Genomic DNA, 144,179 nt, shown 5'->3' on the forward strand with positions numbered 1-144,179 from the left:
TTGTTAGACTCATTCAGAAGGTGACCAAGGCCGTAGACATCGTAAACAATAGCGATATCACACCATTGACGGACTCCACAACAGTTCTTCGCTTGGTGCAAGTAATCGTGATCTTTGCAAAACCTTCTTGCCAACAGAATCTGTAATTCATGAAATGAAATCAGTTCCCAACCGGAGACACGTCAGATCAGAAGGTAGTTCTTCTGATCGCCTTTTGCGTGATATTAATCTAGCATCTTTGAGCTCACTGGTTCAGTGGTGGTCTAGGAATCGATGGCTACCTAGTTACGACCTGGGTTGCAACACTTGTCCTGCACTTACTGTAGTAGATGCACAGGGAAGAAGGTGCCTGCAAATATGTATTGTTAGTCATTGAACTTGATGTTGAACTGTTGTGTAAGTATTCTTCACTCAAGTAAACTTACAGTGTTGTGGCCTACACAAGGTGTTTCCATAACAGCTTGGAAAAGTTTAACAGGACACTGAGGACGCTCCACTGAACAGTTTGAGGTAGGGAACCCGGGGACGAAGAAGCCAGCTTAAAGAGATAATAGGAATAAAATCACATTACTGTGTACTTTTTTATCTATGTTAGTTACAATTAAGGGGATACGGAATCACCTATCCCCGCAATGTTAATATATGCCTACTATAGGGAACATTTTCTCACAAACTACTGGAGACAGAGAGGTAAAAATTTTACTGTATGTGCATTCATATGTTACAACAATACTGAAACAACAGTTTATTGTCAAAGTATTTTCTTACAGAGATATTGTACATTTATTTTTAAGTAAATTTTTTCCATCGCTTTTTACTAGACTATCACCCCTAAGTCTTTTGTAAATCAAGTAATTAAAAAATCGTTGTTTCAGTATGTAATAGGGACCTATGTCACTACGTCACAAAAATTTCAGACTTCTAGGTTGACCAGTACCTGAGATAATGTTCCTAGATGAAGTAAAAAGTAAACTTACGGGAAACGGAGAAAGAAGATTAAAACATACCTGATCCGTAGCTAATACCCCCTTCACAGTCTTCATAATCATCTTCAAGTCTTCTTTTGGCACCCCTCTGCACCTGTCTTGCTTTTTTCACTAATGTCTTGATTATATTATCAGCATGCCTTAGTCTGTGCTGATCTAAAAAGAACATAGCACGTACCGTACGGGAACCAACACACATACCCAACTTTTGAAGGACCTGGCATTTAGTTATATTTCCAAGATTGAAGGTTGCCACAGCATCATACACACCAAAATGTAGTGTATTAATTCCGACAAACACTGTTTTTGGGAGACGATGCCATATCACACTATTCAAGCACTCGTTGGGGTTCTGCGTTTTTCCGTGAAGACATTTCATCAGAAGACTTCTGTCAGCCAGATCTCTGAAAATGGGCTTTATTTCTGCCATGATGGCTGATGGTAGACTGTGGTGGTGAATGTATTTCTCTCCTGTTGTTAGTCCCCTATTGTATTTACACCAGCTGTTTTCACCTTTGGGGCACAAACCATGTTGTGGATGCTCATCCGTGGATGCGGTGTGGAAATATAAAGCCCATATAGCTCTCCTCATTTCTTCAAGATTGCCTGTATTTTGCCTGATTGCAAGGCCATAGCAGTTCTGAATGTGGTCTATTATGGAATCAGTCAATCTTCCTCTGCCATCCAAGGTTTTCCCATCATCTAGTTTTTTCCCTTTCATAACTGATTTTAACCTTCTCAGCCTGGCACCCATTCTCTTCTGCACATGTCCTATACATTCAAGTTTGCTTATATTTACACTGTTCCCATATGGTTTGCTTTCCAAAACTTCTTTGAATGCTTTAGAGTCACCATCTCCCAGATATTTGACATAGCGAACATTATACCACTGTGAAGAGCGATGAAAAATTTTCTTCACCCCAGCAACCTCCATGCCACCACTACTACCATAATAATTAGCAATACAGTCATCACTGTGTTCATTTTTCAGCCTGCCTGTGCACCTACAGTATTTAGACATTATTGCAACATCAATAACCTTGCCAGTATCAACACTAGTTGCTGTTACAACACCATTGTTGGAGGTGTGGCCCCTTTTCTGCCACGTGCCATCAAACGCCACTGTGAGGTCACGACTGCCGTCATTTTCTTCCACTGCTTCTTCCACAGCAACCTGCATTGACTTCTGTGCTACATCTTCAACTGCAGATCCTAGTACATAATTGTAAGCTTCAAACTTTGAAGGTGCACTTGGAAGATTTAGAACACCACATAGCATATCACCAGCTGCTTTGCCCTTACCAATTGCTCGCAATCCATAAACTAACCTAATATTTACACTATAAAGTTCAGTTTTCTTGTATGCATTATTTACAGTTACTGAAACCGAACTTGGAAACTTACAGCTGTATTTACAAACACTGCATATTAAATTAAACTGGGCAGCCAGGCCAACATGGGATTCTACTTTCAGAGAAACGTTTCCATGACATTTTTTGCAGCACAAACTGTTTTCAAGAGCTTCACACAATATATTCGTATCAATGAGTTCAAAAACTTATTCCCTCTATCAAGTAAATTATATTTCTCTTCCAAATCTCTTAGTTTTTTATGAGAAGCACTGTTTTCATTTGGTGTAAGTTCGTTCGGCAAATCAGTAATAAGTGGATTCACATTTTCCAACAGTGATGATGATGAACTGCTTTGCTTTGCTAATGAATCATTATTTCTTTTCTTTTGCCAGTTCACACGCTTTTTAAATACTTTTGCTTTAGCTCTAGGCATTTTCAATGCGAAAAATGAAGCACTAAATACGAAATAACTCAACAACAACTACTTTCTTATATCACACTGTTTACAAAACAGTCCCGCCACAAAGTCAAAGAGTAACTTGAGGAAACCAGAGAGAAACATTTTCGGGCAACTAGTGTATAAATAGTCGCTGGAAACCGGGATATTTGAATTCATGTCACTTTAAAGGTACTGCCAAAAAGTTCATGGTCAGCCACGAGAGACGTGTATAACTAAAGCGCAATACCCGATCTCACAAATATATAAAAATAAAATAGTTATAATTGTAGTAGAGCTATGTATGATACGTCATTTTAAAGAGGAAACATGGCAGAATATAATACGCCAATAAAAAAAAATTCGATTTTTTAACCCAAAATCCGATTCCGTATCCCCTTAAATGCAAATACCATCAATGACACAATGAACGTACCATTTGTACAGTATCTTACAAAATGTGCTGAAACTTACGGCCATCAACCTCAATGCAAGCATGACATCGGCGAACAAGATTCTGACGCATTATGACAAATATTCCTGGTGTGTTTCGAATAACATCAGGGACAGCTACAATTCTGGCAGCTAATACCATCTCGGTATCCACTGGGGTCTCGTACACAAGTGACTTTAGATGTACCCGTTGGAAATAATCCACGGGTTTCAGGTCAGGTGACCTCGAAGGCCATGGAATAGGACTTCCCCTTCCAATCCAGCGACCACGAAATAAAGCATTGAAATGGTTGCGGACATCCACACTGAGGTGAGGCGATGCACTATCATGTTGTATACACATCGTCTCACGAACATGCAAGGGTATGCCCTTCAACAGCTCAGGGAGAACTCTCCGCGCACAAGCCCCAAGTATAGGCGGCCATTCAGACAGCCAGGTAGAAGATATAGCCCAGTGAGATTGTTGTCTACAGTCCCGGCCCAGATGTTCACAGTAAAACATACTTGATCGTGTGACTCTACTACAGCATGAGACTTTTCCTCGTCCCACACATGACTACTCCTGCTGTTCAAAATACTGTAACGACCAAATGAGGCCTCGTCAGTAAACTGGTCGATCGATTAATTATTGGAGCAACCACTGACACAATGCAATCCTTGGTGCAAGGTCAGCCACAAGCATTGCATGGACTCGTTGTGAATGATACTGGCGTAATTGTTGTTCGTGGAGTAATAGCCACATGCTAGTGTGAGCAACGTCCATTTCACGTGCAATACGACAAGTACTTGTAGTGGTGACCGCTGCAACACGTTCCAGAACCTCCTCTTTAAAATGGTGTGTGCGAGTGGTCCTCATGTTGGCAGGTTCCTCATCACTTCTCACCAGTGGACCAGTCTCCGGCATTCCTCGATCAAGAGAAATAATCTCTCGTCGTGACGGATGATTCCCGTCAGGAAATCGTTCCCTGTACAGCCTTTGAGCAGCGAGAGCATTGCAAAGCACTTCCCCATACACAAGGTGCATGTCAGTGAATTCTGCGAAACTGTACCGATACTCCTCCATCTTATTGTACTGTACGTCTCTGAAAAACCCTGAGTAATTAATGGGGTGGTCGTTGATTAATAATATATTATGTCACGAGACAATGTAAATACAACAGACGGCTGGTTCAAATGGCTCTGAGCACTATACGACTTAACTTTTGAGGTCATCAGTAGCCTAGAACTTAGAACTAATTAAACTTAACTAACCTAAGGACATCACACACATCCATGCCCGAGGCAGGATTCGAACCTGCGACCGTAGCGGTCGCTCGGTTCCATACTGTAGCGCCTAGAACCGCACGGCCACTCCGGCCGGCGAAGCGATATAACAGAGCCACCTTATGGAGAAGTAAAGTAAACAAAATCTCCACATGAGTTCCTAGCAATCATGATCGTCCTCCTTGTTTTCTTGCGCGAAATAAAGAATCTACATGTAAGTAAACAGCACAGTGCGTGTAAACTTGTAGGCATGTGAATTGTAAATAAGCTGGGAAGCAGTAATGGTAGACAAAGCTGTAGACAATTTTACTTCCATACCTCCTTAAACAGGCTTCTCCAACCCCAGGTTTCCTACCTCAAATTCTTCAGCGGAGCATTTTCTATGTCTTGTTACATTTTTGCACGCTCTTACGGAAACACCCTATATACTGAGATTTGTTAAGCTACGACTCGCCCCATAAGAATGCAAGAAAGCTATCAAAAGGGTCTTTGGTACGGCTCAATATAGTGAGTATGTTAATGAGATCGCTTCATTAAAGACCAGTTCCTCTGTTTCACAAAATAATAAATTAAGGCAATTTGCACACGTTTGCAGACGTGGATTGTATTTTACGAAAGGGAGGTAGGTTAATCAATACTGAAGTACTGTATGATGAGCGATATCCTATTATTAAACCACGAAAGCACATTAGAATAAAATTCTCATCAAGTGTGAACAGGAAAATTTGTTGCAAGCTGAGACGCAGCTATTGCTGTGTTATGTAGGAAGTTTTGGATTCCGAACGAATGTAATACAGTTAAGGGAGATACCGGAAAACGTTTAAAAAGCTTTAGGCTGACGTTATAGACTACAATTCATGTGTCAACTTCGAGCATTTAGAGTAAACCAGTCTCGTCCTTTCCGATACTACGGAGAGGACTAAGCTGGCCGTGTTATTCTGAAGCATGGTGGAAGACGGAGTAAGATTACTGCCAAGGCTGAAATTGCTTTATTTGTTTGCATGACAGCCAAGGCCATCTACGTAGAGTTAGTGACTTACTGGCATTCTCCTTTCTGGCTACCTTAAGCGATTCACTGCGAGAAGAGGAAAACCTACTCGCATGTACGGTGACAATAGCACTGCATTTGATGGCTCTGCTGTCACTTCAGACGGAGTTCCAATGTTATGTTGATGGTTGACCTCACTATCCAACCAGATTTATTTTCCATTATTATGAAATGAAACAGTGAGGCCGCTCTCAGTATACAATTAGAACTTGAGTGTAAGAATGCAGGAGCCGGTTGCCTCCAGGTGAAACTGCCAGCAAAGGATGTTTATTGCTTTTGGCCTGCTTGAGGTTATGCTACTGGTGATATAAAGATGTAACTTTCATCGACGGAGGCTGTTATTTACTATCTGAATCATCGTCGCTATATATCTTAACATCTGAAACTAGTTTATCTTAGCAGTTAACACTCTCTGAAATGATGTAAACACCTGAACGTAAAAATGTCAAGCTGTGATCGATTTGTTACTGTGTTCTGTGTGCCAGGCAAATAATTTTCCAACAAAAATGTAAATCCACTAATGAAATGATCTAAATAAAATATATGTATCTTTCTGTACATGATTGTATTCCGATTCACGAAGTCACTGCCTCACACAGAAAGTGAACTTAATCACACGTCAGATTAATGTAATAACATGTGATTGTAACGCACCTGATCATGGCAGCAAGCTCTGGAACCGCGATCTGCTTATTTAACATTAGTAAAGAGTGACCGAGGCAGTGGAAATTATTTCATAAATTTACAACACAGTCGCAGTCCTCAAAACATTCCATATGACATGTATAAGCTGAAATATTGCTACTGTGCTAGCGGCTCTATTCGTAACACTCTTTGCAGACAGTGTCCACATATACCGTTGAATGTACCTGCAAAGTTATGTAATTGTAGGACACAGAGTGCAGAGATATGACTTCATAACATTTAAGTGTGTGAAAAACTATTTTCTGGTTCAAAAGGCCAGACATCACGTTTTAATTTACGCTTCTTTATTACTAACTATATTCGCAAAGCACTTTTTAGACAGTATCTACATATATCGCCGCGTGTACCTGCAAAATTATATCAGTGTACGTCGCAGAGTTGAGGAGGTATGACGTCATAAACATTGATATGCATGAAAAGCTTTTGTTGAAAGTGGAGCGCAGAGTACCCAGATTACATTAATCCAGTATTTTATAATGAGAGCACGTAGCGACTGCCAACAAACAGTTCTACCTGTTCCTAAGCTTTTTCGTGCTTACATGCTAAAAGGCAATATTTAACACGTTAACTTTTTCATAATCAGACGTTAGAAGCTGTATTATACAGATGACATCGGTTGTTGAAACAATGAAGGGTTTACTGGTTTTTTTGAGAACTTACTTACAAGTCGTTTGCGTGAAGACCAAATTACGATATCCTAATAGGTAATGGGTTCAGAAATTATTTTGTATGAAAAGCTTAATTGAGTAACCTTCATATATACATAATAATAGATACATCAATCTATGCTGTAACATATATATATCTATCTATCTATATAAGAGGCTGTTTAGTACATTGTTCAACATAAGCATTTACATTAGCAAAATTAGTAAATTAGTGTATACAATCCCATTGCAATATGGTATGGAGTTGGTGTGTAGTGGAAGGATGCTAGTCCACAAATTTATTGCCATATTTATTAAAAACACAAACCATTTTATTAAAATACAGAAAATGATGCAAGACAAGCCGAACAGCAACCTGCGGAATTAATTAATTTCCACAGCAACAACTGTTATTAGTTATTACATAACTTTCAGGAACAACTAAACGAAGTTAAAAAATTATTTTTTGAGAATAACATGTAGATTAAAAAATTTAAAAGATTTTTGGTTCAGAGTTATAATCAGATTAGAAGAATATTAAATTAACCTGCGTATTCCACATTATGAGTATTGACAATAGATAACAGGTCATTAATATTAGTTATCCACTATCACATGACCGTTTGCATACCACTGGTTCCAAGCCCGTGGAATAACCTGAGAACATTAAATTCAAAGTATGATACAAGTGGGAGTTGCAGAGCCAAATAATTTCTCTTTCTTCTTGTTAAGTATGCATAGCGATCGCCACTGGAGAGACAGACACTCTACGTAAATGCATTTATGTACCCAGGCCTCTTTAGCTCGACCCATAATATCAATAATAGATACATCAATCTATGCTGTAACATACGAATCACTAACTAACAATTTGCATTTACAACACAAATAGACACTGTAAATACACTTCAAAAAAGACGAACGTTACGCACGAAGCACCTGATTCCAAAGTAAAAAACAAATTTTAATTATAGGTGCAGCCAAACAAAGCCAGCTCGAACACCACTAGTTTAGTCACACACATTCACAGAAACGTAACTTGAGTGAGATCATTTAAAGTACTCGTGAATGAAGGTGTTTACATGTCACACCGGATAACCAGGATAGCGAGTTACAACAGCCACTGTATGACATAACATAATCATGCACACCGTAATCGGACGCTCACCTTAATTTCTTGCAAAGCGAAGCGTAAGTTGAGAATCGCTCGACCAAAGGCCGCCATCAAGTAGGTGGTACAACGAGTTTGCTAAGAATCAGGGACCAACGGATGCTATTTACCACATGCCCCTGCACCCGGTTTCTGAAACTGGCAGACAGGAACCCAACCTACATCACAATGGGCACAGGCTTCTTACAAACTCAAACGCCCAGAACAAGTCGGGTTCCTTTCATAGTGCAGAGATAGCTTTCTCAAGATCAATCTTCACGTCACCATCCGACACTGACTCCCAGCGAAACCGCGGTTGAAACGTAGCTCTTTTTGCAGAAGGCCAAGGATACTGTCGGCCATGACGTCACAGCGTTATTTCTTTTTCCAGCCGCTGTCAAACGCACCGCTCATCCGCCCGTCTCTTAGGGAGCGCCTGCTGGCCGCGACAAGGCTTAAATGACGGCGCACAGATCTGCCCTCTTCGGGCTACAGACCGCTCGAGAAGTTACCGAGGCCAGAGAGGCTAATAACGAGCGGGAACTAACGATATCAAAACGTGGCCGCACTGTACATTCATGTTATGCGAATATAAATACAGCAATTCTCATCTTTATTATTACAGTTGTTTTAAGAAATTACCCAAGAAATTTATTTCCGTGTGGCGCTGCTGCTCGTATTATTTTTCACGGCAGACTAAAACTTGGTGAAGAGTTAAAATACTGTCGGTGGCTTTTACAAAAGTGTCACTCTCCTTTTAAATCAACATCTTCACTTCAGCCTGTCCTTTTAAAACATGATATCGAGATCCATGCACTATATTTATATAATGTGGAAGAGGATGTATTACGAATAATTACATAACATACTTTCTCAGTAATCGAGCAAACCTTGTTAAGCTCACTGTACTCATTTCTACGTGAACATGAGTCCCTGACTTGACGCAGCATTCCAGTCTACTATACACACCATTATTCATTCTGGATGTAGAGATGACCTTGTACAATGATACATTATTCTGCAATGTTACTGCTTTTTTATTTAATGGGAAAAGTGCGCTCAGATTGTACGTTAATATTCATGTTTGTACAAATATTACAAGGTTTTCATCTTAGACATAGTCTGTTAATGTTTTCGTTCTCTTCGTACACGGTACATTATGGTATCTTTACATCTTAGTCCACCAAGCACACACGTTTCCATTCTTCAGTCAGTTGGCGAAATTTGCTGTTGGTACATACAGGGCTATTACAAATGATTGAAGCGATTTCATAAATTCACTGTAGCTCCATTCATTGACATATGGTCACGACACACTACAGATACGTAGAAAAACTCATGAAGTTTTGTTCAGCTGAAGCTGCACTTCAGGTTTCTGCCGCCAGGGCGCTCGAGAGCGCAGTGAGACAAAATGGCGACAGGAGCCGAGAAAGCGTATGTCGTGCTTGAAATGCACTCACATCAGTCAGTCATAACAGTGCAACGACACTTCAGGACGAAGTTCAACAAAGATCCACCAACTGCTAACTCCATTCGGCGATGGTATGCGCAGTTTAAAGCTTCTGGATGCCTCTGTAAGGGGAAATCAACGGGTCGGCCTGCAGTGAGCGAAGAAACGGTTGAACGCGTGCGGGCAAGTTTCACGCATAGTGATGTGAAAGATTCAGTGTTTAAACCTCCTCTACCAAGAAACGTGCCAGAACTGCGAGCTCGCATCAATAATGCTTTCGAACTCATTGATGGGGACATGCTGCGCCGAGTGTGGGAGGAACTTGATTATCGGCTTGATGTCTGCCGATTCACTAAAGGGGCACATATCGAACATTTGTGAATGCCTAAAAAAACTTTTTGAGTTTTTGTATGTGTGTGCAAAGCATTGTGAAAATATCTCAAATAATAAAGTTATTGTAGAGCTGTGAAATCGCTTCAATCATTTGTAATAACCCTGTATTTAAGGGCGTGTACTGTCAGGCTTTTTGTTCTCTCATTTCTACACTTTCTGGCCCAGCTGTCATCCAGCATGGCTGGTGTGTTTCAAAGTTTTAGTTTTACCTCCTTCTTCCTCTGGTCCTTTATGGTAATCCTTTCCTGATATGGCCCTGCAGAAGCTATCCAGTTATCTGATGTTCTCCATGAAGTATGTCTCGTTCATGAGTTCCTGCGTAAGTCAGGATGGCGCTGTTTTTCCTAGTATCCACTTCACAAATATCGCTTTAACTTTTTCTGTTCTTTTCATTTGCAGATCTTCAGTTCATTTGTAACTTTATCGAACATCGATAGAAAATACGCCATTTTCAACCTCCAATGCAGGTACTCTGCAGTGACACGCGTTCATACAGTGAGAAATTCTAGGGGTAAGTGGCTCGCAGGTTGCTTAGTGTTGGCGCACAAAAACACGCAGCTGTCTCTCCGACTTGTATAGTGGCACAACCAGACAGCAGCACAACCGGAAAATCTTATCTGCATGCTGATAACTAATTTTATAACCAGAAATTTGCGAAGGTTGTCAGCAATTAGAGCATACGACATTTAAGGAAGTATCTAGTGCATTCTGTTCTCTGTAACAGCCAAGCTGACGAGAATATATTAAAGGAATATGGGTCATCCAAGCTACATGAGTAACAACACGAGATGGCGGAAGTGTCGTAGCGTTACACAAACAATTAAATCAAATTTGGTACTTATAAGGTATGTCCAACTTAAATCCAGACCTCTTCCTTGGTGGGTTTGTAAGCCTATGTAATCCCAGTGGACGAATGTGTTTGTTGGAAGATACCGTGGCGGTTTTCTCATCTGCACAAGCAAAGTTAACTCGTTCGCAATAATTTCCGCACTTATCGAGAGTTGTTTGCGCAGTTCGTTGTAGTAGGAAATTGAGAAAAAATTGTTCACACGAGGGTATGTATACACTGGAAGGAACTTTTGGTACATTTTTTGTCACAACTACCGTTGGTACATGCCGGTAACATGATTACAGAGGAAACACGCTTCCTTTGCTAGTTTTTCTGTAATAATTATTTTTGCGACGTAGGTTTCGAATTACATTCGAAGCAGCATGCCCAATAACATCTTTCGCAGTGATGCCATATAGTGGACAAACCAGTGTAAGTAGGCTGTTTAGGTATTTATGTTGGTAACGCCACGTAGCGCTCTGTATGAAAATCACTGGCTGTGCTGTGTGCAGTCTGTGGCTGGTTTGCATTGTTGCAATATTCGCTATTGTAGTGTTGGGCAGTTGGATGTGAACAGCGCATACCTTTGCGGAGTTGGAGGTGAGCCGCCAGCAGTGGTGGATATGGGGAGTGAGATGGCGGAGTTTTGAGAGCGGATGATCTGGATGTGTGTCCGCCAGAAAGAGTAAATTTGTAAGACTGAGTGTCATGAACTGATATATATATATATATATATATATATATATATATATATATATATATATATATTATAACTTTTGAACACTATTAAGGTAAATACATTGTTTGTTCTCTATTAAATCTTTCATTTGCTAACTATGCCTATCAGTAGTTAGTGCCTTCAGTAGTTAGAATCTGCTGGTGGCTCACCTCCAACTGCGCAACGCTATGCGCTGTTCACATCCAACTGCCCAACACTACAATAGAGAATATTGCAACAATGCCAACCAGCCACAGACTGCACACAGCACAGTCAGTGATTTTCGTACAGAGCGCTACGTGGCGTTACCAACATAAAAACCTAAACAAAAATGGTTCCAATGGCTCTGAGCACTATGGGACTTAACATCTGAGGTCATCAGTCCCCTAGAACTTAGAACTACTTAAACCTAACTAACCTAAGGACATCACACACATCCATGTCCGAGGCAGAATGCGAACCTGCGACCGTAGCGGCCGCGCGGTTCCAGACTGAAGCGCCTAGAACCGCTCGGCCACATTGGCCGGCAGAAACCTAAACAGCCTACTTACACCAGTCGTTGTAAGCTATCCCAAGATCAAGGGAGCTGCATCCCAGTTCTGTGCTGCTTAGTGCCCCCAGTCTTGGGCTACCATGTGGGCGCACTTCTCGCCGATCATGATTGTCGGCACGTTGGTGTTGCAACGCACAATGAGCGGCATGACAGACGCGTCGGCGACACGCAGATTGCGCACGCCGTGGACTCTCAGCCTCGCGTCGACGACTGCGTCAACATCGCCCGAGGGGCCCATCTTGGCGGTGCCCACGGGATGGAAGGCCGGGCTGACCACGTAGGGCGCAGCGCAGCGCCAGTAATCCGGCGTCAGCCGCCTCCGGTGGCTGCACGCCTCCAGTGGGTGGTCCTCGACGGCGAAGCCTGCGCGCCGCATCGCCTTCGTGGAGCCCATACGGTAGGCGAACGACACGCCGGACAGCAGGTTTTCGAGGTCGCGCGGGTCTTCCAGGTAGCCAGAGTCGATCAGCGGCGGCTGCATCGGGTCTGCGCTCCTCAGCCTTATGCGCCCCCGACTTCTCGGTGCCACGAGCGCCGTCATCGGTATAATTGCATCATTTCGCGCTATCAGTTTGACCAGAGGGTCCATCGCTTCTTCCTCGTAGTTGAATATTTTGGCCACTCTATCGCCAGTGCCGCTCGGCACCATTTCAAAGAATAACTGTATGTCTGGGTGGTTACTCCTATCGGCTTCAGCAATCCCAGGAGCTTCACGTGACGCTGCATCCGTCCGTATAAATCCTACGTATGAAGTGATTCCGGTAGTTGATAGAGGACCTGTCCTGTTCATTAGGTATTGAAATATGCCCTCTTCAGGCACCATTTTCAGCAGTGGCTTCCTTGTGAAATACATACCGACATATGTTACGTGATCCTGAAGATTGTAACCCACTTTGAGGTCTGCTACCACAGGTATACCAATTCCCTCCAAATGAGCTTTTGGTCCAATGCCAGAATGCATTAACAAGTGAGGTGTATTGACAGCCCCTGCTGAAAGAATTATTTCCTTTGTCGCTCTAACTTCGTGCATCTTCCCCTGCTTCAGGAACTGTACACCGTAAGCTATCTTTTTCGTGGATTCGATCAGCACTTTGGTTACGAGCGCAAACTTAACGACATGTAGGTCCGCTCTCTCCTTAGCTGGCATTAAGTATCCACGGGCTGTACTCCACCTCGACCCATTCTTGATGGATGCGTACGCCTGACCAAACCCGATGTTTGGCTCGGTGCTGAAATCTTCGACGAGCTTGTAGCCTAATTCCTCGGCTGCAGAGTCCAGTGCATCGACAGCAGGGTCCAGACGCTGAGTCTTTGACACCTGGATGGGGCCGTCACACCCGTGCAGAGCTGCCGTCTGCGGTCTCCTCTGCAGTTCCTTCCCGTCGAAGGTCTCCAGCTTCTTGAAGAAGGGCAGCACCTCCCGGTAGGACCAGCCGCGGTTCCCTAGCGCCGCCCACGAGTCGTAATCCTGCGGGCTGCCCCTGAAGTAGGCCATGCCGTTGATGGAGCTGCTGCCCCCCAGGACCTTGCCGCGGGGGCAGGCACACCTCCCGCCAGGTTGCAGTTGGCAGACACGATTGTTTACTTCAGTCAGATACGACCAGTCCACCTGAAACAACATCTTTTATCTCAATTTTTAGTTTGATAACATCATAAATCGAAACTGGCAAATCTTTAACGTTAAGATTTCGTTTTACAAAATTATTACGTCTAGGATATTGTATTTTACATACATTACCGCCAGAATAAACTCTACAGCATTGAAAGAAAAAATATGAAATATATGGAGGCCAATAAATTATTATATATTAGACTCACCGTGATTTCCATAAGAAAAAAAATTGAGGATCAGGAACATAAGGCCTTAGAGCTAATAGATCGACAACTGCTGCCCACCAGAACCTTGCCGCGGGGGCAGGCGCACCTCCCGCCAGGTGGCAGTTGGCAGACACGACTGTTTACTTCAGTCAGATACGACCAGTCCACCTGAGACAACATCTTTTATCTCAATTTTTAGATTGAAGAAAAAAAATTGAGGCTCAGGAACATAAGGCCTTAGAGCTAATAGATCGACAACTGCTGCCCACCAGAACCTTGCCGCGGGGGCAGGCGCACCTCCCGCCAGGTTGCAGTTGGCAGACACGACTGTTTACTTCAGTCAGACACGACCAGTCCACCTGAAACAAGATCTTTTATCTCAATTTTTAATTTGAAGAAAAAAAATCGAGTTTCAGGAACATAAGGCCTTAGAGCTAACAGATCGACAACTCATCACGTTTTTTGGCTACAGCAAATAAGTCAACAGAAAATGCTTCAAGCACAGCCTCCTTGTCTGGTGCTTGTACTTCTAGAAAAAGCCTACCATAATGTACTTTCATCAAATTTTTAGACTTTAGAAAATCTAAAGATGAATCAAAATAAACACAGCTCAAACGTAACATCAAAAATCGAAACTGGCAAATCTTTAACGTTAAGATTTCGTTTTACAAAATTATTACGTATAGGATGTTTTATTTTACATACATTACCGCCAGAATAAACTCTACAGCATTGAAAGAAAAAAATATGAAATATATGGAGGCCAATAAATGATTATATATTAGACTCACCGTGATTTGCATAAGCGTACTAACTTTGGACCAGTCCGGTTGAGATGTAGAGTACGTAACCAGAATATTTAACAATCTGGTTAAAATTCAATCGAGATACTTGGTGATCGGTGAAAAAACTGAAGATTTAATGGTAGAAGACGGGATAACAATACTGGCAGCTACTGACACACAGGAAAATGTAGTGGGAGACTATAAACGATGGGAAAGAAGACAAGGAAATCAGTAAAAAAATTTGGAAGATGACTATTCCTTCATTAAATTGAATGTTATGGTAAAGACATGTTAATGACAGATGAAGATTTTGAAATTTGGTGCTACAGAAGGATGCTGAAAAGTAGATGGGTAGATCATGTTACTAATGAGAGGGTATCGAACAGAATTGGGGAGACAAGAAATTTGTGGTACAACTTGATTGAAATAAGGAGTCAGTTAACAGGAGACATTATGTGACATCAAGGGATCATCAATTTAGTACTGGACGAAAGTGTGTGTGGTGGGGAGGGGGGGGGGGGGGGGGGAAGGTAGCGATGGGTGCAAAAGTTGCAGAGAGAGACCAAGACATGAATACAGTAAGTAGATTTGGAAGGATGTAGGTTGCAGTAGTTGTCCAGTGACGAATGCACAGGATACCGTAGCATGGAGAGCTGCATCAAACCTGTCTTTCGACTCAAGCTCACAACACTGCAACACAAGACACCACATTCTAAGAAAACTTGTAATATTCAGTAAGAAATACGAATAGTGAAAAAATAGTTAAGAGTGTTATTACTTGTGGTTCAGAAGTTTGGGTAACTAAGTTGTGCATAATTTCAAATTTACTAGAAGCAAATAGAAATTTCTGAAGGCATCAGAAAATATATATTAAAAAAAAAACGAAGTAATAAGAGTCAGAATGTATGTACAAAATCCAATCATTGATTTTATTCAATAGAAACAATGCAGTATTATGAGAACATTATGAGTATCGGTATATCAAATCTATGCAAGGAGAAGTTCCTAACGTATGTTTTAGACTGAGTACCATCTGGAAGAAGAAAACGGGCGGCAAGTAAATACTTAGATTTAAGGGATCCAGTCGTTAATAACGAAGAAGAACATTTATGAAGAGCTGTGGAAGGTTAGAGGAGAGTGAAAATATAGGATTTGAGGTGCCCTGTAAGCAAAAATTATGGTAAAATATGTAAATTACGTTGAACCAAAAATATGTATTTTATACTTTGAAATGATGTCTCAAACATATTTACACAGATCTCATTCACTCTTAAATAGAACTTAGGAACAGGATAATAAAATAAGATTTTCCACTTGAATTATCTGCTGTGACGGGATGAAGAACTATCTATTTCTACTTCTACACGCATACCCTTCAAACCATTGCAAATCGCATGGCGGACAGTACTGTCACTTTACCAGTTATTAGCCTTACTCTCGTTCAAGTATGGCGAAAAGCGACTGTTAAAACGTCTCTTGTCGTCCCCATCCCTAAGGGAGAGGTACTTAGCCGTAGATATAGTATCGTCCTAGATTCATTATATAAATCTGGTTCTTCAAACTTTCAAGTATGCTTTCTCGGAGTAGTTTGGATCTATCTTAAACGCCTGCGAGTTCAGTTTCTTCATCATCACTGTGAAACTCTCCCATGGATCAAACAAATTTGTGACCTTCTGTAGTGCACGTTCTGTATCTCTTGTAATGCGTATTTGGTGTGGGTCCCACATGCGTGAACAATATTCCAGGATGGATCTCACTGGTATTTTGTAAACAGTCTACTATGTTGGCTAATTGTATTTCCATACTCTTCTATCACTGACCTGCAGTTCTTCTATCGGCTTTACTTTAACTGCGCGATCGCATCATTTCGTACCCCTGTAATTTGTTACTGTTGCTGTTGTGATGTTGAATCTGAAGACTTAATTGACACAGCTCTCTGTGCTAGTCTATCCTGTGTAAGCCGCTTCATCTTTGCGTAATTACCACAATTTACATCCTGTTGAATTTTCAAGCCTTTTTCTCGCATTACCATTTTTACCACCCACACTTACTTATATTAGCAAGTTCATAGCTCCCTGATGCTTCAGCCACTGATGTTTTCTTTTAGTCAAGTTGTGCCATGAATTTCTTTTCTCTCCAGTTCTATTCAGCACCTGCTCTTCTGTTATACGATCCAGCCATCTATCAGCACTCTTCTTTAGTGTCAGATTTCAAAGCTTCTATTCTCTCCTTGTCAGAAACATTTACCATCCACACTTCACTTCCGTGCAAGGTTACACTCCAGGCAAATACCTTTAGAAAAGTTTTGCTAACAGTTCGATTTATATTAGAGGTTAATAAATTCCTCTAATTCAGAAATGCTTTTCCCGCTATCTCTTGTGTGCATGTATCCTCTCTACTTCGTAAGTTGTTTCCACTGCCCAAATAAAAAATTCATCTACTACTTTTGGTTTCTCGTTCCCTGATTAATACCCTCAGCATTGCTCTGATTAGATTCGATTACGGTCCATTACCATCCGTTTATATTCATCTTAGAATCTCTTTTCCATTCCGTTCAACTGTTCAACCGAATCCTTTGCCCTCTCTTTCAGAATTACAATGCTATCGGCAACCCTTAAATTTTTTTCTTAATGAACTTTAATTTCCGTTCCATATTTCTTGTTTACTGGTTGTTCAATACGCAGAGTGAGTAATACTGGAGAAAGGCCACAGTCTCGTCCCAGTCCCTTCTTAACTACGACTTCCCTTTCGCGTCCTTCGACTCTTATGACTGCAGTCTAGTTTCTGAACAAGTTGCAGGTATCATTTCGTTTCCTGTGTTTTGTTCTTGCTACCTTCAGAATTTGCAATAATGCGCTCCAGTGAATATTCTCAAAAGGATTCTCTAAATCTGCAACTATTATATAAGTAGGTTTGCCTTTCTTAAACCCGTGTTCTAGGATCCGTTGTTAAAGTCAGTATTCCTCTCGTGTTTCTATATTTCTCTGGAATCCAAACTGATCTTCCCACAGGCTGGCTTGTACTAGTTATTCCATTCTTCTGTATATAATTCATGTCAATATATTACAACCATGACTTATTAAACCGATAGTGTGTTAGTATTCACACCCATCAGCAACTGCCTTCTTTAGAGTCGGAACTATTATTTTCTAAGATTATTTCGCCTGTCGCATACATAGTGCTACTCATATAGTGCACCCTCAGCAATTCTCTCACCATCCTGTATCAATGCCTTATTTCACACGGTTTGTCCTTACCAGTTGAATAATCGTATAAGTGCAGGTCTCGATGTAGAGAAATGTGGAAAGTGTGGTAATTATGACTTTGAAGAATACATAAAACACTTCCTTGGCTGATAACAAATACACTATATTTGATGCGGACCGGCGTGCGAATATATTTCAGCAGCAGAAAAACATCTCTCCCTGTGACTTCACTGCTAGCACTCTATATTGGCACATGCATTCTTGGGCGAAACTTCCAGCCTTAACGATGGTGGGAGGAGTTGGGCAGCCCCTAGTTGACTGAATTTGTCTTTTTGAGATTAGGGAGAGAAAAACAGCATTGTTTCACTAAGATTTCAAAATTGTTGTCCAACTACCACTTTCGGTCTGTGGTGTCCTCCTTCGCCTACATCTACATCTACACAGATACTCCCCAAGCCACCGTACGGTGCGTGGTGGAGGGTACCCTGTCTCACTACTAGTCATTTCCTTTCCTGTTCCATTCGCAAATAGAGAGAGAGAAAAACGACTGTGTATATGGTTCTGTATGAGCCCAAATTTCTCGTATCTTATCTTCGTGGTCCTTACGCGCGATGTGTGTTGGTGGCAGTTAGAATCGTTTGGTAGTCGGCTTCAACATATCCTAATAGAAGAAAACCAGAGTGGCGTCGTCAAGAAATACAAACAAAATTAAGTAGGCATCGTCGAACAGAATTAATAATATTGTGCCAACTAGACAACAGACTTTTCAGAATCCGAATGTGAACTTTGCTGGCAGTGTGCCTTCGCACCATATTGCAAGACTGCCATTCGTCATCACCGTATGGCCCCAACGCCTGGAGTAATGGTACTGTGTAGCACACGGCACACAGCAATAATCCCCTCTGGTTCTCTCTCGCCAGGTTTCGAGAGGGTGTGTTTCTGGATGAGGTATCGAATGTATTGCTTCCCCCTATTTATACCTCCCGAGGAGATCACGAATGTAAAATTATAGAGATTAGAGCGCGCACGGAGGCTTTCAGACAGTCGTTCTTCCCGCGAACCATACGCGACTGGAACAGGAAAGGGAGGTAATGACAGTGGCACGTAAAGTGCCCTCCGCCACACACCGTTGGGTGGCTTGCGGAGTATAAATGTAGATTTAGATGTAGAAGCTGGATGGGTTCCACACATTTCTGGCGTGTGAAGACTGGTGGCTGTGTCTTATCTTTAAGGTCTCCGTCATGTTTCCATTCAACTAGATAACGCCAGACCACATCTTGCCTGTGCTGTACTGGCCTACCTCTATGCGGAGAATGTTGGACTGTTTCGTGACCAGGAAGCTCTCAAATCTCTCACTCAGTGAAAACACCTGTTCATGGGTTGCCAAGGGACTGGCATGCTACCAGTCACCAGCCACTAAAATTATTAAAATTGGCATAAAATCGAGGCAGTATGCAGTCACATACCTGTATCATTAACCCAAGTTCAGTTTCACTGGATGTCAAGTCTGGTTACGAGCATTTGTGTTACTACGTATGGCAATTCTACATACTAAATTTTGCGCTCTGTGTACCACCAAATCACATACAAATTTAACGATGCATTCTCGCTACTCCAATGTCTATATACGTATATACTAACTTGGCGAACGCTGTTTCGCTCTATTTTACTGTATGACCTGCATAGATTTTTTTTTTATTTCATCGAATTTTTATGTTGTTCAGAAACTGTAAAAATTTCTAAGCTTTCCATTCTAATTAAGGCCATGTAAACACGGTATTTTCTGAATACACGTCTGAACAAAAAACGATTCTGGTAGCTGGAGTCCAAAGTTTTCGTTAATCATGCCTTTTGCGCTCTTGTAGAGACATTTCCAAAGCAGCTTTAATCGGCTACCAAGTATTTCTTTACATCTAACAGAGAAGTGAAATATTAGTTTTCATTAATTTAGCTTTAAATTTTTTTTTGATGAAACGAAATATTTTCTTAAAAATTTTCATTCCCTATTGCGCAGCCTTAGAGGCTGAATTTCCAAAAACACCGAAAGAAGTATTTTTTTTTATTTCTAACCGAGAAGTCAAATACGAGCTGTCGTAGATGTAGCCTTACAAATCCTTTATTAGTTCATCAGTAATTACTTATTTTCAAACAAATTTTCACCGTCTATTTTACCCCGTTAGTGGTTGAATCTCCAAAAATGCTGAAGCACGTATTTTTTTTTTTTTCTTACTGAGAAACCAAATACCAATTTTCGTAGATCTAGCTTCAAAATTACCTTAACAGCGAAGGACTTTCAAAAAGCCCTATTTCATCCCCTTAGGAGTGGAATTTTGGACAATCCCTTCTTAAACGGCGCCTACAGTATAGCGTCCACACGCAGTTCAAACTTCAAGTATCTATCCATAGTGGTTTGGGCTGGGCGATGATGAGTCAGTGAATCAAGGTTTCACCCCCTCAGGGATTGAATTTCCAAAAAAGTGAAACACTTTCTTTTCATTTCTAAACCAGATGCCCAACACCAATTTTCAAATATTTAGAATTAAAAAAGCATTCGAAATGAAGTATATTCTAAAGACGTTTCACCCTCTTTTTCACCGCCTTAGTGGCTCAATTTTCAAAAACAGTGAAACGCACTTTTTTTTATTTCTAACTGAGAAGCCAAATTTAAATTTTCGTTGATTTAGCTTTAAAAATGCTTTCATAATAAAATATTTTCATACAAAAATATTATCTCCTATTTAACCCCCTTAGGGCTGGAATTTCAAAAAATCCATTCTTAAACGACGCCTACAGTATAACATCCACACCTTCTCCAATTTTCAATTTCTATCCTTAGGGATTTCGGCACGGCGGTAATTTTTTGTCTCGGAGGAGGACATCCAATGTTACCAACTCGGCCTCCACTCCACCTCAAGCATGGGTGGCCGGAGTGGGGGGACAAAAACTTGAAACCTTCATTGAGGATCCCCTTTATTGTTAAAGATCACGATTCTATGAAAAATCAACATACATTTTGTCTGAATTATTTTCTTGGTTTCACCACAGATGGAGCTGTAGTTGGAGGAATAGAAACGGGTTCACAATCGTAGTTTGGGACATGCTACTCAATGGCCTTTGAATATCCAATGGCATGTGGAACCCAACTCCATGTTGCGAGGGTAGGACAGGCAAGTATTTCGTACCTTCTAATGGGGAACCCCACTCGCAACGTCGTATTCCTCCGACATATCGACTACCGAACGCGCCACGTCTGCCGGTGTGGCCGAGCGGTTCTAGGCGCTACAGTCCGGAACTGCGCGACCGCTACGGTCGCAGGTTCGAATCCTGCGTCGGGCATGGATGTGTGTGATGTCCTTAGATTAGTTAGGTTTAAGTAGTTCTAAGTCCAGGGGACTGATGACCTCAGAAGTTAAGTCCCATAGTGCTCAGAGCCATTTGAACCTCTTTTAAGTACTGCCACATTCAATAGATTTAGTGATCCGCTTTTCAAACGACCATACACAGGACAGAAGCCCACCTGCAGGACTGCCAGCACAGGCGTTTCTGATGCGGATGACCATGTCTTCACGACCTTTCGGCCCTTGCTGGTACATCTTATCTTTTAAACATCCCCGCAGGAAGAAATCCGGCGACGTCAAATCCGGCGACATAGCGGGTCGATCCACCGACCAGTGTAAAGACGGTTTAATACCAACTGCACCTACATTGTGTAAAGCGTTCGGCTACCGTCATGCTGAAACCACATACGTTTTCGAACGTCCAGGGAAACATTCTGCAGTAGAACCGGTAGTTCCTATTCCAAGAACGTTCTATATTTGCGTCCATTCATCATGCTGTCGATAAAATATGGACGAATGATTTTGTTCAGCATGTTGTCACGCCATACGTTAATCAACTAAGGATGTTGATGGGCAACGTGCCGTAACCAGTAGGGATTGTCTACACTCCAGTAATGCTTGTTGTGCCGGCTAATGATACCATGGTGTGTGAATGTAGATACAGCGGAAAAAATGGTTCAAATGGCTCTGTGCACTATGGGACTTAACATCTGTGGTCATCAGTCCCCTAGAACTTAGAACTACTTAAACCTAGCTAACCTAAGGACATCACACACATCCATGCCCGAGGCAGGATTCGAACCTGCGACCGTAGCAGTCGCGCGGTTCCGGACTGAGCGCCTAGAACCGCGAGACCACCGCGACCGGCAAATACAGCGGAAAATAGTACCTCTGCAAAGAACGTGGAAGTCGTTTTCATTTGTTGACGTTCCCAGTCACAAAACACTAATTTGTTATGGAAATCGTCGCCATGAAGTTCTTGATGCAGTGACACGTAGTGTGATTGAAACTTAATGACGATGGAGTATTGTGACAACTCTACCTATGGACATACCGGAATGGCAGTGTAATTGCCAGGTGCTTATCCGTGAGTTGTGGTACAGCTATTTCATTAGCTTCCTCTGTAACACGTTTGTTTCGTTTCCTTGAGCCAGTCTGTACGCAGCTACCACAAATAAAGGCGCTCGCAACCTGGTAAAAGATCGAACGAGAGCGAGTTTTCTCCGAAAACGAGGGACATCAAGGCAACAGCAGCTTCAACATTTCGCCTACATTCTACGTAACTCTGGACTACGTCAATCTTTTCTTTTGTTGTTGCAACATTTATCGTCCACTTGCACGTCTTTTCTCAAAAAATAGTTAGGTCTTCAGGCAATAAACACTGAGAAAGTATTGTAATGTTTAGAGCCGCTATCTGCTCCGGATCTGCACGATACGTGAACTCCAGTCACAGTTATGATACGCCGTAGATTGCAAATACATTGCCACAGTGCCACTTCGCATAGTCCCCTGTTCGATATTTCGGAGAAATATACCGTTGCGAACGGAGTTTCCAATTGTAAATTACGAAGTACTGGTGTCTCACCATCGTGGTATGGAGGTGAGTTTCCGCATACCACTGGACATTCAAGGGTCATCGAGTAGTACATCGTAAATTACGATTATGTACCCATTTCTGTTCCTCCGATTACAGCGCCATCTGACGGAACGAAGAAAATGCTTCAGACAAAACATGTCGACTTTGCCATAGGATTATAATCTGCAGTAAAAAGTGGGGGTTACCATTGAAGATTTCAAAGTTGGCCTCCATCACCAACGCATGAGGTGGCGTGAAGGGTCGAGTGTGGTATTGTGGAATGTCCCCTTCGGTGACAAACAAATTGGAATTGTAGAATTTTTTGATCCGATGTGTAGTTTTCGAGATATTTCAAGATATTTCAAAGTTTTCACCCTGAGTACATAAAATCAATTAACAGTGCAGTACAAAGCATTTCAATCAAATTTGGGACAAAATTAGCACTGCAGGTTTTATTATGCCCTAGTTCCAATAGGACTGGAGCTTTGTGCAAAAAAGTGTTTTTCCTGCCTTTGGTATATAGGCTGCTCTGCATGACAGGCATGTTCTGAGGGAACAGTATCAGTGTGCTAAGTAACCCTGCAGAGCAGCCTATGTGTCAGGGGCAGGAAATGGTTCTTTAAACTGGCTGGATGGAGATAAGCCACACATTTTTTTAAATATCTATCGTGTATGAATATATATCTGATAACATATAAATGGGAAAGGTTGCTGCAGAAACCTCGAAAAAATCGTGAGCAATTTGCTTCAAATTTTTATATGATATATCTGATAAATGTTCGGATGGGCAGAGGCTACATTTTCTAAATATATATCTGATAAACATAAATAAATGATCTACACTACTATATAAAGGCGAGTAATTGATTAATGTTGTTACTAAGAATACTGGAAAGTTCTTGACTGGTTTTTCACAATACTGTAACAAACATTTGGATGAACATAGTCTATAAATTTTTTAACCTGTATGTGGTATGTGCTCTGGAAAAGCATATTATGTGTATGGAGTCTTTTAATCCAAAAGTGATTGTAACAACAATATTGTGATAAAATGTAAAATATTTAAACAAAATTATTAACGACTTAGTGTGAAATCCATAGACATTGTTGAAATTAAAGCTTAATTTTTGTATGTTATAATCAAGTTATGCAGAAGATGTAATTATGTATTAGCTATGTATGAAATATGAAAACATATACAGGATGTAATGGAGATAAATTCAGATGCTTCTATTGATGACTCAGGATGGTGTGCTGAACAACATTACACCAGTATTTAAGTAATTTTCAGACTAATAGCTGTAGCTATTACAAACTGTATGTTTGTAGGTTGTGTAATACCTCAAAGTACACGAGGCACATGGACGCCATTAATGTTCATTTTTTCCCACAGTGGCAGGTCAGATACTGAGGTGTAGACACAAGAATGCAAAATGGGCTCTCTACACTGCCAGGTATCATTCACTGCTGGCCCAGTTACCGCCATGCAGAAAACATGAGGTCGAAAACATCAGGTTGTGGGAAGACTGTTAGACATAGTAAAAACACCCAACGCACACATATTAAGCTACCACATACAAAAATATGTGCATTTATATCTGTTAATGGACTGTGTGGCTGGTCCCAGCAGAGGTTCGAGTGATTCCTCAGGCATGGGTGTGTGTGTTTGTCCTTAGGATAAAATGGTTCAAATGGCTCTGAGCACTATGGAACTCAACATCTGTGGTCATCAGTCCCCTAGAACTTAGAACTACTTAAACCTAACTAACCTAAGGACATAACACAAATCCATGCCCGACGCAGGATTCGAACCTGCGACCGTAGTAGTCGCGCGGTTCTGGACTGAAGCGCCTAGAACCTGTCCTTAGGATAATTTAGGTAAGTAGTGTGTAAGCTTAGGGACTGATGACCTTAGCAGTTGAGTCCCATAACATTTCACACACATTTGAACATTTCTGTTACACACTGTGTATGTTTATTTTGTTTACTTGCAAAAGGCATCCTAACACCAAAGTATTCGTTTACCACTCACTATGTAACCATATTATAATTAGTTAGTTATCGCTTACAAAGAAATGTGTTACAAATCAATTTCTACTCGCTCTCCGTCTCATATGATGACACCCATTACATAGCACAATCTGCATTGTTCTTTACAGGCAACCTTGTAACACTCGTCACATTGTTCATTCACTCTCCTGTCCTTTGACCTTGGACAGAAATCAGATCTTTTTTCCTGGTTACCATGCAGCTTGCCTTTCACAACAAGTAAAATTGTATTACTCCTCGATGATGCAATTTCATTGCAAGCAGTGTAAATGCTGATGAAGTCCATACTGAATAGTCTGAGACACAAAGCGCTGAGTGTTCAAGAATCTGTACATGTGAGTAGCTCTCTGGGACTCACGTACCTCCGTCCGTGCCAGCGAGGGGAAGAGTCCGGGGATGTCTGAGGTGGGCGGTGGGTCCCCGCCTGCCTCGAGCAGCAGCACCCTCCAGTCGGCGTTCTCCGAGAGGCGAGCTGCCACCGCGGACCCGGCGGACCCGGCGCCGACCACCACGAAGTCGTACTCCGGCAGCGGGCTCAGTGTGTCAGGCGGGTAGGCCCCGCGGTCCGACAGCAGGCACTGCGCTTGCGCCAGGGTTGCCAACAGCTGCGCGAACAGCGCGCCGGCGCTGCCGCCCAGGTTGCACGTAGTCGCCTCCGCTGCCCACTGCGGGGCGGCTGCAGGGCCAGTGCACGCACTCATCAGAGGCGATGCTGCACCGAAAGCAAGAGTTCGTAAACTTTACAGACTAATCGCTTCACAGATGTAAACAACTAAAAAAACATCATTTTCACGAAACACGTTTTATTGAATTACCTAAATAGTATACACTGCTGATGTCTTACAGATGTATTGTGCTGGTGCACAGATTCGTTTCGTTTATCAGATGACAGAGAGTTCAGTCATCAGTAATATATTCTCCTTCAACAGTCTGCCGACATTGGGTTAACTTTTCGATTCCGCGACTGTAGAAATGACATGGTTTTGAGAACGAGAAATGGGTTGATCCATATTCGGTCCGCATTTTCATCCGGATAGGAAGTTCCTTACAGGTAGAAAGCGGAGAAGATGAACATTTGAGCGCATAAGATCGGGGAAAAGAGACGGGTGCGGAATGATTTCCTAACCCATCTCCCGTATAGTGCATCTTGTCAGTGTATCAGAATGCGACCGGGCGTTACCGTGGTGTAGCATCACTTCAAGTAATCTTCCTGTTCGTCGCTCTTGTATTGCATCCGAAAGACATCTCAGTTGTTGGCTATAAATGTCAGCAGTGATGGTTACACCTCGAGGAAGTAATACGTAATATATCACACTGTCGCGGTTCCACCAGATGGGTAACATTATCTTTTCTGGATGCTCGATGGTCTTTTAGGGGGGAATTGCTGCTTTACTCTTATCTTTACGTTAGCATAAAGACACCAATTGTCGTTACCAGTAACGATACGGGAAACGAGTGGTCGGTGTTATTCACGAACTAATTGATGACGAGGGAGCAGAAATGCACATATTGATACCCGCTGACTTTTGTGATTTGGACATACAGCATGCGGTGCTCATAAATCTGACTTTCGAACCTTCCCCAGTGCATGCAAATGTCGCAGGATGGCGCCATTGCGCCATTGCGCAGTTCATCACATTTGCCACTTCTCGGATACACTAATATGGACCATAGTGCATTAATGCGCGTAAACGATCTTCATCAAACCCCGAAGGCCTTCCTAAACTTGGAGAGTCACCAATGTCAAAATGATCCTCCTGAAGACGAGAAAACCATTTTCTTGCCGTGCTCTGTCCAATGGTATTGTCCCCATGCACGGGGCAAATGTTTCTGGCTGCCTCCGCTGCTGTCACCTCTCTATTGAACCCAAACAAAAGAATATGTCGTAAATGTTCCAATTTCTCCACTTGGCACTCCATTTTCTAGCGTCCACTGCTCCGTCCACTATCTCCAAATGACAAAATGACGGTATGTATACTCAAATACACTCCTGGAAATGGAAAAAAGAACACATTGACACCGGTGTGTCAGACCCACCATACTTGCTCCGGACACTGCGAGAGGGCTGTACAAGCAATGATCACACGCACGGCACAGCGGACACACCAGGAACCGCGGTGTTGGCCGTCGAATGGCGCTAGCTGCGCAGCATTTGTGCACCGCCGCCGTCAGTGTCAGCCAGTTTGCCGTGGCATACGGAGCTCCATCGCAGTCTTTAACACTGGTAGCATGCCGCGACAGCGTGGACGTGAACCGTATGTGCAGTTGACGGACTTTGAGCGAGGGCGTATAGTGGGCATGCGGGAGGCCGGGTGGATGTACTGCCGAATTGCTCAACACATGGGGCGTGAGGTCTCCACAGTACATCGATGTTGTCGCCAGTGGTCGGCGGAAGGTGCACGTGCCCGTCGACCTGGGACCGGACTGCAGCGACGCACGGATGCACGCCAAGACCGTAGGATCCTACGCAGTGCCGTAGGGGACCACACCGCCGCTTCCCAGCAAATTAGGGACACTGTTGCTCCTGGGGTATCGGCGAGGACCATTCGCAACCGTCTCCATGAAGCTGGGCTACGGTCCCGCACACCGTTAGGCCGTCTTCCGCTCAGGCCCCAACATCGTGCAGCCCGCCTCCAGTGGTGTCGCGACAGGCGTGAATGGAGGGACGAATGGAGACGTGTCGTCTTCAGCGATGAGAGTCGCTTCTGCCTTGGTGCCAATGATGGTCATATGCGTGTTTGGCGCCGTGCAGGTGAGCGCCACAATCAGAACTGCATACGACCGAGGCACACAGGGCCAACACCCGGCATCATGGTGTGGGGAGCGATCTCCTACACTGGCCGTACACCACTGGTGATCGTCGAGGGGACACTGAATAGTGCACGGTACAACCAAACCGTCATCGAACCCATCGTTCTACCATTCCTAGACCTGCAAGGGAACTTGCTGTTCCAACAGGACAATGCACGTCCGCATGTATCCCGTGCCACCCAACGTGCTCTAGAAGGTGTAAGTCAACTACCCTGGCCAGCAAGATCTCCGGATCTGTCCCCCATTGAGCATGTTTGGGACTGGATGAAGCGTCGTCTCACGCGGTCTGCACGTCCAGCACGAACGCTGGTCCAACTGAGGCGCCAGGTGGAAATGGCATGGCAAGCCGTTCCACAGGACTACATCCAGCATCTCTACGATCGTCTCCATGGGAGAATAGCAGCCTGCATTGCTGCGAAAGGTGGATATACACTGTACTAGTGCCGACATTGTGCATGCTCTGTTGCCTGTGTCTATGTGCCTGTGGTTCTGTCAGTGTGATCATGTGATGTATCTGACCCCAGGAATGTGTCAATAAAGTTTCCCCTTCCTGGGACAATGAATTCACGGTGTTCTTATTTCAATTTCCAGGAGTGTAGCAACAGTGAACCACACATACAAAATGACAATCGATAAATACACCCATAGCAAGTGAAATACCAATACGCAAAACAAAAACGCTACGAACTTACGCAGCAACCTAATACATTCGACAAATGAACATCACATATGTAATATGACGCTGGAAAAACATTTTTATCAGTTTTCAGTTGCAAATAAGAACATCTAAAAGGCATGAATCTTTCCCAAAGCTGAACATCTACAAATTAGTTATTTTATAGCAGTAATTTCCAGTTTATTTTAACCTACTGGACAAATAAGAATTTAATAAACTAGTTCAATCAGATACTGTGCTTGATTATTTTATTTCCCATGCTCATCAGAACGCTCCATGGCTCACCCATTGAACTCTCAGGCATCTTCTGATGATGAATCAAAATATGTCTTTAGTTTCATTACTTCAGTTTTTTTTATACAATAGCTTGCCTTCTAGGTTCTTTTTCAGGTGATCGATTATTGTCCTTGAAATTGTGTTAGTTTTCTTCTCTTCAACAATCATTGGAGTGCAAAATATCTTGTTTCGACCTTACAGATAAAATTATCTTTGTCTTTTTGCTTACAAATAATTCAGCTTCAGGGATTCTGAATGGCAGCTTCTTCTTCATTAATCAGCTTCTTTTTCATTAATCTAATAGCAGTGGTCTTGAAATCGGACATATTCCAGTTCTTGTTCGAACCATGTAGGTGCCACAGTGACTCCGAACCTCATAGTAGTCTTATGGTATGGTTATGGTCTCAAGTTTTCTCAATTCCTTTCCAGTGGTATCAAATACCGTATCAGGGGGCCTATAACCGTGACCCCCGAGTGGGAAGTAGTGAGCAACTTTGTCGAAAACATATTATAAATGTCTAGTACAGACAGTAGACGTTCGCCTTTGGGAAAGTTCGTTTTTTTCTCGATGTTGAGTTTAGAAAATTTCACCGTTTTACGTCCAAGATTAAACAGACACATAGTAAGTTTCGATAAAACCAGTATACTGAAAGGGATTTGTCCCAATTAGACGTACACGAATACAAATATAATTCATTTTTGCAAATTTTGTAGTTACTGAGTTTTATAAAAACGGTCCTTAACTAGTCTAATGAAGATATTCACTAAGGGCCTTATTTGTTCTTGCTTTATATTCTGTACTGCCCCAGAATTTGTTCTCGAAGCACAACTCCCGCCACTGCACCGGGTTGGACGCCGTATTCAAGTCACGTATTGTCGTAAAACAGTTATATAAATGGTAGTGAACTATTATTTCCAGTATACGCTTTATTTTCTCATCACATCCTCTCCTCTGCGTAACTTCTAATACTCAGCCATTGCAGCGATATGTAAAACGACTTAGAGAGTGGTGGTCGCATTACCTGTGTAGCAGGAGGCTCCCTTTCGGAGACTGATACTCCGGAGACCGCTGCATGTTCATCCAACTGGGATGGCCGTTAGTCCACCATATCAGTTTCATAGGCACTTTCTATCTTTTTATTGGAGCTTTAGTATGCCGTTTCGCTAATACAATCGTCATCTCACTTTCTGGAATTGGAGTTCTAGTTTGGAACTCTGCTTGTATGTATCAGTAGTGATTTACGCTCGCTTTACTTGCAGTTATAGATCTCACTCTTTATTGTGTTTTATCATTGGTGACATGAATTCGCGATAGCCGCTGCACTGTTAGATTGTCGGCAGGTGTGGCTGAGCGGTTCTAGGCGCTTCAGTCTGGAAACGCGCTACCGCTACGGTCGCAGGTTCGAATCCTTCCTCGGGCATGGATGTGTGTGATGTCCTTAGTTAGGTTTAAGTAGTTCTAGGTTCTAGGTGACTGATGACCTCGAATGTTAAGTCCCATAGTGCTCAGAGCCATTTGAACCATTTGAACCACTGTTAGATTCTTGATCGAAGTGTCCACAGGTGTACTGTCCGTTTATAGTGTCCAACGGGCGCAATGTTTCGGTGATCATACGTATTGCCACCGTCAGGGCCGCTGACGAACTGAGCTCCAGATAATTTTTATTTTCTTTTCCTTTTTTTTATTGTCGTGTCATATATTGGGGAACGGCCCATCAGTTTCGCCGATTCGCCATGTATGGCTGTGTGCGTAGGGTGTTTAGGTTTTTTGGATACTCTTTATTTGGCTTTAGGGGAACAGGATTGTTATTAGTTTTGGATACAGATGTCCGCCAATCCGCCTGCGTAGACTGTTGTTTCTTCTTCCTTCTTGAAATGTGGAATTCTTCTTCTTCTTCCGCAGGTTGTTTCCATTTTTGCTAACATGTTGCAAGTTTCTCTTTCCGTTCCTGTCTTTGCTGGTCCACACGAATTTACGATGATGTAAAAGCATGGGTGCCTATTGTAATATGCGCTCTATTTGTCTAACATATGAGGTTCATTTCTATCTAACATAAGAGTTTAACTGTCTATGTAGGTCTGCAATGTGTTATAATCCTAATACTACAGTCCTAATATTACAGTGTCTATCCTAATCATGTAAGTCTAGAGAAGGCTAGTGGAACATTTATATATCATTAATAGTGCCACGGTCTTAATGTTGCAATCCTATCTATCCTAATGGTTCGAATATAGGGGGACATTTATATATCAATGACCTATACTATTTGAGATGAGCCTATTCTACTGGGTCTTCTGTCAAGCAGCGTGGAACTCTTTTCTTGTGCCAGCGTGTATGTTTACTGGTTCCTATGCTTGTAAGTCTAGAGAAGGCTAGGGGGACATTTATATACCATTAATAGCGCCACGGTCTTAATGTTGCAATCCTATCTATCATAGTGGTTTGAATATAGGGGGACATTTATATATCAATGACCTATACTATTTGAGATGAGCCTATTCTACTGGGACTTCTTTCAAGCTGCGTGGAACTCTTTGCTTGTGCCAGCGTGTATGTTTACTAGTTCCTTTGCTGTCTATGTCTACAGTTATTTCCAGTGTTGTCTAATTTATTAAAGACTTTAGCTGCACGTTTTCTGATTATATCGTCTAATAAGACCAGCTCCAATATCTCGTGGAGGCCTCTGTTTCGTGCCCAAGGTAGAGCTCTTGGTATACGGTGTCCTACTTTATTTTGCACTATTTGTAGCTGGTATCGCGTTGTTCTACTTGCTGTGCCCCAGGACGTGCAGCCGTAATTCCTTGTGGGCAGAACTGTCTTTTGGTACGGAATTTTTTTGGTCTCTTGTTTGACCTTGATCCTGCAGATAGGGAAGAGGGCTTTGGTGAGGTTTTGAGCTTTCACCTTACTTTCCTTGATACCATGGTGGTAGAGGAGCTTCCTGTCCAGTATGATGCCAAGGTACTTGACTTAGTCCCTCCAAGGCAGTTCCTTTGCATTGAGTCGAAGTCTTTCTCCGAAGATGGGTCTTTCTCCAGTGATGGGTAGACTGCTGCTAATTACTTTCCATCGATTTTCACGACGAAGTTCCTATTGGACACGAAGCTGTCTATTAGTTTTGTGTACGTGTCAGGAATGGTTGTCTGAGTAATTTCCAGATTAGGTATCCAACCCATACCTTATCGAAGCCGTTTTGCCAATCGAGGAACATGGCAGATGTTGAATTTTCGAGATTCATGTTTTGGGATGCGTGTTCAGTTAACCGAAGCACTTGAAATTCTACTGAAACCTTCCGCTGAAAGCAGAACTATTCGTCTCTAAGGGCGTTCTCTTCATTTAGGGTCTTCTATATTCGGTTGAGTACAGCCATCTCCAGAATTTTTGCCATGGTTTGGAGGAGACTTTTAGGGCGGTTTTTGGCCAGGAGACTGGAGTCTTTCCCTAGTTTAGTAACAGTTATTAGTTTGGCTTTCTTCCAAGCTGCTGGATAGTAGCTTAGTGGCAGTCATTTGTTTATGATTCGGGTGAGAGATAGCAATGGTTTCCTTGGAACGTTTTTGAGGTGCATATATAGTTATTATCCAGGCCGCTCCGTTTATGTATTTATTTTCTGATTTCTGTGGGTGTGGCAAGTTCTGGATGTATGTCTGGTGTATTTCTGAGTACTTCGATTTCCTGCAATAACCTGTCATTCTTTTCCTGGTCGTCTCGGCTGCGGACCTCGAATTTCGGAAGGCAGGTTTGCTCCTCGAACCTATCCGGGACGAGTTCGGTCTTCGATAGGGTGTCAAATACAGTGCCTTGATTGCCCACAAGAGCCGTCTTCCCTGCCTGCTGACCTTTCAGTTTTTGGACTACTCTCCAGTCATCTAGCGATTGAAGCTTGCATGATTCCATTCTGTCATCCCAAATTTCTGATTTTCATTCTAGAAGGCGTGTTTGTTACTCCCTTGTCCAAGTTGTTGATTTCTGTGCGGTCCCTTGGGTTGCGGGTGTGTTGCCACCGTTTTCTCGCTTTAGTCTTGGGGTAACGCAGGTCTAGTAGAAGAGGGACAAAATCATCTGTGGATTTTGTATGCATCGTCGTCTTGGTGACGTTTTTGGCTGCCTTTTGTATGTCTCTTGTAAGTTTCTGTATTGCTTCATATCTTCGTATTGGTGGTGATGTCAGCGGTTGGTTGGGTTGAAGCAGTAAGCACCGATCTGTATTGCTCCCAGTTTATTTCTACGGGTTTGTTGCGTGAGTGAGGCGGTGGCACGACCTTTCGGTAGTGTGTGAGCACTAGGTGGTGGTCTGAGAAAAGGTGGTGGCATGCTTCCATGACCATATGTCCATTTAGGCCTTTTGTTAGGACAATGTTCGCGACGTCTAGTCTGTGCTCAGGTAGAAGTGCCTCGGGATGTCAGGTCCTCGCTCGATGAACTGTAATGTGTCTTCGAGAGCCTGAAACATATTACTTTTGGACTGGGTACTCGAGAGTTCCAAAACGGATGTTTCACATTTAGGGCTGCCCCGAGAAACACCATCAGGTGTAGCCCCAATATTGTTTGTAGATCGTTTTCTAAAAGTTGGCAATTTGTGGATATGGCTCCGATCAATACCATCCCATAACTGGTATCTATTTTCGCGAGTATTAGTTTGGCGGTTTCTATTGCCGCGTGGATCATCGTGTTCTTCAAAAAGATCGCTGTGACACTGTCACGTTGGTTCCGGCGGTCGGACCTGTAGCAGGTGATATTTCTGAGTCGGAATGCGGACGCGCCACAAACCAGAGATCATCATCACCTGAGTCGGAATCTGTCGGACGGCCGCAGATGTGTCTCCATTCCTCCCGCCGGAGGTTCGAGTCCTCTCTCGGGCATTGGTGTGTGTATGTTGGTCTTAGCATAAGCTAATTTAAGTAGCGTGTAAGTCTAGGAACCGGTGATTTCTGCAGTTTGGTCCTTTAGGAATTCACACACATTCTGAACAGAATTTAATACATACAGACTTTCCTGCTAAGCGCGAGAATCGGCCGTGACGGGAGAGCTACCGCTGCTTAGTGCAAATATACAGAATGATACATTTTTGACACCTAATTTAATGTTTCGAATAGCGGCCAGTTCGTGTAGACAGCTCGACTGTCCCAGATGTAATTGTTACGAAGGGGACTAGATGAGCAAAATAAAGTCGTTGTTTGGTATTACATTACAGACGACTTCCATCAATCAGGACTTCAATTGTTGAAATGAAATATTTCTTCTACATACGTCATTTTATAACAAAACCCGTAGCATAGTCATTATCCTAATTCCTGGATATTTCGTGACCGTACAGCTTTTTTTTTCGGTTGGGGCTCGACTGACCCCAGCCAAAGTACTTTCTTCTATACTAGATTGAATGCCGTTACCTTCTCGTAATGAAATAAAAGTATTCGGTCCTAAACTCGATGAATGTGTACATTCAATGCCTGATGAAGTAGAGAGTGAGTTCAGCTTCAACGGTGACGCAGATCTTGATCAAAATTATAGAAGCAAGCATGACAGTGATTCAGTTAGGCGAGTAAGAGGAAAAGGTGTTAGAAGCAACTAGATCAAAAAACAGGAAAACAAAAGTTTACTATTTTAGTTCAAATGGTTAACATGGCTCTGAGCACTATGGAAGTTAACTTTTGAGGTCTTCAGTCTCCTAGAACTTAGAATTACTTAAACCTAACTAACCTAAAGACATCACACACATCCATGCCCGAGGCAGGATGAGAACCTGCGACCGTAGTGGTCACGCGGCTCCAGACTGTAGCGCCTAGAACCGCTCGGCCACCCCAGCTGGCTTACTATTTTAGTTTTAGCACACGAGTGAGCAGTGAATGTTGAAAGGAAGTTTGTAGGAACTGCGTATAAAACTCTTTGTTTTGTTTACTTCTTGACTGAAGAAGTTTACAATTTATATTATTTCATTGCTAAGTATCCTATTTTTATAATCCATTAATAATTTCTGACTCAACAATTTTGTGATGGTAAGAAACATTCCAATTCTTTGTACACAAAATTTTTGTTAGTTAAAGTATTTATTCAAGAAGAAAGTAAAGAAAATTCGGACCCGGAAACACTGGAGCTTAGTTCGTCAGCACACCTGACGATGGCGACATGTCTGATCATCGAATTTTTGTGCCCGGTGGACACTATAAACCGGCAGTACACCCATGAATTGTTCCATCAACAGATACACTGGAGAAACTGAAAAATCACATCATACAGGTATACCTTGTTAGAGTCTTGGTCGATTTGACTCTGACTTACGTTTTTTAGTCATATACGATGAATCTAACTATATCTTTAATAACTCCGTGTATTGAGCAACCAGTCTCAACATTCAGGCACTGAATTTAGACATTGAATTTGGAATTTAATGCCTGAAAGTGAAAGCTGAAAGCGTTATTTTCCACATACCTCGAAAGGGAATGAAGTGTTACTCCTGGGCAGCTGTAACTTTTTAGGTTTACATTAAATTACTTGTCCGACTGTGCACCTTAAGGGCGTAGAATGGTACCTTACAAAACAGAGATGTAGCTTAACCTAATACACACGCCCCATAATACACTCCTGGAAATTGAAATAAGAACACCGTGAATTCATTGTCCCAGGAAGGGGAAACTTTATTGACACATTCCTGGGGTCAGATACATCACATGATCACACTGACAGAACCACAGGCACATAGACACAGGCAACAGAGCATGCACAATGTCGGCACTAGTACAGTGTATATCCACCTTTCGCAGCAATGCAGGCTGCTATTCTCCCATGGAGACGTTCGTAGAGATGCTGGATGTAGTCCTGTGGAACGGCTTGCCATGCCATTTCCACCTGGCGCCTCAGTTGGACCAGCGTTCGTGCTGGACGTGCAGACCACGTGAGACGACGCTTCATCCAGTCCCAAACATGCTCAATGGGGGACAGATCCGGAGATCTTGCTGGCCAGGGTAGTTGACTTACACCTTCTAGAGCACGTTGGGTGGCACGGGATACATGCGGACGTGCATTGTCCTGTTGGAACAGCAAGTTCCCTTGCCGGTCTAGGATTGGTAGAACGATGGGTTCGATGGCGGTTTGGATGTACCGTGCACTATTCAGTGTCCCCTCGACGATCACCAGTGGTGTACTTTTTAGGTTTACATTAAATTACTTGTCCGACTGTGCACCTTAAGGGCGTAGAATGGTACCTTACAAAACAGAGATGTAGCTTAACCTAATACACACGCCCCATAATACACTCCTGGAAATTGAAATAAGAACACCGTGAATTCATTGTCCCAGGAAGGGGAAACTTTATTGACACATTCCTGGGGTCAGATACATCACATGATCACACTGACAGAACCACAGGCACATAGACACAGGCAACAGAGCATGCACAATGTCGGCACTAGTACAGTGTATATCCACCTTTGGGGTAACGCAGGTCTAGTAGAAGAGGGACAAAATCATCTGTGGATTTTGTATGCATCGTCGTCTTGGTGACGTTTTTGGCTGCCTTTTGTATGTCTCTTGTAAGTTTCTGTATTGCTTCATATCTTCGTATTGGTGGTGATGTCAGCGGTTGGTTGGGTTGAAGCAGTAAGCACCGATCTGTATTGCTCCCAGTTTATTTCTACGGGTTTGTTGCGTGAGTGAGGCGGTGGCACGACCTTTCGGTAGTGTGTGAGCACTAGGTGGTGGTCTGAGAAAAGGTGGTGGCATGCTTCCATGACCATATGTCCATTTAGGCCTTTTGTTAGGACAATGTTCGCGACGTCTAGTCTGTGCTCAGGTAGAAGTGCCTCGGGATGTCAGGTCCTCGCTCGATGAACTGTAATGTGTCTTCGAGAGCCTGAAACATATTACTTTTGGACTGGGTACTCGAGAGTTCCAAAACGGATGTTTCACATTTAGGGCTGCCCCGAGAAACACCATCAGGTGTAGCCCCAATATTATTTGTAGATCGTTTTCTAAAAGTTGGCAATTTGTGGATATGGCTCCGATCAATACCATCCCATAACTGGTATCTATTTTCGCGAGTATTAGTTTGGCGGTTTCTATTGCCGCGTGGATCATCGTGTTCTTCAAAAAGATCGCTGTGACACTGTCACGTTGGTTCCGGCGGTCGGACCTGTAGCAGGTGATATTTCTGAGTCGGAATGCGGACGCGCCACAAACCAGAGATCATCATCACCTGAGTCGGAATCTGTCGGACGGCCGCAGATGTGTCTCCATTCCTCCCGCCGGAGGTTCGAGCCCTCTCTCGGGCATTGGTGTGTGTATGTTGGTCTTAGCATAAGCTAATTTAAGTAGCGTGTAAGTCTAGGAACCGGTGATTTCTGCAGTTTGGTCCTTTAGGAATTCACACACATTCTGAACAGAATTTAATACATACAGACTTTCCTGCTAAGCGCGAGAATCGGCCGTGACGGGAGAGCTACCGCTGCTTAGTGCAAATATACAGAATGATACATTTTTGACACCTAATTTAATGTTTCGAATAGCGGCCAGTTCGTGTAGACAGCTCGACTGTCCCAGATGTAATTGTTACGAAGGGGACTAGATGAGCAAAATAAAGTCGTTGTTTGGTATTACATTACAGACGACTTCCATCAATCAGGACTTCAATTGTTGAAATGAAATATTTCTTCTACATACGTCATTTTATAACAAAACCCGTAGCATAGTCATTATCCTAATTCCTGGATATTTCGTGACCGTACAGCTTTTTTTTTCGGTTGGGGCTCGACTGACCCCAGCCAAAGTACTTTCTTCTATACTAGATTGAATGCCGTTACTTTCTCGTAATGAAATAAAAGTATTCGGTCCTAAACTCGATGAATGTGTACATTCAATGCCTGATGAAGTAGAGATTGAGTTCAGCTTCAACGGTGACGCAGATCTTGATCAAAATTATAGAAGCAAGCATGACAGTGATTCAGTTAGGCGAGTAAGAGGAAAAGGTGTTAGAAGCAACTAGATCAAAAAACAGGAAAACAAAAGTTTACTATTTTAGTTCAAATGGTTAACATGGCTCTGAGCACTATGGAAGTTAACTTTTGAGGTCTTCAGTCTCCTAGAACTTAGAATTACTTAAACCTAACTAACCTAAAGACATCACACACATCCATGCCCGAGGCAGGATGAGAACCTGCGACCGTAGTGGTCACGCGGCTCCAGACTGTAGCGCCTAGAACCGCTCGGCCACCCCAGCTGGCTTACTATTTTAGTTTTAGCACACGAGTGAGCAGTGAATGTTGAAAGGAAGTTTGTAGGAACTGCGTATAAAACTCTTTGTTTTGTTTACTTCTTGACTGAAGAAGTTTACAATTTATATTATTTCATTGCTAAGTATCCTATTTTTATAATCCATTAATAATTTCTGACTCAACAATTTTGTGATGGTAAGAAACATTCCAATTCTTTGTACACAAAATTTTTGTTAGTTAAAGTATTTATTCAAGAAGAAAGTAAAGAAAATTCGGACCCGGAAACACTGGAGCTTAGTTCGTCAGCACACCTGACGATGGCGACATGTCTGATCATCGAATTTTTGTGCCCGGTGGACACTATAAACCGGCAGTACACCCATGAATTGTTCCATCAACAGATACACTGGAGAAACTGAAAAATCACATCATACAGGTATACCTTGTTAGAGTCTTGGTCGATTTGACTCTGACTTACGTTTTTTAGTCATATACGATGAATCTAACTATATCTTTAATAACTCCGTGTATTGAGCAACCAGTCTCAACATTCAGGCACTGAATTTAGACATTGAATTTGGAATTTAATGCCTGAAAGTGAAAGCTGAAAGCGTTATTTTCCACATACCTCGAAAGGGAATGAAGTGTTACTCCTGGGCAGCTGTAACTTTTTAGGTTTACATTAAATTACTTGTCCGACTGTGCACCTTAAGGGCGTAGAATGGTACCTTACAAAACAGAGATGTAGCTTAACCTAATACACACGCCCCATAATACACTCCTGGAAATTGAAATAAGAACACCGTGAATTCATTGTCCCAGGAAGGGGAAACTTTATTGACACATTCCTGGGGTCAGATACATCACATGATCACACTGACAGAACCACAGGCACATAGACACAGGCAACAGAGCATGCACAATGTCGGCACTAGTACAGTGTATATCCACCTTTCGCAGCAATGCAGGCTGCTATTCTCCCATGGAGACGTTCGTAGAGATGCTGGATGTAGTCCTGTGGAACGGCTTGCCATGCCATTTCCACCTGGCGCCTCAGTTGGACCAGCGTTCGTGCTGGACGTGCAGACCACGTGAGACGACGCTTCATCCAGTCCCAAACATGCTCAATGGGGGACAGATCCGGAGATCTTGCTGGCCAGGGTAGTTGACTTACACCTTCTAGAGCACGTTGGGTGGCACGGGATACATGCGGACGTGCATTGTCCTGTTGGAACAGCAAGTTCCCTTGCCGGTCTAGGAATGGTAGAACGATGGGTTCGATGGCGGTTTGGATGTACCGTGCACTATTCAGTGTCCCCTCGACGATCACCAGTGGTGTACGGCCAGTGTAGGAGATCGCTCCCCACACCATGATGCCGGGTGTTGGCCCTGTGTGCCTCGGTCGTATGCAGTCCTGATTGTGGCGCTCACCTGCACGGCGCCAAACACGCATACGACCATCATTGGCACCAAGGCAGAAGCGACTCTCATCGCTGAAGACGACACGTCTCCATTCGTCCCTCCATTCACGCCTGTCGCGACACCACTGGAGGCGGGCTGCACGATGTTGGGGCGTGAGCGGAAGACCGCCCAACGGTGTGCGGGACCGTAGCCCAGCTTCATGGAGACGGTTGCGAATGGTCCTCACCGATACCCCAGGAGCAACAGTGTCCCTAATTTGCTGGGAAGTGGCGGTGCGGTCCCCTACGGCACTGCGTAGGATCCTACGGTCTTGGCGTGCATCCGTGCGTCGCTGCGGTCCGGTCCCAGGTCGACGTGCACGTGCACCTTCCGCCGACCACTGGCGACAACATCGATGTACTGTGGAGACCTCACGCCCCACGTGTTGAGCAATTCGGCGGTACGTCCACCCGGCCTCCCGCATGCCCACTATACGCATTCGCTCAAAGTCCGTCAACTGCACATACGGTTCACGTCCACGCTGTCGCGGCATGCTACCAGTGTTAAAGACTGCGATGGAGCTCCGTATGCCACGGCAAACTGGCTGACACTGACGGCGGCGGTGCACAAATGCTGCGCAGCTAGCGCCATTCGACGGCCAACACCGCGGTTCCTGGTGTGTCCGCTGTGCCGTGCGTGTGATCATTGCTTGTACAGCCCTCTCGCAGTGTCCGGAGCAAGTATGGTGGGTCTGACACACCGGTGTCAATGTGTTCTTTTTTCCATTTCCAGGAGTGTAATAGTCGGTCTGTCTGTGTTTCCAGGCGGTTCGTCGACATCGTGTGCGATGCGGGAAAAGCTGCCTGTGTTCCAAAGTGACACTGTAAATGTAGTTAAGAGCGAAACACGGGGAAAAATATTAGGTAAATTGAAGGGGAAGAGGCATAAAGGAAAGAGAAGGAACTGATTTTGTAAGTTTCGTCGGGAGTTCGTGCGGAACCAGCGGCGACGAATTAAAATGTATACTAGACTGGAACTCCAACCGGAGCTCTCCTGCCTACTACGCAGTTGTGTTAACAACTTTGTTACACAGGCGTTTACTGCAAATGCTCTCCAGCCACCTACCCACAGTTCTTGTCCAATGTGCTTCGTGCTCGCTAATTTTAGATTCCTGCTGGAGATCCAACGTAATTGTGCATCTCACTGAAGCTTGTCGATCCATTGCTCATCGAGGTGAATCGGATATGTGAATGCGTGATGCCTTTTCTTTTCGACGTTCCCGAAAAGACAGACACCACGAACTCGTATAATTCATACACGGAAAAGTGTCTAGACGATTTACGTGCAGTCGCCAGAAGTCAAATTAAGGCTATATTTTGGGGTCGGGAAGGACGCCCTGCCTTCTGCGGAATTGCACCATTTGCATATACCAGATTCTGAATCTGACACACGCTGTTAGTAGGATTTGATTCTCTGCTTTTTCGCGCCAAATAATAACTTTAAAATGTCGTATGCACACCCCAGGAGTTGGACCTGCTGTGCAGCAACATTTTCAAATGTGAGACACTGTAGTCTATTATTTATTTATTTATTTATGCATTTATTTTACCTGGCAAGATTAGGGCCTTCAGGCCCTCTCTTATACCTAACCAGGCATACTCAGATTCAACAAATTTCAGTGTCTACAGAAAATTAGGACATATAACATGTTATACAGTATTAATGTTAAAGAAAAAAATAGAGATTATAAAAGTAATACAATGATAATTATAACAATCAAAAAATAATTATAACAATCAAGAACAATAAAAATAATAATAATAATGATAATAATAGTAATAATAATGACTATGTATATGAAAGTAAACATAATTTTCTTATATGAGTGTCAGTCCTATTGCTAGTTGGGAATTTTCTCGTTATATTCTTGCAGCTTGTGAGTTATTCTCATCAAGCAGAGACATAAGACGATGGAATGGGGTGAAAGAGATATAGAAGAGGTAGATAGGTTAGAGGAAGAGAAATAGAATGGTAAAATTCGAAGCTATGATGGAGAGGAGAAAGAAAAAGATGAGGGGGGGGGGGGGCACAACAATGGTGGCTATACCGTCCCTAATATGTAAGTCTTAAGTTCCCTCTTGAATGTTGAGTGGTTTTGGATAAGACGCAGATCACAGGGGAGCGCGTTCCATAGTCGTATGGCTGAGATGGAGAATGACACGGAGAAAGATTTTGTGTTATGTAAAGGTACAGCCAAGATGCTAGACGTATCCGATCTGGTATTGCGGTTGTGGAATGATGATAGGTGTTTAATGTGAGAAGATAAGTATTGGGGGCACCAGTGGCTAAGAAATCGATGAAGTAAACACATCGTGTGGAGATCGCGTGCCTTATGTGGGCGTATCCAACCTAGCTGGGAGTATGAAGGACTGATATGATCATACAACCGTATGTTGCATACGTATCTAACACAAGCATTCATCACTAGCTCGAGGCATCTCGAATTTTCATTATTTGTGCCATGTTGAACTACATCACAGTAGTAAAGATTAGGCAAGACTAGTGTTTGGACTAATTTTTGTTTAACATGGGTTGGAAATATTTTTCTAAATTTTTGAATTGCATGTAGGGAGGAGAGCGATTTCCGGCAAGCTGTGACTGTTTGTTCTTCCCAGTTTAGGTGTTCATCCAAGATTATTCCAAGGTCTTTTACTGTTTTTTGGTATGGTAGTTGGGTACCATTGAGGAGAATTTGAGGGACTGTTTCGCGAAAATACCGACTGATTAACTTTGGATGAGATATAAGTATGACCTGGGATTTCTTGGGGTTTAGTTTAAGACCTAGGTTCTGTGCCCATCGAGAAACAGCGCAAAGATCTGCGTTCATACTCGCTACTGCGTCAGCAATGTTCTTGGGGCCTGCACTTATGTACAGTTGGATGTCGTCGGCATATAGATGGTAGTTGCAGGAGTGAATCACTGAAGAAATATCATTAATGTACAGCGAGAAGAGTAATGGACCAAGGACGGAGCCTTGGGGAACTCCAGAGCGCACGTTTTTCCATGATGACTTTTCCGACCCACAAATGACTTGTTGACTTCTGTTTTTGAGGTAGCTGTCGAACCAGTGTATTGCGCTGTTTGAGAAATTCAGCTGCTTCATTTTAATTAGTAATATATCAAAGTCAACTGTATCAAAAGCCTTGCTAAAGTCAAGCAGTGTTAGGATGGTAGCTTCACGTCTGTCCATAGCATGTTTAATGTCATCAGTTACTTTGATTAATGCAGTTGCTGTACTATGGTGCTTTCGAAAGCCTGACTGATATTTGTCGTGCATGTTATGAGTTTTGAGGTAATCCGTCAGCTGTTCATGGACGATGTGTTCTAGGGCTTTAGATATTGCAGGAAGTATGCTGCTCGGCCTGTAGTCACCTGGCGACTTAGGGTTGTCAGTCTTGGGTATAGGTTGAATTAAGCTTTGCTTCCACTCAGTAGGATATGTACTACTGACAAGAGACAGGTTGAAGATGTCTGTGATAACTGGAGTAATAGTGTTTACGACGTTCTTAATCATGCCAATGCTCACTCCATCATTTCCTACTGCCTCGGAAGAGATTCTCACAATTGCCTTGTGTACTGTGCCGGTAGTGACATGTTTTAGGAAAAACTTGTCTCTCGAGAGATTGATATCTTGGGGCTGGTAATTTGTCGCTGCGTGGCAGTTTACGGCTGTTGAGAAGAAATCGTTTAATTCTTCTGCAGACGCTTGATAAACAGCGTCAGATCTTCGCTTCCCTATACCGAAACTGCGCAGCTTTTTCCACAGTGCAGCAGGTTTTGATATGCCGCATACGACAGAGCGGGCATGTCTGATTTTGGCATTCCTCACGCTTTGCTTCGTTCTATTTCGGAGTTTCCTATAAGCTTCGTACGCCTCGGGAGTTGGGTTACGCTTGAAGGCCCTATGTGCAGCATCACGTTCATTCATTAACTGGCGTAATGCAGTGGTGAGCCACGGAGCGGGAGGTCTCTTTACCTTGACAGTGCGTTGAGGAGCATGTTTATCATACAGTGCAATAATTTTGCGACATAATTCCCGAATTTTTCCGTCTAAAGTCGGTTCATTGCTTATATCATGCCAAGGGATGTCTGAGCAATCCTTTTGAAGAGCGTCATGGTTAACATTTTTTAGGTTTCTGTAGGTTACCAGGTGAGATTTTTCTTTGGTAGTATGTACTGAGTAATTTAAGAAAATCACGTCATGAGCAGAGAGTCCTGGAGCGGATGTCTGATTGGCGCGAATTATTTTATCTGGTCGTTTTGTTGCTATTATATCTATGAGTGTATGGCTGTGTGGCGTGTGATGAGTTGGGTCCAGCGGTGCTAAACTCATATCATTGGAGTGGAACAGTCTCCTAAGTTTTTCTGCAGAGGGAGATTTTAACTGTAAGTCGATGTTTGTGTCGCCCATAATGATTATGTGTTCATACAGTGTCACGAGAGAGGACAGGGCAGACTGAAAGGAGGACATAGCACCGACGTTTGGAGGTTTATAGATTACTCCAATTAGCAGTTTCTGATTTGATGTATTTATTTCGAAAAACAAGAACTCTGCTTCTCCTTCGCCCTTTGCATCCGATGTGCATAGTATAGTAGGTCTCAGATCAGAGCGAATATAGGCACCCACACCACCTCCGCGTCGTGTTTCACGATCTGCCCTTAGGAGAGAGTAACCAGTGATTCGGATAGCGTCGGAAGAAATGTTTGGTTTCAACCAAGTTTCAGAGACGAGGATAATATGGAACAGCGATTGGCAGAACAGGTCACAGAACTCGTCGAAGTGAGCCGTTAGCGACTGAGCGTTCGCGTGGGCCACAAAGAGCCCGCCGCCGGAACCGGTCCGTCCCATTGTGGCCGCCTGTAGGACCGAGCGCGCTCCGTCTACCTGCTGGCCGGAAGAGGGACAAAAGCTGGATTTCGCGGGGGAAGACATATTTGCAGGTGTGTCCAAGGTCGTGACTGACTCAAGCGTCTGTGGGCTAAAGGTGAAAGACAGGCTGGTGGTATCGGAGAAGGGAGCGAAAAGAAAGATGGAAAGTGGCAGTAGTGGTTACGATAAAGATAATAGTAGTAGTAGTGGTAGTGACGAGGATGAAAATAACAGATATAGAAAGGCGGTTTTAAGGAGATTCCTGTTAATGGAGAATGTTAATTCCCGTTTGACTGACAATATGAATATAAATGAGCACTTATGATAGGCAACTAAAGAAGCAATATTTATGTGAAACAATTGACTGATTTTAAATAGAGTACTTATGGTACATATGGAAATAACAAAGCAATATTTACGTAAAAAAATGAAAAGAAAGAATAAAAATTAACTTATATTAGACAGAGTAAAATATGAGACTGTGTCTCGCGAGATTTCGCTCAGTCTTTCAGTTCGGACATGTTCGTCACCGTTTTCCTCCCTCCTTCCGTCTTGACTACGATCCTGCCATCCTGGGTCCATACATTTTGAAGGCCGAACTGTGTGATCGCAGTGTTCAAAATTTTTTAGTCTTTCGCGCGTCAGATCTTCCCTCAGGGTAACCCCACTCTTGGCGAGTTTTCTTTTCTGAGCAAACACTTCAGCTCTTTTCCGGTATGACACAAATTTAATTATTATGGGCCTGGGTTTCATCGCACCTGGTATCCTGCGCCCAACACGGTGGCTTCTGTCAATATCGGCCACGTCGATCTGCACGCCAAGTTTCTCACGCACGAGGCTAATGGCCAGGTCGTCGGTGTTTTCTCGATCGTTTTCAGCTACCCCGAACAAGCGCAAGCTGTTCCTTCGCTGATACTGCTCAATTGCATCGGTGGCCGCAGACAGTTTAGCTTCTAGGTCGGCGGCTTTTTTCTCTTGTGCGGCCAGGGACTTTTTAAGAGACTGGATTTCGGTGCTGTTGCGCCCGACAGACTCTTGCAGTTTGTCCATGACCGCGGCCGTCACAGAGTCCGTGATGGATTGCACTATTACGTCTAGCGTGTCTTTACTGTGCAGCGCCGCACTCACCTGGGACCGGACGAGCTCCCCGATGTCGGGAAGCGAGGCCTCACCTGCCGCCGGAGACCGGGCGCCCGCGCCGCCTGCGCCCCTGTAGCCTCGCCTGCTGCCGCTTACTCGTGCTCTTCCCATTTTTCACTCACTTATCACTTATCACTTGTGGTAATCAACGGAGAACAACACACCACGGCAAGTAACACTTGTTTAGTCGGATGTACACGTTGTGGACTGCTGCACTTCTCTGTAACACCTTCAATGAGCGGAAAAACTCGCGAGCCAAAGAAACGCGCGTCACTCAGTGGCCGCCATCTTAGTTTTGGACGCCATTCACAGGATTTCAAAACAACAGGGTGCTTTTCGTACAATACAAGCATTTTGTCTAGGTTTGCTTGAATTGTTGAACGTTACGTCTCCGAACAAACCGTAACTTCTAGTTGGTACATGAATAATAAACTATACTGCAACCTTTCTCTCTGAGTACCGACAACTAAGCGAATGACCTATGTTTACTCCACAGACGATGGTGCAAAGGAACACACCAGTGTGTCTGAGACAGTATAACGAGGTATTTTACACGCAGTAACTTGGACTTGGACACTGCAGCGTTACCGGTAACCGCAGTCTGCATTCCTGGCAACAGTTCCTCGCCTAAATACAGACTCAGGAGTTGCGTCGGTCATGGAAGACTCATACAAAAACCATGAACCTCTTAACTGAAATGCAAGAAATTAATTCACTGACGAGTTAGATAAACACCAAATGCTTTGTATCTGTGAACGCATTAGATATATTTGGTTCTGTTATGGTGATGTAGTTTGCTAAATGCAGTTGAACAACGAAAGAGAAAATTAAGGCTATTTCTTAACCTAAGAAAGTACCAGCTTGTGAGCCTGATCTCTGTTCACATACTTTTTCCAAATCACACTTCTTATACCATTCTAAACTTGTTTTTTTTTTTCAATGTTTTGCATTTTGAACTTTTCAAAATGAAAAAAAAAACTGAACCTGGAGTGGTTTCCCAACTTATGGTCCAAATGGCTCTGAGCACTATTGGACTTAACATAAGAGGTCATCAATCCTCTAGAACTTAGAACTACTTAAACCTAACTAACCTAAGGACATCACATACATCCATGCCCGAGGCAGGATTCGAACCTGCCACCGTAGCAGTCACGCGGTTCCATACTGAAGCGCCTAGAATCGCTCCGCCACCGCGGCCGGTTTCCTATCTTAAAAGTCGTGTGTCGGTCTTAACATTGCAAATGGTGTACTTGCGGAAGCGCTATCTAATGAAATGAGTCTGAAATTATATAACTGTATTTGAACAGGCCTTTACCAATATCGTCAGAAAACTTAAAACTTTGCTACGGAAACTGTGCTGTGAAATTCTGTATTGTGCATTGTAGTAAGCAGTGCTGCAATGCACGACCCCACAAGCCAACACCTGGAATTCCGATAAATAAAACTTAACAGAATGAAAAATGCGACATAAAATTACAAATAGAATTTTGAAATAATAAATAACCAAAGCCGTGTTGGTTAGCAGTGCGGTCTCAGGCGCCTTGGCACAGTTCGCGCGGCTCTCCCCGTCGGAGGTTGGAGTCCTCCCTCGGCCATGGGTGTGTGTGTTGTCCTTAGTGTAAGTTAGTTTAAGGTGGATTAAGTAGTATGTAAGCCTAGGGACCGATGACCTCAGCAGTTTGGTCCCATAGAACTTGCCACAAATTTACAAAATAACCAAATGTTGCTGTTAAAATGCCCTATGAATTTACGTTCGCCAGCTAATTGAAGAAAATTCCACACATTAGATAATACACAAGCACATTATGACTAACACTACTGTAAGAAAGACTATCTGACAAAGATATGTAATCTCGGTTGAATTTTATCTAAACTGAACCTGATAACTGTGATGTAAAATATTTCACTATGAATGATTTTATTATGTTCTCACTGTGCTGTAAAATTGACCCTAACAAATTTTCATGGACAACCTGTGGCAACTCCGTACTGCTCCAAATGCTGCAGATAAAAAATAGAGCAGCAGCAATATAGGTAAAAGGAGAGAAAACCTTGTGCAGTGCAGTGCAAGGAGATGCAACTTTTCTAAGTAGATCATGCCATTTAATTCCGCAGAGTGTAGTACATAGACACATATAAACGCAAAAATGAAATTTTTCGTGAGGAAACGGTGTTGGAATTTGAGCTTCCTAAATGTATGAAAAGAATCTCATTAAAAAACTATTGTGAAAACTAAAACTCATATTTTGACAGTCACAGTGATCTCTGCAAAAATTACCACTAGAACATTGTTGTGTGCTGCCCATTGAAAGGAGAAAAATTAATAAACAAATATTAACAAAATGAATGGGCAAGTGTACGGTATCGCTAATTGCTGCATTTCATTGCCGAAAATTCCGTGTTTCGCGGGACATTTTCACTTTGGAGTACTAAGAGGCTACTGCGCAATTCCGCCGCAGCGTAGTTTGTTAAACCAGATACTAAGCGATAAGATCAAGTGCTGTAAGGAACGTAAAAAATAGTGTTGGCTAATGACTACCCCTTCCTTTCCTGTAATGAAAACAAAGTAGCGGCACTTGTCTAACGCATCTCTATACATCTAAATGCTGATTCCATAGATATACCTGATCTCTGCTCATAGACAACAAATATTACTCTTCCGTAAAATTAATTACTGCATTGGTAAAGGGGTGGTAAATCTGTAAGCTCTGAGAGCAAGCCAAGTTGAAACTTTCCCTTTGAACAATTCTACAGGACTGTGCTTAAACTGACACACAATATTTTGTTAGCGCAACGCAATCTGACTTTCAAAATTCCCTACAAAAGAATGGCCCTGACTAACATTAAACTATACCTTTCACAAATCACTTACCTCACAAAAATCTTCGCTGCTCAAGCTACTGCAATACAGCGAGCGCCACTACTGCCAGCTAAATAAAAGATTCAAACTATGGAAGGCACTAACTACTGATAGGGATAGTTAGCAAATGAAAGATATTAATAGAGAACAAACAATGTATTTACCTTGATATCATCATATATAAATATAGCAGTTCATGACAAATTTCAAAACTCCGCCATCTCTCTCCCCACATCCACCACTGCTGGCGGCTCACCTCCAACTGCGCAACGCTACGCGCTGTTCACATCCAGCTGCCGCTGCCCAACACTACAATGGCAGACAACAATGCAAACTAGACACAGACTGCACACAGCACAGCCAGTGATTTTCATACAGAGGTGGCGTTACCAATAAAAAAACCTAAACAGCCTACTTACAAAGTGAAGTGATAACTTTATCTAGTCTCGTCTGAACAAGGAAATTAAGTAACCCAAAACAATGAGGAAAAATGCTGCTGAAGCATTTCATTATTCAACACAGCATAACTACGTGTAAGAAAGCAGTGTAGAAACGACATTACCTCAAATCTTCACTCGTCAAATTAATTTGGACCAAATCATATTTCTAACATTCATTATCCTCTGTATCTTTATCTCTGTGCTCTCTAGTTCTTTCCAGATCGTTCAGTAGAATGATCAACACCCGATTCCCTCGCAAGTTTCTCATAGAATGCTAAAATAACGACAATGCTGCTAGCAACCAAAGATCACATTTCTTGAACTCAGAAACTCTGTGGCGTAACGTATCGACTATTGAAAATTTATGTTTGAAAAAATATCCGGTATCATATGGAGTACGCAACCTCAAATGAAAATAGGGCTTACATCACTTTCCTTGAATACCAAAAATTAACTAGAAACCTTATAATATGTTATGACGTACTCTGTGAACAGAAGAGAAAAGATTGTTACCTTTAAGATATCTCTCACACCACCGACGTTTAACTGGTTGCCACCGCGAGGATCTCTCTTCAAAGCAGTGAATCGGTTGCACGCAGACCGCCCATACCTTACGTCGGGCGTACACAGTTTGTCACAGAGCCGCTATCTCGGTTCTTGGTTCCGTCATGCACGTCGGCGACAGGTTTTCGTCTCGCTTCGTCGTTGTTCCTTGTCGCTTCTGCAAACGGTTGCCTTATCACGTCTTGTTTTGTCTCACTATGTGCTGAGCCCGCTCCAGCCAGGTGCAGCGGCAGCCAAAATCACCACGTGATTTGAGTGAACCCGCACACTACTTGAGCAACTTGTGTTCCCAGGAAACTATTCAGAGCGTTTTTACACTATTGTTTGTCCTGGCCTGGCAGCATCAGAAGATTCTTTGACAAAAATAAAGTTAACACACAAAAATTTACTGCAAGCTTTTCTTTTTAGTAACTTTTTATTTATTTCCTGATTTTACATCCGTTAGTACACAACTGAGAATGATTTATCAAATTCTGTATCATATTATCTTTCTAAATATTAATAGTTTTGACGTTATTAAAACTACCATCTTCGAGCCTCTCATCCCAACAGAGAGACTGAAAAGTGAAGGAAAATTATCTTTATCCTTTTATTCATCTCTTTTTCCATGTAGAACCTACATCAAACTGCTTCGAAGACACCACAATGTGAAATGTCTCTACTTTACCTTATTTCACTGTACATACAGTCATACATTTACGTTAGAATTGTGAAAAGACCAGCAACAAGTCAATCATATTTTATGTGAATTATTTATAGCGTTTCAAAAGCATTTAGAAAATGTTCCATGCTAGGCATGTGTTTCTGAAGTGGGTATATGTTAGACTTCGTGTTCTTTAAAGGTTAAAAGACATTTTGAATTTTTCTCCTCAGTTGTATTTTTGATAAATATTTGCATTACGTGTCGCACAGTTTGTCAATTACGGCCTTGCAGGTCATTTTCAAGCTCAGTAGGTGTCTGTGTGTTGTGCAACACATCAACTGTGCTCGCAAACCGCCTGTGATGCCGAAAAGCCGGCCGGAGTGGCCGAGCGGTTCTAGGCGCTACAGTCTGGAAACGCGCGACCGCTACGGTCGCAGGTTCGAACCCTGCCTCGGGCATGGATGTGTGTGACGTCCTTAGGTTAGTTAAGTTTAAGTAGTTCTAAGTTCTAGGGGACTGATGACCTCAGCAGTTAAGTCCCATAGTGCTCAGAGCCATTTGAACCATTTTTTTTTTATGCCGAAACGGAGAAATCGTGCAAGATGTAGTATACTGCCTATCTGTAAAACAGTAGAGGTGGAAAACTTCAAAATGTGTGAGCAAGCATACGGCATGTGAATGTGGTACCTCACATTAAGAAAGTGATTGTTAAGGGATGATCATCAAATGCTTCAAATGGCTCGAGCACTATGGGACTTAATAACTGAGGTCATCAGTCACCTAGACTTAGAACTACTTAAACCTAACTAACCTAAGGACATCACACACATCCATGCCCGAGGCAGGATTCGAACCTGCGACCGTAGCAGCAGCGCGGTTCCGGACTGAAGCGCCTAGAACCGCTCGGCCACAACGGCCAGCTGGATTATCATCACTTACGACTATATAAATGCGAGTACGGTATATTCGAAACAAGATTACTGTAGTGGTAGGGAACAGGTAGGCAGGTGCTGGCCGGAAATTAAATGTCATTTGGACGGAGAGTTTATTACATTCAGTTTCAAAACACAGTAAAGGAATCATGGAAACTGATAAGTTCATAGCTTTAAACATTTGCATAAAATGATCACGGACTCTACTCTAAACCATTAACCTGAACACTCAAGCTGTTTTGTTTACAAAGATAAACTTTGACAGTCTACTATGAAATAAGTTAAGGAAGTAAATTAAAACAATGTAATGTGGCCAAACACAGAGTGGAGCTTAAGGCCACAGCAGCAATACAAGCTCAAATTCACTTAAAATTTAAACATGTTTCTATAAAGCCAATCTTAATTAACTGTAACGATAGTTACGTAAGTTTTCTAGGTTTCCCAATTTTTGATAAAAGCCTGAACTAGTAACAATACAAAAACGTTCTGTTCATTTGTACCAAATTGAAATATCTACACTTTGCATAAAACTCAGTAATATATCATGGGCGTAACTCATAGTAGTTTATACAGCCCTTAACAAAAGGCTGCTTCCCGAAGCAGAATCTTAATGCTTAAAGACAATATCAAGACACAGGCTTGCAACAAACAGAAAATAGTTAATGACTAAATGTACGTAAATATATGAGGCGACTCTCAAGAGTATAAATAAAGTTAATAACAAAATACTCAATTTATGCGGAAGGTGTCTTATTCAGCCTTTAATAATACCCGGGCCACACTCTGTCAGCGTGGCCAACGTCATGTGAGGTAGTCACTTCCTGTAGTTCAGGATGAACTTGCAAGATTTTCAACAGAGCACGTCAACTACACAACAAATATTTGTAACATAAAGCTGTTACTACAAGCAGCTAACCGCACACAAAAACGCGCAAGGTATATCATTCACAGGTTTAAAACGGAATCTTTAGATATCCGTACTACTGCATTTACAACAATTCAATTTCTACATGAACAAAAAAATAAGTGACCAGCTGCGAGGTCACTGTAAAGTTAAGCACGACTTAGAACGCTGCAGGTTACTTAAGTACGTAGCAAATCGTTCTGAGTCTTCACATAAATAAACACTCTGTAACGAGGACGCAATGCACTGATCTACCAACATAGGACAGTCCCTCAGCGCTTTTTAGTGGATCTGAATACTTTGGAACACTACATTTTTTACTGACTGTAACGATAGCATAAAGGCGACAGACTACCGGAACCAGGAAGTACGACTACCATTCACATGATCAGCGTATCACAATGCTAAGAACGTGACATAGTACTGATCAGATTTCAGCTCTGAACTACACTACTGGCCATTAAAATTGCTACGCCAAGAAGAAATGCAGATGATAGACGGGTATTCATTCGACAGGTATAGTATAGCAGAACTGACATATTACATTTTCACGCAATTTGGGTGCATAGATCCTGAGAAATCAGTACCCAGAACAACCACCTCTGGCCGTAATAACTGCCTTGATACACCTGGGCACTGAGTCAAACAGAGCTTGGATGGCGTTTACAGGTACAGGTGCCCATGCAGCTTCAACACGATAACACAGTTCATCAAGAGTAGGGACTGGCTTATTGCGACGAGCTAGTTGCTCGGCCACCATTGACCAGACATTTTCAATTGGTGAGAGACCTGGAGAATGTGCTGGCCAGGGCAGCAGTTAAACATTTTCTGTATCCAGACCTGCAACCTGCGACCGTGCATTGTCCTGCTGAAATGTAGGGTTTCGCAGGGATCGAATGAAGGGTAGAGCCACGGGTAGTAACACATCTGAAATGCAACGTCCACTGTTCAAAGTGCCGTCAATGCGAACAAGAGGTGACCGAGACGTGTAACCAATGGCACCCCGTACCATCACGCCGGGTGATACGCCAGTATGGCGATAACGAATACACGCTTCCAATGTGCGTTCACCGCGATGTCGCCAAACACGGATGCGACCATCACGATGCTGTAAACAGAACCTTGATTCATCCGAAAAAATGAAGTTTTGCCATTCGTGCACCCATGTTCGTCGTTGAGTACACCATCGCAGGCGCTCCTGTCGGGTGATGCAGCGTCAAAGGTAACCGCAGCCATGGTCTCCGAGCTGATAGTCCATGCTGCTGCAAATGTCGTCGAACTGTTCGTGCAGATGGTTGCTGTCTTGCAAACGTCCCCATCTGTTGACTCAGAGATCGAAACGTGGCTGCACGATCCGTTACAGCCATGCGGATACGATGCCTGTCATCTCGACTGCTAGTGATACGATGCCGTTGGGATCCAGCACGGCGTTCCATATTATCCTCCTGAACCCACCGGTTCGATATTCTGCTAACAGTCATTGGATCTCTACCACCGCGAGCAGCAACGTAGCTATACGATAAACCGCGATCGCGATAGGCTACAATCCGACCTTTATGAAAGTCGCAAACGTGATGGTACGCGTTTCTCCTCCTCACACGAGGCATCACAACAAAGTTTCACCAGGCAACGCCGGTCAACTGCTGTTTGTGTATGAGAAATCGACTGGAAACTTTCCTCATGTCAGCACGTTGTAGGTGTCGCCACCGGCGCCAACCTTGTGTAAGTGCTATGAAAAGCTAATCATTTGATTATCACAGCATCTTCTTCCTGTCAGTCAAATTTCGCGTCTGTAGCACGCCATCGTCGTGGTGTAGCAATTTAAATGGCCAGTAGTGTACATTCCAGAGTGATGCGTGAACCGCACAAATGCAGCTCCCTGCATTAACAGGGTACCACCAAGACACGCCCACCACTCGAACAGTTGTAGACTGCCCCCGCTACCACAACTGATACCCGCAGGCACCGCCCTTTACTTGACACACAAACGGCGAGCCGGCTGTCCCGACACCTGTAGCAAACATGAGACCTCAGCCACCGGAAACACGACGTCGTGCCTCTGGTCTGGTGATTGCCTACAACTCGGCTAATCTCCGGCGTCATCGTGCACGCACGTAAATAGCAGATCTCTCTGTCCCCGATACCCTCTGGAGGCAAAACTAAAAACCACAACTTAACAAACCGTAGAAGGAGCGAGGCATGGCAAGTGCGACAAGGACGAATGGATGCCAAAATTGCTGGCGCACGGCTCGCTTGCTATCTGGCCTCTGTCCACTCATACATCCTTCGTTAATTTCTCGCTCTTACGGCTCAGAAAACAAGCATTTGTAACTTAAATAAAGTTTGCAATGTTGTCTGATGCCACCTTTACTTTAGCAGCCTTAGTAAAATTTTTAGCTGAAAACGAGTGCAGAGTGCTGTAGCGACTTGCAACACGTTTTGTTTTACTTGTTAACATATTCTCTTTTCCTGAATACCCTAGGCCATGTTAAGACAAGTGCTGGTACGTCGAACATCAAGGTTAATTACGGTCCTTGACAAAATCGTCGCCGGCCGGGGTGGCCGAGCGGGTCTAGGCGGTACAGTCTGGAACCGCGCAACCGCTGCGGTCGCAGGTTCGAATCCTGCCTCGGGCATGGATGTGTGTGATGTACTTAGGTTTGTTAGGTTTAAGTAGTTCTAAGTTCTAGGGGACTGATGACCTTAGAAGTTAAGTCCCATAGTGCTCAGAGCCCAGCCACAAAATCGTCAAAAAAGAAAACAATTAAATGTTTGTAACTTAATAACTACGTTCGATGGTAACTCAGTTGAAAAAATCACCCACTCTATCTTTTACAATCACTTACCCAGACAGAGATGGAAATATGACCGTCCTTAAAATATGACAAAAATGTCCAGGTCAACAATGCAAACTACTCATTTGCTACCTTCGTTACAGCACATTGTGTCAACAGTGACGAGATGGCATTGACATTGATGAAATCTCTGTTTTTGCGTCGTTGGTAGATATTAGGCTAGACGTTAAGGTTCTAGTTTATCGATGAGCAGAAATCAGGTATATCTATGGAATCAGCATTTACATGTGTAGAGATGCATTAGACAAGTGCCGCTACTTTGTTATCATGAAAGGAAAGGAAGGGGTAGTCATTAGCCAACACTGTTTTTTACGTTTCTTTAGAGCACTTGATCTTATCGCTTAGTATCTGCTTTAACAAACTATGCTGCGGCGGAATTGTGCAGTGACCTCGTAGTACTCCAAAGTGAAAATGCCCCGCGAAACACGGAATTTTCGACAATTAAGTGCACCAGTTAGCGATACCGTACACTCGCCCATTCATTTTGTTAATATTTGTTTATTAATTTTTCTCTTTTCAATGGGCAGCCCACAACAATGTTTTAGTGGTTTTATCTGGCGCATTCTATGTATAAGTGTGCACTACATTACAGAATAAATGTTACCTGGTAAAAAGGTAACTAAAAATTCAACTAGATGCTAGATACTAGAAGTACTGCCTCGTTTGGGCACTACTTTAAGACAGCCACAGTAGTTTGCTAATTGATGTAATGCGGAGGAAATATCTGAGGCTGTCATTTATAATTCTTACCTGCAAATTAACATTGCTCGAAGCGAGCAATTATTCGACGCATTAACTGGCAGTAAACTCACATGTTAGCGATTTTACACATCGCTTCTCTCATATATATATTATATGACAGTACATTCATGTAAATTAGTCTTTTGGTATGAACGATTTATTGAAATGTGTCAGTCAACTGTGTTAGCTTCAGAGATAGTCTTTTGTATGTCTGCGAGAAGTCTCGCTTAAAAGGCTTTTTAAGCAATCCTCGTTTTGTGTTTACCGTCCAGTGGATAAATTGCAATTCTTTGCTTTGTCCAGTTTTTCAAACACAGAAATTTTTCCAAAGTTCAGAGAGATTTATAAAGCGTCTACTCGTTCACTTTTGATGGTTCACATATTGTCAACCCAGTTGAATACACTAGCGTCATTTTTGACCGCTCCATTATCTTCTGTACACGGTAGCAGTTTTTCCTATTTATGGTACAAGTCACATCGAACTGTGTTACATTGGAATGATTCATCATGCGAAAGATACTTTCGTCCTTAAATTGCACGCGCCAGTGTATGAACGCACTCCAGAGGAAGCTTAACCAGGTGGGGGAAAAGTTGATAATGTTAACAACTAGCGATACAGATGTGATCTGCTTTGGGAACGATCTAGCTAGATCTTTAATCGAACAATAGTGAGCATTGCCTCATTTTTTAAATGTAGTAAAGTGATACTTTTATCGTTCGCAGTTGCTGTGGTTGTATTGCAGTACCCTCGCTGAGAAGGTTGCAGGTCCAATCTCGGGTAGGATCAGCGATTTTTCCGCGTTTCAGTCCCTCCAGTACGGCCCCAGGTACACTGAACCTGCTATCAGGCTGATTATCGGCTGTCTTTTCCCTTGAGTAATAGGCGTCCAGGGCGACGGGCTCGTCCGTCTCCCTCTGCTAGTGCTGGGGTGGACGATACGTGCACCTTACCAGCTATCAGACCAACAGCCACGTCACGCTTTCAGTGCCACAGACTTTCCTCCTTCTTTCTTTCTCTTTCACATCTTTTGTTAACTGCTGAGCATATATCTCTTGTGCTTTATCATATGTGTATACATCGACTCATCTCTCGAGTTTGCTCTCTAATTTTGCTGCAATACCAGTCTCAACTGGGTACACAAATTTACTCATTTAGATGTGACCGGAAAACATCACACGCTGTAGAGTTGGATGTGTTACAGACTTGTGAGTAAGACGCGTGACTTTCTACTACTCTGTGCTCTGACCGACAGCCACAGCCACAGGTCAGAGAGGACATGTCCGCTGAAACATAGCGAACTACTTAGGTTGAAATGTCAGACTCTGATAAGTACTGTTGAGTTGCCTCCTGGTACAAATTCTGACTCGAACCAGCGACGAGAGCATGTGTCCACTTTGCGAATCGAAGCGAAACCGTAATGCAAGTACAGCGTAATCGTGTTCGAAGCGAAATCTGTACAATCAGTAACCCACAGAAAGCCAGCCCTATTGTCATTGTCAAAAAAATAAAGCAAGTCATTCTCAGCTTTGTACAAGTGAACTAACGAAATACCCGCTGCAAGTGGAAATTCATCAACCCCTGGTGAGGGAGAATTTTGAATCCTGCCGTAACGCCTTTTCCTTATGTTCCGACGCCATATTTCTTTCATTTCTTATTGTAGTTCCTACAATCTCCCTCCATATTAAATCTCTAGTCCCACATTTTTCGATCTTACCGCTTAATTTAGTGTCATGCGCTGGGAGTTACATTTGAGAAATACGGATAGTGTTGACCTAAATCTTCCCGAGAAATAAATAAACAGGTACCTCTGGCAACGAGGCTGGGGGCTATCGTACGCCTTACTGGTGAATCCTCCGTGTGCGAGTGCCTGTAAAGCTCAAGTACTGGCGTTAGCATTCCTTCTACAACAAGAAATCTTCAAAATCGTTGCTTTGTTAACTAACCATAGAGTGACACTTGCTTCTCATACTCAACTGCACATTGACTGGAGCAGTTCTCAGTAGTTAAACAATAAACAACACTATACAGAGAGCGTGAACTGCCATGACTGTGTTGTCCGGACCATCTCTCAACACAGACTGCGCTTTTCAGTTAAACTTGTTAGTAGTTCAGGCTTCGAACAGTATTCGTATAACTTCATACTTGTTTGGGGATTGCGTTTACTAAATTCAATTGTTTTCGTTATCAGTGGTGTGCTAATGTTCACATTTCATTGTGGAATGACAAACAAACAGTTTCTGAAGGATCGAAATGTTTAACTATCATACACCTTTGGTAATAACAAATACTTAGTCTCGCCGTTTTGGCACCTAAATCCTTGGTAACTTCCCACCACAGTGTCCTGTCAATCGTACACCTTCAACTGTGACCATCCCCCCTGCCACTACACCTGATTCAACCGAGGATGACCAGCTGACACGGTTCAGCGTGTGGACAAGATATGAGGCCTAGGTGTTAGCGAACCGACCTACTGCGAATCTTTGATGACACTGTATTCCCTGTGTCTGAGGCGCAAAATATTACGAAAACAAAGTATGTTTCATAAAAGCTCATCATGGAGGACAAACCTTACCTGAAATCTAATAACAGATTTACATTATGATGATTCGAAAAATCATCAAGACCAATTGGGCCATCACCAGGTACAGATGATATCTAGATGTTGTAGCAGTCTCAAACTCTGGTCCATCACCGGGTTTGGGTGAAGTCAAGGTGACCCCATCACCAGGTATGGGTGATGCCTAGATATCGTGGGAGCTTGGGGCTCGCATTTGTTACCACATACCCAGTGACGGGATGGCGAACTGCTCTGGAGTACAAGTCGATGCCGTCCTGGCTCCATGTCAAGCATTTTACCAGTGTCTCACTTATGTAGCACGCAGTATTTGGCCATGGGTCTTCAATGTGAATCTGCTGCAAGTTCTCAACGATGTGAAAGCACGTGAGAATGCTCATCATCTCAGCACTATTACAGTTGAGCCACCATTTGTCATCCTGGAGGATGTTGTAAGAACCTAATAGTGGGTGAAGGCCCAAAACGCAGGTGACGACCGCGTACAGTGCCTGCTGGACCCGGTTTCCAGCTAGTGCCAATGGCTGTCTGCACGGATCGACAGCAGGTCTCTTGCATCTGTTCGTCCAGCGTCCGACCGGCCAGGTAGGTTGCTCCCAGGGTCAATGGCAGCTTCTGCCCCAGGAGCTGGCATCACGTAGTACGCCATAGCTTTACAGACAGTCCATTGCACTACAAATATCCAGGTCCCAACAGGGAGGGGTTGGGTCCCGTCAGGTTCTCAACTCAGAAGCCCTGGGGAACGACAGCAGATGGATTTTACGTTCCTACACTTGCCTTAGTGGATAGCACCTTGGGCCATAAGAAATACAGAACGGACACATGCACTGATTGATAGCTATACAATGAATCAAACCATCATACTAGACAAGGGGAAGTGTCATTAAACCTTGGTGGCCCGAGCTAACAAAATCTGCTAGCCAGTGTATTTGCCGGATCAATTAAAACACTTATGGTTGAGCTTCAAGAAAAATGGATATGCTATTAAGGAGATTGACTGAGCACTCACTCCATCAAAGAAGAAAAGAAGCTGGGACTACGGAGCAACAACGACCGCCATCTGGAAAAGTTTTTCTCCCGTTCATTAATTAAATTACGGACCGCTTGGGGCAAGTTTTTGCCAAGTGTGGAATCGAAACAAACTTCAGACCCAATAATAAGATATATTTAATAATGGAAAAAGATGCACAGCAAGCCCTAGCAACTAGTGGGGTATATAAAATTCTGTGCAGTTGGAGACAAGAGTATGCTGAAACCACGAAAAAAAGTGTCAACACCCGCTCAGCCGAACACAAAATGCGTGTTATTGTGATTTTATTTGGGCAGGCAGCGCTGAGTCGGAAGAGGCCGTTTGCAAGTTGTTTCTATCAGATAAGCTGTTAAATCTTCTGCCACTCAGATGAAGGAGCTTTTAATAGGGGATTGGCATTGACAACGGCGACACTCCTATATCTTGAGACAGCGATCTGTATTTTTTGAGTGATTATGACAATCACGTCACTCCTCTTCTTTTATTCTGCTCGACGATAGGGGGTAAGGTGTTACTGTTTACCTCACTGTTTGATGTGTCATGTGGAGACACTGTGATTAGATTCTCCTGCGAGCCGTGTAGCAGAGTGAAGATTAGACTAAGATCAATATATAGCATTTTGATTACGTTCGCGTCCCATGTTTAGCCCGCGATGAGCAGTTAGTATGTCGACATCTTGGGTTGTCGGGTGTTCTGCCGGATATCAGCGTCGTACTTGGACGATATTTCGGTCACGTAGCTCGTAACCTTCATCAGGTGCGACCTGAGACTGCTCCTCGAGTGGACCTGGTCCAGTATTTATGCCTATGGCCTTCCCCCTCCACCAACGGCTGCAGGCGCTTCCTCTGTGGTCCGCGCCTATTCCCTGCGACCTGCTGGAGCGTTGCTGCTCCGTTTTCCGTCCGCTGCGGTTCTATGTGTCCCCTCTGCGGTCCGCGCCCACCAAACCAGTGGACCAGGTCCACTCGAGGAGCAGTCTCAGGTCGCACCTGATGAAGGTTACGAGCTACATGACCGAAATATCGTGCAAGTACGACGCTGATATCCAGCAGAACACACGACAACCCAAGGTGTCATTAGATCGCCGGGAAAGCCTGAAGAGTTACAGTTAGTATGTCGTTATTTCATTCTACAGACTGGTAATATTTCTACATTTTCTTCAATATTGCCGATTCAAAATTTGACTGTATCAAGAGTAGCAGATAGTTCGAATTGTATTAACCTGTGTGAGGGTCCGTCATAGTAATTATCCTTTTGAATTTTCATTTTCATTATGTTTGTCAGACTTATGTCCACATCTCATGCGTTTCTGAAGTAACAGCATATAAACATTTCGTGATTAATGCTAGTTTGGATTTTAACTTATTTCTCCCTAAACAAGTTGTCTATGAGAAGTCACTCTTATGCAGTAGGGTCAATTTTTTAAGTGTGTGATAAATCACGCCACAGAACGACGAAACTGCGCTTGCCGAGTCCTTATGTCTTTCTTTTCAGATGGCGTTGCACTGTCAGTCCGTCTTTGATCAAAGTGATGATAGAATGTACCATTGCGCAATATTTGTACCAGTATCTTTTTCAACGTGATTGTATAACAGATATATATCACTACGATTACTAGACTAGCACACTTGACTGTTAACAGACGCCATACATGCTACGATTTTGTTTTCCACGATTGAATTGAGCATTACTGTGAACCTTCTTGAAGCTTCATGCAGCGATCTGATGCAAATTTTTCAACAGGGAGTACTAATAATAGTTTGCAGAGCTGAAAATTGGCTTTTTCAAGTTCATATATTTAAAAAATTTGTAAGTTATGGTTTATGAGATAATTTTGAGAGTATGGCTTTTTTGCTTTTTGTTGAAGTTTTTCATCAGTTTAACATAGAAAATGAATAACTGATCTGAATGAGACAAGGAGAATCCACTGTGAAGAAGATAGAGGAAGACGTTCGAATCTTTCTGATTCGGAAGATTTTTCAATTGATTTGATTAGTCGAATCAACGATCAGTTAGAATGCATTACAGCTAGTGATCTTGCTACTGATAGTCAGGGTATCAGTAGGACAGAAAAAGTAGTAATGATGTGGTTCAACAGTTGGAAAGTAACAAAAAACATGAAGCAAACGGAGAAGATTCTCAAGCTTGACAGTTTGTTTTCACTACAGAGTAAACAATGGAGTGTTAGTATAGGTAAAGAACTATCATAGTTAATCTACATGTGAATTACTACTAGGCTTCAGTAAGGATCCCAGAGCAACCACCAGAATAATGGAGTGTTGTGACAATCAGTTTTAAAAAATAGGGGAATATCATAGGGGACAAATAAAGATAACTGAAGCTATTAGCAAAAGTAGTAGTGCAGATTTAGCGAAGTATCTATCACAAAAAACAGAAACTAGTACAAAGAAGTTTGATGAGAAATTAAAAGACAAAGTTAAGGTCATTGGATGACACTTGACTGAAAAAGTAAGGACTTTCTAAGGACAGATAAGTAGTCATGAAAAAAGGTATGAGTCCATGAGGGAAAACATCATACAAAGATTTACTGAAATGAATGTGCTTTCAGGGGAAGAGCTTGAAAGAGAGTTCGACAGTAGAATGTCTAGTGCTGAGAATAAGTCTGCCACTATTGAAAAATGCAAAAACAATACCAGTTAGGTTTTAAGGAAGAGGTTAAACATCTGCAAAATAATTTTCAAGATGTAAGAAAGGAAAGTGAGGAAACAAAGTTAGAGGTATCACAAAGAACAGAGATTATGCCAGGTCAACTGGCTGTCATTCAAATAAGAGGATAAGTTCTGGATCTTATCATGTTTACACAAGGATTATAAGAGAATTTGAAGGAATTGAATCTTGCTGAAAAGGAGATGTGAACAAACGAGGAAAATGTAGATCATCAAGGTCATTTATTTCCTCACGTCGGGAAAAATTCAAATCAGTCTTCGTAATATGATCACATTCAGGAATGATGAACTGCAGAAAATAAAATCATTATTGATATTTAAGGTTTGGCAAATGTAAATCAGTAAGAGGAGTGGGGATTAGTGAAAGAACGAAACGTCAGACTATCAGAAACTAAAACTAAGACTGGAAAATGTGTTGGTGAAGAGCTGTAAAGTATTTCAGGTCAAATATCTGATGAAAGTATGAATTCATACAACGTAAGTGTGCCTAATTTTAGGCGTCATTCTGAAAGGAATAGACTACAATATACTAGTGGAAATTCTTATAGAAACGAGGTACATAGTGAAAAAATACCTAGTTTTCATTATAATCACTTTTCAATAATAAAGAAGATTCAAGTGTTTAGAAATTCGCCCAGTGTCATTCATAATCATCTTGGTTGGAACAATTTGATTATTCCCTTTCATCTTCTTGGTTGGAGTAATAAGGTTGAATTAATGTGTGGCTACCTAGAGAGTGAAATCACAGTATAAATCCATACATTAATATGAAGATGTGAATTATTTGTAGATCTTACAAAAAATACTTATCTGCATACTGGTCTGAAACAGCACTGACAGAATTAAATATAGGAACCTGATGATAAAAAATTTTAACAGTTCTGGTTTCAGCAATTCTATTAATCTTTGAACATATGTTGCAGAAGAATTAGTTTTTACATAATCCTATTATTACTGCTTCTGTTGATTCACGTCTGTTTTACGAAATTGCCACGATGCTTACACCACTGTGAATGACGATATACACAATTTTAAGAGTTTATTACAGGAATTGGAATATGACATCAAGGAGCAATATTTTCAGAATAGCTGTATCAATAAATCTGAATTCTCAGATTCAGGGTTTCATCTTGGAAGAAGTTGTGATAACAGGGGACATAATTCACGACATGTCAAATATTGGAATGACAAATGGAGGTGAGGAAATCATGGATACATGATGAATAAGAATGATTAAAGAGGAAGTAGGAACAATTGATGTGGCACATACATCAGCAATCAAGGTAATGGAGGTGGCATTGGAGCCAAGCACCGCAGTGATAAAAATTCTGGTCCAGAGATTGTGGATGTCATATAATCTGCTTCCAGGAATAATGTACGAACAGAAACTATGCCGCCACATGGTTGTCAACTGGATTCTGCAGCTGCACTGGGTGCTGCCAGCCATACGAATCATGACTATAAACTGGTGAAAATTTTGAACTGTGGGGATATGAGGGATACATTATTTGACGAGGTAAATGACTAAGTGAAAAGACTAGCGAGTTCAGTATTTCAGTAAAATGGCAATGGAACGGTTCCCACATATCCACTCAACACTGGTAGCCAAGTTTGTGTGTTGAGTGAAGCTGCATTTCGAAAGTGTAGCAGGGTAAGTTCCTTGCTGATGTTTTCTTTGCAGTGAACTAAGGTCAAAGGGTCAAAGAGTCGATTCACAGAACAAAACAGATGTGTGTAAGAGAAAACGTTTTTTTTTTTTTTTTTTGCAAAGTTCATGACTTTGCTAAACCCAGTAATTGATTCTACAGTAGGTATCGACTTCTTGTCCATGTACAAATCACTAATGGACTTCAATCTTGGTAAAGTGTTGCCGGGCTATAATGGATTGACACTGATGATATGCTTTGATAATTTTTCTATTAGAGAAAATAGACTAACTGATAAATTTTAATGAAGTCAAGATTATCATTTGAATGGAGATCTGGTGCGAAAGAGAACATGTCTAATGCTAATCTATTACTGTATAGCAACAAATATTTTAATGCTGAACAAGGGATTCTAAAGAGGGTTGAACATATAGAAGCGGCTGATTAAGTAGCGAAAAGAAATTTGTATAAACTTCCATACCATCACTCTTCTGTATTCTCTGAATATCGATGCTGTTACGTGTTTTTCATATCAAATCAAGTCAGATAATATAAGAGAGGTTTCGTTAAACCATAATCAATATAAATAATTTACAAAGAGAAAGTTGATGCTTGAATTGAGAAACTGTTACAGCAAGGGGTGATTTAGCCAGAAGTTTGCTCTTACAATAATCCACTACTAGTTTTGGACAAGAGAGAAGGTGAAATCAGACTAGTATTAGAGTCGAGACCAGTTTATACAATAACAGTGCAAGAAACCGATAAACTGTTGACATTAGAAATTTCATGATGTTAAGGAATTGTCTGCAGCTGATCTACAACTAGCTACTGGCAGGTAGAATCGCATCCCTCATACGGGGTATATACAAGATTCTTATGTTGTGGTTGCTGTTACCATTTCCATGCACTAGCATTCAGCTTGTATGTTAATTCAGCTGCAATTATTAGACGTTGTAATATTATTCTTCCACTGGATCTAAAGAAAAGATTTGCAACATATGTTGATGACATGTTAATTACAGAAGAGGGCGGTGAGAATCGTAATAGGGTGTTGTAAAGGCTGCTAGGTGTTTTAAAGAGTGAATATTAGCTTAAGAATATTGACAGAATCAAGTAAGGTTTCTTATTCATGTTGTAATATTAGAAAGGTTACCTAATCCAGAAGAAGTAGAAGCCATTAGTGACTTGCCAGTAATTAAGAAAAGGAAACATGTTCATGATTTCTTGCAGTTAATCAAATTCCAGAGAAGTCACAAATTTGACTTTTTGCCACAACATGTTAGTGCACACTGACAAGTAAGAAAACCACTTGGGATTGCGATACACATTCACACATAGAATTTGAAAGTATAAAACAGATTCTTATCATGGTGCAGCTTCTGACACGTCCAGACTTGGCTAAAGATTTTCGCTTAAGCCAGACAGCTCCAAGGTAGATCTTCGTGTTGATATGTAGCACTAGAGGCCTTAGCTAATTTGTGCACTTTCCTGGGTATCGTGATACATTAGTGTGATTATAATCTCTGATCTCTATGACCTGTTTAATTCTCATGACTTTTTGGCTGCGATACCCACAACACAGCACAGAATTTTGACTGGAGAAACATTCATCTATGACGTAATGTCAACGTCCTGTAAATAATAACATGGAAACGAGATTCTATAATACACCTGTCTGTCACCTCTAAAACTCCGCTCTGCACACTTATGGATTATATCTGATCCTATGTGGTACTCAGCTAACAGGGATAGATCATTTGGATGACTGCTGTAGGCGTTGGTATGTGGGCACTGATTCTTTTTTACGTTAATATTGTCACTTTGCACAACACGCTGTTACATCTTTGATGTTTTGCTATTTTTTAACACAGCCAAGATGGGACTACATTGTAATAGTAATAATAGGCTCTGACTGCAGGTGGGGAGAGAGAGTGATGTGTAACGCATTTATGTTTTTCTTTAGATAAATACCAATTTGAAAAACTCCACTTAACACGGAAAGACTGCTGCCTACACCTTCTGTAGCTTCACACAGGTATAAATGCTGATCAAATAAGACTGTCAAAACGATTGTTTCGATTGTGCTTGGAGCTCGTAAAATTCACCGACTACTTCTTCCACCAAAAGCGTGTTATGCATTCTCTTCAATATCTGGTGTTTCTGACTAGAAAAGACCCAGCTACTGTCCGTAAGTGATCATCTCAGTATAGCTTTGTTATGTGTAGCTATACAGTCGCGTTCAGAACCTGCATCTGGAAAACTTTTCTTTAAGCGAGTTATATATCACTAGTGTGGAAATTAGCAGGAGACAGGATGAAAAGAAGAGTAAATGAATGTACCCAAAACGAAAGCAGCTTCAAATATGTACTATTATTAAAGTCCATTACTTGCTTATTATGTAATAAATGGTGCCGCACTGACAGAAGCAGCAAGGGGTATCTAGCATCAAGCTACATGGCTTAAGCAGTTGACATCTGTTTTCTTACGAATCTTGCTCCTCCCACCACCATGTGCCGCCATTATGGTGCTTACAACCCGAAGATAATCTAAATTATAGACCAAAACCGGTTACCACTCAAAATAAATATCTGTTGCGATCGAGACTGTTTCACTGAATTTCAGTACTTTACAGTAATCGCTGTTTTCATCCCAAATGAAAGAATGCTTCTTAAAATTTTAAATAGACGAAGGTTTCAGTGCCTTTTGGCGGGAAGATGTTAAACATCACATGCTTTATAGTACTAGAGACTTCATGAGTGACAAAGAAGAATGAGTAGATAGTTTACCTCATTCTGCTGCAATTACATAATTTTGTCTCTGTATTTAGAAAGCAAAACACACCTACCTTTTTTAAAATGTAGCCTCCAGATGACAGATCTCGTATTATTGTCCAGATCATGCATAGTTTATGCAGTTTACTCGAAAGCAGTTTGTTAAATAGTATTTTGCACAATGTGATCATCGAAGCTGACTTGCACAGTGCCTGTGTAAATATGGCAGCGCGTTATTAAACAAGCACAATTTGCATGGAATTACTATTTTCACCCTGGCACAAAGCACTGTAGGTTCCAGGTGAGAGAGCTGATGACTTCTGCCTGTGCAACTCGGATATCATCAGCAGCTGTACACTTCCAGCCAAGTACACCACAGCTGTGGGGACGAGCTCACAGTGCGTCTCGTCTCGGAGGCTTACTGGGTGGGTGATGTCGAAATCACAGCGCGCCTTACGTCCATGTGATATTGCGAAGTGACATCACTATGGGTTAAATTGTAACGATCTGTAGCACTTTTACATAAAAACAATAATGCTAAGTGTGCCACCCATGTGTGGTTATCAGATAGACGTACATACTTTGTATGTAGTCTGGCTGGAGAAGTGCTCACAACTCCAGCTGCTATTGCCGAAGTAAATTAACCGTAGTTATCCTCCCTACACCCAGTGGCTATTGAAATAGACTGGCTAGGGGACACGATAGTGATTGTTTAATAGCAGTTGTACTCCCAACTCCTATGCTTTGCAGGCAGAGAAAAATTTATTTATTAGTTAGGCATATACTCGCTTGGTGGCTGTCTTGCCTCAGGGGAGGAGGTGGTGGTAAGTAGATCTTCAGTTTTGATGCCTCACAACACATTGACGACCATTCGTCTAGAAAAGGTAATATATACCGCCATTTTGGAGAACATGCCATGATTTCATTATTGTATAACGCCAAAATGCCTTATTTTGTTATATATCATTGTTATAATTTACAAAAGAATCCAGGCCTTCAGTTGCTTCAAAGGAGGAGTTGCAGCTAACGTGTTTTCTTTATGTCAGGCAGCTAATTATTTATAATTTCTACAAGAATGGAAGCAATTACCCACATTTCCATTTTGGTCTGTTCTACGGATTTCCTGCCAATTTTTACGACCACTTTGCCAATTTACCCATTTTCTGGCCAATTTTATAACCTTCTACTAATTTTAGGGTAAATTTGACAATTTTACAGCGAATTTATCAATTATGCAGAAAATTTGCCTGTTTCCTGCCTATTATTATGGCCAAATTGACAAATCGGTCGTAAAAATTTGCAGGGAACTTCGCCATACAATTGGTAATTTTTTCGTAAATTTGATAAATTAGCTGTAAAACTGACAGACTGCCATAAATTTTACAGCCAATTTATCAATTTTATGACCAATTATGCCAGTTTCAAGCAAATTTTTAAGACCAATTTGCCAGTTTTACTATAGTCCTTGTTGGTCGTCCCGATCCTCCGATTGTGAGGAGACTCATACACTTCCTCTAAAGGAATAGATATCAACAAATTATTGTTAACAAACAATACGTATTATTATTTATAAACAAATACATAAAAAAGCTTATCCTTCCACTACAGACCTGTAGGTTTTTCACAACTTGGCTGAGAGTATTACGGCGACGACGTAATGCGATTGGTGGACCACGTCTCCCTTTCCTACGCTTCCCTTCCCCTGCACAGAGACTGACCTTAAATATGACGCGCACAATTCGCCGGAAGAAAAGTGTTAACATATTCTAGCGTCAGTGATTTGCGCCGGAATGTCCACTAATTACGTACTGCTTGTGTCGTTAGCTGTAAAATGTTCCACAGTGCTATGACAGAATTGTTTTAGCAGATCAATGAATGCTCGTCATTCAAAAACCGAGCGTTTATCATACAAAAAGCTTACAGACAGTCCCTTTCTGGAGAGAAGATGCCCCGTGACGCAAATTGCAGCTGTAACCGTCCTGGCAGCTTCCTGTTAGAAAGCTGTGAATCACATTGATGGATAACCATTTGTCAAGGAACGCGCTCCGCTGCAGAGTCGTTATCGCGAGTAAGAGCGTTCAGGCTTGGCCGGAATCCTACCGATCCAAGAAAGTTCGACAAGATCGACACAAGGAAGAGAAGTGGCGACGCTACAGTGTCTCTTCTCTTCGTCGGTCAAATTATGATGATGAAAATTCCAGGTACCACTACTTTTTGAAGTGACTAGCTTAGTTTCGTGCATCAGTTCACGATCACTAAACAGTGTACCAAAGCACTCTGCAGAAACAATTGTATTAGTGGCTTGGTTCACTCACTGCACATCTCCAGGTGATCGGACTTTAATTTCCCGTATGGTGCAAGTAAATAAATATCAGACAGGTATACATATACTAATTGTGCTGTGTGAGTATACACGGCGTTCGACGTAGGGGTAGCACGTGCGGGTGGGTGAGTAACGAGTGAGATAAAGCAATGGGTCGCTAAAATCAAAAATGTTTTATTCGCAACGTTTAGCTACATCCTCCAGTTACTTCTCTACAGAGCCGCCGCTGCGACACACACATATTTAGTAACATGGTAGCAACAAAAAAAATTTTCAAATGTGTGTGAAATCTTATGGGACTTAACTGCTAAGGTCATCAGTCCCTAAACTTACACACTACTTAACCTAAATTATCCTAAGGACAAACACACACACCCATGCCCAAAGGAGGACTCGAACGTCCGCCGGGACCAGCCGCGCAGTCCATGACTGCAGCGCCTTAGACCCATGGTACCATTATTCCGACTCCTTCGTGATAGAAGGCAACCGCCTGTCTCTGGTGCGCATCTTATTGTCTGTGCTGTCCTCCTAATTAGAGTGTCATGTGATCAAAGAGACGAAAATCGGAGGGAGCCATGTCCGGGCTGTATGGTATGTAATCAGTCATTTCCCACTGAAAACGCTGCGTGAACGTTTTTGTTGCAGCTGCAGCGTGCGACTGAGTGTTTCCATGAAGAAGTACATAATATCTGATGAAAACACTCCTCTTTGCTTGTTCTGAACCGCCTTAGTAGATATTGAAAAATCAGGCTGCAGGGAAGACCGTGAACGTTCCATGAATTCCACTAACGAACTCTTTTCCGGTGGCAGAATGGGGTAGCCATATGATGTCTGGTGGAGATGGTTCGCTTGCACTTCTTTGATTTACTCAGGGAATAAGACTGCATCAACTGTTTGGATTTCTCTTTCGTTTCTTTATTTTTGAAATGGACCCATGTCTCATCCCCTGAGACTACTTTATTCAGAAATCTTCTTCATCGTGATAGCGCTGGAGAAACGTTAAGCCAGCGAACATTCACGGTATTTTTTGATGGTCGGACATCAGCGAACCCGTCTTGCACAGAGTTTTCGGTGCTGAATACTCTCACTTGCGGTGGCATAGAGAGCTGACACTTTCGGGAAACGAATCACTCAAAATAGTACTTGTGTAGCCGACAATTTTCTCGGATAGCATTTTTCTCTCACTGAACTAGATCATCGGTTGATGCTCCCTTCCCTGACCGCCTGCATCATGAACGCCTGTACATCCCGCATCCAAGTTCCTGTACTGCCGTCAAACTTTGCTGTCACTCATAAACGTTTCACTATAAACATTATTCATTCGTCGGTGTATTTCAGCAGCACTGCATCGAGACCTGAAGAAATCGAAAAGGGCCACGTACTTCACAAGTGACGAGGGAGACTATTGGTGTATGCATGTTTACGTGCGCAGTCGGAACTGCCAAGTGTGACGTGGTACGATCGATGGACACACTAGAGACACTTCGCAACATGTGTAAATGCGGCCATCAGCTGCTTTTTCATTTTTTATTTCAAACCAAAATATCGACCGGTTTCAGTCACAGACTATCTTCACGGATCAGGGTTAAAATAGTTAAAGGCACAACATCACATCTGTCATTACTTAAATAATGGTCAATCTCATATGTAGAGCACTCCATGAATTTTGCCGTTAAAAGTCCTGTATGATACATTGGAATTCATGACATGCTCTACGTCTGAGACATGGTCATCATTTGAATAATAATATATGTGATGCTGTGCCGTAAACTGTGGACCGAACATGTGCCGGTGATTATTGGAGCGTCATATTAAGGAACTGTGTAGGAAGGACTTTGGAGCGAATGATTAATGTCAAACGTATTCGAATTTGCGAATATGGATAACCATCAACTGTATAATGGAAGGATGACAATGAAATTTGTGCTGAACCAAGACCAGAACCCGGATATCACGCTTATCGCGAGCATTCGCCTAACCATTAGGCTATCCGAGCACGCTTCACAGCCAGACCCAAACTTCCATATGTCGTCAAATCTACATCTACATCTATCTACATCTATATTTATACTCCGCAAGCCACCCAACGGTGTGTGGCGGAGGGCACTTTGCGTAACACTGTTATTACCTCCCTTTCCTGTTCCAGTCGCGTATGGTTCGCGGGAATAATGACTGCCGGAAAGCCTCCGTGCACGCTGGAATCTCTCTAATTTTACATTCGTGATCTCCTCGGGAGGTATAAGTAGGGGAAAGCAATATATTCGATACCTCATCGAGAAATGCACCCTCTCGAAACCTTGACAGCAAGCTACACCGCGATGCAGAGCGCCTCTCTTGCAGAGTCTGTCACTTGAGTTTGCTAAAGATCTCCGTGACGCTATCACGCTTACCAAATAACCCTGTGACGAAACGCGCCGCTCTTCTTTGGATCTTCTGTGTCTCCTCTGTCAACCCGACCTGGTACGGATCCCACACTTATGAGCAGTACTCAAGTATAGGTCGAACGAGTGCTTTTTAAGCCACCTCCTTTGTTGATGGACTAAATTTTCTAAGGATTCTCCCAGTTAATCTCAACCTGGCAACCGCCTTACCAACAATTAATTTTATGTGTTTACAATCTGCACTCGTACATTCATTACGTATATTCCCGTACGGGGGAGTTATTTTAATGGAAAATCGCTTGCCCGGTGCCGGCGAATAAATACCACAACAGTGCCTATGTTGTTCAAAACTACGGTACAATGTCGCTTTGGACACCCATTCGTGCACGAAGCAGCATTGCATCATACTTACAAACAATACGAGCACTGCAGTACCATACGAATGGTTAATAGTCGTCTGGTCTATGTGTTAGACCATGCAGCTCCTTAACTGCTTCATTGTGGATTAAGGAGATGTCGACACAATGTCGACAACCCGACCCTTCTAGAGGTGGCTATTCAGTTGGCTTTTCTGCGTAGACAGCACAGTATAACAATATGTTTTGACAATTATAACGTATACTGCAGTACTCGAAGGCACAATATTCTCGCACTGCTCAACCAATGCAGCTTTCATATACTCATTCACTTCTTCTTATCGAAACGCATTTTTCGGTAGCGAGGTGGAGACTCGCTGTCAGATAGCTTAGAGCAGGAGAATGGCGATCTCCAGGGAAGTGTTTTGAGGGTCACCCTATTTGCAATCGCAATAAACAGTATAATGTCTAAGGTAAGAAGCGATATGCAGTGCTTCATAATTATGGACTTTTTTTCCAGTACTGCAAAAGTGATTTGCCAGTTACAGCTTATAGTGAGGAGGTTGAGAATTAGGCTGCAAAGACAGGTTTTATATTTTCTGCAGATGAACGTGAGTTAATTTTAATCGTCGACGACGTATTTTTAATTTACCTGACTTGAATAGGGTCAGTCAAAAGAAAATGAGTCGAATGGAAAAATGTAACTAAACTGGATATTATTTCAAAGGCAATCACCGTAACTGTTAATATCCTACTACGAGACAAGACGGTCAATGCCTTCATGGAAAAATGTTTGCGGCTGCCTATAGAGACACGATTGTACGCAGGCGTACGCCTCTTCGTCCGAAGCAAACCGACGGCCACGAATGTCGCTCTATAGTGCTCCAAAAATATAGAAATTGCATGGTGAGAGAACGGGGTGTAAGCAGAATGTTTAAAGGCTTACCAGCGAAACTTGTAGAGCGTAGTCGAAACAATTTTGGCAACATGTGGATCCGCCTAGCCAGAATTACGTCATTGTAAACCGTAAAGCTTTTCATTCTTCTCCCTGAACTTTAATCCCAATTTCTCCTTGCTCAATGTACAGATTCCGTTCTCTGCTATGGTTGCCCTTTCATGTCCTTCGACTCGTATAACTGCAGTCTTATCTCTGTGCAAGCTGTAAATAAAGTTTCACTCCGCTAGTTTTATCCCCATTAGCTTCAAAATTTCAAAGAGATAGTTAGTTATTCCACAGAATATTTTTTTGTATTGACACAATGTGGAACTAGTCAGTTCACAGGATATGTATATATGATTAGAGTTATCATCAATGAACACAATGTTTTTAGTCCTATTCACACATCTACATTTAAAAGCTTTGTTACCTTTTAGGCATTATAACGCGTTTGGCAAATGATCAAATATTTTGTTGCTACACATCTAACTCTTTTCTGAGCCACTGACAGCCTTGACAATCGGCAATAAAAATCCCTTTTCACTCTGGTGTTGTAGGTTAGCCGCCGCTGCTCCCCTCAAATCGTGACGGTTTATTTATGGTGAATTTCATTAGCAAATATGTGTATTGTGATTGCGCAATTAAGATGTGTAGCTTCCTGAAAAGGTACCTACATGACGTCCGTGGGTGAATACGGCATGTTCTTCTTGCTGTTCGCCTTTGTGCGATCAGTACTTTCTTTCTAAATGCAAGTTACCCCATAAGACATTACTGAGTGTACATATACAAAATACTCAAGAGCTTAGTTAGTTCGTTCCCAAGATTAGCAGTTAAACCAAGAGAAACAGTAGTTGAACTTAACGCTTCAGAAGCTCCGTAATACGCTTCTTCAAGTTCCAAGTTTTCATTAAAATGTAGACCCAAAAATTGGGAGCTTTCTGCCTTATTCAGTAGCTCCTACTCATATGATCTATCAATTGTTGGAATGACTATTTGTTGTACAGAACTGAATATAGTGTTTTTTTTTCAAAATTCAGGGAGTCTATTTTATGAGGACCTCTTTATTATACTTGGGATAATCTATTTTGTTGCTATCCCTTCGGAGAAGAGATTGTAATGATATATACATCCACAGAAAATAAATCGTAGAACCAAAACATAATTAATGTAGAGTAACGAAATTTCAGAATTTACGGGGCTTGGTAAGAATGTCTTCCACGAGTAATGAGTGTGGTGGGGTGGGACACTACGAATGTAGTGTGTGGACGTACAAGGTGAGAATATGGGTCTCACGGGAGGCGTACGCGAGATAGTCTCTGCAGTTGCATTGTCCTCTGTGCCCTCGGTTGCTGAGATGGATAAAGCGCCTGCCATGTAAGTAGGAGATCCCGGGTTCGAGTCCCAGTCGGAGCACACATTTTGACCTGTCCCCGCTGATATATATAAAAGCCCGTCAGCTGCTGAAGGTATTAATATAATTCTAATTTAAACCCAATAAGGTGTTGATAATGGCATCATTGTCGCCTTAAAGGTATTCTCGACTGGTACCAACTCAAAGGTAACTAATGCTCACGACCACTGCAGAGTGTATTTAATACAATCGTTATATTGGTGCTACTGGCGCCGCTCTTGTGCGACTGGATTGATATTTGAACAGAACCATTCCTACCAACTTTCGTTTCCGTCGCACAATTCCTTCTTGGTGCTGCGATTTTTTTTTTTTCTTCGGTGTATGAATAATAGTTTCAGTGAAAGTGTGTGTAATACAATGTCAGTTCTGATGACAATAATATCTGTTACTGTATTATTTGTGCCCCTTTATTTATTCCAAGCTTACGTACAAGAATCTTACACTGTTTCTAGTATTATTCATCAAGACTCCTCTGCCTTTTATATTTTTTGTGAGACTGCTTTAATTTGAAACTCTGTATTAATAAAATTTTAGAGTAAACGCGGTCGTTCCTAGTGAAAGTAACTTGAGAAGGGACCCTGTTTCGTCAAAGGTACAGTTCCACGGAATTCACACTGAGAGGAGCAAGGAATTTGATTGGCTACAGCAGTCTGTGTTTTCCGCTGACATTTCAGCAGTCCGGCGTTTCCCTTTCCGTTGCTCGTAGCACGGCTCTGGGGAACTTTTGCGGCGCCCCCTGCGGAAGACTGTCATCCGTAAGGACGAGACTCCATCGGAACGATTCCGTGTAATCCGGAAGGCCGCGCGCTAATTGGATGTCACAGCTGTAGTTAGCAGGTGCGGGGGAGCGCCGCCGCTTAGCCGTGCGGAAGGGGCCGCCTCCGGATCTCATTTAAGCTGCGGGTTGCCGGAGAGAAGCCGGCGCCCCACTGCCCTCTAATTGCACTGCGGGTGCAGACGGCCCACACACCTCACCCCGCCAATAAATTCTGCCACGGAATGACCGAGCCTGCCGCATCACTCTAACATTTTGCTACCAGCTTTCGGAGTCGAATTTTCTGCGTACTACCGATATAATTTACAAAAATCGACGCTGGAAGTGTCCTACCCTATTCCTAGCTCGCTATGAAGAACCGAGCTTTATGATAGACCAGCTCTGAAATACCCCACCCTGTCCTTCAAGGTAGAGAAGGAAAATTATTCCAAAGGAATACAGTACCTTACAAAAAGATTGATCTAGATTCACAAGACTATATCTTCTACATGAATGAAATTTAAAAACTCTAAAATTTTCACTTATACATGTTGATTATATACTACTGGCCATTAAATTGCTACACCACGAAGATGACGTGCTACAGAGGCGAAATTTAACCGACAGCAAGAAGATGCTGTGATATGCAAATGATTAGCTTTCCAGCGCATTCACACAAAGTTGGCGCCGGTGGCGACACATACAATGTGCTGACATGAGGAAAGTTTCCAACCGATTTCTCATACACAAACAGCAGTTGACCGGCGTTACCTGTTGTGATGCCTCGTGTAAGGAGGAGAAATGAGTACGATCACGTTTGCGACTTGGATAAAGGTCGGATTGTAGCCAATCGCGATTGCAGTTTATCGTATCGCGACATTGCTGCTCGCGTTGGTCGAGATCCAATGACTGTTAGCAGAATATGGAATCGTTGGGTTCAGGGGGGTAATACGGAACGACGTGCTGGATCCCAACGGCCTTGTATCACTAGCAGTCGAGATGACAGGCATCTTATCCGCATGGCTCTAACGGATAGTGCAGCCACGTCTCGATCCCTCAGTCAACAGATGGGGACGTTTGCAAGACAACAACCATCTGCACGAACAGTTCGACGACGTTTGCAGCAGCATGGACTATCAGCTCGGAGACCATGGCTGCGGTTACCCTTGACGCTGCATCACAGACAGGAGCGCCTGCGATGGTCTACTGAACGACGAACATGGGTGCACGAATAGCAAAACGTCATTTTTTCGGATGAATCCAGGTTCTGTTTACAGCATCATGATGGTCTCATCCGTGTTTGACGACATCGCGGTGAACGCACATTGGAAGCGTGCAATCGTCATCGCCATACTGGCGTATCACCCCGCGTGATGGTATGGGGTGCCATTGGTGCCATTGGTTACACGTCTCGTGCACCTCTTGTTCCCATTGACGGCACTTTGAACAGTGGACGTTACATTTAAGATGTTTTACTACCCGTAGCTCTACCCCTCATTCTATCCCTGCTAAACCCTACATTTCAGCAGGATAATGCACGACCGCATGTTGCAGGTCTTGCACGGGCCTTTCTGGATACAGAAAATGTTCGACTGCTGCCCTGGCCAGCACATTCTCCAGATCTCTCACCCATTGAAAACGTCTGATCAATGGTGGCCGAACAACTGGCTCGTCACAATACGCCAGTCACTACTCTTGATGAACTGTGGTATCGTGTTGAAGCTGCATGGGCAGCTGTACCTGTACACGCCATCCAAGCTCTGTTTGACTCAATGCCCAGGCGTATCAAGGCCATTATTACGGCCAGAGATGGTTGTTCTGGGTACTGATTTGTCAGGATCTATGCACCCAAATTGTGTGAAAATGTAATCACATGTCAGTTCTAGTATAATACATTTCTCCAATGAATACCCGCTTATCATCTGCATTTCTTCTTGGTGTAGCAATTTTAATGGCCAGTAGTGTAATTAAAAATCCAATTTCAGAATGCTGTTAAAAGAGAACCGTTGCTCAGAAACACGGAAAATTTGAACGGAAATGTGCCGTGCGCTCGCCTTTAATTTCGCGTAATTACCTCGGATTTGGGATCCCTCTGGCCGCAAGAGCGTGTGGAGCGTTACTATCGCCGGTGGAGGGCAGGTCGGAAGAGAAGGTAGCTAAGGGCTGCGACGACCTAGAGGAGACTGTGATACGGGTGACGAAGAGCGCAAGTGAGGCAGCGTGTTGTGGCCATTGGCAGGAGTGGTGCCTTTGCTCACTGCGGGTTTGGCGGGGCCGAGTGTTGGTCGGAAGCGTGAAGATGGCTCGTTAAGAGCTGCTTCGGCAGGACACACATTTTTTTGGCTTGTCCTCTGCTATTGAAGCTGCAAGCACTTTGTGTCATTGTGGTGCCGGGTTGGAGGCCGGTGTGACCTTAGCAAGTACTGGACACGGTGGCGTCTGCTGGACGTGGGTTTCCGACTACGAGTAATCTTAGCTACATCCTTCTCTCGGCGCTCTCTAAGCAAGCGTTTGCCGATGGGCGCTGGATTTTACGAGGAATCACGGTAAGCATCCGATTAGTGTGCAAGTCACTTGGTGCCGTGTGGTGGCTATTTTGACTCCGTATCCTCGTTGCCCATTGTTATGTAGATCAATGTTTTATTTATGAAGATTTTGCCTGATACTACGTGAGTCCAGTTCTGTCAATGTGTGTAGGCTTGTGGATGTCGCTATCCCATAGTAATTTTATAATCTAAGGGTACAGAACGCAGATGTAATTCTTCTGATGTAGGAATTGTACTTCATAGTTAATGAAAACTGTTGAATTTAGCTATCTTATTTCTGAGGCATAACTATAGTTAGCTGTTGGCCAGTATCACGAACTCGAGCTGTGTACCAAATTGTTTGAGTCTACAAAAAATAAAAGAAATAAAAAATAAAAAAATAAAGTAAAATAAAAAATAATAAAATAAAAACTAAAGAATTTCTGCATTTGTAGTATGTTAATTTTTACTAAATAATTAACGAGTTGTCTCTGTATTACAGGATAGGTGACATTATTTCTGGTTAACTGTGATCTTGATAAAGATTCCTGAGTACCATGACTAAAACTGTTAATGAAACTTTGTAGTTCTGTGGTAGCGGCAACCGCCGTCCTATGATAGTAGAGGAGCAGGAATTATTGCTACTGCCGTCGCCTCTGCCACCGCCTCTGTCATCATAAATTTGAACCACTTTTGTAAGTCGTTTTTATTATTACTGGCAACAGCCGCCGTTTGAAATTTGTGACATAATCATTTGATCATATGTTTTGCTGTTTGTAATTTAAATGTATTTATTAATAATCTTTAGAAAATGGAAGTGATTTTTTACTGTTGCCCTTTTGAGGTGCTTGCTATCAGTTATTTGAAGTTAGTCTTTTCAGTCAATGTTATTCTTAGATTTTCGCTTCGAAAATAAAATCGTTAGAGTTTTTAGAAACGTTAATAAATTTATTATGGCTCAGTACCTTTCCATGCAACACCAGCTCCCTACCGCATTTCAGTAATCTTATCGAAGAAGGGGGGAAACGTTATGGAAACAAAACAAAAATTAACGAAAATTTTACCCTTAAATGGCGCTGTAAACGGCTGAATATGCAAAATTAAAGAGTAGAGGTACACGGCTGTTCCTCAGTTCGTGTCTGAGACGCTCGGCATGACTATCTCTCAATTCAGAATGACGCACTGTCAGTGAGTTCTTTTACAAGCACGGCGACGGTACACCAGTAGCTCTGCAGAAATTCCGACCACCCTAGGGGATGAAAAAAGGGGTTTCTCCTATATCTACCAAGGCTCTGGAGAACATGATTACGGAATTCGGTAAGTCAGGTTCTTTCGAAGTGCAGTGCGACAGAGGTAGCAATACAACTGATCTAACGTCAGTAGAGGACGCGGTCGTAACACTACAGTAGGGGTTGAGCGTGCACAGATAGCGCACTATGAATTGCCCGAATGCACGATGAATTGCCCGAACTTTCGACATGCCTGTGAGTACTGTGAATAAAATCCTACGAAACATCTTGCATTGCTATGCATACAAAATCTCCAATATTTAGCAGTTACTTCCTGCTGACCTGCACCAAGACAGACATTCGTTGTGAAACTTTTGCTGGCATGGAAGTGGACAATGAATGGCCATGGAAAATCCTATGGACTGACGGAGTCTATTTCCAACTCCAAGGACATGTCAATACACAGAACTGCAGAATACGGGTAACGGAATATCAACCGATACCGCTTCATTCTGCAAAGGTGATTGTGTGGTGCGTGCTGACGGGATCGTTTATCGTAGGGCCATACTTTTTCGAGCAGATGCTTCCTGCGGGTTCTGTTACCTGCACCGTTACTGGTAAACGGTATCTGAATCTTTTGCGCACCAACGTCGTTCGAACCCTTCAAAAGAGTGGATGTGTGGGCACGATCATTCACACACGAGATGACGCTCTTCCAGACATTGCACACTGATTGCTGCAGAGGCATTTTGAAAATTCTACAATTATCAGTCGTCATTTCCGGACAAATTGGAAATTGGAAATTTGTGATAAGTTCCTAGAGGACCAAACTGCTTAGGTCATCGGTCCACAGGCTTACACACTACTTAACCTAACTTAAACTAACTTACACTAGGGACAACACGCACACCCATGCCCGAGGAGGACTCGAACCTCCGACGGGGGAGCAGCGCGAACCGTGGCTAGACGCTTCAACCCGTGCGGCTACCCCTCGTGGCATTTCTGTACAGTCTCGCCGTCCAGATCACCAGATGTAAAACTGTGTGACTTCTGTCTGTGGGATACTCTAAAAATTGCTGTGTCCAATACTCCGATTACATACGTAGGTGAATTCAAGGCATGCACTATATAACACATTCTGAATGTGACCCCTGAGACTAGGGATGGTGGTATTCGCCGAAACAATCGGTTTTCAATTATATCGGTTCTTTTCCACGCCATTCTAACCTGACTGTTAAAACCGCTCAAAATAACAGGTTTTTAAAATAACTGATTTATTTGTCATTCCTAATATTCCCTGTAATAAAAGAAGAAATCGAACAAAGGTTGAATAATTTTGACTCTCTCAGTTTCAAGATACACAGATTCAAAACATTAAACAGGCAAATAAATAAAATACGTAGTTCGACCATCATTTGCTGCTTCTCCCGAAAATACTGCAAAATATTTGAAATTTGTGGTAAGGTCTACGGGACCAAACTGCTGAGGTCATCGGTCCCTAAGCTTACAAACTACTTAATCCAACTTAAACTAACTTACGCCTAGGACGACTCACACACCCATGCCCGAGGGAGGACTCGAACCTCCGAGCGGAGGGGGGTGTGGGGGGGGGGGGGAGCCGCGTGGACCGTGACATAGAGCCCCAGACCAAGCGGCTACCCGCGCGGTTGCAAAATATCACCAGTATTCTCCTCTTGACTTTAATTCTTTGAAATTTTGTTCAAAAATCCTGTTGTAATCGGGTCTGTGTTTGGGCATTACGAATAAACAGTGCTAAAGGCTAAACACAGATGTTGAGGAACTCTGTTATTCGTGTTAATTTGTCCATTTTCAAGGGAAAAGCAGATAAATGCATATTGTGCAGATATAGCCAACATATGAGCTACTTTCTGTTCTTATTATACGCTATGAATGAACTGATGCTAAGTTTTTACTTTATTATTGTTACCATAATATACTTTCTCTTTTACTATTTCATAGAAAAGACAGACAAATCTTTAATCTTTCATTGCTACGTCACTTCATATAAAACTTTCCAGACTAGGTTTGGTGCCGTTGTGCAATACAAATTATGTCTAGGGACGACAGCGAGAAACTGATGTAGAGAACAAGGCGCGGGGGTGGGGGGGGGGGGGGGGGGGGGCGGCAACTCTTGTACACTGTACGTACACGCGTGCCTTAAGCCACGACACATGGCAACAGGGACATTATTGTCTAAGCCATACTAAACCAGTTCTTATGTCACGTGTTTCTTGCTCACCTGTGTCGACGTTATTATTAAAATAGCACTGACCGTTTTTTCCCATTTTCTGTTATAAAGCAATATTTCAAAAGAATGAAAATCTTAAGAATAAAAATCACTCTTTTTTTAAAAAAGTTTTTAAAAACTAAAAGTTTTACCTCTACTGCTGTGGCTACATGATTTTTTTTTCTTTTACTGGGTTACTAGTAAAACATAAAAACACTTGCTATAAGCGAGACCGTACAAATACCGAAAAATACCGGTTATTCAGAACTAAAATAGCGCCATTGGTTCAATCGATCGGTTTTTCCCATCCATAGCTGCGACATTCCGATCTGTTCTCGATTTAACTTCTGGGGGAAAATTGTCACAACATACCGAACTAATCTTGCCCCAACCTCACGACAATAATAACCGATTTCGATATTGCTTTTTATGCGGTTTTTGGCCTCAGCACAATTAAAAACCGATGCTGTTGTTGCTTTTTACTGCTTTTGGCCTCAGGACAGTTAAAAACCGACTTTCCCCATCTGTTGTACGATCTTGCTGTGGTGGATGGGCTTACCTAACTAACAATGCCATTGGTGTTATATGCTAAACTTCTGCGGTTGTCATATTGCACGGTGCGGTTGGTTTAATGTGCGACTAACACCATAACCGTTTTACTGCGATTCCGCTGTTATTGTACTGGAATTTATTCACTGTATGACGCGTACAGAGCCATCACGTGGGAAAATTTCCGTGAAATTAATTTTGTTTCCATAACATTTCCCCCTTCTTCGATAATATTCCATTAAAATTTGACGTCATACTGAGCAGCAGTTTTATTTTTAAGCAGCGTTTTGAAACTGGAACTTTAATTATAATTACCCTGTATATAGGATTACAAACTTATTATTTCAAAATGAACCTTCGATAGGAAAAGTTTCCAGACTGGACTAATAAAAAGATGGAGAAAAGTTAAGATGGCGGTTTTAATGCTTCAGCTGTCCTACGTTGCCTCCTGCAGCTTGAGTACAACGCACAGAACGTTCATACTACGATATTAAACTGTCAGAAAAGTCCTAGGTGGGGATGTTGTTCAATTCGCACGTCAGTTGAATGTCACATATGTCGTCCAACCGATGACCCTTCGTATGAATTTATACACTTTATCATTTTATTGTACTCTCATATTGATAACACTAAGTCTCGGTACCGGTGATTATTTTTTTCCAGACAAGCGTATTATCTACATTTTACATCTCCATCAAGTCGTGCCAGGTGTCGTATTATGTTGTATGTCTGGGTAATGAATTAGAGTTTTTGAGTTGGAAATGTTTTATAACTTTTAACTGTGAAGTCATAAATGGAAGTTAATGAAATGTTTTTACGGCCGGCTGCTGAACAGAAACCATCAAACATATCTGAAATAAACTTTCTAGGAAACTTAATAGTAAATGTTCTTAGTTGTATTTTCTTTTCAGTGGGAAACTACCTCTTCTTTCTGCTGCGATGGTCGTCTTGAATACAGTCTTCGTAGATGTTGCTGATTGTTGACCGAATCGCCTAATGAAAGAAACTCGTATTTTGATTTGTTTTATTTACTTCTTTAGCATACTCGTAACCTTTCGGTAAATAGTTCTTCCCTAGAAAGTGACTATAGCCATTTCTGTGTAAATAATTTCTTCTGTATATAGCTTCTCACGCTGATATATCTTTCTTCTTGTACATAGTCTTACACCTACATACGGTTGCATGTGTGAAGTTGGTTTTGAAGTTTGTCACATAATGACGTGGCAAAATGGACATGTTATTAGATAAAATGTTTCATACTAACAAAATCTGCGTAGAAAATACAAAGTGTCCGGTTATAATATTCATTATATATGTTTATTCTTCTCGTTAGCGATACGTGCTACCAAATGTGCTCTTTGGTCCTGTAACTAGCTGTATACGTAACAAGGAAAAATTGCGGTTTCACTTGTTCGAATTTCCTGTAATTTTGTCATACGTATGTGTCAGTTTTTTCATAATGCGGTTTATTCATAGCATACCCTTTGCGCAATTAAGTCTTATTTTGTCATTTTCGCTAGTTAATCTTTGAATGGTGTGCTGTGTCCCTCACATTCAATCCTGGTTTGTTAAGCAGCGAGCAAGCGCATTACGTATAGCGCAGATGAAAGAATATGGCCACTGCGGAATACGTCAAAAGTAGGAAGAGGAGAGGATGGAAATTTTTACCACCTGCAACTTAGTTAACTCCTCCCCACATACTGTGCCAAGTGGAAGCTGCCAGACTGTATTGTTGCCGTTCATATTCAGTGTTTGCAGAAATATGACAACAAAAGGGCCGTCTAACAGTGGCATTCATCTGCAGACATTTAAAAAACGCGTCATACGAAGATCGTACATATTTCACTCCTCCTTTTTCCATCAGAAAATGTCCTGTGGCATCGACTGATACGAGGTCAAGGGATTTTACTGGTATAATACGATGGATTCATTGAAACGTCATCTGTTTAAGAGTTTGGTCTTTCGACAGTTTACACATTTGTTGTTGACCTGTGGTACTCTACGTCTAATGTTAGGGAAATAGCAGTATGGCATTATTTTCTGAGCACACTTGGCTACACCCTAGTGACCTCATGAGTTATGAGTATACCTGATAAAACTGTCTACATATGCTTCGGGTAAACAAACACTCCAGTTACCAGAGTGAGGTGCCGGCCGAAGTGGCCGTGCGGTCAAAGGCGCTGCAGTCTGGTACCGCAAGACCGCTACGGTCGCAGGTTCGAATCCTTCCTCGGGCATGGATGTTTGTGATGTCCTTAGGTTAGTTAGGTTTAACTAGTTCTAAGTTCTAGGGGACTAATGACCTTAGCAGTTGAGTCCCATAGTGCTCAGAGCCATTTGAACCATTTGAACCAGAGTGAGGTGTTCGACGATAAAACAAAACTCCGTTATGTAACTTATAACGTGTTCTCAACTCTTCATCACCAGTACCTGTTAGTTGTTGCCTTACCTTGTTCCATCGAGTATCTTCCTCTTGAAGCTGACCCACATTTATACACATTTTCACATATAGGTCCTTTATGTGCCATCACACATAAGTACAATTCTAAAGTCGGATGTTTGTTTTGTTCATTCTCTATATTTATTTAATCGTTATTGAATTCTAGACAGGGCATCTGCCAAAATATTCTGTTCACCTTTGATATAAATTATGTCGCAAAGTCTTACTTTACGTATCAGTAAGAATTTAAGTTCTTGATGATCACAACATACTTTGGTTTGATTTCCCCATAGAAAGCTCTTGAAGCTCGGTTACCGAATAAGGTCTTTCACATTCTGTCAGTGTGCGACTAGAAAAACTTATTATATTTACATTCTGATTTTCATTATCATGGTTAATCTGAAACAACATTACCCGCAGACCCTTCAAAAAATGGTTCAAATGGCTCTGAGCACTATGGGACTTAACTACTGTGGTCATCAGTCCCCTAGAACTTAGAACTACTTAAACCTAACTAACCTAAGGACATCACACACACCCATGCCCGAGGCAGGATTCGAACCTGCGACCGTAGCAGTCGCGCGGTTCCGCACTGCGCGCCTAGAACCACTAGACCACCGCGGCCGGCCCCGCAGACCCTGGAATGACGTATCGGTACTGAGGCAAAATTCTTGTGTCATCGCTACGAACATACAAATAATAGAAGTGATTGTGGTTAAAGCGAAAGTTATTGGAATATACGTTTGTAACTTGATGCCTTTTGACTTATTTGCTACAGCTGTTAAAATGCACAGCTACAGTGGGTAGGTTTAGTTTCATTTTAGCTTCATTGGAAAAGCTGTGCGAAACAACGTTAGATCCTGTCTCCAGTATCACTTGCACATCTATTCTTCCTATTTTGGCATTAACCATCGCCTGTACTTCATCGTTTATTCTTTTTATGCTATTTGTCTTATCTGTATATAGATCATCTCGCATATCGGTTTCTTTGTGATACCTTAAGAAATAATTATTTATTAGCATGTAAAACAATAAACTGGTAGCCAAGATTGCAGGAATTCTTTTTATTCTATCTTTACCGGTTTCGGCGAAACTAAAGCCACCATCATCGGATCTAGGGAGGACAGAAAAAAAATGGCTCTGAGCACTATTGTACTTAAGATCTATGGCCATCAGTACCCTAGAACTTGGAACTACTTAAACCTAACTAACCTAAGGAAAGCACACAACACGCAGTCATTACGAGGCAGAGAAAATCCCTGACCCCGCCGGGAATCGAACCCGGGCGCGGGAAGCGAGATCGCTACCGCACGACCACGAGCTGCGGACGAGGACAGAAAACACTATAAAAGTGGGCTTGGATTCCACTTATATATCGTGTAAACATATAAATTTAGTTACATACCTTAGAACACATACAGGTTACAACATTAAGGCAAACAATGGTGAGATTAATAGTTGCCTATAACATGCAGGCCTTACAAAATTGTCGTAAGTAGCACATAGCGTTTATAATCTCATCTCTCTTGGACGCCTAAGTGTCTTCATCACATACAAGCGCAAGCTCCGGCTTTGTTCTTACACTACATGGCCGAGCGGTTCTAGGCGCTTCAGTCTGGAACCACGCGACCGCTACGGTTGCACGTTTGAATCCTGCTTCGGGCATGGATGTGTGTGATGTCCTTAGGTTAGTTAGGTTTAAGTAGTTCTAAGTTCTAGGGGACTGATGACCTCAGATGTTAAGTCCCATAGTGCTCAGAGCCATTTGAACCATTTGAACCATTCTTGCACTACAGGCCGCGTCGCGAGATGGCGCTAGCAGAAGAGGCGCCAATGAATGTCACAGCCCGCGTCATAACGGCTCTGTGTGTGTGTGGTAACACTACGTCATTAGGGCTTGTACATAATACTAGAGATTACTGTATCACGTAAACATATACAAAACTTATGCAAGCTGCAGACCTACACAAATGCACATCTGCCTGGTCGCATATACGAATGTCAAAAAGCAAATGCAAATTTTGTAAGGCCTGCTTGTTATAGGCAACTATTAATATCACCATTGTTTGCCTTGATGTTGTAACCTGTATGTGGCCTAAGGTATGTGACTAAATTTATATGTATACATGTTATGTAAGTGGAATCCAAGCCCACTTTCATAGTGTTTTCTGTCTTCCTTAGATCCAATGACGGCGGCTTTAGTTTCCCCGAAATTGGTAATCATGGAATAAAAAGAATTCCTGCGATACAAAATTATTTATTAGGCGGCTTTAGTTTCCCCGAAATTGGTAATCATGGAATAAAAGGAATTCCTACGATACTAAATTATTTGTTAGCGTAAAAAGAATTCCTGCGATACAAAATTACTTATTAGGCGGCTTTAGTTTCCCCGAAATTGGTAATCATGGAATAAAAAGAATTCCTGCGATACTAAATTATTTGTTAGCGTCACGCGCCCGCTCCAGTTGGCGGTCAGCGGCAGGGGCCTTATGCCGACCGATCGCCGTTTATCGTCTGCGGGACGAGATGCTGACACTCCCGTCAGTCACATTCACAGTGTTTACAGCGTGATCAGTATTTTGCCATTTTCTATACTGTGCGTACTTGGGGACGGCTTGCCGCTGATTTGGCTTTATACCGCCCTCATAGCCCTTGTTTATCGTAATTGTTATTTATGCGTGGGTGTTCATTCCCGATCGTAGATCCTTGATGTCTATTATCGCCAGGGCCGTACCAATTATTCTGACCATTATGGTTATTTCTTGATGGTGAGCCACAGCACCCTGATTAGTAGGTTCTATTATCTCTCTCTCTCTCTCTCTCTCTCTCTCTCTCTCTCTCTTGGAAGCCGTTACTTTGATCATTTCTGAATCCCCAACATTTCGTGCCGCGCGGGATTAGCCGAGCGGTCTCAGGCGCTGCAGTCATGGACTATGCGGCTGCTCCCGACGGAGGTTCGAGTCCTCCCTTGGGCATGGGTGTATGTGTTTGTCCTTAGGATAATTTAGGTTAAGTAGTGTGTAAGCTTAGGGCCTGATGACCGAAGCAGTTAAGTCCCATAAGATTTCACACACATTTGAACTTTTTTTAACCCACCATTTCCGTTATACTCCTGCGGCGGCACGTATGGATCCTCACCGCACTGCGCGTTGCCGTACTGATTTCTGTATTACTACCGTTCATGTTTTCGTTGTTACTGCCATTACCATGAGTTTTAAGTCCTTCATTTTTCGGTGGACCCGACTGGTTTCTGTAGCACTCGTCTGAGTTTTGACTGCTCTCATAAATGAGGTCAATCGAATCCACGAACGTGAGAAAACGTTCTAGTTGGCACAGTTACCAGTTTCTCACGGATGTTATTCGCCAAACGACTCTTTAACATCCTAAAAGCATCGACGTGTGATATCGAATTGCTCCAGTATTTCGTCTTGTTCTAGTATCTTTCGAAATACCGGCGCAGTGCCCCTCCTACACGTTAATGGTTGTGGCTCAAAAACGTCCATTCGTAGTTTTTCCTGAATTCCCTGTGACCAGTATTTCCCTAAGAAAGCCTGTTCACCTTCTTCATACGTTCGGCAATGATCTGCCTCTTCGGCTGCCCACAACCGCGTATCACCCTGCATGAAACCAACAAAGAACTGAATCTCTTGTATTGCCGAGGTAAAATATTTCTAAGGGGTCTCACAAAAAAAAAAGGGGTGTGTTTTCTGGGATTCTTGTGAGAAGACTGGGAACTGTCAATGTTTTATTAGACACTCGTCTGTTGTGACTGGCGATAGACCAGGCTTTAGGTCATCAGATTGCGACACCGTCCTACGCCTTTTCGGAGAGGGCAGTGTTACGTATGGTCACACTGGCACGTACGTTTGATTTTTTGCAAACTGTTCTCCTTCACTTTTGTCATAATATGACTCTGGTAATACAATGTTCGCGTGACTACTTTCAAGTACTGCGTTTTTTGTATCTGTATCTTTCACTGATAAAGTTCGGAGCGAATCTAATCTTCTTCTGCTTTCATATCACTGTCCTTTTAGTGAGAATTTTATGTTCTCTTTCGTTTAATATCTCTTCAACAGCGTCAACATACGTTTTTTGATCCCTGAGGCACTTTCCGTCTAGAGTAGAATCGCTGTCGAAGGTGCCGGACTCAAGTCTGTTCACTTCGATCAATTTCTGTAACAATTTTTCTATGGTTGATACCTGCGAATGATGACTGTTTAATGAATGTATAGTCTGCGTATGTATGTCTCATTTTAAATTTCTATATCGTTATTGATATGTCCGAACTCGGTTTTCAGAAAAGTTTGTCCTAAAGACAGGAATCCTACGTCATGCGTGAGTTTTCTTATATCATCCGGCAATTTCATTTCAGACAGGTGTGTTTTACCTGTTTCCTCTTGAGCTAGCTGCCATGTGCGCTTTGTAAACTACCGTGTGCCATCGCAAATTACATAGTTTCATGTGCACTTTGACCCTGGTCTTCACTCCTACTAGAACGTTTTCTGTCTATCTGATTGGGCACATTACCAGATTTTGTATCTAATTTATTGGTTGCAACTGTCAACTGTGTGTTCCAGTTAGTACGCAAATTTTCGAAGTCGTTCGAAAGTATCGAGACTTTATTGGTCTAAGCTACTGGGACTTTGATCTAAATTGCCGAGACCAGCGAACACGTTTGTGATTTTTGTACTCAAGTCTGCTCATTTGGATCAATTTCTGTAACAATTTTTCTATGGTTGATACCTGCGAATGATGACTGTTTAATGAATGTATAGTCTGCGTATGTATGTCCCCGATTCGTTCACTCAATATCAAGCTCGGAAAATTTCCTGCCTCTCTTTCATTGTTTCTGTCCAAATTATTTTGGAAAGAGCCATTTCCTATTGAGGATTGTGAATTAACCTCATCGACTGTTAGCCATGTGACATCGTTTGGTCTAACATTCTGTGTATTCATTACAGTTGAGTTTAGTCGAATATTTTCTTCGACTGTGACATTGCCGCCATGTTGCGATGCTTTGTCATTTTCATTATCTAATACATTACATTCTGATTCAGTATTTTCGTGATCACTGCCGTTAGTATTAATTTTCTCAGTGACACTTGATTCCCTTCTTTACTGACAATAAAAGGTGTATCCTGTAACTGTATTATTGAAATATATACAGAAACTCAACAGTTGTGGAAAACTTCACTCGTGATATACGTTCGCGGCAGGAAGGCGTCTTATTATGTCTCTATTACAGATATGAAAACAGTTTATTATTACAATCGAAAATCTACCCTACCATAAATATCGTTGCTTACAAAAGGGTTTCAAGCAGGTTAACGATCCCAGATATTGTGTCGAAATTGCTTTTGCGTGATATGATCACTGGAATATTCTAGTCCTATCTTTGTTGGCGTACTTCTGTTGACGTTCCGTAAAGTTCAGTTACTTGGCTCTGGAGAAAATTTTCTTCAGTTTCCATAATTTTATTCCGCTTTTATTGGTAACATTCCCCTTTTCTCATTGAATTCACATTGACAAATATATGGAACAAAGACAGAGTACAATTAGTATTTCAATAATCAATGCTGCAATTACATTTCTTTTTATTTACGATACGTAGATTGCGGGATCTGACCTCTGTTCTGTCAGAAGTGTATTCTATTCAGTTTTTTTACTACTGGCTGGATAATGAATTAGAGTTTTGGAATTGGAAATGTTTTATGGCCTTTAATTGTGAAGTCATAGGTGGAAGTTAATGAAATACTGCCGAACAGACACCATCAAACACATCTGAAATAAACCTTATAGGAAATTTAATATTAAATGTACTTAGTTGTATTTTCTCTCAGTGGGAAACCTTTTCTTTCTGCTGCGATGGTCGTCTCAAATACGGCCGCCGTAGATGTTCCTAATTGTTGACCGTGTCGCCTCATGAAAGAAACTCATATTTCGATGCCGCGAGATGAACAGCTTGTCAAATAAATAGAAATGCACTGTCACTTCACGTACTTTATATTAATGCAAAATACACTCTTATTAACAAAACTGTTACAATAGGAAGAACGATAAAAATTTCTGAGTCCTCTCTTCCTGACGAAACACGACAGACTCCTCCTCTCTCTCTCTGCCGCCTTAAAAAAAGTGACAGTCACATTTCTCTCATTTAACGCCGTCTCTACTGCAGCGCGTCGCTTCCTTTTTATCTTGCGTATACCTCTTCGGAAACATCTAGCAAGTACCATTACAGTGACCATCTGACGCTGTTTTTGATCGAAAGTAATAGTGTACGGGATAAACTTTGTACATATTTTTCTCTTCTTCAAAAGATCGTGGAGAATGTCTTGTACACTTGATTCATATATGTTGCTCCACTGCGATTAGGGATACAACGTTGACACACTATGGCCGCATGTCCACTACTCAACACTACCTGTTCACAACTGATTGGTCTTGTGCACGTCAGTTGTTTAAATTCAAGCTGCCGGCGTAGTTACTGTGCTGGCATCGCTTCACAGCAGCAATAAAATCTACCTCAAGAAATTTTCGGATGAATGATGAATCTTTTACCTGCATGCTACCTACAACACAGGAATACTCACAATTACTTTTAGGATCAAAGTTTTCCTTTGGCTTCCAATTTTCCTTTGCCTTTCAAACAATGTTCACAACAAACATCCAGACGATAGTCGAACTCGTCCCATAGCATTTCGAGCATGTCTGCAGTCACCACAATAGCTTTCTGTAGCTATGTGTCGCCGCAATTCGACAAAATTGTTGTAAGGGGAGTCACATAGACTAAGTCTTTCACACTCACAAGGGGAAAAAAACCATACCGTGAGATCAGATTACTTTTTAGGCCGGTGGTCCAACATGAAATCCGTACCCTCCCTATGAACGACCATCGGTGATGCAGTTCTTTGTTAAGTAATCACGAGTTATCAGAACGAGATTTTCATTCTGCAGCGGAGTGTGCGCTGATATGAAACTTCCTGGCAGATTAAAACTGTGTGCCTGACCGAGACTCGAACTCGGGACCTTTGCCTTTCGCGGGCAAGTGCTCTACCAACTGAGCTACCGAAGCACGACTCACGACCGGTACTCACAGCTTTACTTCTGTCAGTATCTCGTCTCCTACCTTCCAAACTTTACAGAAGCTCTCCTGCGAACCTAGCAGAACTAGCACTCCTGAAAGAAAGGATATAGCGGAGACATGGCTTAGCCACAGCCTGGGGGATGTTTCCAGAATGAGATTTTCACTCTGCAGCGGAGTGTGCGCTGATATGAAACTTCCTGGCAGATTAAAACTGTGTGCCCGACCGAGACTCGAACTCGGGACCTTTGCCTTTCGCGGGCAAGTGCTCTACCATCTGAGCTACCGAAGCACCACTGACGCCCGGTACTCACAGCTTTACTTCTGCCAGTATCTCGTCTCCTACCTTCCAAACTTTACAGAAGCTCTCCTGCGAACCTAGCAGAACTAGCACTCCTGAAAGAAAGGATATAGCGGGGACATGGCTTAGCCACAGCCTGGGGGATGTTTCCAGAATGAGATTTTCACTCTGCAGCGGAGTGTGCGCAATATGAAACTTCCTGGCAGATTAAAACTGTGTGCCCGACCGAGACTCGAGCTCGGGACCTTTGCCTTTCGCGGGCAAGTGCTCTACCATCTGAGCTACCGAAGCACCACTCGCGCCCGGTACTCACAGCTTTACTTCTGCCAGTATCTCGTCTCCTACCTTCCAAACTTTACAGAAGCTCTCCTGCGAACCTAGCAGAACTAGCACTCCTGAAAGAAAGGATATAGCGGGGACATGGCTTAGCCACAGCCTGGGGGATGTTTCCAGAATGAGATTTTCACTCTGCAGCGGAGTGTGCGCTGATATGAAACTTCCTGGCAGATTAAAACTGTGTGCCCGACCGAGACTCGAGCTCGGGACCTTTGCCTTTCGCGGGCAAGTGCTCTACCATCTGAGCTACCGAAGCACCACTCACGCCCGGTACTCACAGCTTTACTTCTGCCAGTATCTCGTCTCCTACCTTCCAAACTTTACAGAAGCTCTCCTGCGAACCTTGCAGAACTAGCACTCCTGAAAGAAAGGATATAGCGGAGACATGGCTTAGCCACAGCCTGGGGGATGTTTCCAGAATGAGATTTTCACTCTGCAGCGGAGTGTGCGCTGATGAAACTTCCTGGCAGATTAAAACTGTGTGCCCGACCGAGACTCGAACTCGGGACCTTTGCCTTTCGCGGGCACGTGCTCTACCATCTGAGCTACCGAAGCACCACTCACGCCCGGTACTCACAGCTTTACTTCTGCCAGTATCTCGTCTCCTACCTTCCAAACTTTACAGAAGCTCTCCTGCGAACCTAGCAGAACTAGCACTCCTGAAAGAAAGGATATAGCGGGGACATGGCTTAGCCACAGCCTGGGGGATGTTTCCAGAATGAGATTTTCACTCTGCAGCGGAGTGTGCGCAATATGAAACTTCCTGGCAGATTAAAACTGTGTGCCCGACCGAGACTCGAGCTCGGGACCTTTGCCTTTCGCGGGCAAGTGCTCTACCATCTGAGCTACCGAAGCACCACTCACGCCCGGTACTCACAGTTTTACTTCTGCGAGTATCTCGTCTCCTACCTTCCAAACTTTACAGAAGCTCTCCTGCGAACCTAGCAGAACTAGCACTCCTGAAAGAAAGGATATAGCGGGGACATGGCTTAGCCACAGCCTGGGGGATGTTTCCAGAATGAGATTTTCACTCTGCAGCGGAGTGTGCGCTGATATGAAACTTCCTGGCAGATTAAAACTGTGTGCCCGACCGAGACTCGAGCTCGGGACCTTTGCCTTTCGCGGGCAAGTGCTCTACCATCTGAGCTACCGAAGCACCACTAACGCCCGGTACTCACAGCTTTACTTCTGCCAGTATCTCGTCTCCTACCTTCCAAACTTTACAGAAGCTCTCCTGCGAACCTTGCAGAACTAGCACTCCTGAAAGAAAGGATATAGCGGAGACATGGCTTAGCCACAGCCTGGGGGATGTTTCCAGAATGAGATTTTCACTCTGCAGCGGAGTGTGCGCTGATATGAAACTTCCTGGCAGATTAAAACTGTGTGCCCGACCGAGACTCGAACTCGGGACCTTTGCCTTTCGCGGGCAAGTGCTCTACCATCTGAGCTACCGAAGCACCACTCACGCCCGGTACTCACAGCTTTACTTCTGCCAGTATCTCGTCTCCTACCTTCCAAACTTTACAGAAGCTCTCCTGCGAACCTAGCAGAACTAGCACTCCTGAATGAAAGGATATAGCGGGGACATGGCTTAGCCACAGCCTGGGGGATGTTTCCAGAATGAGATTTTCACTCTGCAGCGGAGTGTGCGCAATACGAAACTTCCTGGCAGATTAAAACTGTGTGCCCGACCGAGACTCGAGCTCGGGACCTTTGCCTTTCGCGGGCAAGTGCTCTACCATCTGAGCTACCGAAGCACCACTCACGCCCGGTACTCACAGCTTTACTTCTGCCAGTATCTCGTCTCCTACCTTCCAAACTTTACAGAAGCTCTCCTGCGAACCTAGCAGAACTAGCACTCCTGAAAGAAAGGATATAGCGGGGACATGGCTTAGCCACAGCCTGGGGGATGTTTCCAGAATGAGATTTTCACTCTGCAGCGGAGTGTGCGCTAATATGAAACTTCCTGGCAGATTAAAACTGTGTGCCCGACCGAGACTCGAGCTCGGGACCTTTGCCTTTCGCGGGCAAGTGCTCTACCATCTGAGCTACCGAAGCACCACTAACGCCCGGTACTCACAGCTTTACTTCTGCCAGTATCTCGTCTCCTACCTTCCAAACTTTACAGAAGCTCTCCTGCGAACCTTGCAGAACTAGCACTCCTGAAAGGAAGGATATAGCGGAGACATGGCTTAGCCACAGCCTGGGGGATGTTTCCAGAATGGGATTTTCACTCTGTAGCGGAGTGTGCGCAATATGAAACTTCCTGGCAGATTAAAACTGTGTGCCCGACCGAGACTGTGGGTACCGGGCGTGAGTCGTGCTTCGGTAGCTCAGTTGGTAGAGCACTTGCCCGCGAAAGGCAAAGGTCCCGAGCTCGAGTCTCGGTCGGGCACACAGTTTTAATTTGCCAGGAAGTTTCAATCACGAATTATGGTTGTAACTCAACTTCGCCTGTTGGACCGGAAAACGCAAAACGCATTTTGTTGCTACGTTATCGTCGTCACAAGATGGCTAGGGAGGGCAATACCGGCAATCAATGGAGTCAAGATAAACTTTTAGTTTCGTTGCGTAAGCTGAAATGCCCTCCATTTATGCAGAAGATATGATTTTTCGAAATGGAGCGAGTCTTTTTCAGACATACTACATACAAAGATACACTGCGGAGCGTGTCGGGCAGCTCAATAACTTCATTCAGTTAAAGACATCACACATACACACATTGGGGCCTGACAACTGCTGACCCCTCTGTTCGAGTCCCATTGCATGCTGAAAAGCTCTGAATTCTTCAGTGGGTCAGAATCTCAAAAACAATCCCCGCTCTACGTAGAAGAGTGACAAGCGAGTCATAGTGTATGCAACATAGTTCCATCCCCTTGCTTCCAGCCACGGTTATCGTCAAGTTTTCCGTGGCTAAAAGACAAATTTCGAAACTTAAAGTCCTCTTCACTATATTATTAATTAAGTACGCTCTCTACTCCAGTTCGCCGCGCGGAGTAGCCTTGCGGCCTGAGGCGTCTTGTAATGGTTCGTGCGGCTCCTCTGTCTGAGGCACGAGTCCTCCCTCGGGGGTGTGTGTGTTGACCTTAGCGTAAGTTTGTTTAATTAGTGTGTAAGCCTAGGGACCTATGACCTCAGTAGTTTGGTCCCATAGTTCCTACCACAAGTTTCCAATTTCTACTCCAGTTCTAGCATCACGTTGAAAATACCTCACCTCTACAATGGGCTTTGTCTTAAAAACAGCTCACTACAGCAACATGTCTGCCAAATATCATTATTAGTTTTAAAAAGTATTTATGTTCTTCTCTGAGTCTTCAGAACAATTGACAAAATGGTTCAAATGGTTCTGAGCACTATGGGACTTAACAATTGAGGTCATCAGTCCCCGAGAACTTAGAACTACTTAAACCTAACTAACCTAAGGACATCACACACATCCATGCCCGAGGCAGGATTCGAACCTTCGACCGCAGCGGTCACGCGGATCCAGACTGAAGCGCCTAGAACCGCACAATTGTCACTGGTGATAAATCGTTTCACATATACACTAAAAGCCGCCTACTATGAGAGCGTGCAGAAAAGTAATGCCTCCAAATTTTGTATGTGATAACTTCTAAAGCTTTTTAAATAAAACAAACGTTCTACATCTTTGCTTTTCATGTCTACATATTTATTTCCTTACAGTCACCCTAGTGACAAACATATTTTTCCCAACGAGAGACCTGTTTGTTGATACTGTCGCCGTAGGATGTTTGACTTTCTTGACGGAGCCACAAACTCACCACTGCTCGCACCGCTTCATCGCTATCATTCTGCATGAATGTGTTCTTTAATCTATCGAAAGAGATGAAAATCGGATGGCGCCTAGTCGGAATGTATGGAGGATGATGGAATACACTGAATCCAGGTGTCGAATTGTTGCAGATGTTGCGTCACTTGTATGTGGTCTAGAATCGTCATTTTCAAGCAGAGGACTATCTCTTCGAATTCGAAACTCGAATACTGCACACTGTTTCTCGCGCACGGACTTACACTCATGAGCAAAAACATTGTGACCACCTGCTTAATAGCTGGTTTGTCCGTCTTTGAAACGAAATACATCACTGATTCTGCGAATCAGGGATCCGACACTTTGTTGGTAGGTATGTGGTTATATGAGGCTAATATATATATATATATATGGGGAGGTCATGTAATTAGCGTAAATAAAGGGCCGCTGATTTCTGTAAACGGTGATGGCGCCAACAGCGACCCAGATGGATTCCGTAGGATTTACATAGGGCGACTTTCGTCGCCGTCGCAGAAGACATTCAAGCATGAAGGGATGCAGGTGGTTAGCAGCGTCAGCGTGTTTTCGATTACTACCACAGGTTCCGTGCAATTGCAGGAGAATGTCTTCCATAGCATAATACTGCTGCCATCAGCCTGCGTCCGTGGCGCTCTGCCGTTCACCTCGATGACTACCAGCGACCTAGTGTGGCAAAAATAAGATTCACTCGAAGAGCCGACGCGTTTTCGTTGATAACTGGGCGAATCTCGGCTTACTGTGCCCTATGCTATCGTAACTGACATTGTCGTTCGGTTAAAATACGAACACATTGGGGTTTTCTGTTGCGGAAGTCCATTTTCAACAGTGTACGATGAATGATGTCCTCCAAAACACTTGAGCGTGCACTAGCATTGTGCTCTTTCAGCAAAGATCGTCATCTATCCTACTTTACAGAGCAAACTAGCCTCCGAACCCCACGTTCTGTGAACCTTTCTCTTTGCGTAGATGCTCGCGGCAGTAACAAGTGAACATTTGACCAGCTTCGCCGTGTTCGAGATACTCGTTCACAGGCTCTGCGTAATAATAGTCAGCCCTTTGTCAAAGTTGCTTATCTAAATTGACTTCCCCATTTGCGGCCCATACCTTCGATGGGTGAATCTCCCGCCCGTATCTGCTCCGCTTACATACTTTTGTTACCGCTTCACCTGCCCGCAATGCCACCAGGCGGCACACAACGTCCCGATGGGCAGTGGTCATAATTTTTTGGCTCATAGTTGTAGTTACATTACACACAGCCATGTTAAAAGTTACAATTCGGAGCCCTTTCGGGGCTGAGAGCTTCAAATATGTGGACATTTAAAAATTTGTAACAGTCTTCACAAGTTTGTAAGAGTCTTCACATAGAAAGTTCAAACTCATCACCGTAGTTCAGCTCCCTTCTCCCATTATTTCTTCAACTAGCTGTATAATTTCCTATTACCTCACTAGATCCACTTTTTTGCCATATTATCATGGATTTCCGGTTGTCCCTGGAGTCGAAAGTGGGGAAACCCAGGAATTTATCCATTTGTTGTCGTCCATGCTCGTCTACCATGCGTGCAATGTCGTTCGTTCCTGGTAGCGTACATTGTTTATTACGTCCTGAATTTAGACTGTGCAGCGAAGGAACGCTACGGTTGCAGTAAGAGAACATGGAAAATAAAAACACAGAAATAATCTGTTTTATCGATCTTGAGGAATATTTGATAGAAGAAGACATTGGAATATTTGATACTCCTTTACGACTTCTCTATAAGTGCATGAGTTATTGGACATTCCGGGGTTTTGCAAGATATGGAAATGTGTGACAGGCTTGATTACACGCAAGTCAATTACGATCAATATAGGAGTTAATAACAATACTCTGAATAGCCACTCAGAGTACATCAGTCGTTATCTCATTTCAACTGAAAGAAAACTGATCTCTAAATATATGTAATGATTACACTCTGGCGGATTCAGCGGGAACGTTGGCTACTAGACTTGTGAGGGAGCGGGTATGAAACTAGGAAACTTCACTAAAGATAGAATAACTCATACACGTAATCAACAGCCGATAGAGGTTCTGAGAACTTTAGGACGTTATCCCAATACCACGAATCCACATAGACAAAAAATAAGGTTGAAACTCTAACACCAGAGAAGGTATTACAAAATCTATCGTAAAATTAACGGGAGCACGCACCGGATACATATGTAATAAAGTAGAAGGCATAAAGCCGTCCTTACGATGTTATTTATTCCATGGCTAACAGTTTTGGTGCTTTAGTACACTACCTTCAGGCCATAACTGAAGCTGAGCGGGGTAATTCCAATCGTATACCCGATTCTGTCTGTAGCCAACATCTAAGAACTTGTTTTCGCAGACTACCTGTAACTACGATGTTGTGTCTCCAACCATCAGCTACCACTTGACGGAATCGCGTATACGATTGGAGTTAACCCCCTCAACGTCAGTTAAGGCCTGAAGATGGTGCACTGAACCACCGTAATTGGTAACCACATAATAAATAACATCTTTCCATTTCATTACATTAGTGAACGGCCGAAGTCCCTCAAAACTCCAATCATAAGGATGGACATACAAAAACCAGATCCATGTGTAGATCTCTGAAGGCGAGTACCAGACCACACAGTAAAAGACATTATCTGCCAGGTGTATGATGCACATTCATCACCCAACAGCACGAACATGCCTATGTCAGGAAAATTCAATTTAAAATATTTGATCAAGTTAACAGCCACGGGTGCTGAGGACGTATGACTAGGTCTGATTAAAAATGAAATTAATTTGACTGCAAAAAAACAAAACGTATCTGAACGCTTAATTGAAATAGCTGCATTGTTCCCTACTAAAGAATAATCGTTAAATCTGTCTAACTCAAATGAAATCATGCCAATCCACGTTCCGTCAGGACATACTGACAAATTCTTCCAATACATCTGTGGCGTGATTCAGCAAACCAGTGTCTAGTAGTATTAGTTGAAAACAGGCTTGGTTGCAATTTTAGTTTCTTTTATTTATCAACTACGCGTTTCACCTTATTTAGGCAACTTCAGGCTGATCTTAATTTGGTATTTCTTAGGACGATCCTTTAGCCAGTGTGACTAAAGGGCATCGTCGAGTACATCCGGCCAACATCGCCTTCGTTAACCTCGGTAAATACTTTCTAGATGGACGTGAGTGACTCCAAGGCCTGCATAACGCGCACACCTTCGCAGGAGCAAATTATAGAATGAGATAGGGCTTTAGTAGTTAGCATGCTGTTACACAACTGACACGCTTGAAACCTCAAACACTCATATATATACACAGATACTATTCAGGCACAGGGAGAGCATGGCAGCAGGTTACCGTTTATCAAAATGAATTAAAAATAATCGCCCCATACACGTTTTATTTTCAAAGGACTTTATTAAACAGCGCAGTAGACAACTACCTAATTCATAAACTCAATAAGAAAGAACGTAAATGGAGAAACATGAAAGAGACGTAAAACTGGTCCCTCTCATCACATCCATGCCATGTAAAGTACTGGGCTGCTATTTTATGGATGATACGGGAGACTACTAATGAAAATAGTAAATCTGACGCCACTATCTTTCTGTTTTAACCTGTGACTTCATCAATATCTTGGACAAAAAACACATATAGAAATCCACTATGCATAAAGTATGTACCAGAGCAGTAATTATTCGCCAACTCCGAACCCAACCGTTTTCTTGGAACGTAACACATGCCTTAGGCAACGCTAATGATCGGTCTGTCATCACAATCCACGTTCAAAAAATGCTGTAGAACTAAAATAAATATTGTTAGTGCTTCGTACTACCACTGTTTTGCGCTCTGTCACGTGGCGCAGTTTCGTCAAGTTACAGGTCTCTGTTGGGTATCGACTGGTACAATCCACGCCTATTAAAATAGTACTCGCGGTTATGAACTGCATTAACGGTAATATTACATTTGCATTGTCAAAAGACAGATGGAAGTGGTTAATTTCAATTTTAGATTATTTCCGTGTTCTCACCCTAGAATTTATATAAATGTCTACACGTCACTGGATCAGATGGTTCAAATGGCTCTGAGCACTATGGGACTCAACATCTGAGGTCATAAGTCTCCTAGAACTTAGAACTACTTAAACCTCACTAGCCTAAGGACATCACACACATCCATGCCCGAGGCAGGATTCGAACCTGCGACCGTAGCAGCAGCGCGGTTCCGGACTGAAACGCCTAGAACCGCTCGGCCACAGCTGCCAGCTTGGTCTAGGGGTAGCGTTCTTAACTAGTAATCAAAGCGCCCTCTATCCCAGGTTCGAACTTGACTCCTTATTAAATTTTGAATAAAAATCATCAGCAAAGGCGGCCGAAGACTTACGGCATGAGAAGTCACCCTCGCTTTGCCAACGGCTTTGTCAAAGAGGGCAGAGAAACTAAGTTCAGGGCACTCTCTTGCTCTTTGGGTGCGAAACTGCTCCGAAAAGGCGGGAGAATCAGCAACAATAACGGCATGAAAGTGCAGAAGGCAATGCAAACCACTACATCAAAGTCACATAATATAGATCTACAGGACATGTGGCCCGTAGCTGAAAAAGTGTCATGATGCTCTCTCCATTGGCAAAAAGATTCCAGAATAGTCTCCCACTCGGATCTCCGGGAGGGGACTGGCAAGGGGGAGATGACCATGAGAAAAAGACTCAATAACCAACGAACGGATAAGGTTCTACGAGACGTGGAATTTCAGAAGCTTGAACGTGGCAGGGAAGGTAGAAAATCTGAAAAGCGAAATGCAAAGGCTCAAACTAGATATGATAGGAGTCAGTGAAGTGAGATCTTCCTCTGTACAAGACGTGTGGCAGAGCCGACAGTGTAGCAAGTAGTTCATCATCTGCGCTTCTCCTCGGTCGTTGTTGGTAGTGTCGACGAAAATTCACCGTTTCGTCGTTGTGTTGACGACGGTGCTGAGTGGGTCCTTAGACTTTTCAGTGTTGCAGGCGTCGGACGAGCGAAACTCGTAATAAAGCAAACAACACCCGACCTGTGACGGTTTATCTTTACACAAATTAATTACAGTGCTAGCTACGTCCTCTGCAGACGATGCCCTTTTTTGCGGTGATTACATCTGGTGCTTCCAACTCGAAAACGGAAGTGCCTGAGAGTGTAGTAGGGAGGCTGTAAGATAGTTAAAGCAGTTACGGACGTTTACAGCCTGTACCTTCAGCATTTCGTTTCTATCGTTGGTTGGTGTCGGTTGCAAGATGTTAAAGGTATTAATAAAACTCCACGTAGGCCTCAATCTGGATGGCTAGGCATAGTGCCCAGGTTTGTTATTTCCACACTGGCAGCAACCTCACGACAGATATCAGCTAGTATGTCTTGGCAAGTGATGTAGGCCGAAAACATCTAATAATAGTCACGCACGTTTCATTCAGTGCCTGAATTTGGTGAAAGTACTTCTTTCAAAGGTACTTCGTTTCAGCATCAATAGTGATACCTGCAACTTTTGTGGATGACAGACAGGGAAATTCCCGTGGATTATAGACAGGGTATAAGGATCAATAACGATTAAATGCCCTTGTATGTATGTATGTATTAAACTGGGGACCTAGAAACAACGGAGAGGCTTCGTCCCGCTGTAGCCCTCAGTGGTTCAAAACCCCACAACAGGACACAGCAGTCCATCTACCCCAACGCCGCCCCACACCGATCCCAGAGTTACTGTTCGATTCGGCTCCCAGTGGACCCAACCAGGAACGTCTCATACTGGACGAGTATAACCCCAAATGCTTGCGTGGTAGAATAATTATGGGGTACGCGTACATGAAACGGTGTCTGCTCAGGAATCACTGACGCAGTGTAACTGAGGTGGAATAAGAGGAACCAGCCAGCATTCGCCGTCGTAGACGGAAAATCGCATTAAAAACCATCCACAGACTGGCCGGCACACCGGACCTCGACACTAATCAGCCGGGCGGATTCCTGTCAGGGACCGGTACGTCTTCCCATTCGGGAAGCAGCGCATGAGACAGTGCGGCTAGCCGGCGGACAAAATGCCCTTTGCAGCCGAGATACCGTTTTTGTACACCCAAACTGATTTGCAAATAGATGTTTCGCTTTCTCCGCTATGTTATGGGCATATTTCTCTGCCTGTAATAATTATTAGACATTTAAGATTGTCTCTTGCATCACAGTATGAGATATGTGAAAATATTTACTCATACTACAGAAATTTTCATGTTTTCATAAAAACATCTTGCATTGTAATCATGACATATGGAAAAAAGCACGTTGATTGAGATTGGTGCAACTTCCTGGGCAGTGTGCAAGGGAAAATTGCAAGGTGTTAGGTCTTGGTTTTCCAATGTTACCCATGACACATCGTGAATAGGTTACAAACAAATCTTATTCTTTGCAACATCTAGTTTTCAGAAACAATATGTAGATGTTCGAAATGCACTTGTCATACAGGGAATTGTTCTCCACATATAGTCTGATAAAGATGAATTGCTTTATCGACCTATTGTATCAAAAAAATCACCTCTACCATCGGATAACATGCATCATCAATGATGGAAAAACAAATGATCATACACATACATTTTTTACAGTGATAATCAAATACCGTCCGCTTGGAAAAAAATATCCAGGTGCGAGTAGGAATCGCGCTTTGAGGGTTTCGTACAAACTTAATTACGTACATAGAAAGCCCACCCATCCAGGGAATCGAAAATCTCGATGATTTTTGCCCGTTATTGACGTTGATACTGGCAAATTATGGGTCACGGGAATTCAAAGACTTTCGCAAATGTGTTAACTTTCAGTTTGAAGTCGGATAACATGTGAAAAAAGATATATTTTTTTCGTGTTATATAATTACATACTGACGATTTTATGATTTTTTCCCCCTTACGTGTACCGTGGGCGCGAGTATCAAAATAGGTGACATAAATGGCGATACCTCATACCATTAACTTAGAAGGTTAATTTTATTACACCGCCAAGCAACCATAGATATTAGTATGTGACACAAATTTCAACCTGATACGACTGCTCATTCCTAAGAAAAAGGGCTCTTAACAAATGGAAATACAGTCAGTCGGAAAACAAATTACAAAACTTTTTCCATGTGATATAATTACAAATTACCGCTTTTCTTTCTCCTTCAGTTGTACTGTGAAACTTCTCGCCAAATTTCATCATTCTAGATCAACGGGAAGTACCCTACATGATTTGATGAGTGATTTTGAGAGTGTTAAAGTATGTGACATAAATGACCGTACCTTTTGATTTCATTGACTTAGAAACTAACCTTTATTAGACAGAAAATGAAACGTAGACCTTAGAATCCGACACAAATTTCTACTTGATTCGTCTACCCGTTCACGAGATGAAGCGGTCTCAACAGAACGACAGACGGACGGACGGACAGACAACAAAGTGATCCAATACGGGTTCTGTCTTGACCTATGTTGATGTTGTGGTCTTCAGTCCTGAGACTGGTTTGATGCAGCTCTCCATGCTACTCTATCCTTCTTTATCTCCCAGTACGTACTGCAACCTACATCCTTCTGAATCTGCTTAGTGTATTCATCTCTTGGTCTCCCTCTACGATTTTTACCCTCCACGCTTCCCTCCAACACTAAATTGGTGATCCCTTGATGCCTCGGAATATGTCCTACCAACCGATCCCTTCTTCCAGTCAAGTTGTGCCACAAATTCCTCTTCTCCCCAATCCTATTCAATACCTCCTCATTAGTTATGTGACCTACCCATCTAATATTCAGCATTCTTCTGTAGCACCACATTTCGAAAGTTTCTCTTCTCTTCGTGTCTAAACTATTTATCGTCCACTTTCACTTCCATACATGACTACACTCCATACAAATACTTTCAGAAACGACTTCCTGACTCTTAAATCTATACTTGATGTTAACAAATTCCTCTTCTTCAGAAACGCTTTTCTTGCGATTGCCAGTCTACATTTTATATCCTCTCTACTTCGACCATCATCAGTTAATTTGCTCCCCAGACGTCAAAAATCCTATACTGCTTTAAGCGTCTCATTTCCTAATCTAATTCCGTCAGAATCACCCGACATAATTCGACTACATTCCATCATCCTCGTTTTGCTTTTGTTGATATTCATCGTATATCCTCCTTTCAAGACACTGTCCATCCCGTTCAGCTGCTCTTCCAGGTCCTTTGCTGTCTCTGACAGAGTTACAATGTCATCGGCAACCTCAAAGTTTATATTTCTTCTCCATGGATTTTAATTCCTGCTCTAAATTTTTCTTTTGTTTCCTTTACTGCTTGCTCAATTTACAGATTGAATAACATCGGGGAGAGGCTACAACCCTGTCTCACTCCCTTCCCAACCACTGCTTCCCTTTCATGCCCCTCGACTCTTGTAACTGCCATCTGGTTTCTGTACAAATTGTAAATAGCCTTTCGCTCCCTGTATTTTACCCCTGCCACCTTCAGAATTTTAAAGAGAGTATTCCAGTCAACATTGTCAAAAGCTTTCTCTAAGTCTACAAATGCTAGAAACGTAAGTTTGCCTTTCCTTAATGTATTTTCTAATATAAGTCGTAGGGTCAGTATTGCCTCACGTGTTCCAACATTTCTACGGAATCCAAACTGATCTTCCCCAAGGTCGGCTTCTACCAGTTTTTCCATTCGTCTGTAAAGAATTTGCGTTAGTATTTTGCAGCCGTGGCCTATTAAACTGATAGTTCGGTAATTTTCACATCTGTCAACACCTGCTTTCTTTGGGTTTAGAATTATTACATTCTTCTTGAAGTCTGAGGGTATTTCCCCTGTCTCATACATCTTGCTCACCAGATGGTAGAGTTTTGTCAGGACTGGATCTCCCAAGGCTAGCAGTAGTTCTAATGGAATGTTGTCTACTCCCGGGGCCTCCTTTCAGCTTAGGTCTTTCAGTGCTCTGTCAAACGTCACGCAATATCATATCTCCCATTTCATCTTCATTTACATCCTCTTCCATTTCCAAAATATTGTCCTCAAGTACATCGCCCTTGTATAGACCCTCTATATACTCCTTCCATCTTCCTGCTTTCCCTTCTTTGCTTAGACTTGGGTTTACATCTGAGCTCTTGATATTCATACAAGTGGTTCTCTTTTCTCCAAAGGTCTCTTTAATTTTCCTGTAGGCAGTATCTATCTTGCCCCTAGTGAGGTAAACCTCTACATCCTTATATTTGTCCTCTAGTCATCCCCGCTTAGCCATTTTGCACTTCCTGTCGATCACATTTTTGAGACGTTTGTATTCCTTTTTGTCTGCTTCATTTACTGCATTTTTATATTTTCTCCTTGTATCAGTTAAATTCAATATCTCTTCTGTTACCCAAAGAGTTCTACTAGCTCTCGTCTTTTTACCTACTTGATACTCTGCTGCCTTCACTACTTCATCCCTCAAAGCTACCCATTCTTCTTCTACTGTATTTCTTTCCCCCATTCTTTTCAATTGTTCCCTTATGCTCTCCCTGATACTCTGTACAACCTCTGGTTTAGTCAGTTTATCCAGGTCCCATCTCCTTAAATTCCCACCCTTTTGCAGTTTCTTCAGTTTTAATCTACAGTTCGTAACCAATAGATTGTGGTCAGAATCCACGTCTGCCCCTGCCCCTGGAAATGTCTTACAATTTAAAACCTGGTTCCTAAATCTCTGTCTTACCATTATATAATCTATCTGATACCTTCTAGTATCTCCAGGCTTCTTCCATATATACATCATTCTTTCATGATTCTTGAACCAAGTGTTAGATATGACTAAGTTATGCTCTGTGCAAAATTCTACCAAGAGGCTACCTCTATCATTTCTTACTCCCAATCCATATTCGCCTACTGCGTTTCCTTTTCTTCCTTTTTCTGTTATCGAATTCCAGTCACCCACAACTATTAACTTTTTGTCTCCCTTCACTATTTGAATAATTTCTTTTATCTCATCACACATTTAATTAATTTCTTCGTCATGTGCAGAGCTAGTTCGCATATAAACTTGTACTGCTGTGGTAGGCGTCGGCTTCGTGTCTATCTTGGCCACAATAATGCGTTCACTATGCTGTTTGTAGTAGCTTACCCGCACTGCTATTTTTTTATTCATTATTAAACCTACTCCTGCATTACCCCTATTTGATTTTGTATTTATAACCCTGTATTCACCTGCCCAAAAGTCTTGTCCCTCCTGTCACCGAACTTCACCAATTCCCACCTATACTTTTCACTTTTTAAATTTTCTAACCTACCTTCCCGATTAAGGGATCTGACATTCGACGCTCCCATCCGTAGAACGCCAGTTTTCTTTCTCCTGATAACGATGTCCTCTTGAGTTGTCCCGCCCGGAGATCCGAATGGGGGATTATTTTACCTCAGGAATATTTTACCCAAGAGGACGCCATCATTTAAACATACAGTAAAGATGCATGCCCTCGGGAAAAATTACGGTTGTTATTTCCCGTTGCTTTCAGCCGTTCGCAGTACCAGCACAGCAAGGTTGCTCTTAACATCTGTTTGCTGCGCATTCGTACAGGTCTGTTTCCATGCTTCTGAGTAGCATAACTGTTAACCTACTTCACGTGTAGATACATATACAATCCTTTGTTCACGACTTATACAAAGAAACGGCATAGAACCGATAAACATACAACAGCCAGCACCCAGTTGTAATCTTACCCTCCCAAAAATCACTATTAAAATTCTTTGTCTTTGAACAGATTCTGAAAGCTTCGTGAGGCGTAAGATATACAAAAGAAAACTTTTTACTTATCTTCATTCTCTCTTCTTGTTATTGGCCTCAAGTCTTGCGTCTAGGGGTACATTCTTTCGGAAAAAATTTTGATTTAACATTGTCGGTTCCTGATGACTAAATGACTGATGAAGATTTGCCTGTATTTTTCTTGAATTGTATTCTTTGTCACATTATTGAATGTCACACCGTTCTTAAAATTTCCACTTAACATTCCAAATTACATTGTTAGTATCAATCCACTAGAAGTAAGCTCACGACTACCTTAGATTCTCCGGTATTCAAAATACTGCAAAGAGTTTACAAACTTTCTTGACAAAAATAGAATCTTCACCAATTTAGATCATTATTCTATAAATGAATCCAGAAATAAATTTAATAATTCGCGTTAGTTTGTGCAATTAATAATATGAATTTTAAGTATACCAGATTGTAACACATTAGTTTATTTTTATACATTTTAGCCTGAAATATAATACATCGTTAACAAAATCAAATTAAATTCTGTCAGTGAAACAGCCGAGAATGTTCACCTATACAAGAATCGACAGTATACATGGTATCAGTTATTCCAACAAAAAAAAAGTAGTGCTAGTGAGGGTGTCCTATTACAAAGTGGTGGTCTTCTAAGTTCGAAATACACTATGAATCAGAAAAAATTGTATTTTTGGGACCGTAAATGGCATACAATGAAATTAATGTTATGTGTCTGTTTCTGTTCTTTCGGACATGTCCCGCGTTCGAGTCCCAGTCCGGTACACATTTTCATTCGTCGCCACCGATTCTGCGTAACGTCCCAATGCAAATGACAGCAGTGACCTCTCCCCTTTCCTTTCCTTTCTTCCCCTCTCCACCTTCAATTTGCATATAATTATCTCTGTATCAAAAGATGCAGTTGCAAGATATCATATTTTATTAGTACTGATAATGTGTCAGGTATCAGTTATGCTGATAGTGTTGTACCTTCTTCACACAACATTTAGGTAACTTGGCTTACTGTAAATATTTCCATTGTGGATAAAATGTACGTAGTCGGTTCAGTATGGTCCAAGGGAGAATTTTTACAAAAGAAAGCAGTGGTGCTGTTACTCGAACATGTAAGGAACTTCGTAAACTGAAATTCCCTGCACTGACTTTTTTTCTTTTCTTTTTTTAGTGTCTTCCAGCAATCTCTACGAGTGCAAGAGATCTGCGATTGTGCATGTTTATTCTTTGTCGTTGTTTACAGTGGAGAGAAGCGTTCTTGACTGTCCGTTTTTGGCCAAAAGGTGGCTACCAGCATAGAATAACCCACAATATTCAGCTCATGTGGCCCCAGTGAATTTCATATTCGTTCCCAAACACAAATATGACCTCAAGTGGAAGCGATTTGAGAATGTTGAATCGATACAATGGAATGTAACGGTGGTTTTGAACAGCGTTGAAGTCAAATCATTTCACAAGGTGCTGGAAGGAAGGAAGGAAGATTGGGTTTTAACGCCCCATTGAAATCGAGGTCATCAGAGACGGAACACAAGTTCGGATTGTATCAAGGATGGGGAAGCGGATCGACCGTGCTGTTTCATAGGAACCATTGCGGCATTTTCCTGGAGCGATTTAGGGAAACACAGCAAACCTAGATCTGGATGGCCGGACGTGGGTTTGAACCATCGACCTTCCGAATGCGAGTCCACTGTGCTAAGCACTCCTCGCTCAGTCCATGGTGTTGGAAATGCCTTACGATAGGTGTTGCATGTGTGTGTAAAGGTAAGGATTTTACGCGAGAGCTAAGACGATAATAATTTTTGTAACTTTATTTTGTATTTAATCGAGAATTGGTTTCCAACTTACCGAAACTATTGCGTACACTACTCTTAGCCAGTTGTAGAATAACAAGTTACCTTCTTGGTGTATGTATCTTGTTTCACAAATGGACGCACATTTCTTGCGAAATCATGGTACAGATCTTTCTGAATAGAAAACGTAAGATTTTCAAAAAAATGGTTCAAATGGCTCTGAGCACTATGGGACTTAACTTCTGAGGTCATCAGTCTCCTAGAACTTACAACTAATTAAACCTAACTAACCTAAGGACATCACACACATCCATGCCCGAGGCAGGATTCGAACCTGTGAGCGTAGCGGTCGCGCGGTTCCAAACTGTAGCGCCTAGAACCGATCGGCCACCTCGGCCGGCTAAGATTTTCAACTACTTCGGTGATACAATTCTATGAAAATACTTGGAACTAAATGGTGCGGGCTATAACGCAGTTAACATATCGTTACTTGTAATTACTAGTCATTTTAGAAAACGACACTGCACATTTCTCACAGCCAGCGAAAAAATAATGCATATGCTGCAATAATACATATCCTGGGTGCTAGATGAGTCATGATTCAGCTCTTGCGAGACACTAAGGTCACCCACAAATTTCCCCTGATTATTGTTCGGTGGATTAGATTACAAGCTGAAGTCTAAAATGGGAAATTACAAGCAAGACGTGAAAGCCTTGGGTTTCCTCTGGATGTTAAAAGAAAGCTGACACCAGCTCCGATTAGCAACACCACCTCTGTTTAAAATAGAATGAAGTTGGCGGTTCCGTTCTTTAATATGACAAGCTGACAATAAACGTAATTAAAAAAGGATGTGTACCGGTACTATGGAATAGCGGCAAGCCTCCAGAAAATTTTCACAAGGGGAGGAAAGTATTCGAATTTCGTGTCATATTGTGTCCATCGAATCCCTGCAACATAATGAGGATTTCCTCGCAATATATAATTTCCTATGCCTTTCTACTTGTAATATCCACGACACTATGTTCTAGCCACAAGAGGTTAAAATGAACTAATTGTACAAACAACAAATATTATCGATACTACGTATAAAAAATACTGTATCGTGTAAAAATAACGATAATTATTTCATTATTTCTGTAAAATTTAATTTGTGTGTGAATTCAAACTATTATCACAGAACTACATTCATAGACAACGACAATTATAATGTTTTTCTGTTGTCTGTGATAATTGTGGTTCGCCGGCAGCGGTGGTCTTGCGGTTCTGACGCTGCAGTCCGGAACCGCGGGACTGCTACGGTCGCAGGTTCGAATCCTGCCTCGGGCATGGGTGTGTGTGATGTCCTTAGGTTAGTTAGGTTTAAGTAGTTCTAAGTTCTAGGGGACTTATGACCTAAGATGTTGAGTCCCACAGTGCTCAGAGCCATTTGAACCACTTTTTTAAATTGTGGTTCAGTTGTTCTTCCTGTGCTAACCGACGAACTGTTTGGACGTGGGACGTGTGAGTTCTGTGAAGAGAAAACCTTTAACTATATATTGTTAATTAATATTTGAAAAATAGAGTCGTTATTGTCTAGACGTGGATTTTTATTTATTTCAATTGTAATCCAATCTAATTAATGTTTTTAAGTGTTAAATTTCAGCTCCGCAATCCGGAGCGCAGCCATTAGCGCTAGTAACTTAACAGCGGAGTTTACTAGTAGCTGGTATAAAAAATATGAAACATTTTTCATTGAGAATAATTTTAAATGCTAAAGACTAGAGAAAAAAACGCTTAAAGACTTTTATCTGAATATATTAACTTGATTTAATAGGAATCGAGAATAACAATAGACAAATTGACTATCGTCTGTCTGCCGCCATCTTAGCAAAAATATCTCCGCGGCAGTTTTGAATCGAGAATTTTAGCAAACATAAATGCTGTTAGATATAAATGAATGGAAATAAATGTGCACCGGTGGTCCCGATTCTACTTCGAAAGACAGAATTCAACTCAGATTGAATCTTTAAAAATAGTGCTCACAGTACTTTACGTAATATCAGTTTCTTATTTGCTGATGTATGAAGCCTAATTATTTCGAACGATTTACATGAAATATTTTAATAGGAGACATATGTCAGTGTTGTACGCTGGTAGTATTTTGTGACTAAATGTTCCTTTTGCTAGAGAAAAGTGCTTCCATCTTAAGTAACAGTTGTGTAAAATCTGATAAATAATATGCAATTTAATGCCACTCACACGACTTTAAAGACAACATTTCTACACAACGTCAAGTGGAGATTTCTTTAGCGTATTGACAAATATTAGCCGGGATAATCATTTTTGAGATCCAACGAATTGTTACGCTGACAATAGGTAACTGGTTTTATATATTTTTTGATCTACCTGAAATATCATTTATAAGTAATTAAAGTCACAAAATACTATAAAACGGTTCCACCACATACTCTACCCCGATTACTTAGCATCATACACTATGATTAAGATATATTTCCGACAGATTACTCCAAAACAACAGAGCGAGGGAGTGAGTCTGATGCTACTAATCACGTATAAAAAATTTACCTTTGAAAATAGAACTCAAATAACTCTAATGAATGCTATAGTTTTACATTCAGCTCTTTTGGTACATTTTAAAAGCATTAATTACCGCAATTCTTCCATTCTTTTCTGTAACGCAATTCTCTTACACAGAAGTTCACAGCTTAGCAGAAAACAAATTTCTATCACTCGACACAGCTCAGTGACATCGTAGAAACATAATTATGTAGTCTACATTAGTAGTGTGGTGGGTGCCAGTTCTCTCTCAGCTATTGCTTTTTGTCAGCAGCTTTGATGTAAATCTGGTGCATTCCTTAGTTAGTTATTTAGTTAGTTATGTCATGTTCTGTAGATCATTATCTCGATTATTTTATCAATATGATGTGGAACAATTCAGATTACAAGATATATAGACACACATGAATAGTGCTAATATTAATATTACTGAAATTTTTAGTTCTACACATGCTACTACAATTAGAGGTAATTTTTTTTTTACCGTATGAGACAGAAACCAGTCCATGGAGTAGAAAGAGTTGTCTAAAAGAAATGATTTTAAGCTAGATTTTAAACTTGATCTGCTACCTGCCAGACACTTTATGTTGTTGGGCAAATGATCAAAGATTATTGTTGCCGAATAATGTACTCCTTTTTGAGCAACTGACAGCTTCAATAACGGATAGGAAAGGTCATTTTTCCATCTAGTGTTTTACGTATGAACATCGCTTTTCTTCTCCAGCTGAGGTGGATTGTTTGTAACGAATTTCATTAGCGAATATATGTACTCTGATGGTGCAGTTAAAATACCTCACTCCTTGAAAAGGTGCCTACATGGCGTACTTGGGTGAACACCACTAATTATTCTCGCTGCTCTCTTTTGTGCAATCAATACTTTATGTCTAAGCGGTGAGTTACACCAGAAAACTATTCCATAAGACATTATTAAGTGGAAATATGCAAAGTCCGTTACAAAGCTGATCTGTTTATTACCAAGACTAGCGATTATACGAAGAGCGAAAGAAGCTGAACTTAGTTGTTTGAGAAGCTAGGTAATATGCTTCTTCCATTCCAAGTTGTCATCAATGTGAACACCCAAAAATTTGGAGAAATCTACCCTGTTAACTGAGCGCTGTTCATATGCTACATCAATTGTCGGTATGACTCTATTCGGTGTACAGAACTGGATGTAGTGAGTTTTTTTCAAAAGTAGGGGAGAGTCCATTTTCTGAGAACCACTTAAATTCTTTGAAAGACATCCTTGACAATATCTTCAGCTGCTTTTTCTAGAATGGGATTTATTATAACACTCGTGTTATCTGCAAAAGGTACTAGTTACTCCCTGGCTTGTTTTCATTTCTACCCTGTTTGCTTTTGTTTCTCCTACCAGGTTCATCAGACGCGCTGACTGCTTCCCGGGGAACCAGCCGACCGCAATATTATTGCAGCTGGGAGCGAGGGCGCTTCAGTCGGCTCATGTGTTTGTATGTGAGCTTGAAGCCGATCAGAATGTGCTCTGCTGTTCTAACGCCGCCTCCGATAACGGCCACTGGAGGTGGGAGTTGCAGTGCAGTTGGTGGTTGGGTAGCACAAACCCACTCCCATTTGCTTTTTAACAGATGTTGCTGATGCAGGTTCACCTACCGTTGCGGTATTTCCTGTCCCCTTTTCTCCTTTCTGTATATTCTCTGCCTGAATTATTTCTATTTTTTCTGTCTAGTGAAGTCAATTATTCAATACGTATTTTTCCTTTCGATCCGGTTAGTACCAGCTCAACAAAGATATTGTACTTCCGTCAGTCCGTTATTTTGTAGTATGAGCTTCGAGCACAAAGTATTTTCTCATATACATACAGAGTGACAATTATTGAAGTACGATATATGAAAAACAAACCTAAATTAGTTACAAACTATGGCGTGCACACATCATGTAAAGATCACTACAGATATTCGGATTTAGGTTACCACTTGTTCAATGTGCCTGCCATCATTGGCGATGATATGGCCCAGACGTATAGCGAAATTCTGCATGACCCGCTGAAGTATCGGAACATCGATGCTGTCGATGATTCCTCAATGGTTGTTTCAGCTCAGCGATGGTTTTGGTGTTATTACTGTACACCTTGTCTTTAATATAGCCCCACAAAAAGGTGCTGCATGGCGACCAATAGAGGCCCGGGCCAGTAGCGACTGGGTACCCCAGAGCCAGAATGCGGTCCCGAAAGTGCTTCCCCAGGACATCAGTCTCCTGCTTCGATGGTGCCGATCTCTGTCTTGCATGAACCATGTATTGTAGAAATCAGGACCACTTTGGATCATGGGGATGAAATCATGTTCCAAAACCTTCACTTAATCCTCGGTAGTCACAGTGCCATCAAGGAATATCGCACCGATTATTCCGTGACTGGATATTGCACACCACACTGTCACCCATTGAGGGCGAGGAGATTTCTTGATTGCGAAACGCGGATTCTCAGTCCCCCAATTGCGCCACTTTTGGTTATTGACGAACCCATCCAAATGAAAGTGGGATTCGTCGCTAAACCAAAGCAACAGGGCGCATACTAATTCCCTTGAAGCCCCGCGACCAACCGTGCAGTTTGAACGTCCTAACGCAAACCGTTCAGGAGTTATGACGATTTTATTTCGTGTAGTTCAGTAATTTTCAGCCTTTATATTACAGTCACGGTTGTCAATCTCTTCCGGTAGCTACAGGGTCAGCGCGGCAGATTACTAACCGAAAGGGCCCGGGTTTGATTCCCAGTTGCATTGTGTACGTTCTCCGAACAAGAAAATCGATACACTGTTGTTTTTCCGACATTGAGATGGCTGAATGTACACGACGTGAAAACCAGTATATTCATGTAAATCAATAAATGAAAAGTCACTGAGACGCCCTACTAAACCCGCAGGACAGGACAGGTAGTTTATGATGTGGAAAGCGGCCAAAATAAGCGGCTGTCAGTTACACTCGAACGTACAACCTTTTACTTGATCAAACATTACAGGAACTAAGGAAAATTGAAAAAAACACAGCTTTAGTTTTGGAACTTAATTAGCAACTTAACGGGCCTTACAATCTCATGCCTTATGGGCAAGATCACTTTACTTTAAAAATGGCTGAAAGCCAATAACTTAAAGCTAAACTAAAATCAGAAATTTAAAAGGCAAAGGCTTATCTTAAAATAGTTCCTTAATTGGGTTGAAGGCCCAAAGAATCTGACACTTTAAGAGCAAACAACTTAAATTCAAAATCGTTGAAGGCCCAACACTTAAGACTCAATAACATCAATTTTAAAAATGCCAGAAGCTTTACATAAAACATTTCTAAAAATAAGGTTCATAGCAGAACAACTTTAAAAATCGGCTGAAGATCCCAAGAATCTGACAATTAGGCTGAAGGCCCAAACCATCTGACGCCTTAAGGGCAAAACAACCTTAACATAAACATTGGCTAGAAGCCATACAAGTACAAACAACAAGAACAAATAAAAAAAGTCATTACACCCAAGGGCGCTCAGAAGTTCCGAGGGTCGGCCTGGAATTCAAACACTAATGCTCGCTTAGGTGAGACAGGCAATCGGCACAACCATTGTCGATCCGATGACAACCCAACCAACAGACAGTCAACAGACCCACCGACAAGCTAACCTCCGCTTCACCCGACCAGAACACAACAGGCAGTTCAATGGAACAACGTAGAAGCTATTGGTGCCGACAATCAATTATACGTCGAGCTGTCAAACTACATACCATGCTGGACAGTGACAACATGATGAGGGAAAATACACTGTCTGAATTCTCGTCAACAGCCAGGGCAGGTAACCAGAACGTTAACGGCTACAAGGCAGAAGATTCCGCTTGTGCACTTCAATTCAAATAACCAAGTACAGTTAAACTCCACTGGAGAGTGGCTAAAATTTGCTAACTTGAAAACATACATTGTTGCTCGCAGGAATATCCCAACAGCCGACAACGAACTCCAAATGACACAATGTGAACAGTCGTGACTTGCTGGTAGATTAAGTTAAAACTCAACTTTGATGTCCAGGATCGGTGAGCCACGAACCTCGCAGCAGTGGGAACAGCACCACACACTCCGAGACCGCATAGACACCGCCAGCGGGCCGGCCAAACTACACGCCATTGAGATTTCCTTGCTACCGAGCGAGGTGGCGCAGTGGTTAGCACACTGGACTCGCATTCGGGAGGACGACGGTTCAATCCCGCGTCCGGCCATCCTGATTTAGGTTTTCCGTGATTTTCCTAAATCGATCCAAGCAAATGCTCGGATGGTACCTTTGAAAGGGCACGGCCGACTTCCTTCCCCATCCTTCCCTCATCCGATGAGACCGATGACCTCGCTGTTTGGTCTCTTCCCTCCAAACAAACAACAACAAGATTTCCTTGCTGCTCCACACCAACCAACCAACTGCCAAGCCCGGAGACGGTGAAAGGACCAAATATACGTCGGCTGATGAGATGACCAACCGAACGACCAACCAACGGTCGTCTTGCTCCAATCTCCCTCCGTTGGACAGTTTATTTGTGCCTCACTGGCGCTCCGTCCCGACTTCAGTGCTGCTGCGTCCCGACTGCACTGCTGGTCATTTTCCAACTAACTGCCAGACACACGACGATCCGGAAATACTATTTGTCGCTCCAGAGATGGTACGACAGTGCACTTATCGATACGCGCTGCTGCTGTCACTCACGGGCAAGTGAGGCAGGAAGTTAGTGATGCCAGTAAATGGGATAAGAATAGGAGGTGGCATTACCGTAATAGAAGATGACAAATAATAAATAGGATAAACGCGTGTCGTGCATGGCTCAGTCACCAATTAAACAATTAATCTCTTCTTGTTAAGTGAAAAATCTTGAATACATACGTATTTTTATTTTCTATTTCATTTCAAATGGTTCAAATGGCTCTGAGCACTATGAGACTTATCATCTGAGGTCATCAGTCCCCTAAAACTTAGAACTACTTAAACTTAACTAACCTAAGGGCATCACACACATCCATGCCCGAGACAGGATTCGAACCTGCGACCGTAGCGGTCGTACGCTTCCACACTGCAGCGCCTAGAAGCGCCCGGCCACACCGGCCGGCTCTATTTCATTTACTCTATCCTTATAGCACAACCGGTTACGAAATGAGTAATGTAAATTTTAATTTACACCAGCATATGTCTACTAAAAGAGTATGTGAAACAATCGACCTTGTGTCACCCGTGAGGACATCTGTTTTCAAATCCTGAAAAAACGATGTGTGCCCATTGCAGAACCTTGGCGTGATTCAGCCTTATCTTCGTAACTTTACTCAGGCTGTAAATGAGCGTTGTGCAATGCAGAACTTTCTAGGTATTTCCACATACACTGTAAGTAGGCTGTTTAGGTTTTTTTATTGGTAACGCCACCTCTGTATGAAAATCACTGGCTGTGCTGTGTGCAGTCTGTGGCTAGTTTGCATTGTTGTCTGCCATTGTAGTGTTGGGCAGCGGCAGCTGGATGTGAACAGCGCGTAGCGTTGCGCAGTTGGAGGTGAGCCGCCAGCAGTGGTGGATGTGGGGGGAGAGATGGCGGAGTTTTGAAATTTGTCATGAACTGCTATATTTATATATGATGATATCAAGGTAAATACATTGTTTGTTCTCTATTAATATCTTTCATTTGCTAACTATCCCTATCAGTAGTTAGTGCCTTCCATAGTTTGAATCTTTTATTTAGCTGGCAGTAGTGGCGCTCGCTGTATTGCAGTAGCTTGAGCAGCGAAGATTTTTGTGAGGTGAGTGATATTTGAAAGGTATAGTTTAATGTTAGTCAGGGCCATTCTTTTGTAGGGAATTTTGAAAGTCAGATTGCGTTGCGCTAACAAAATATTGTGTGTCAGGTTAAGCACAGTCGTGTATAAATTGTTGAAAGGGGACGTTTCATATGTCGACCCTTAGCCGAGGATACCTCACTGGAATCGTCTGATTTTTTTTCTTGTAGTTTGTGTAATTGGTGTAGCTATTGTTTATTGGTAGCGCGTAATCATAGAGAGAATTTCCTTTGTAGTTGTAGTTTTTCATTGTTGTAGAGTAAAACAGTTGTGGCATGCATGTAGATTTGCACCAAGTATTTCGCAGCTGCGCTGGCAATTAAGTAGACATTATTTCCATTCCTATGTTATTTTATTTTGCTCTTCAAATTGTGCTTTTCTGTGTTATCGTGTGAAATATTGTGACAATTATGGCGTGTGAAAAACGTAATACTAGGCTCCAAAGTAAACTGAGAAATGACAGTGAAGACGAAGGCAGTGTGTTAGCGCCGCAGAGTAATGAATTAACTAATGTTCAAAGTAGTAATTTGGTAATTGCGCATAGGGAAATGGAGCGGGCGGCAAACAATGGTGTAGACAGTGAAACAGGTAGTGAACAGGGAAGCGTTATCGATCGATTGGTCGGCAACAGCTCGCCTCAGGAATCGGGAATGACAGAACACAATATTGCAAATACTGCAGACTCAGGTTTTGGGTTCTCACCGTTTTCTCAAATGAGTCAAGACACATTTTCCGCTTGTCAAAATGTGAATGTTGCTGGTGCAACTTCACTGCCGAAAAGCACTGAGGAACATGTTTCAGACACCAGTCCATTGTTATTACAGTTAATGCAACAAATGGGACAAAGGCTACAAAAATTAGACACAATGGAACAAAATCTTCAAAAGTTAGACACAATGGAACAAAATCAGAGACAAACACAGCAAAAGTTAGTCACAATGGAACAAAATCTTCAAACGTTAGACACGATGGAACAGAATCAGAGACAAACACAGCATAAGCTTCAAAAGTTAGACACAGTTGAACAAAATCTTAAAAAGTTAGACACAGTGGAACAAAATCTTAAAAAATTAGACGCAATGGAACAAAATCTTCACACCACGCTTGAACAAACACGTGAAGATTTGACTACTGAGTTACATAAAATCGAATCGAAATGTCAAAAAGTCTGTAACGACGTAAAAACACAAATTTGTGAGCATTTTCAACCTATTTTTTCGCGGTATGAAAATGCATTACAGAATCACGAAGCAGCCATAAAAGAACTGCAAATTATTGTTCATGAAAATCATGAGACCTTGCAAGCTAAAATTGACTCAGTTGCATCTACCGATTCGGTTACGCAACTTGCAAAAACTCAGGAAAACTTAAAGGACACAGTAGAAAGACACATGGAGGAAATTAGTACATTATCAGAGAAAGTAGTTGAACTTTCGGATCAGGTCACTAACTTATCTACAAAGGTAGATGATGATTTGAATGCCACAAGACCTGTAGCCTTCACTGACACAGAAGAGTATGAACAAATTAGGAAATTCAAACAAAATCAGAATCAAATTAATACGCAACACCAAAGAGAAATCCGGGAAGTACAAGATCAGCTGACACAGGTAATACAAGAATTACGTATTTCAGAGGACACTCGCGCCCCAATACAGGAAGAGGGACATAGAAATACGGAACAGCCACAAAATAATAACACAGCGCATTTCGGAAATTATGAAAGAAATTGGCAATGTGCACCGGATTTTGAGATGGAACCGCCGACACGACGTAACAATGACCGATATGCGACTCGCCGACATGATGATTTTGACTATAAGCTGTTCATTACTACACGTAAATTCAAAACATTTAAGAATTCTAGCAACGACATTCATCCACAAGCGTGGCTCCATCAATTCTCTCATTGTTTTCCTCCCAACTGGTCATTGGAGCACAGGTTAGAATTTATGTGTGGCTACTTGGAGAATGAACCAGCTGTAAGAATGCGATCGGTCATTCACGATTGTCACAGTGAAGGAGATTTTTATCATGCCTTCCTCTCTGCATATTGGTCTCAAACTACACAAGACCGAGTAAAACATAGCATCATAATGATGAAACGTTTCGAACAATCTGAATTTTCCAGTCTTATGAAATATTTTGAAGACATGTTGCATAAGAATCAGTATCTTTCAAACCCATACAGCCCCTCAGAACTCATCCGCATTTGCTTAATCAAATTACCTGAACATTTACGACTTATTATTTTAGCAGGACGTTGCAAAGAAGACATTGAGGCTTTTCAGGGACTGTTACAAGAACTGGAAATTGACACTGACAATCGGGGAACGCGGAAACAGGAGCACAACAATTACAGATCACATCCGTCACAATTCCGCGATGACAGAAATAATATACGACAAGGCTATTCTTTCAACGTAAATCGTGAACGAAACAGACACCACCCGTATGACAACCGTTGGCAGAGTAGTAATAATTACAAGGAAAGATCACCTCTCCGCGGTAATGACTATCACAGAGACAATCAGAGAAACAGACAATATGGGAACCAAAATAATTATTATCAAGGGAGACAGAATAACTTCAGACGCAACAGTCCACCGCGCAGTTACGATTCAGGGAGAAATTCTCCACCATGTGACCGACAAGAAAGAAGCTATGGAATCTACTGACGTGACGACAGACGATAAAATCGTAATGACAGACCTGAATTGCATCAGAATTGGCGGGATTCAAACACGGCAGGGCCCTCTCGACAAGTTGAATTTGTAGAAGTTAGGTCTCCTAATCCCAATAACGGCGCGCGCCAACAAAGAGACAGACAATGACTCGCACAACAGGCAGCCGCGTTGGCTCAGCGAAAAATAACATAAGACGCTAGCCTTGAGAAAAATTTTAGCATTCCTTACCGACATATAAAACATGACAACTGCTTTTCAGTTGAAAGTCTGCATACTATGAAGAGTAAAGGATTGCACCACATATCACATGTAAAACCGTTTATTGAAAGATAATCTGCTTTTTAACTTTGTCTTTGCCATAAAACTTTTCACTTCACATTTCTAGTATGCTTTGTCAGACTTAAGAAACTGTTAATATGCAACAATGTTTGAAGTTAAATATCCAGTCTAGAACCTAGGGAACATTTTTAAACAGAAATTACGAATGCATTGTTATTGCGAACAGACGACACAGTGTAATTGTGTGTGTGCATTCTTGCTTGTTAGTTGCACGATTACGTAAAGACTGTAAGGGTCACATACTTAGAACATTTACCAGTACTGCTAATGAGATTTTAATGCCACATTTTGGTTTACTTGATATTTGGTGTATCATGAGGTAAGTACATTGGCTTCTGCAGAACTTAGCTTTCGGAGGACGATAACTACGACACTTCCACAGAGATTATCATACAGCAAGACGCACATTTAGCGCTACAGGACATGTATTTGAGTGATTAATTTTGTACTTAAATCATTTATTTTTAAAGATATTTGAAGCACAATAATACAAAGGTTTTCCGTAATACATTTCATTCCATTGTTGTAATCTGTAACACCTGAGGGTATAATTCATTAATCCTCAGGGGGGTACACACCTACTTTGTGTACCATGTGTTTGGCAAGCACAAGGAGCCCTAGCAAATATGGTATTTGCTCATACAACTTTACACATCGGTACCATATTTCTCTAACACAGAATTACACAGCTATCTGATCATTTAACTGAGAGACAAACATTTTTTTTTTTACTACATCAGTGATAAATGTTTATGTAATTGCACCGTTGGATAACTTCGCACTTATCAAACTGTATTTTGTCTGTACTTTGTGAACTGTTCATATTTTTTCAGAACCATTGTGATACTATGAGAACTTTGAATAATGTATTTGGTATGAGATCATGATTTTTAAAGTACGTTTGAGGTAGATGACACTATTGAAATGAGCAGAGAATTTTTTTTTTAGGTTTTGACATTATTGCAGAAAGCTACGACATTTTTGAGATTTGACTTAAGTTTGACTGAGGTGTTATGATGTTATTATTACGATGACGATGTGTATTATGCTGTTGAGGTATGTTTATGATCAATAAGCTGATGCTATATGAGTTATTTGAGTATGCTATGTATCAGTTATCATGAAATATTGAAGAAGTGTCGACGAATAAGGTAAGGAATAATGAGTAGTGGTTAGGGTCTCCGGTTTGTGAAAAAGGTTGTTGGAAACCGAGAATCGTACTTTAAGAGTTATGAAATGTGTGTAAATGCGTGAATGTATCACAATGCCGACAAAAACTTTTTGAACACTGTTATATTCATAGGATTTTGTTTCTACACATTTACAACGCAAATTCTCGACCGGTGAATTTTTTATATGAGACTGTCACTGTAGTGCAAACTGGTGTCGTAAATATTCCAGTAAGAAAGGTAAGTGACCTTGACATAATGCGTTTTGGGCGCCCAGCTGAGAGGTAGATGTCTGACAAAAAAGTGCCATTAGGTGCAAAAAAAAAGGAAGAGGCCATTATCCTCGCTATTGACATTCCTTTGTAGAAAGCATCGCAAATACGACATGCTCGAACTTGAAAACATATGATTACACTGTGGAGCTCTTAATTTATGATATTTACTAAAATGTTTAATGAAATGATGAGAAACATTTTACATCCATTGCCTTTCTAGTTGAGAGATTGCTCATTTTGTTTAATATCTAGTTTCTAGCTGCACTGTAGCCTTGGTTAAAATAAAATTGAATATATGTACTAATATAGTTTTTTATGCCTACAGATCCAGTCAATAAGAAATTAATGATCTACTTCGAATAAAACGAGGGCACATAAATAGACATTTCCCTTCACAGGAATTACATAAATAATTTCTTTACGATTTGGTAACTTATCTGCTAGTGTAAGTTCTCGTGATGCATCACTGTAGTGTTAAGATGTGACATAGGTATTAGCCATGGCCATTTTTTAGTGTAATATTCTTTCTGCTTGAGCTTTGTCATGTTTAGGTTTATAGCACTTGCTGCTGCTGGTTGCCAGGCATAGTGCTACTGAATTTTAATTTGTGTTACTCTGCTAAACCAGATTTTATTTTTCTTGTTTGCTGTGCATTGCCTCATATTAGTTGTAATGTTGAATTGCTTGGTAATTTAGATTTACTGTAGCTTGCTTTGCAAATTTCCATTTTTTTGTCATTGCTGTTTGTGTTAATTGTTTTGTGCTGCTGCATTGCCTCGTCCCTTAGTTTAGCATCTGAGCTCAGTAGATTTAAGTTAGCTTAAGAGGGGGTAGACTATATAAGACAATGAGTTGCGATGAATTGGAAAAAATGCATTGAGAATTTATACGAAAAAAGTACGGATAGCAGGTATAGGTAGGATTTTCTTGGAAACACATGATGAGGTAAGATAATGGTAAACAAATAATGAGGTAAGAAATATGTGAACATATAAATACAGAAAGCATGCTTGGATAGGATTTTTTTGGTGGAAACAAATGTTGAAATAAGACGAAAGATCTATGGAATGAAGTTTTAGGTTGGACTGCAGTACCAAATGTTACACTGAAAACAAACCCTGCCCTTTCCTCTTGTGTTATTCTCCTATGTGTTTGTGCACTCTTGTATATTTGTGTTTTTCCTGTCTTTATGTGTTTAGCTGATATGAGTTATGTTGTGGAATTTTTCTAATAATATGTTATTTTCTTTGTAAAGATGTTTAGACATTATTTATTCTGTTTTGTTTTAATGCTCATGTGTGAAGTTGATGTTTCAATAATTATTCTGATCTTTTATGTATTTACTTATGTCATAATTCCTGTAACACTGATGTATATGTTATTTCGATTCTTTTGTAAATCCCATATTACTACAAATGTTATCTGTATTGCTATGTTTTTAATGATGTTTTCTGTATCTTTTTAATTGTATTCTCATGTAATAAAATTGTAATTGTCACAAGTTCAACATATTATTAACTTGTAAGTTACATTTCACTGCACACATTTCTGTTGGTCATAGTATATGGGCAATATGTGAGAAGTAGAGACTGTTAGTGTTTGCACGTGTGTTAATGATTCAGCAAGGGACTGGATAACAGCATTGCTGGTTCTAAGGACAATTCTAGAAACTTTGTGAGTGCACAAGTGGTGGTTTATGGACTTGCACCTGCACAGTCGCAGCAGAAGGCTGCTGGCCATCTCTACAAGGACTACATTGGGGCTGCATCTTTGATGGCCCACCAATACCATTATTTCTACAAGGACTACAGTGAGTCTACACCTTTGCTGACTCACCAGTACCATTATTTCTACAAGGACTACAGTGGGTCTGCACCTCTGGTGGCCCACCAATACCATACTCTCTACCAGGACTACAGTGGGTCTACTCTGTGATGCCCTACCTACCAATACTCTTCAAAATTTCGACTGACTCTGCTGTGGGTTTGCTCTGTTGTGGGCCAATACCTGTCTGCAAGTCAAGAGTCAGCACTGTCTTTCCGTTGGAAAGACAACACTACTTCTTCAAGATTGCATGGAAATCCACTACTTCCGTGTGCATTTTCTTTTACTGCTCAGACTTTGAGAAAAACACTGCAATGTTACTGTGATGAATGATCAGGACTGTCTTTATGGACTGTGAGAAAATTTTAGCTTTTGACCAACATTGTATTAATAAGTGTGTGCATTTGATATCTTTCTTATTGTAATTACGAAAAATTTTATCAAATCATTATTGGCCACTGCACAAAACAATTTGTAAAATTTTTTTGTGGGGAGCATGGGGGCTATGTAAGTAGGCTGTTTAGGTTTTTTTATTGGTAACGCCACCTCTGTATGAAAATCACTGGCTGTGCTGTGTGCAGTCTGTGGCTAGTTTGCATTGTTGTCTGCCATTGTAGTGTTGGGCAGCGGCAGCTGGATGTGAACAGCGCGTAGCGTTGCGCAGTTGGAGGTGAGCCGCCAGCAGTGGTGGATGTGGGGAGAGAGATGGCGGAGTTTTGAAATTTGTCATGAACTGCTATATTTATATATGATGATATCAAGGTAAATACATTGTTTGTTCTCTATTAATATCTTTCATTTGCTAACTATCCCTATCAGTAGTTAGTGCCTTCCATAGTTTGAACCTTTTATTTAGCTGGCAGTAGTGGCGCTCGCTGTATTGCAGTAGCTTGAGCAGCGAAGATTTTTGTGAGGTAAGTGATTTGTGAAAGGTATAGTTTAATGTTAGTCAGGGCCATTCTTTTGTAGGGAATTTTGAAAGTCAGATTGCGTTGCGCTAACAAAATATTGTGTGTCAGGTTAAGCACAGTCGTGTATAAATTGTTGAAAGGGGACGTTTCAACACTATCATAAAAATTTGAAACTTAACAGAGGTCACTCTCAAAAATGCCTTCAAATGGCGTATTCAAAATTGTATGAGGGGCTTAGAATGAGTAACGTATTTTTCTGAAAGCGAATTGGTTTTATTTTGGATCCCAATTCACCGTATTATTTCCCAATATTTTGGCTTCAAAACACTGTTTTTCAACGTAATCTCCGTTCAATACGACGGCCTTGCGCCACCTCACTGGAACGGCCTTTACACTCGCATGGTACCAGCCTACTGGTCGACGTCGGAGCCGTTTTTCTGCATCAACAACTTCCCCATCATCCATGTACCGCTTCCCGCGGAGTGCGTTCTTTACTGGACCAAATAAATCGAAGTCAGAAGGTGCGAGATCTGGACTGTAGGGTGGATGAGGAGGTACAGTCCAATGTAATTTTATGAGCCCCTCTCGAGTGCGCAGACTTGTATGAGGCATTGCTTTGTCGTGGAGAAGGAGAAGTCCGTTTGCATTTTTGTAGCGACGCACCCGCTGAAGTCGTTTCTTCAGTTTCCTGACGGCAGCACAACACACATCACAATTGATCATGGCACCATGAAGGAGGACGTCAAACAGAATAACCTCTTCAGAATCCCAGAAGACCATCGCCACGACTTAATGGCCTGAGTGTGTGGTTTTGAACTATTTATTAGGAGGAGATGTGGTGTGGCGCCATTCCATGGATTGTATTTTGTTTCCAGTTAGAAATGTTGAACACGGGTTTCATGGCCTGTGACGATGTTCGACAAAAAATTGTCACGATTTGCCTAGTAACTCGTAAGTAATACCGCGCATATGAAACTCGCGAGCGGTGCGGAGTGGCCGCGCAGTTTGAGGCGCCATGTCGCGGATTGCTACCCTCCTCCCGCCGGAGATTCGAGCCCTCCCTCGGGCAGGCGTGTGTGTGTGTGTTGTTCTAAGCATAAGTTAGTTTCAGTAGTGTGTAAGTCTAGGGAGCGATCACCTCAGCTGTATCATCCCTTAGAAATTCACACATATTTGAAAGCATTTTTTGCAACTGGTGGACGAGTTCGTCAGCACTACCGACAGAAACGTCCAGCTGTGAAGCGAGGTGTTTGATTCTGATCCGCCGATCACCTCAACTAAGAGTGCCCCTCCATTCCAACACTGCACAAGTCACAGCTGTGTGAAGCCGACCAACACGCAAGAAGTCGGACAGATTTGACCTGTTGCAATGACAGGCGCCCCGGCGAATGACTCACCAGGATTTTCTTCACTGCCAGGTCTCCGTGAACATTCTGCAAGCGCCTAGACTGTGTGCTTTGCTCTGGTTTTCCATCAAAAGAAACTCAATGACAGCTCTCTCCCTGGAATACACCCCATTGCAAATGCCACTTTGAAGGCTATGTACAGCGCAGCCACCTGTCGGCTCTTCGTAAAACTATAGGGGCTGAGGTAGGAGTATTCCACGATGTCCCAAACAAGTTACGCATTTCTTCAACCAAAATTGGTCGAGAAAAAAAAGTTTTGCATTACTTATTGAACGTCCCTCGTATATAAGAATTGTCAGCTGTGTAGCACGTGAAACGTATAACGTTTTAAATGATTCCATGAAATGTGAAATGACGAATTACTGCGGCACAGCTTATGAAAGACGTGTTGTGAATGTGGGTTCCAGAGTTTGCATCAGGGCGTTATTGGTAAACCACATCCTTACTGCTTAACTGTGGAAGCGCGCCAGCATAATGTCGCTATTGCTATAGTACTGTCAGCAGAGAGAGCTGTGCGAGGACCTGTGCTCTGTGAAGGTTACTACGAGATGTGATTTTCACTTGTCAGCAGACGAAGTCCCGTATCGTACTCACCACAGCCAAAGGAAGTTGAGAACTCAGAACTCCGCAGCAACCGCATGAATGTGAAATCAAAGCTTTTATACACTTTTTTTTCAGTCGGACAATCTGAATCACTCATTTCAGTCAGCAAGTCTCAATCGAGGCGTAACGCCTCTGAATATATGCAGCACAGTTCTGGACGAAACGCTAGGAGCAGGAGAGTTTAGGACCACGACCTTATACCTTGCAACGATTACTAGCAGCAATATCACTATTTCAAGTCATATTTTTTGAAAGATTTATTGAAGCCTTCAGCTGCCATTCTCTTTCTTTCCTGTACGATTGTACAGTTTCGGCCTTAGGCCATTTTCAAGTATTTAATGGACGATGTTTTAGTAGCAGGTTATGTCTTATATGTCGTTGCTCCTATGACATCATAAAATAATTCGAGGTATTCGGAGCACGTTACTTTCGAGCAGCTGAAAGCTTCAAGAGATCTTTCCAAAAATTCAGTGCAGCTGCATAACCAGTCGCATTGAAAATTATCAAGTCATATTATTTATATGAATAGAGGTTTCAAAGAGCTTAGCATTAGGTACTCCGCCTATCATTATCCTAAAATAATTGTTCCATACTTACTTGTGACTACATTTCAAAGCTTTTAAAAATGTAAAAGTGAAAATCACTGTAACTTTCCCTCACCCACTAAATTTCAGACTGCTTAAATTTTGCCATTAATTTAATTTATTGCCTCACACAGCATTACTGGTTAAATGAGTGAGTTTGCTTAAGAGATACCACTACAGAGTACGATCTATCAACTAATTCGCCTATTGTTATTAGTCATTATTAGTTCAGTAAAAGTAAACGAGTTGAATGCTGCATGATACAAGACAATTTCTACTTAATCTGCAAAAGATGTTGATTTTTCTGCATTCGAAGCTTTTACTAGTTGCTTTATGTCACGGATTTCTAAGTACAAAGATTGTTACTTTCTCCCTGTTTGCTGGAAACCACAGCCCCACATGATGTAGAACACTTCTGACGTTTCACACAGCAACTCCCATCATTATTCAATTTTGAATATAGAGTCCACTATTTGCTTAATTTCATTTAAATCACTCATAAATATATTTCTCAATATGTCAGCTCCTCCAGAGTTGCAAGACTGACCCGTACATGATTTTCGTCAGCTACACTTTACATGTCGAACAAGTCATCGACTTCACTCAGTTTACAGAAAAAATGCACATTCACGTGCCCTAGACTTTATTTTTTGTCTGGAAAGTACAGGCCCAGAGTTAAATTAAAAGTAGTGCCCATCCCCAGGTTCTGACCAAGGTATTCCTGACGTTTACCTCGCTCACCTGGCGAATGCCGCAACCGAAAATCCCCTCCGACAGATTCCCAATTCGGACTCCCATTGCCCCACTACCAGCATGCTTGCTTTTTTCTTTGCTGAGCTCTTGTTGCTGTTGTTTTCTTTTGCCCCAAGACTGATTGCAAGCTTCTCTTCACGCCAGTCCATTCTGTGAAAGACTGTTCTTCTCTGCTTAACCACTGCAACTTACATCCATTTGAACCTGCTAATTGTATTCAAGCCGTGGTCTCCTCCCCGCCCCCTCCTCCCTCTCCCCGCCCCCTGCCCCCGCGGCCACCCTCCCCACGAACATACATCCTTTCCTTACCAAACTGACAATTCCTTGATGTCCCATGACGTACCCTATGAACGGATCTCTTATTTTAGTGAAGTGGTAATCCGAATTTCTTTTCTCCCCAACTCTGTTGACTGCCTACCCATTAGTTATTCGAGAAACCCGTCTATTTCTCTTCTTGTCTGAACTGTTTATCCTCCTCGTCTCACTTCCATACAAAACTACACTTTAGTAAATACTTTCAGAAAGAACTTCCTAACAGTCAAATTTGTTTTTGGTGTCAGAAAATTAATATTCAGAAATTCTTTACTTGCTGCTGCCAGTCTGCATCTTATATCCTTTGTCCTTCGACCATCATCAGTTTTCTTTCTGCTCAAATAGCAAAACACATCTACTACTTGTATTCCCTTGTTTCCAAACACAATTCCTTCAACGTCACCTGCTTTAATTCGACTATATACCATTAACCACTGGTTTAGTCTTTTCAAGACACTAGCCTTTCCATTCAATTGTTGCTTCAAGTCCGTTGTAGTCTCTGACAGAACTGCAACGTTGTTGGTCAACGTTAAAGTTTTTATTTCTTCTTCCTCTACTATCATTCTTTTTTCAATTCTGCTAGGTTTCCTTCGCAGCTTGACCGCTATGAATACAGAATATCACTGAGGGCAGTTTAGAACAGTGTCTCCCTCCCTTTCCTTTTGAAAACATTATCAGCTAAGTTGCCTCTATAAGCCCCAGAAAGTTACAATAGGAATTGTGAAACACCATGCATACTGCAAACAACAAAAGAACAAATAACCAAATTAATCATTCGCTTTTACGTTCCTTGTACTGTGTTTTAATGCTTTCTAATACAAATTTTTAATGATTTAAGGAACGTATTTTTGATTCGACTAATCAAAATCGAAGCCTACACAAAGTTACAAAGTATGTAGTTCGCGGAAGAAAAAGCGTCAGATTTCAATCAAGGGATTTTGCCTTTAGATTTTACTTCACGTGAGCTGCTAGTTTAAATAGTGTAATACACCGGCTGCGTCATTTCTTTGAATGAATTCACATTAAAATTGTTGTTGAACTGCACTTTCTTCATAAGCTATATAACTTTTATCTCTAGAAATACTATCTATGGAGGAGTGAATATATGTGCACTTTTATACATTAATGAAAAGGATACTGCAGATTATAGCTGTAATGTTGTGTAGCTATAGGGCCTAGTGACTAAAGCCTAAACACCAAACCTAATTTTACCAATTAAGTCACGCATTACAGATTAAGAGCAGTGAAGGTGAATCTGCTACTTTGATTCGTTGCTTACCTGCTATTGGGGCGATGCGGCCCGTCTCTGACAGACACCCACGGGCGAAACAGGGTCCTGCTCAAACAGACGGTAACAGTAGGTGTTTGCTTGCTGCCCTGAGGCACATCTCGCTGTGCAAACTACCCATTCCATCTAGCCAGTTGTTAGCAGGGCTCGAACCGCGCAAGGAGGACCAGCTGCATCAGAAACTCCCACATTATTTGTTTGTGAGATCTTTGTAACTGCGTTACCGTGAATGGAGCGTGCAAATCGGATGAAAAAGCGGTCATCCAGGTTTAAGTTTTCCGAGGTTTCCAGAAACGCTTCAGCAGTGAGTTGTAGAGGCACGAGGCACTGTAGAATCCAAGTGAGAACTCAAAATCAGGAGGCGCGTCGCAGAGACTGCGGACTAATACGCGCTGTACCATGCAGCCACAGTTGCGGTGTGTTTTCAAAATAGTTTCCACGTGCCTCAACGGATGCATGTACGCGTCGTAGCATGTTCTACTGGAAATTTGTGTTAAGGTCTTATGGAACCAAACTGCTGAGGTCATCGGCCTCTAAGCTTACACACTATTTAATCTAACTTAACCTAAATTATCCTAAGGTCAAACACGCACCCCCATGCCCGAGGGAGGACTCGAACTTCCGACAGGGGGAACCGCGCGGACCGTGACAAGACTCCCAAGACCGTGCGGCTACCCCGCGAGGCTGAAGTAGAATGTTCTCTCTCACACGTTCACATCAACCAGGCTGCATCCGAACAGTGTCCAAGGCAGCTTGAATACGCTGCTCCAGTGCCTCCAAAGATAACCAGAAATCGCACGGGTTGAGAGCCGATGAACGAGCGGGCCATGTAACTGGACCCCCTAGTCTGATCCATCGACCAGGGAAGACACGATTGAGATGCGTCCAGATATAAACGGTGGAGTGGGCTGGAGCACCATCATGTAGCAGCCACATAACCCTTCGAATCACCAATGGCACATCTTCACAGACAAATGGCGAAAGACTGTTGCAAACATTGAATGCTGTGATTGTTGTCGGCGGGGATAGATCTCCTGATACAACCTTGCCATATGCCCCTCGGTTCGAATACCGAACCATTGTGTGCAACGCTGTATCACATCCACTACAAGATCAGTCAGCAAGACAACATTACCAATTACTGTGCCAGGAAAGGGCATGCCATATGTGGAACAGGACCACCCTCTAGCAGGAAACCATGCATGATACAGCGCCTATTAGAACGCAGCCTATGTAACAAAGTATGATTGAATAAATGGTCTCCATCATGGAAACCATGTGTTTCCGGACGAAAGTTTATCAGATCTTTTTTGTTCCGCATCCTCTCATCGATTAGTCACTAGAGTTTGCACACCGTGCAAAAAATCTCATTTTATATATTAGTGTTGCGACAACTATTTGTAATATTGGAGTCAGCCCAAACAAACACTGCTCTTTCATGCGACGTCCACCGTCGATGGAAAGCGTCTGTTTGTTTCCGCTTACAAACAAAATGATTTTTAAAGCGCAATTTTACGTACCCATTCGACACAACGTTCCCAAACTAGTCGAGCGAGATATCCGTTTTACCGATATGTATTAACAGGGACGATAAAACATGAGGAACAACGAGTACTTCAGCAGCGAAAGCACCGCCCTAGCCCACGCTGATTGCTAGAACCATGCAGAAGCGCGCTGCTCACTGTTAGAAGCAGTTGGAGTTTTGATTCTTCTTGTTTTACTGTGCCTATTAACACACATCGGTAAAACGAATATCGCGCTAGGCTAATCTGGCAGTGCTTTATCGAATGGCCACGAAAGATTCCAATTTAAAAATAATTTTGTTTGAAACTGGAAACAAACCGACGCATTCCGTCAACGCTGGGTGTCGTATGAAAAACGTGAGGAGTACTATTCGTTTGGGCTGACAGCAGCTACACGTTGCAATAACTAAATTGCAAATATCTGTCGAAACGTCAGAGAAAATGTGCCTGACGACACTTAGCAGAGACGTAATATACATACACGGTGATTATAATTAAAGTTGAACTTTAAAACCGCTGTAGAAATGAAACCATTGGTCAGAATAACGTCAAGTTGCAACGGTATATTATCGGAGAAGGGGGAAAACGTACGGCAGAAGAAAATTAAATAGTTACAAATGTAGCAAAAAATGGTTCAAATGGATCTGAGCACTATGGGACTTACCTTCTGAGGTCATCAGTCCCCTAGAACTTAGAACTACTTAAACCTAACTAACCTATGGACATCACACACATCCATGCCCGAGGCAGGTACGAACCTGCGACCGTAGTGGTCGCGCGGTTCCAGACTGAAGCGCCTAGAACCGCTCGGCCACTCGGCCGGCCCAACAAATGTAGCAATAGATGGCGCTGTAAGCATCATAATTTAATAGTGGTCGACTACAAATAAGACATGAATCACACAACAATGCCAAAGGTTTACTGCATCATTTATCATAGGGCTATCTTTTTTCTACGAGACAGGTGCTTCCGGACCTGTTACCTGTAAAGTCACTGGCAAGTGCTGTGAGTGTCTTTTACGCAACCACGTCGTTCCATCTCTCCAACAACGTGAATGTGTGGAAGGGATCATTTTTATGCAAGATGGCACACCTCCGCACATTGCAAATGCAGTTAAGCAGCTGCTGAAGCTCCATTTCGGAAATGGTAGAATTATGAGCCGCTATTTCCCTACAGCCTGGCCTTTGACGTCAAACAAACTGTACTATTCAGTGTGTGTGGGTGTAAAAGTGTGATACTGTTACCCATCGACCACGGCAAGGTCATATCACATCGTACGGGAAAAATCGGTTTTTAATTGTCCTGAGGCCAAAAACCGCATAAAAAGCATCACTCACATCGGTTTTTAATTGACCTGAGGCCTAAAACCGCATAAAAAGCATCACTCGCATCGGTTTTTAACTTTCATGAGTCCAAAAACCTCATAAAAAGCGTCACTCAAAATCAAATCAGATTATTAATTTCCGTGTGACTGGCGCAAAACATGTTCAATATGCTGTCCACGTTTTTCTGCAGCAAGTCAGAATCGAGAAACAGTATGTTCCACAACTGATCAAAGTGTTTCCGGGCTCACGTTCAGAATGTGTTGCGCAATGCGTGCCTTCAATGCAGCTACGTTTGCGATCGCAACACTGAACACAACGTCTTTCAGATAGCCCGACAGCCAGTAAGTCACACAGATTAAGATCAGGTGATCGGCAAGGCCAGGTTGTAGGGAAATTGCGGCTGATAATTCTACCATTTCCGAAATGGCGCTTCAGCAGCTGCGTAACTGGATTTGCAATGTGCCATCTTGCATAAAAATGATCCCTTCCACACATTCACGCTGTTGGAGAGATGGAATGACGTGGTTGCGTAAAAGACACTCATAGCACTTGCCAGTGACTTTACAGGTAACAGGTCCGGAAGCACCTGTCTCGTAGAAAAAAGGTAGCCCTATGATAAATGATGCAGTAAACCCGCACCGCACAGTGACCTTTTCAGAAGAAGTGGTACTGACTGATTTGCGTGTGGATTTTTCGTTGCCCACATTTGACAAAATGGTTCAAATGGTTCTGAGCACTATGGGACTCAACTGCTGTGGGCATCAGTCCCCTAGAACTTAGAACTACTTAAACCTAACTAACCTAAGGACATCACTCACATCCAAGCCCGAGGCAGGATTCGAACCTGCGACCGTAGCGGTCACGCGGTTCCACACTGTAGCGCCTAGAACCGCACGGCCAATCCGGCCGGTCGCATTTGACAATTCTGTGTGTTGACGTATCCTCTCAGATGGAAGTGGGCTTCGTCTGTCCGTAAAATCTTCCACTGCCAGTCACTGTCCACTTCCATTCGAGAAAGAAATTCTAAAGCAAAGGTCTCTCTTGCTGGCAGTTCAACAGGAAGCAACTCGTGCACATGGGTAATTTTCAGTGGATAGGAAAGAAGGATGTTACGTAGGATTTTATGCACCGTGATTACGGGTATGTCCAATGTTCGGGCAATTCTCCGTGCACTACACGTTTGCACACCACCACTCGTCTCTTCCAGCGTTGCTGCGGCCACTGCTTCCACGTCTAATCATTTCGCTTCCTTCCTCTACCAGGTTGCACACCAAAAGAACCCGTCTTTTCGAATTTCCGAATCATTTTCTCCAGACCTACCGCAGTCGTCGGACCAATGCCTTTTTTCAAACCCTTCAGTGTGCGGAACGTCTGCAGAGCGAGGTATGCACAGTCATCATTCTTGTAATACAGCTTTACAAGCAGAGTGCGATCCTGCATTGAGTCAGTCATGGTGAAAGTCACAAACACGAAAGGAGGAAAAGCCGTGTACCCGGCGTGTTTATACCAACTTCAATGTGTCTTGCGCATGACCGATGGTTTCATTTATGTATTCTGACTGGCCAATTAATTTTTATTCAAGGGTGCGCTTAGCAGTACTTTTTGCAAATTGTGCGAGTGCACAGGATTCATTAAATCGCCTTTTAATCTCTGTGGATTACTACTAGGCACTTACTGAATGTTGATTTTACGATTTTAGTAGTTGTGTGTCTTGAGAAATGATTGTTTCTGAAATGAAGTGACTAACGGTCTTACGTGTTAGTATTCCTGATTTTATAAATTAAATCATTTTCTTAATCTCACTCATTCACGTTACCGTCAATATGAATCTGGATTTATATTTAAACAATCATCCATTCTTAATACCAACGAAAATGTTTGGGTTTATTTGGAACAGGGGATGAAACGTAGTAGTCAAAATATTCGCAATACGGTAGTGGAATTTACTCATTAACCAGTGGCTTCAGCTGGATGAGGCCTACTTGCAGAATCTTTCCATTCTCTTCCACGCCGAGTAGAGGCCATTACCACGGCTAGAGGCGGTGTTGCATGGTATTATGCACAATTCTCCTGGTGGTGGCTAATTTATTGTTCAGTGTACTCGTCTTCAACATCAGTTCTCTGAAGAAAATGAAGCAGTGGGACGGGAAAGACCCACCGTGGTTTAACAGCCGTGTTAGAGAACTGCTACGTAAACAGAGAGTTTTATCACAGATTCAAGAGGAGGCAAAATCAAGCTGACAAACAAAGCCTGAACGAAGGAAATGAGAGTAAGAACAGCAACAACAAAAGCTTTCAGTTACTTTGAAAGTAAAATTTTGTTAACCGATGTGAATAAAAACCTTAAGAGTTTTTGGTCTTACGTAAAATGAGTAAGCAGGTCGACATCCACCTCATTCATTCAGTGACACACTGGTACCAGAACGGATGATAACAGATAAAAGGTCGAATTACTGAATTATTTCTTTCAAAATTGTGTCACCTCGGAAGATCTTAACAGGGTCCCTCCTTTCAATCAATGTAGAAGCATCGAAATCTTTCCATTCTGCTATCTAACGCAGACGGGCGTGAATTCTGGAACTGGATAAGTAGTAAATGCTAATAAGAAAAGTATGCAGCTCCTCGAATACTTATCTTTTAATTCTTCATTGGTTTACAACGTTCTTGATGAGACATTTCATACGATAACTAGCAAACTATGTAAGGCTAATGGCGCCTTGCTAGGTCGTAGCCATTGACTTAGCTGAAGGCTATTCTAACTATCTGCTCGGCTAATGAGCGATGCTTCGTCCGTGTAGTCGCTAGCAAAGTCGTCCGTACAACTGGGGCGAGTGCTAGTCCGTATCTCGAGACTTGCCTTGTGGTGGCGCTCGGTCTGCGATCACACAGTGGCGACACGCGGATCCGACATGTACTAATGGACCGCGGCCGATTTAAAACTACCACCTAGCAAGTGTGATGTCAGGCGGTGACACCACAAACTGTATGTGGTGCCTGGCTAGGTAGTTGCTACTGACTTAGCTGAAGGCTATGCTAACTAGCGTCTCAGCAAATGAGATCTCTGAAGCTATAACAAGTGAATCATTCCTACTAAAGTCGGCTGTAGAACTGGCCAGTGCGCTAGCTTGTCTCGTAAGACCAGCCGAGTTGCGGCGCTCGGTCTGCTAACGTCGACAGTGGCGACTCCAGGGTGCGATGTGTACTGACGGATCGCGGCCGATTTGAAGCCTACAACCTAGCAAGTGTGCAGCCTTGCGTTGACGCCACAATTTGTTGAAAAAATATGAGCTTACCGAGTATCGGACCAGATTTGCAACTGAATTCAACACTTCCTTGCAGACAGAACTCAACATATCGCTCTTGACCGAACAAAATCAGCAGTAGTAAAGGTAATTCCGGAGTACCCCAAAAAAGTGTGACAGAACACGTTACTGTTTCCAGTATATATAAATTATCTCATGGAAGGCGTCGGATGCTCTTCAAGGCTGTTCACAGATGTGGTTGTCTGTAAGGAGGTAGCAAAGCTGGAAGATAGTAACAATTTGCAGAAGGACCTACACACGATTGAACGGTGCAGGGACTGGCAGTTGACACTGAACGTAAGTAAATGTAAGATATTGCGCACACACAGGAAGAGAAATCCGTAGTTGTACAGCTACAGCATTGATGACAAACCATTGGAAACAATATCTGCAGTAAAATATCTAGGAGTAACTATCCAGAGTGACCTTAAGTGTAATAAAGATCACATAAAACAAACAGTAGCTAAAGCGAATGCCAGACGGAGGTCCATAGGAAGAATTTCAATGAAATGTAACTCATCCACGATTTCAGTGGCATACAAAGCGCTGTTCGACCGATTCTTGAGTACTGTTCATCAGTCTGAGCTCCTCACCAGGAAGGATTCATAGAAGAGATAAAGTTCCAAAGAAGAGCGGCCCGTTTCTTCACGAGATCGTTTAGTCTCCGCGAGAGTATTACAGAGGTGCTCAACAAACTCCAGTGTCAGCAGTTACAACAGTGGCGTTGTGCATCAAGGAGACTTTGCTATTGATATTCCGAGAGAACACTTTCCGGGAAGACATATTGCTTCCTCCCACATACAATTCGCGAAATGAGCACGACGAGAAAATTCGAGAAATTAGAGTTAACACTGAGGGTTACCGACAATAATTCTTCCGACGATTTGTTCGCGACTGGAAAAGGGAAGGGAGTATCAGTTAGCGGTACCAGGAGTACTCTCCAGCACCTCTACAGCGAAACGTTCTCGACACCAGTATTTAATCCGCCGGCAGGGGAAACTGAGCGAAAAGTTCACCATCACCCACCTTCGCCCCAACATTCTGATAAGTTCATTACTGAGAATTTCCTCTTCCTGCCAGTGGATATATGCCACGTGACTCCACCAGTAGTAAAGAGTCTGTCAGCTGGGATTGCTGAGTTTCGTGCTATTCGAGAGGACTCGAGTACATGTCTCTCCATACCTTTACCTCTCAACTCACCCATGACAATGTAAAAACAACTGCAGAGTAAATTCCACAAGCACTTATCACTGACATTCATAGTATCAGAGTATAAGATTGACACTTCATAGCATGTGACAGATCAGCAACGGCAAACCATCGGCACTAGAAATGTCCCCTCGTCAGAAAAGTAGAATTAATGCATTTGCACCGTGTTGGGATTAACTAACTTGAAAATCGAAGAGAGAAGTACTCACTGATGCGGCCCGCCCCCGGTAGCTGAGAGGTCAGCGCAACAGAATGTCAATCCCGAAGGCCCGTGTTCGATTCTCGGCTGTGTCGCAGATTTTCTCCGCTCAGGGGCTGGGTGTTGTGTTGTCCTAATCATCATCATTTCATCCCCATCGAAGCGAGGTCGTCGAAGTGGCGTACACTCGAAAGACCTTCACACGGCGAAGGGTATACCCGACGGGAGGCCCTAGCCACACGACGTTTGCATTTATTGATGCTAGATGCGTTGTCTACAATTCAGTGTCCTGATGGTGAAGATTTTCATCATATGCAAATTTGAGACATCGATCTCAGAAGGTATAAAATAATTACATGTTTATCTTACTTGTTCTTTCTGCAAATTAATCGAAGATCACATTTTGGAAACTTAGATCTATGTTGAAACTTCCTGGCAGATTAATACTGTGTGCCGGACCGAGACTGGAACTCGAGACCTTCGCCTTCCGCGGGCAAGTGCTCTACCATCTGAGCTACCCAAGCACGACTCACGCCCCGTCCTCACAGCTTTACTTCTGCCAGTACCTCGTCTCCTACCTTCGAAACTTTACAGAAGTTCTTCTGCAAAAGGCAAAGTTCCCGAGTTAGAGTTTCATATTAGCGCACACTCGGCTGCAGAGTGAAAATCTCATTCTGGAAACATCTCCCGGGCTGTGGTTAAACCACGTATCGGCAATATCCTTTCTTTCAAGAGTGCTAGTTCTGCAAGGTTGGCAGGAGAGCTTCTGTAAAGTTTGGAAGGTAGGAGACGAGGTATTTGCAGAAGTGAAGCTGTGAGGACGGGGCGTTAGTCGAGCTTGGGTAGCTCAGACGGTAGAGCACTTGCCCGCGAAAGGCAAAGATCCCGGCTTCGAGTCTCGGTCCGTCACACAGTTTTAATCTGCCAGGAAGTTTCATATCAGCGCACACTCCGCTGTAGAGTGAAAATGTCATTCTAGATCTATGTTGTATTACGTTCCCGATAAAATTAGTCTAAAACTATAGACAGCTATGTATGACAGGCGTTCAGTAAAACACTTTTTTTCTGAAAGTTTTTTGGTTTTATTCGGGATTGCGATACAGCATATTACTCCCCACTCTTTTGGCTGAAAACCCCTATATTTCAACAGAATCTCTGTTAAATGCGACAGTCTTAGGCCACCTTACTGGAAGGGCCGTATGCCCGCATGGTATCACCCTACTGGTTGACATTGGAGCCTACGTCTTGCTGCATCAATACCCTCTTCACCATCCACATAATGCTTCCCACGAAATGCATCCTTCATTGGGCCAAACAGAAGTGGAGAGATGTGACATCCCGGCTGTAGTGTGGCAGGGGAAGAACAATCCTAAAAAGATTGAGCTCTTCTCGGGTGCGCAGAGTTGTGTGAGGCCTTGCGTTGTCATGGAGACGTTCGTTGGCGTCTTTGTGGTGACGAACACGCTGGTCACACGCTCCACCGATGCAGGAGTCCCAGCCGTGTGCGGCCGACTTGCACGCGGGAGATCGGGTCGGTTTGCGCGACCTTGTTGCGATGATGAGACTACTTGCCCAACGACTCACCGTGCTTTTGTCCACTGCCAGACCTCCGTAGCCGTTTTGGAAGCACTTTTGAATATCTGCGACGCTCTAGTTTTCCGCCAGAAGCAACGCAGTGACAGCTCTCCACTTGGAACGCACCTCTGTTACGGAGAGTCGGCCGGTGTGGCCGGGCGGTTCTAGGCGCTACAGTCTGGAACCGCGCGACCGCTACGGTCGCAGGTTCGAATCCTGCCTCGGGCATGGATGTGTGTGATGTCCTTAGCTTAGTTAGGTTTAAGTAGTTCTAAGTTCTAGGGGACTGATGACCTCACATGTTAAGTCCCATAGTGCTCAGAGCTAAAGAATTGGGTAGTACCACTGTTAAGCAACGATCTTGTTACTATACATTTGTTAATGCTTTTTTAAATAATATAAAGAACATATCAAATGAAAATTTCTCTAAGGTTATAGCAAAAGTCAGTTTGAATACCCAGCCGAAGCGGCCACACCAGCTCGCCCCCGATGCCAGAGCCATTCAGCTGTGGGCAGCGGCGGCCAACACTTCGTTCAGCGCTGGGTGTCTTGCTTACGTTACAGCGTGTGTGATCCGGGGGTTGGCCGCTGCCGTTTCCAGACTAAGCGGCAGTGGGGACAGAGCTGGTTAGCAGAAGTGGGCCGGGATACGCCGGCGAAAGTACACAGGCTTTGTACAACCCGAACAGTGCCGCGGCGTCAGAGAGACGGCGTGGAGGCACCAGAGCAGTTGAACTCCAAATGGTCAACACGCGGTGTTCCCGGCTGTAACGGGAGACATGACTGGCCCCAACAGCAGACAGCGTTAACCAAAAAAATGGTTCAAATGGCTCTGAGGACTATGGGACTTAACATCTATGGTCATCAGTCCCCTAGAACTTAGAATTACTTAAACCTAACTAACCTAAGGACAGCACACAACACCCAGCCATCACGAAGCAGAGAAAATCCCTGACCCCGCCGGGAATCGAACCCGGGAACCCGGGCGTGGGAAGCGAGAACGCTACCGCACGACCACGAGATGCGGGCCCAGCGTTAACCTCGAGGAAGGAAATGCAGAAGAGAGTTTCCATGACGGCGGCGGGCAAACAAGGTATAAGATTGAACTATATTGTTGAGTGGTACTCATTAGAGTGCTGCAACGCTCAATGTTTGACCGGTCACGGCTCGCCTGTTGACAGGGGGACCGAGCTGCTCGTGTCCGGCCCCACACGACTCGGCTCGGTCACGTACTCGCCCCATGTCTGTTGTCCGGATTCCGGACACGCAGATAACCGAGCATGACCGGTCACCGCTGACGTCTCACCTCGCCTCGCCCCGGCTCTCTGCACTGTACTGTACAAATCCAACGCCTCTCTGTGTCTCTCTCTCTCTCACTCTCTCTCTCTCTCTCACACACACACACAATGTATTTGTCTCTGTCTCTCTCTCTCTTTTAACACAAAAGTAACGTTTCCAAGAACGGCTACGTGACACAGCTAAATTCATAAAGAACTTGGAAAGTAAAATGATATTTCAATACAATCGCGGACAGAAGACGAGTCTCATTTCCAAACAGAAGATATATTTTTCCTTTCATTAACAGGAAACATTAAATAAGTGCTGTGCCTGTAATCTACAAGACTACCATCTTCATAAGGACTACATACAAAGAACATTAAACATTTAAAGTCGTAACTTGTCACACTTTTCACTTGTTTGCAACAGAAACAAAATTATCGTTATTGTTGATCATCAGTAAATCACTAACGCGTTCCAATATGCTGGCTTTATTAAAGCATCTTTCACTAGGTGCGCTTGTTGCTGGGATACATAAAACACGTCTTGCAACTGCAGCCAAGCCTCACAGACCTGTTTCATGTCTGCTCCACCACTTTAAGATGTCATCATCGTCTCCGGGGTGCATGAAAATGTAGAGATCTGCTTCATCTGCTGCCGATGATCTGTTGTTCCTCCATTCCTTGAAACGATCTCACTTTCTGGGTGGTGATGACACAGTACTTGAAGGATCTATGATAATAAACAAAAGAGACAAGTAATACAGAACTGATGTGGAAATCATCGAAACGTTCCCATAGAAACGAGGTGTTTTACGTCAATGAAATATTATACGAGCTATAGCATTCCCATTTCTCTGGGACCGATGACCGTAACAGTTTGGTCCCTTCAATCCCCACAAACCAACCAACCCATTTCTCTATAATACACTATTCACTAACTATGCAAAAACGATTATGTTAATGATTGCATGTTGTACCTGCGTAAGTAGCACACATTTGTCGCACATTGCTAAGAATTTCCTGCTTTTCATTTATTTCAAGCACGTTAAGACAGCCAAAGAAACGTAGCAATTTTATGTCTAGAAGTGATCACAACTTCTCACAAACGAATGTCGGGGCTCGATATTTAATCCTTTGTACCTCCTGTTAAAAAAATACATATCTGTTAGTTCACATCAATTACGCTAGTTAATTATAAATTTATCGCGTATCATAATGAAACAGTGCTTTTAACTCTAGTAATTACTCACCTGACAGTCAATGTCATTGACACTGCAAATTTGTTCCAGTTTGTGAAACCAAGGAAGAACTAATTGGACCTCGGGCATGGATGTGTGTGATGTCTTTAGGTTAGTTAGGTTTAAGTAGTTCTAAGTTCTAGGGGACTGATGACCACAAATGTTAAGTCCCATAGTGCTCAGAGCCATTTGAACCATTTTTTGAACTAATTGGATTCTCGGTTTTTTTCGCCTTCTAATTCATCTGTAGCCTCTTTAAATGGTCTCAGAAAATGCGCAGTTTTTCCTGCAAGCTCATTATCACATCCTTGCAATCTTTAAACGGAGTCCTTTTCCGTCAGCAAAGCAGCAACTTCGTTATACTGAGTGTATATAGAATCCAGCATAGTGTACAAGCTGTTCCAGCGTGTGCAGACCTCTTGTTCCAATGATGATTTCAAAGACGAGCAGAGGTCACTTTTCTTAATGTACCTTACAATGTATTTTGCAGTATTTATTGTTGATGCGATGTTCGGGGCATGATTTAACAAGAAGTTATCTTCATCGAAAGTATGGCTAAGTGCTGCGTTTATACAATGAGCAGCACAAGGAATCCTTTCGTGATTTTCCAAAGCCCTTATTACTTTGGCACCCTGGTCGGAGACAGAAAAAAAACTGTGCAACATGTCCGGCGAAATGCCCCAATCACCCACCCTCTCTTCAATATCTTTCATAATATTTACTCCCGTCTTCATAACGTCCGGGAATTTTGTTGTAAATAAAACATTGTTCACAAGATACCAATCTGTGTTAATGTAATGTGTTGTAAGCGTCAAATAGTGCACCTGATTATGCGAATCAGTCCACATATCGCAGCACATGTTTTATTAATAACTTCCGCAATAACAGAAGGCATTATGCTGTTTCGTACTGCATCAGCTTGTTCTTTGACATGTCTGCTTATAGTAGATGTGACATTACATCTGCCACGTTAACTTCTCCATAATGCGCACCTAGAAGTATTAATTCTTGACCTAGTTCTCTGAAACCTTCATCGGAAACAGCACTAAAAGGTCTCATATCTTTAGCATACATTGAAACACACTTTGCTGTAATACTAGTTTATATTACTGCCAGTATCCCTGAAGGAGCGCCGGCCGGGGTTGCCGAGCGGCTCTAGGCGCTACAGTCTGGAACCGCGCGACCGCTACAGTCTCACGTTCGAATCCTGCCTCGGGAACGGATGTGTGACGTCCTTAGGTGAGTTAGGTTTAATTAGTTCCAAATTCTATGGGACTGATGAGCTCAGAAGTTAAGTCCCATAGTGCTCAGAGCCATTTGAACCTGAAGGAGCTGTATCTTTGTGAGGTTTCTTGCAATTGTGTTTCTTTAAAAGAGTGGTTCCCGACTGGAAACACAATAATGTGGAGCAATTGAAGCACGATACGTACCCGGTAGACGCACTGTTGTCGTCTACAATCAAGAGAAATGTACTCCATAATTGGCTATTTAGACCTTCCCGTTTCTTCAATGTGTAAACATTAGTATCAGTCTTACGTCTTACTGCACTGGCTTCCTCGCGCTGCATGATTGCAGAATGGTTCAAATGGCTCTGAGCACTATGCGACTTAACTTTCTGAGGTCATTAGTCCCCTAGACCTAGAACTACTTAAACCTAACTAACCTAAGGACATCACACACATCCATGCCCGCGGAAGGATTCGAACCTGTGGCCGTAGCGGTCGCTCGGTTCCAGACTGTAGCGCCTAGAACCGCACGGCCACTCCGGGCGGCCATGATTACAGAGAGAGACACACCACAAATGAGAAGCCCGCAGTGGCTGCAGTCTCACACGGATAATGACACGTATAATGTGTTTGAAATAACGTGCTACGTATTCGGTCACGGCATCTATGCTCGGTCACTAGACCTAGTGCGGGCAGCCTATCCAGTTAGGGTGTGCTCGCCCCATCTCGTATTTTGTGCTCGCTTACTCGGTCATACTGGACTCCTACATAGAGCATTTTGAAAGCAACGTATAGCATCGCCACCATGTGTAGCATTATTTATTGAATGCTCCTCGTAATTTACTTTCCTTACGCTTATAGACATTGAACTACATTTAACAGATTAACACCAACTCGGTTCCCTAAATGAAATAGTAGTAGCTTCCTTAAAAACTTGCTTCCGAAAATGAAATCGTAGTTTTTTAGAAACAGTGACTTCACTATAATTTGTCACATATATCCTTTTAAGGAAATATTATGAATGAACGAAATTGGTAAGATGTTTCATTGATATCGAGTAAGCAGGACTACAACCAATCGTTGTAGTTATTATTGTGGACTCAACTACATTTCAGTCGGTTATTCTGAGCGCTGCGCAACGTGACTCGTGTGAATATTAATAATCTCGACAGAAACTCTTGGCAAAAAAAGAAACTCAAATAACCCTCTATCACGCACAAGAGCACTTGTTACAGTTTCAGTATGATCCTGTATGCCGCTATAGGCAGCTATAGCGGAACACGGCGCTAAACTCGTCAGAGTTAAGTGCTGCGCGCACATCAAAGGCCGCACTTGATATCGGCTCTCAGATGGCGGGCGTGTTGCAGCCAGTGTAAACGGGCAACCGCGCGTTGCGCTACACTCCGCCTGGCCACGCGACTGTTACCGCTGGAACTGCACGCGAACGGGGCATTTTCAACATCTGCCACGATGGAAAAAATAAAGATAATGTGTGTTTTGCATGTCTTTGGATGTGAAGTACGATTTGCTGCCAGTAAAAACGAAATATTTCCTTTGAATAACTTTAACGTGAAGCAGATTCGCTGAAGCGCCTTTTGTCTATATACTTGTGCAGACTGAGCCATTGCTTGATTAAGCATATCGTCATTAATTTCATATTTGATTATCTTCAGCAGAAACGAGGCAGCAGCAACACACACAAAACCTGAGTTTTGATTGTGCGTTTGCGCATTATTAACGTAGAGCCGTACTTTTCAGTACCGTGTGATTGCCTCTTCACTTTTCTCTCTCAAATCGTCTTTGCAAGCGACCTCACAGGACCTGAATATGTTACAATATACACCTATAATATAGATATGAATTTACAGACAGCCCTCGTAAGTATAAATTAGTGGTCGTTAAAAAGTGGGCGCGGGCCACATGCGGCCTGAATCAAATTTTCGTGCGACCCACGGTTCTCAGCCGTATCTTACACCGATGACAGTCAAAGCATTGTGACCACTGCCCACTGCGAGAATGAGTGGCCCCTAGTGGTGTTATGGGCACGTGACACAGTAAGGAAAGAATGTAACAGTAACAGAAACGAATGAGCAGTCGTTATAACGAAGACACGGGTCACAAATGCGGCAATCTGCTAATAAATATCTTCACAAAGGGCACATTTTTGTGGCGCTGCGGATCTAAATGAGAATCTCCGAAACGGCGTATCTGATCACCTGTTGGCGTATTATTGTTGTGAGCACGTATGGGATGTGGTTGAAGGGAGGTGAAATAAGAAGTAGCCCATATTGTGTTGGACGACCATGTCTCGTGACAAAACGTAGAGGCCGGAGGATCCACCCACTGTGTAATTCAAGACAGGCAGAGATCTGTATCAGTTCTGTCGATAGTCCTGGTTCAGGCACAAATATTTCGGAGCACACCGTTCGAAGGCCATTGTCGAACATGGAACAGGACATCACACGTCCCCTACATGTTCTTGTGTTTATCCAATCAGTTAAGATTGCAGTGGGCACAGCATCACTGAGTTTTCACTGTGGATCAAGAGAAAAGTGTCGCATGTCGAATGAATCGTATTTCTTGTTAAACCAGGTCGGTGGTTGGGTGCCTACAGGTACTCATCGTGACGAGCACCACGCCAGGGATACGGTACGGAGAGAGCAGAATTATGCTATAGGGTACATTGAGTTGGGCTTCTATGGGACCTACAGTAGTACTCGAAGACACTATGACAGCAGTGAACTACGTGAAGATCATTGCGGACCACCTTCATCCCTTCATGGTTGAAGTCTTCTCTGATGGTGATGACGTCTTGCAGCAAGATAACTCTCCGCGACACAAGACCAGAATCGTGCTGACGTGATTTCAGTAGCATGACAGTGAACTCACAATGATGCCTTAGCCAGAAAATTCCCCTGATCTGTACCAATTGGAACACATACCAGGTACCATCTTCATGCACGTAAACCACGAACCTGTAATTTACGGGAACTGCTTGACCTGTGCGTTGACATCTGGTGTCACATACTTATGGAAACCTGTCACGAACTTCTAGAATCCATATCAAGCAGAATCGCTGCTGTACTGTGTTTGAAAAGTGTACAAACAAGCTCATAATATTTTGGCTCATCGCTGTATAGTGATATGCGTCTAGCAACTAACAGCGTCAAAGCGAATTTTACCTGCTCAGTAGCAAGAAAAAGTACTCAGAGTAATATGTAAGAAGTGTTTAGTTTTAATTGACGTTGGTGAATTCGATCGTGTGTAAAATAAAGTTGGCCTCTCACCTTAAGGAAACAAGTTTAAGTTGCGTGGCTACTTCCGGGTTAGATGATATGAGAGGGGAAATGTTTTATTGTTTTTCTTTCAGTACTTACAACTCATAGGCGTCTGTGTCTTGCGCCGATCAGCTCACATGAGGAAGACTTCAAACGGAACTGACATGGATTCATGACAATGGAAAACACAGATTGTCACCTTCAAATACAGTACACATTTGTAGCAAGGAATATGAAATTACATTAAGTTTATTTCAATACAGCGCAATGAATAGAAGGAAAATTACGTCGAAAACAGTAATTATACACTTGTGATCTTGTTTCATATTGAGTAATATATTTAAATTAAAATATACACACTCTTATAATCATTTAATCGCCCGTTCACTCTGACACCATAAACAGCACAACACGTCATCATGCAATTACTGTGTCTCAACTTTGGGA

At 42.5% G+C, this 144,179-nt stretch overlaps 1 protein-coding gene across 1 annotated transcript; it reads right to left on the minus strand.

Annotated features, from left to right (window-relative positions):
• Positions 1 to 12,038: 12,038 nt before the first annotated feature.
• LOC126481877 (glucose dehydrogenase [FAD, quinone]-like) lies at positions 12,039 to 58,357 on the minus strand. The gene is made up of 3 exons (XM_050105837.1): positions 58,243 to 58,357; positions 25,118 to 25,467; positions 12,039 to 13,592 (listed from the first exon to the last, which is right to left on the minus strand). The coding sequence occupies exons 1-3, from the start codon at positions 58,355 to 58,357 to the stop codon at positions 12,039 to 12,041; spliced, it is 2,019 nt and encodes a 672-aa protein (XP_049961794.1).
• Positions 58,358 to 144,179: the final 85,822 nt, after the last annotated feature.

Source organism: Schistocerca serialis, chromosome 5 (assembly GCF_023864345.2).
Source record: "Schistocerca serialis cubense isolate TAMUIC-IGC-003099 chromosome 5, iqSchSeri2.2, whole genome shotgun sequence".
NCBI classification, from domain to species: domain Eukaryota; kingdom Metazoa; phylum Arthropoda; class Insecta; order Orthoptera; family Acrididae; genus Schistocerca; species Schistocerca serialis.

Excerpts from the sequence above, each read along its gene's own strand:
- LOC126481877 (XM_050105837.1), bottom strand. The coding sequence starts at position 58,357 with ATGGCGTACTACGTGATGCCAGCTCCTGGGGCAGAAGCTGCCATTGAC. Across the intron at positions 25,468-58,242 it reads AAGAGACCTGCTGTCGATCC|CATCGCCTCTGATGAGTGCG; the intron begins GTGCAGACAGCC and ends CTTTCGGTGCAG. Across the intron at positions 13,593-25,117 it reads CCTCGCTGGCACGGACGGAG|GTGGACTGGTCGTATCTGAC; the intron begins GTACGTGAGTCC and ends ATGTTGTTTCAG.